Below are 121,896 nucleotides of genomic sequence, written 5' to 3' on the forward strand. Positions count from 1 at the left end.
GTTTGCCTTCACTCTCTCACAGGCACACACGGTCATTACATCCGAACTATTCAGCTCTGTTTGGTGATAAACTGCTTTCACATGTTCAGTCCTAATATTTGTACAGTCAGCACTATGATGAGCAATTAAATATAATAAAATAGAATAATAACAGGAAAGTCTGTACGTCTGGACTGAGGGCCAGAGCGAAACACGGCTTATTGGGAAACGTAGAAATATGTGGAGACAATTTTCTCTGGCTTTGGACAAATTTGGAGAGAAATAAAGCTCTTTTCAACATGTATAAAAATCTGTAGCTGCATACTTCATGCTGACAGGAGGTTTTTTTTCTTTGTTGTAGCCTGTGCTGCTATTAAAGATCAAATCTGGCTTCAGTCTCTTTGGTCAGCAGAGATGAAAGCAGAAAGATTGGTCTATTGGGGTGTATGTTTCCACTTACTGTTACATATAATGCTTGTGTTTTCAGTATCAACAGTGATTTACTGTAAAAAGGCTTTGTAATGGATACTCTCTGAGCTAATGTCTAAAATTGTATTTCAGATTTTGTCGAGCAGAACTTAGACCACCTGGTGCATCAGAGTGTAACACCATCAATTTAGGAGCAACTGGAATATTTCCATAACTGTTGAACCATTCTTTTAGAAATCTGAATCAATCTGACCTACTGGATGAGCCCAAAAGACTGTCATATACTTTGTTAGTATTATAATCCTCATTAAACGTATGTTTATGGACAGGGCATTGTCATAACCTCAGCATGTGAAGCCTGCTAAACACTGAAATATCAAGCCCAGTTTAACCAAAGACTCACGATGCAATAAGACTATCTGATGACGTTGCTTTGGACAGTTGCAGCTGTGTGAACTGAGATGTTGCAGCTCGAATCAGACTGGCTGGCAGTGTTACCTGTGATTCAGTTTTTGAGGTTGGTTTTGAGCTGGTTTAAACAAAACGTATGCGTTGCAAGAGCCAATCAGCAGAGAGGGGTCCAGCTGCTGGCTGTACATCAGAGCTCCTGTCTCATTTACAGCAGAAATACATGCTAAAACTTTCAAAATAAAACCGGATTAGACTTTCATTTAGGGTTAAGGTAGGGGTTAAGGAAATGGTTACGATAACAATAGTTAAAATCCAAAAAACATCCATCCATCTTCTTCTGCTTATCCAGGACCGGGTCATGCAAGTCAATCCTGACATCTTTCCGAGGTCCCCTCTCAGGTGGCTGTGCCTAGAAAACCTCTAAAGCGAGGGGTCCAGGAGGCATCCTGATTAGATGCCCAAACCACCTTAATTGGCTCCTTTCCATGTAAAGAAGCAGCGCTTCTACTCTTAGTTCCCTCCGGAAATTTGAACTCTTTATGCTATCTCTAAGGCTGAGTCCAGCCACCCTCCAGAGAGGCCCTATCAGCCACTTGTATCCCCAGTCTCATTCTTTCAGTCATTACCCAGAGTTCATGACCACAGGTGAGAGTTGGGAGGATAAGTGACCGGTAAATCGAAAGCTTTCCTTCCAGCTCAGCTCCCTCTTTACCACAACCGTTCAGCACAATGCCCGCAAAACTGCTGACGCTGCATCAATCCATCTATCAATCTCGCACCCCCTTTTCCCCTCACTGGTGAACAAGACCCCCCTATACTCAAGTCCTACACCTAAGGCAGAGACTCAGTCCCCACCCGGAGGAAGCAATCCACCATTTTCCGGCAGAGAACCATGGCCTCGGACTTGGAGGTGCTGACTAACATCCCAACTCTTTTGCACTCAGCTGCAAAATCCGCCCAGTGCCCGCTGGAGGTCCCCAGCTGAGGAAGCCAGCAGAACCACATCATCTGCAAAAAGCAGAGACAGAATTATGAGGTCCATGAACCAGACTTTCAAATGTAAACCCACATTTTTTCAAATGTATATGCCTTTTTCCCCCTAACATTAACATTGTGCAAAGGCCACCTGAACATATTGGGCTTTGAATGTTAGACAGTGTGTTTCCACTCCAGGACCAGCACAGAAATAGGCAGACCAGAAAATGAGCAAAAAGGAAAAAAATAAGCAAGTAAGGGCATTTAACCCCAAAAATAGCCTCCAAACTCCAAAAACTGATCAGAGCCAAGCAAAGATGCAAGGAGGCTGGCGTTAGTACTTCTGATCCTGAGCACATGGGTTTATTTTATTAAATCAAGTCTGGGGAGGGCCCATACTGGATTATTAAGGGTCCTAGCCATTTCTGTTGGTGGTCCTGGTGGATGTGGAAACTGAAGCAGAGAGCCATTAAAAGTGTGAACTGACAGGCTTTAGAAAGTTGCAGAGCAGCCCATTGCAAGCACTTGAAGGTTTCAGCCCGTCTCGTCACAAATCTTTGGTCTGAACTGGGCTTTAGTGGTGTCATCAGGCATTACTTTCCTTTCTTCCTGCTGCCGACTGTCCCCCCAAAGTTATTTATGGAGTTCACTGGTTATGATTAGAAGCTGGCATTCTTGCAGGAATGTCTTGCATGCTTTGATTATTTAAGCTATGTTAATTTCACAATTTTCAATCACTCATGCATTTTATTTTCCACAAAAGCATCCAGAGCGTAAGCTTTGATTTTTACTCCTCACCATTGTTTATGTCTTTCCAATCAGAGTTTCTATTCCAGCATATTTTTAAACTTCATTCGAAATGCCCCTCAAAGTAATCTGGCTCATCTTGTTGTTTATATACAAGTATTTCCTAACGAATTATGATTGTTGCCTTTTTGATTTTATCATATTCTCCTCTGAAACAACACATTTTGTGGAAGTAAGTAGACACAATTCAAATACACCGAGTAAAACTGACACAGTAACCACAAAACTGGAACCCAGACTTGTTCTGTCAACAGCTTTTTCAAAAGATGAAACATTTTCCTTTGCCGTACTTTCCGTCGATTTTTCTCTGTAGATCAGGCTGACAGGAAGAAAGAACAATCCACTTTGGCCTTGAAATAAATACTTAGGCTCAGTCATTTGGTTTTCTCTACATTTTGGACCATAATGTAGTCATTTCCAGTCATGTAAGTGAGATCTAAGTGCAGAAATATGGACTTTGAGGTGGACCGCTGGATGCCATTGACCACACACCAGTCAGTACGTTTACATGCCAAGTTACACGAAGCACATTAATTGGGTTACTGTCTTTGTTTAAGTTCACATGCACAGCAGCATTATCCATTTATTGATGAGAGCATGTCTGCCTCAGCTGTTCTGGATGAAGATATGCCCTCTTATTGTATCTGAGTTACAACAGACCTTCTCCCTGTTGGCTGGCATTTTAAGAAGCAGCAAGCCAGTTCTATGTTGAACTTTGAAACATGGACAAACTTTAGAGCTTCATTTTTTCAGACATTCACTACTTATAACATACCCTATTTTTAATGTAATATACTCTAATACTTGTGAAGTCTAATATGGTGAAAAAAATGTGTTGTCTAATCAAACATTGATTGAACTTTAAGAAATTGATTTTAAGTACAATTTCAGTCCAATTAACCTGATGACATGCACTCTCAAAGTCTAGTTTTAATCTACTGACAATAATTTAACTTTTCTAATTGCATGTGAGTGTTTGAGTGCAGTCGCTTCAGAACAGCTGAGGGGCAGGTGCACAACACATACATTATACAGGTAGATATTTAAACCTTCTGACATCAGGAATACCAAACAGGCACATCATATATTTTGTTAAGAAGGATCGAGTAGGTTCCTTAGACTTGGAAAAGCAACAGAGAGGCAGTTCTGAGTCACTGAGATAAAGTGCTTCAGAGGAGCCATGCCTATCCTATTATCTCCTTTTCAGAAATGCCTCATCCCAAGAATGATGATAAATCCTCAAAGGAGACCAAAGTATTGGTTGGTCTTTTTCACTCAGTTGTGATTTATGAGCTTCATCGTGTTTGGACTCAAACATTTAATATCTCAGAGGTGTATTCACCTATTTTCCTAAAAGGGAGGTTGACAGATACAAAGTGAAAGCTCACTAAGCAGATACAGAACAAATACAGATACAGACCTTTCTATAGTTGGAGTCTTGTGGTGTTTCCATGTCTATTTGTTTCACAAACATTGAATATTTATACTGTTTTAAAGAAGAGTATCAGAATAATTAAAACCTTCATGCTGAAAAGCTCAAGTGTCAGTGAAGTGGAGTATTACATTGAATGGAAAACATTTCATTTCATTGTCATCCACAAAGACATGACCTACATGCTGTGTGGAGGGAATTCATTAAATAAGAATGAGGAGTTAAATGATGCACGGCTGTGCTGTAAGACAAGAACAGTTTGGTTTAACTCTTGTTATACTGTATGGTCAAGTACACTGATTTATTTGTAGATCAAATTGTGTGTTAAACTTCCTGTTCAATTATCAAGGGCTAGAGATGTACTTAGACCTACACCTGATGGCTGCCACTTTTCTCCTGCATCTGTTTTAGTGTCAGATGTGCACATCTTAAAATATTAATGCATCACTGACACAACCATCACAGCTGGTAAAAGTTCATTTAAAATAGCAGGAGGAACCACAAAGTTAGTGCAAAAATATAGTGATTTCATGTACATTAAAGTGTTAAACAGAAAAAGAAGGAACATTATGAGGGCCATAGCAATGTACATGCCCAAAAGCAGGATTCTTGGAATCATATTGCTGGAATCATTCTGGGCTCTGAGGCACTGATTGGCTCTTAAAACACGTCTTATGTCTTAAATCTGCAATAGAGTTTGCTTACAATCAGAATCAGTGACACTTAAACAAATAACTACAAGTGCTGGGCAATTAATCGCAAATAAGATTAAATCGCAATAGGGCCTGTTGCGATTTACAAATCGCAGAAGCTGCAATATTTCTTTAACTTTAAATGTGTCAAAATACCAGTTGTTTAAATCATTTCTTTTGTAGCAGTGGCAGAGATTTTACGCACATTATGCAAACATTCAAGTGTCAGTTTTTATAATGGTTTTAAAAAATCCTCCTTTTTGTATTTTATGTGTTTTTCTCGATCAAAATGAGTGACATTAAAATGATAATGCCCTTCAATAAAGCAAATGACATCACATTTGCAATACAAGCAAAAATAGTGAGATACTTCATGAAAGTCATACCCCAGCTGTGATCAGATGGTAGGCAGCCTTCCCATCCTCCACCCCAGCCGCCTCCTTTATAGCTTAAAGCCTGTTGCACTCCCATATTCAGATTCATGCTACTATGGGTTAATTGCTTCTGAAATAATTTCATTGTTTTCAATACACACAGTCTTATTTATGGAATTATTTGTTGCTTGAATTTGTCAAAATAAAAATACTTTAGATTGACCTAGGAATAATCACATATTAAATCCTAACCTCAATATTGGGGAAAAAAATCGCAATTAGATTTTTTTTTTTGCAACTCGTTCAGCCCTAATAACTACTATAATACTAAACTACAACATTAAAATACTCAGAAGGCAAACAATGGGGCAACTGTGTAATTGTACATGTGTAAGAAAGACAGAGAAGGAGAGAAGATAGCTGACAATCTACAAATGGCTCACCTGAACAAACAAGACATGGCTGAAACACGTGGTTTCACATGAGACTTTAAAGATGGAACTTCAACTCTAGCAGTTACTCTGAAATTCATGGAGGTGAAGGCACTGAACTGGATATAAATGGACACAGCAAAGCAAATCAACAACACAAAAGCAGAGACAACAAGAAAACAAATGTAGCTTTCAATTAATTCAAATAAAATGCTTCCTTACAGCTATTCGCTGCCCAGTTCAAAGCTTCTTACTTGTGATCACAGTGTGTGACTGAAGTCTGGTGTCGAACTAGATCCAGGAGTGAGCTGAGGTCAGTCCATTAATGTTCCTTCTACGGTTCCAGCAAGTTAAAAGTCTTGTGGCTTCAGCTTTAGGATGAGAACAGAGTTGCGTGTCCTATTTGGTAACCAATGGACTGTCTGCTGCATTCCTGCCTGGATGAAGGAAGGGAAGAAAACTCTTTGTACTCGACTAGCCGGTAGCTGACTGTGCCAAACATTTAGATGAAGCTCAAAGCGCAGAGCATACACTGGAAGCCAGCTGGTGTGTCACTTAAATGGCGATGGAATTGGGTCACAGTGGCTTTTATTACCTGTGAACCCCCCACAGAGTCTCCTCAGGTCTCCCCTATCTGAGAGGAGATTATGTCTTCTCTCTAGGTTCTGCAAAGGATTCTGGGATGATGACTCTCAGTTTTATAGCCCATTGTTTGATATTAGCCTCCAAAACTGTTCCAGCTCAAAACTACGAAGTCGGCTGGGTCTTTGTTTCACAAATCCCCCTCATGGCTGATTCCCAACAGTTTAGAAACATAGAAAAAAAATGTTTAATAATAAATAAATAAGATCTGTGCTTCAGTTCAGTGACTGACCCTGTAAAATGGCGACTTAGCTGACTACTTCCATGGCTGTTCTTGTATTAGTTTAGTTCATCATCTGCTGGTTTCATGAGTTTGGTCCCAAATGGGTAATAGTTTCCATTTGAACATAATGACGCCTTGTCAAACGTAGATTGGGGTTGGTTTCATAGCTCACTCTTCCAATAAAACTAATATCTGGGAAAGCCTTGACTTATTTTTGCATGATATTCTTCTGATGCCGACTTACGAATGAGAGCAGATGTCTGAGGCCAAGATTAATTATTGAAAGTTTGATTGCTAACATGATGAAACATGCAGAAAATGAAACACTCTCTTATTGAAATTGGTTGCAGCTTCTAAATCACAAGTTTTCAAGGTTGGTTGAACTTTAATAACCAAAGAAATGCAACAATGTTCTGAGACTCCTCTCAGAATCATTAAAAACTGCTCTTAATGTGGATCAACGTATGCTTCTCTTTAATACTTCCAATAAAATGCCAATTTAATATCTTAAAGAACAAAGCTTATTTCAAGTCTTCAGTCTTGGATATAGCTTGAGCCTTGTTTTGTTCAAGTTTTTAAAAGCTGGAGACATCAGGGTTATAAAGACAATATTCAAAATGGCTTAGACCATGAGGTACTTTACAAAGACACTTAATTTAGATCCTAGAAATGGGATTATACTGTCCTAACATCACTGATGGAAGATTTCATAAGTTAATTTCAGGAGTCCACTTCTTGATTTCAGCTGCAGAAAGTGTCCTCTTAGTGTCATCAGTCACCGTCCTCTTCAGTCTCCTAGAGTGGTTTCACATAAGGACATGGTCCCAGTCCCAAGCATACTTGACTTGTGTGATTCGAGTGGATTCTGGCGTGGTTCGAATGAGATGTGAACGCAACCCAGCCCTGATATGTGGACAGAGAGTTATGATGCCATCGTAAAAGCAAAACTTCTTTCCCCGGTTCCTGCAGTTGGGTCACAATTTATCTCAAAAATTGTTGGAAACATTGGAATTAAGTCAACAAATGGTCTGTTTGGACTCACATTACAGGTGATCACAAAATTTCACTATCTCGCCAGTTTCACAGGAAGTTGCTGTAACCCTTAAGTAAAACTTATGATTTCCTTTAAATAATATATGTATTAGGGGTGTGAATCTCTCCTTCTCAAGATGATTCGATTCGAATCTCGATTCACACACTACGATTTGTTTCACTAAAATACAGAACGATTCGGTCTGATCCAATTCAATTCGGTTCAGTTTGATTCCATTCAGTTCAGTCCATTTCGATTCAGTAGAATCTGATTATGGAATCAAAATAACATTTTGTGGTAACAAAAATTACCAAAAAAGGGGAAAACAAGATAATTAAATAATAATTCTCATATGAAACATCTGATTTTTGACGTTTTTGATAAGAGTCTGCCCTTCTTCACATTTTAATGTTAATTTCATGGTTTTGCTGTAGCGCCACCTAATGTAAGAAGCCAGTGAAAAACCTATAGCATGAAAGCTCCCGTTAATTTTACATGATATAATATCAGTGCTGGCCCAATCAATTCTACTTATTACCAGGGGCAATATGCTCATTATTTGTTATTTAATGAAAGTCCTTGGAGAATCTCCATATACCAACCCAGTTGCGAACACCCAACTTAAGCAACATTCTTGCAAGTGCAACACACCCCGACATGCACTAGGGTGCGAGGGCCCCTCCAGTGCTGCAGCCCCAATTTGTTTTCAAATGCTCATTAGATATACTATGTTTCTGCAGTGCATCCCTCTTTCATTTTCAATTTATGATAGAATCATACTAAAGTTTAAGTTGGCATTTCTAGTCCCATTTTCCGATGAATATTTTTTTCCCACCAGCTTTCCTCACCAATATCCATGGTAAAACAAGGCCTTTAATACATTCCAAATACTGTAAAAAAGGAGGAGTAAAGATAAAGGGAATATCATGAAAAGCTTGATCTTAACCTCATGAACTTCAATGTGCCCTTAAAAACCTTCCTAAGTATCTTTAAAACTATGAAAACATATGTGGTCAAGAACAACTTTATTTTTGCTGCTTGTAACAGAGACGTGAACATGTGAGAATTTTGCCTCTCTAAGTATAGAGAGTATTGAGTAAAGAAATACAGATTCAACGTGGCTCCACTTGGTCTGCTGTTAATCCAAATGTGCTGCCCTCGGGGAACACATGAGCTGAGGAAGCCAAGGAGCTTGAGCCTTTATCAGATAGTTTCATGAAAGACAATAAACAGTCAGGGCCCGCACCATACCAGCCTGCTGTGACCTGCATGTAGGCTCTGATAGGTGTGTAATTATTTATTGACACAGTTTAGACCTAGCTGGGTTTTGACAAGCTCTGCACTGCTCTATATTTGTGATTTCAGCGAGTCCTTGGCCTTGGGATCACGGTGGTGGATGAGACCTCTCACTATATCAGGTGATCTGGCCAAACAAGCTTCTGCGTCTGAGCATACAGCTCAATACTTGGAAAGACCGAAGAGCTGCTCTGTAGATCTTTATCAAATAATACCTGTCAGTCATGCAACTCAGTTTGAGCTTAGAGAGGGCAGGAAGTCTCACATACAGTTATATTAATTAAAAAGATGAAGTATTTTAATGTCAGAAATACTTTTTGTATGAATGTTATTGAATCTTTATCTAGAACAGATAGGCCAGCATTAACCTCCTCATCCTCTTGCTTGTCGTGTTTTATTTGGAAATGCAACCTAATTTCCAAAAAAGTTGGGGCGTTGTGTAAAATGTAAATAAAAACAGAATGAGATGATTTGCGAATCTAATAAACCCATATTTCATTCACAACAGGACATTAACAACTTATCAGATGTTGAAACAGACATTTTACCATTTCATCAAAACTATTAACTCAGCAACACATCTTAAAAAAGTTCGGACAGGGCCATGTTTACCATTATGTAGCTGCTCCCCTTCTTTTAATTACACTCTGTAAACATCTGGGAAGTGAGGAGACCAGTTCCTGGAATTTTGGGAGAGGAATGTTGTCTCATTCTTGTCTGGATGCTCAAAAAGTCCTGGGTCTTCTTCCCTGGATTTTTCATTTTTTGATGCGCCACATGTTTTTTATTGGACTGCGGGCAGGCTAGTTTAGCACCTGAACATCTCTTCTGCAAAGCCACGCTATTGTAATAGATGGTTTAGCATTGTCCCAGTGAAATATGCAAGACCTGAGTGAGAGACTGTCTAGATGGGAGCATATGTTGCTCTAAAACTTTCATTTATCATAGATTTAGGTAAAAAAAAAAAAAAAACATTTTAGGGGAATATCATTGGAAATTTAGGGTGGAATTTGCTTTAATATTTTGGGGAATTTTCTTGAACATTTGGAGGAATATATTGGGCAGATTTTCATTTAAATCTTTAGGCTTTTTTCAGAAAGTTGACCGAAACGTTGGCCAATGTTTATGAATATTCTTTAATGGGCATTCTAAAAAGGTGTTTAAAATTTTTTTTGAAGTTTTGGTAATGTCTTAGAAATTATATGGAATTTGAGGGGATGTTTTTGGTTATTGGAAATCTCTAATGATTTTAAAGGCCATTTTCCAATACCTCTAAAAATTTTAGTGGGAAGAAAAATTTTCTTTGTCAAAATGACTTCCTCCAACTGAATAAATAATTTTGTGTTTTTTATTGTGCAGTTAGATAGGTCTGTTGTCCTCACATACAGACTTATTTTTATTTTTTAATCAAAAGGACTTCCTGTTGAAAGACCAGATTTATGTTTTATACTTATCAGGTCCCACCTATCCCAAAAAAGTGGAAGAAACTAAAAATGCATGCCAAACATGCACGGGTCTCAGGGGGTAATAGTCTAGAAAAGTACAGATAGTTTTATGTCTTGTTGATGTGTTTGGGTTGTCTGGTTTTAAAAGGCAAGTATTTCCTCATCATTAAAGTATGGGTGAATGCTATTAAGCTAAGATATGGTCATCTGAAAAGTTCATCAGTTGTCAAATGTGGTCAAGCATGAGCTCACAATGCTCCCCCTCAGACATCTGCAGAACAAAGAGGACAGATTATCATTGGATAGTTCAGTCTGATGGTCACAAAGAGCAGGCATCCTCACAAATAAAACACAGCTGTGCTCTTACATTTCATATGCGCTTCTATTTGAGTTCTACTGAGATACAAACTGGTCCTGTATTGTGGTTCTTGCTTGTTTCTTTGGAGACTTGTGGCTTTATGATGCACTGAAGGAATTTAGGCTAAACTTCATTGGTGGGAGAAAGGATTCGCTGTAATTGTCAAAGCTTATTTCAGAATAAATTGTGTAAAAGATGTTTCCATATCCAGGGCTAAAGAGTTTGATGGATTACTAAAATCCCTGCTTGTTAAAAAATATGATGTGAAGCACTAACAGAATACAGAAAGAGCTGTGGTTTACATTTTCTGTGTTTACTGTGTGTTACCACACATACACATGCTTTTACACTGACGAATGTAAAGCCTAATGAAATGTATACGCAGCAGTCTGATCCTTGTTCGCTTGTTTCATGAAAAGTATGGAGGGTTTTAGACTTTTACATAACTAAAGTATGAAAACATCTTTGTGTATGTAATGTAAATTTATAGCCTTAAACTTTTCTAACAAAGTCCACGTGTTATAAGTAAAGCTTGTTATAGGCTAAAACTGAGTATTGGTGAACTCTGCAGTTGTCTTACATAAATGATGACATTGATTACAGACTAAACAAGAACAGAGAAATAAAACCAGCCTAAAAAGAAGCCAGAGCAGTATGAATATGTTTTCTATTAACATTCAAAAGTCCTACATTTGAGCATTTGCAACCAACCAGAGTTTTTCATCACAGGATAATCTTTTATCCAACATCCTAATCCCACCTTTAGACCTTTCAGACTGACATGTCTCCGTGCTGGTTCTGGAACCTGATTTTGAACCGGCCGGTGCATTCAAACCGAGAAAAAATGGGTTCTGACCCTGAAAAGTTGGGTCTCAGGTGGAAACAAAAATAGTTGGTTCTGTCTTGGGAATCATGACATCATCAATGGGCGTGTCACTTTCTAGGTTGTGAAGAAGAGTAGAAAATGGAGAAAAAGTGGTTTGCTGGGGAGACAAAATGTTTGATTGTAATCTGGGCATCAACTAACCTGACACGCCAGATGGATTTGTTTCACACATCCACCTCCAACCTTTGAAAAAAAAATTGGAGTGTGATTGGATGATTGTTCTGTCTGTTACATCTTTACGGGCCGGTCAAAGCAACAAAACACGTGACGAAGCCGCCATCGAGCTGCACCCCTACTGAGGACGAAACTCCAAAGGGAACTGCATAACGCGAACCATGGCGACTGTAGATATGCTAGAACATGACTTTTGTCATTTCTGAAAAGAAAACAACTCACTGCTGTTCTTTGTCCTTCTTTCAACGAAGAAATGTCATCAAGTTTTGATAAAACTGGTGCTTTAGCAGCATCCACACTAATGTTTTCTGCCATTATTGCGCCAGCCTCTTGTTGCCACTTGTTTATGTTACAACTCCGCCGCGCCCGGGAGTACTGCCCCTCGATGCTGATTAGTCCTATCACTTTCTAACCCGGCCAAGGTTAGACCTCCACATCACTTCTTCAGGACATTTCTGATCAAGGATAGTGGCTCACAGATGCCTGCAGCCTGCATCACTCCCCTTTCAGAGTTCCCTTCCTTACTGAACCCCAGTGTTTTACTGACATTCTTAAACTTTCTGAGGATAAAATGGAAAAAGTGATTCCAACCAGAAGAGCTGAATGGAAATTTGTCATCCAGGTAATGTCTGATAACTACACAAGCTACAGTCGGTATGATATGTTTACATTATGAAAACAGTGTGCGAGCTGTTGAGGTGGAAAACTGAAACAATAACCAGTTTTAGTTTAGTTTGTTGTTTTATCTCTGACAAAAGCTGACCAGATACATTGAGGCAGAAGAGCACGTAGCTGGTAGCCGAAGCTTGCACTGCAAAATAGTGCCAAGCATAGAGGTATTCTGGGTGAAAATAAAATGCTTCAAAAAATTTTTATATAGTGTTATAGTGTACAACTGATCCAGCATTGTTTTTCAGGCCATTTTCACTGAGAAACTGTACCCCTCTGTTAGGCTTTATAGCCTAGCTTCTCCAGGCCTAGCTTCTTATTATTAGTGGACAGTAAGTGGTTAAAACATGTTTTATCTGCCCTGCTAAAACTTTAACTGAATTAAGATGATTTAATCTTGTTGAAGAGCCACAATCTGTTCAATAAGCAGAATTTTATATCGTCATCTAAATCGTAAGTTACCATTTGGTCCTTTGCCTCCAGACATATGTGCATAGTCTCAATATTTTCCATAAATCTGTACGTTCATCGGAGCTGTTTAGCTGAAAGATTGTGTAAACACTGTCAGGAGGGGAGCATGCTTTATGCTTCATTTGCAGGCTGGAAACAATCCAAATGTTTTCTGTTTTCTCTCTCCTCAACCTATTTTTCTCCAAAACAAAAGGGGCACATTTGACAGCAGAAGAAAGAAATGTTAACAATCATGATTTATTAATAATGAAGAGCAATTTTATTGTTTATTTACATTACAGCCAGTTTTCCCTCAGCCTTTTAGTGACGTTTCAAAGGAAACACAATGCAAAGAATTAATCAAAGAAGGAGAAGGAGTAAACTGTGCTGACCATGGCTTACCTCTGCTCTGATCAGAACCATGTGGAACATCCTTTTTATCTCTTTTTCTGATGTTTGACAAGTGTGTGGGATGATCCATGCCAGAGAGCAGTGCTGTGCCTGGTTCTGATGGAGATTAACACAGACATTATGTAGGATAACGGAGCCGAGATGGGGGACAGGGTTTTTCAGTGAGGATGGGAATATGGAGCAAGGAGAAAGGGGGTTGTTCTGTGGTAGACTATATTTTCAGTCTTTTATCAAGACTAATTTTTCATCTCAAACAACAGTGGCGTTTCAGTAGGAGAAAGGATAACATATTGCTGGTTTCAATCTAACCCTGTGAACCAAATTTTAAATATAAACACTGCTCTGAGCTACAATTTTGGGATGTTTATTGTCCATACGTATTGTCTTTTAAAAATATGAACCTTATGATAACTCAAACAACATTTCACATTTTTAACTAGGTACTTTTTCTTCCATGGCATCAATTTGTAAAGTTAAAATGACAGTTCAGTATTTTTGAAGTCAAGTATTTGTCAATAATATGTATATTAGTCACAGAGATTCCAGTCAGCATGGCCCCTTTAAGCGCCGGATCAGTGGGGGGCCTGCATTGAAGCTAGGCTATACAACTATGCAGACAGGGTCACTTGCTAAACATAATTCTGCTATTTTAAGGAAAAGTGAGCTAGAACAACAACAATCGGGTAAATCTGTGCCTAATTAAAATAAATCACAGCCCATTACTTTTCTGCTGACAACAAACAAAGTTCCAGAAGGGCAACCATCACTGCAGCCCTCCACTGATCTGGTGCTTATGGCAGAATGGCTAAACAGAAGCCTCTCCTCAGTACAAAACACGTGAAAACCTGCAAAAAAGTCACCATAAAGACTTCAAACTGTAAGAAACAAGATTCCCTGGTCTGATGAAACCAAGATTAAACAGTTTGGCCTCAATTCTATATCTTGTGTCTGGAGGAAATCAGGCACTGCTCATCACCTAATAATACAATCCCAACAGTAAAGCATGCGGTGGCAGCATCATGCTGTGGGGGTGTTTTACAGCAGCTGGGACTGGGAGACTGGTCAGGATTGAGGAAAAGCTGAATACAGCAAAGTAAAGACATATCCTTAATGTAAGCCTCTTCTGCAGTCGTCAGGACCTCAGACTCTGTCGAAGGTTCACCCTCCAACATGAAAATGACCCTAAGCACACAGCCAAGACAACAAAGGAGGGGCTTAAGCTGGGTGTAAACTGGGCAATTTTCATTCGATTCAGCCATGAATTTCGAGTCACATGACTCACTTGGAAGTCACGCTGACTTTCAGTTGGATGAAGCATCGTTTGTTGTGCCGTGTACAGGGGGGATACGAAGGCCGACAACGACCCAATCACAGCCCTACCAGCTGCTCCTGACTGGTCTGATGGATTTCTGATATGTTGAAGTTTTTGGTTGTATGACTCCAAACACTCCCACAGAGAGAGCAGAAACAAGAGCAAAAGAAGCAACTTTGGGGTATTTTGTCCTTAGCAAACTGTCAGACAACGTCCTAAATTACCATGACAACATCAAAAAAAGACTTTCCCCGCTATAATAAAGGAAATAAATGATCAGGAAATATTCATACCCGCGGACCTGCAGTCATGGACGAAATTTTGATTTCAGAGGTGGGGGGAACACAACTGGTTTGAGTACGGGGGGTATAGTCAATAGACCTCATTTACATAAAATTATACCTAATTTTTGAGTAAAAATAAGCTATAATAAGCTATAATAAGATATAAAAATAAGATTATCATCACCCTAACATTTGTCACAATGCTCAATCTCGACTAACATATCTTTATTCTTTCAACCTCACCTGTGAACCTCCAGTCTCTCCTCCTCCATCTCCTCCAGCCTCTCCTCCTGTATCTCCTCCTCCATCTCCTCCTCTACCTCCTCCATCTCCTCCAGCCTCTCTTGCTCTACCTCCTTCTGTATCTTCTTCTGGATTTCTATTATCTGTCACCTGACAAAAATATATTGATGAATGACATATGAACATTGGGACAAGTTGGGATGCAACAATTATTGATTTGATGGTATAGTCTGAAGAAAAAACTCAGTTTTTCAATTATTATGTCTAATTTATTCACAAACAATATGGATGTATAAAATCACATTTATAATCCAAGGTTTTATTTTATTTTTCCCACAAACTTTCATTGTTAGTGTTTTCAAACAGTGGCTGCCTTTCAAAACACAAATAATACATGAAAAAAATCAAAAAGTGTATCTCTTTGGCTTTAAATATACGCTTTTTTAAAATCTCTGTGTTGTTGAAGGCTCTACAGTAATAATAATAATAATAATAATAATATTTTATTTGTCAGCTCTTTCAATAAAACTCAAAGACACTTTACAAGAATAAAACATTTACATAATATGAACATATAAATTGCAATATATACGTTTATCATAAAGTTAAATAATAGAATATTAAAAAAGATACAAGTAATATTATTACTACTAATAATAATAGTAATAATAATTATAATAGGAGGGGAGAGAGTCTGAGTTTCTGATGGATGAGGGGAAGGAGTTTGTGGTGTAATGTGTTCCTCTGAGTAACTTACACTTTGACTTCTAAAGAAGTCTCTTATATCCAGTTTTCTTTTTTCGACATCTTGCCACCTGGCTGCACCTAATTACCAAACACACATACACACGCACACATGCACACACACAGACACACATTCAATGTTAATGTAATTGAAACCTCTGATATTAAAATCCGTCTAGCTGACGTGACCCAGGCAGAACAAATGCCCAACATGTTAACAACTTACAGTGGCAGATGAACGTGGACTCATGGCCAACTAGCTAAACACCAGTGTGCTCATGTACTATAGTCCAGGAGCTGTTTACAACCAGATGGAGTGACAGTGGGGACGGCCAATCACACGTTAGCATGAAACAGCAGAGCCAATCGATGAGCTTGTGGGCCAGTGGGCGGTCTAAAGGGAAAAAGGCTTCAGCTTGAGCAGCCGTTTTCTGCTTGGTCCTGGTGCTCAACCTGTCTCCATTTAATATAGCGTAACATTGTTTTTGGATGGTAAAAAACTGCAGGGGACCAAAAATGCCTTTTTAAAAAGTGCAGGGGACATGTCCCCCCTGTCCCCCCCAAAATTACATCCTAGCCTGCAGCTGACACAGATGGTGATGCTGTCTGTGTGTGTGGGATAAAGAGAGAGATTGCAGAGGAGAGAGAGAGGGAGAGAGTGAAAGAGGATATGACTGGAAACACTTCATCCTCAGTGTGGGAGCATTTTTTGAAACGTAAACTCAACAGATTTCTGTCACTATAGCCGGGCGTACACTGTGCCATTTAAAGCCGACTCTACCTCAGTTGTGGCAGAATGTCAACTCATACCATGTGACTGACGACACACTTTCATCACACACAATTTATGTGCTCACACTATATTCAATATATAATAATAAACTTTATTTGTATAGCACCTTTAGAAACAGATGTTTACAAAGTGCTATATGGTCCGATTGTCGTGCCTGACCTGAGTGCTCACCTTGTACAAGTGAAGTTGGGATGGACTGGGGCCTTATGAGACATTAAGGACCTATTTCACCTCCTTTTAGCACTTGTAATGGCTCTATTTATGAACAAAGATGTCAGTGCTACAGTCATGGACTGAAGTATTGGCACCCCTGGATGTTTCCAGAAAATACACCATTTCTCCCAGAAATTGTTGCAAATACAAATGTTTTAGGTATGCATGTTTATTTCCTTTATGTGCATTAGAACAACACAAGAAAGCAGAAGAAAAAAGACAAAATTGACATAATTTTACACAAAACTCAAAAAATAGGCTGGACAAAATTGTTGGCACTCTCAACTTAGTACTCGGTTGCTCCTTGGGGAAAAATAACTGAAACCAATCTCTTCCTATAACCATCGACAAGCTTCTTATACCTCTCAACTGGAATTTTGGACAACTCTTCTTTTGCAAACTGCTCCAGGTCTCTCAGATTTGAAGGGTGCCTTCTTGTAACAGCAGTTTTGAGATCTCTCCATAGGTGTTCAACGAGATTCAGATCTGGACTCATTGCTGGCCACTTTGTCTCCAACCATTTCTTGGTGCTTTTTGAGGTATGTTTGGGGTCATTGTCCTGCTGGAACACGCATTGCCCTCTTACGCAGACCCAGCTTTCTGACACTAGGCCCTATATTGAGGCCCAAAATCTTTTGATCACCTCCAGATTTCATGATTCCTTGCAGACAGTCAAGGCACCCAGTGCCAGAGGCAGCAAAACAACCTCAAAACATCTTTGAACCTCCACCATGTTTGACTGTAGGTACTGCATTCTTTTCTTTGTAGGCCTCATTCTGTTTTCTGTAAACGGTAGAATGATGTGATTTTCCAAAAAGCTCTACTTTAGTCTCATCTGTCCACAAAATGTTCTCCCAGAAGGATTGAGGCTTACTCAGGTACATTTTTGCAAACTCCAGTCTGGCATTTTTATGTCTCTTTGTCAGCAGTGAGGTTCTCCTCAGTCTCCTGCCATAGCGCTTCATCTCATTCAGATGAGTCATTGGTCCGAGCTGACACTTTTGCACCCTGAGTCTGCAGGACAGCCTGAATTTGTGTGGAAGTTGACTGCGGATGTTTATCCACCATTCCAACTATCCTGCGTTGCATTCTTTTGTCAATTTTTCTCTTCCGTCCATGTCCAGGGAGATTAGCCACAGTTCCATGGGTTTTAAACTTCTTGATTATATTACGCACAGTGGACAAAGGAATTTCAAGATCCCTGGAGATGGTCTTGTAAAATTGTGTAAAATTATGTCAATTTTGTCTTTTTTCTTCTGCTTTCTTGTGTTGTTCCAATGCACATAAAGGAAATAAACGTGTATACCAAAATTATTTGTAATTGCAACAATTTCTGGGAGAAATGGTGTATTGTCTGGAAAAATCGAGGGATGCCAATACTTTCGTCCATGACTGTACATCCCTGTAAAGGGGAGAGATGAAGACCAAAGTCAGATATGTTGTTGCTGCCTCTCAGTAAGTGTAACAAAGTCACAAAGTTTCTTAAATCTGCTCGGTAGAACATGCATTTTTTTCTTACAACTAAAATTCAGAAAATTTATGTATTCCCTATTGAGCAAATACCAATTCACACTTGTACATATTGTTAGTTCAAAACTAGAGGATTGTGCTTTTAACTACTGCATCTTACGACATACTTAGCTGTGCAAAGAAAATGCACACACTCTTGCAAAGCCATGCTCTGACTACAGTTAAGCTAGCAAAAACATTCTGATCAGGTGCTGTTGTTATGTTAAAACACTTACTTAGCTAACATAACATCAACTTATTTTACTGTAAACATGTTCATGATAACTAAGGTAATCTTTACACATAGTTTCATTCATTTTTAACCATTAATTTTACCTTTAAAGGAGAGAGATGAAGAAGAAACACAGACACGTTGTTGCTAGCTCTCATTCAGCAGTGTAATGAATGAGGCGCAGGCAAACTGCTCCCCCTAGTGGCCAAACCTGGAACACACAAAACAAACAAATCTCAAGACCAAACTAATCAATAGCAGATATGAACCGAAAGTTAGGTTTAACAAAATACAATAATGTTTTTATGACTACTTTTAACAATACTGTTATTTTAACATCTTTTTTTATTGAATTTGCAAGCCTTTTCAACTTAAATTGCTTTTTTTAAATGCTTTGTTCATCAGTGTTAACCTTTTCAGCTTAGTGATTGTTATGATTTCCATTATATTAGCCTGCATAAACATGAAAATCAGGAGACTTTACTGCTAGAAGAGCAGAAAAAGAATCAGAAACAGCTTTAAATAGTATTTTAAGTTATTCTAGTATGGTAATTATGGTCACAGAAGTCTTATAGCTGGTCCTCTATTGAAGCACTGACTGTAACATTTAAGAAATATCAGATGGATTGTGGTGACACTTGGCTCAGCTGTGAATGGTTACCAGAAGGAAGGAAAATAATGATTTTGACATCTCTGACTGTTCTGCCACCATGATGTTGGTGGTGATGTTTCAACAAAAGAACTTCAACTAAACAAAAACAACAAAATATGTTTCAGCTACAATTTGACACCAGTGGTTCATTTTTTATGAGCATGACTTCCCAACAAAGAGTAGTGGTGGCATGCCACAAACAAACAGGCTCAATAAAAGCAGCGTGTTTACATCGTTTAAAGAAAAGACATGACTTGAGTGAGTCAACGCTGACTTAAACTTTTAACTAGACAAATCAGAGCTGCTCCGATGAGTTTTATAGGCCTTAGATGGCCCAATAAGCTGGTACAAGATTCATCATCCCCCCTTTTTCTCAAACACTCACACATTCATGTAGACGGGCCTGGAGCCCCTTGAAAAAGACCAGTGGAGAGAGGGGAAGGAGGCTTTGTTGAGAGGAGGGCAGGAGAAGGAGGGTCAAACAGGCTTTGGATGTATGAAGGAGCCTCAAGCATCACATTTGGGTCCAATCAAATCAGTGATGTTTTTTGGCCACAATATTTAAAACAGATGGACCAAAATGGGAGGAGTGCCGTTTCTTTTGGATAAAAACTGGTCGAAGTGAAGACGATGATTTTTTTTCTCCCTTCCCTTTTAGGCCACTTGAGCTTTACTTTGCAGTTTTATTTTGTTTAACAAGGAGTTCATGTTTTAGCACCGCTATAATGAATGGTCATTGATCTGGGTGAAGCTTGTGTGGCCTTTTGTCAACAGTAATAATACCGCCACCTTTGACCTGCTTGTAATACGAGGCTTAATAGATTTTAACTGCAGCCCTGAGTGTGAATGTCACCTTAAAAGAGTGTCTCTGGACATGCAAAGTTGTCTCACACCCTCAAATGACCTCTAACTCCTCAGGAAAGCAGCAGGGTATTATATACACTTAGGGGGGTTGGGGTTGTTTTAGCCACCGGGGTGAAAACACAAGGGCAGGTGCTCCCTACTGGGGCCTCTGCTCCCACTATAAGGGGGCTGGTTCGCCTGTGATGGATGGGTCTGGCTGAGATGCCAGTCCCCCTTTTGGGGCAGAGTCCACAGCAGGGGAGGCACCATCTGGGAACAGAATGTCAAGGCCTGCCTGAGGGTGGAGATTTATACCCCAACCTCAGGTTCAAACGGCTGCGTCTGACACGGCGTAGACGAGGTGACACTGACAGCTTTTCTCAATTGTAGTCCAAAACGAGTCCGTCCATTTTTGTCTGCAGGGACATCAGGAGGATGAAGTGGTTCAAACATGTCTAGGGTCGAGTTTTTCCAACCTCAGCATTTTCCTTTTTTCTCGAGGTGTCCTTTGTTGGTGAGAACAGCTTTAGTGCGCTTATAAATCCTTCTAGTGGTGCCAGTTTTTCGTCTTCGCGTGTAATCTGGAGCATTGATGTCATCTACTTTGCAAAAAAAGCAAACGCAGAGAGGTTTTTTTCTACCAAACATCAACAGCACGCATAAATCAAGGGCAGACAGACTGAAACAAACAGACAGAAGGCCTTCCCCCCCATTTTTCCTCACATAGTTTATATCATTTTATCAAAACTCCTCTGCCATCCTCTTATACCGACTCATATATGCACTCAGCTGCCACAACAATGAGGAGTAAACACAGGTGGTAAAAGCATGAGTTCATCTGCTGACTGGAGAAATCTCCATCCGTAAGCTCTGGGTAACAGGCATAAGAGGCCCTGGCAGTTTTCTGACGGGCCTATTAGTGCCTGGGCTGCACAGCAAGGTTGAAAGGGGAGAGGTATTAAACAATTAGGGCCGTGGGCGCAGATGTGGGGGACAGAAGGAAAAGAGGAAAAGTTCAGTGTGTGTGGGGTGGGGGGTGCTGGCAGTTCCCAGGCGTATGAGAGTGGTCATGTAAGACTATAAGCAGTGTCCCATGTGGAGCTCATTTTAACCCCTTACTTTGAGGATAATCTGCTGAGTATAGAGCATAAAGCATATGTGCATTCAAACGCTTTAGTTTATTTTATCTCACAGAAAAACATGACTCTGCCTGTCTGTCATTTCTATACTTGCTAATGCACATTGACATTGTGTATTTCCTATTCATATGGTATCTTAAATCTTGACACTTATGTATTGTCAAAAAAAACAAGTTGTTCTAATTGTTTTAACTTTAAAAAGTAAGTTTTAGTTAGTTAAGTGACTGAACCTGAAATGATAAGTTGAGATAATTTTGAATATTCATTTAAAACAGAAAAGCTTTCCTTGTCTTGCTAACATCCTTCCTGTCTAAACCTGGCATTGAAACAGAAATCTACTAGTTAAATCAGGAGAGACTACCGGACATTTGCTTTAACATTATTTTGCTGCATTAACAGCAGCAAAATGCATAAATCGGATATTCTGAAATGACTGCACAAAGACTTTCTCTTATTTTTCTTTGTGTAAGTGGTTTAAAGTATCAAAATGAAAGCTGCGCACTTTTCCTTACACACGCAGTCAGTTACACAATATACGCCCACATTAAACACATACACAGCAACAGTTAGCTTCACATTAGCACCGTTAGCCTGTTAGCACTTAGGCCACTACCATGACTTAGCAGCTTACAACAGCCAAATACCATCCTCTACCGACAACAATGAATGATCCAAACATAACTCCCCAGCGCTCTGCTAACTGGTCACTGCATTAGAACTCTACATTTCAAATGAAAAATGAGTCTTACTGTCAGCTGCTAATATCAGTCCTCATGATGATATAACTGCAACCTCTGCTAAAGCTGGAAATCCAACCATCCTGGTTTATTTGGACTAGTCCCAAAAAGGCAAAAGCTCCACAGCAGATATTCCAGTCCAGTCCTCTTCTCATTAGCGGCTTATCCAGCACTACTTCTGCTAATTAGCCAGGACATCTCGAGCCTTAACAACCAGCTACGTTGAAGAGAGACAGAGCCTTTGTTACAAGCTCCAAGCGGTCCATGCCGTTCTGCACGATGTGATTCTGTGTTGACTACAATCCAACTTTATCTGAGGATTGGTCATAGGTAGTTTATTGAAGTCCACTGCAACTCTGCCCAGCGTAGGCCTCTCTCTCTCTGCTGCTGCATCGGTGTTTACGACGCTCAGCTATATCACCCCTCCCTGATGATATTAAGCCTTTGGTTAACCAGGAAAACCTCACTCAGATTAAAATTCTGCTTTACAAAAAAGCTCTGGTCAAACTTTCCCACTTTCCCTGCATAGTCCCCAGCAGTACTGAGCACGTGCAGAGAGATAGATTTGCTTTGACATCATTGTGCATACATAATTAGCCATGTTCTTGCCGTCTGAGGAGATAAACAACCCCAGCACTGCAGTAGATGTAGTAAGATTAGTCTACTTTTAGTTTATATCAAAGCATTCTCGCAACGTATCCTGTAGGTTCCCCAAAATAAAATATGCAAGTATTCGGTATTTACCTATCTGGTCCTTTGCATGTTTTCTGCCGGACATTTTGACCGGTTATATTTTTATCTGCTGGACTTACGCCCTTTTTACCCGCCAATGACCGGCAGATGCCAGCAAACGGAAACTCAGGCTTAGCAGCCATGGGCACCCCCATGTAGTCAGAATGATACAGTGTTGGTTACATAACAGCATTCAACTATGAGGTTCATAGTCGAATCAGGATCCTCTGAATCAAATCATCGAACCGCCTACTATTCCGGGTCACCCCTACTTAATACACATTTATCAATAATTTATTTTACAAATTCAAAAAAAAAAAAACAAAGAAATGTGCAAAATCTTGGGTGAATAGACCCCATCATGCTGACTTCAAGTACTGAAAGGAATAGGATACCCCACCACGGAGTCTAGACGCTGATGGTGGTGTTGATGAGGGACACAGGACCACATGAAGAGTAGACTTCTGAGAAGCTGGACCAGGCACCAGGGAGGTGGCTTGGAGGAGGAGACTGAAGTATGCAGGATGAGATGGACCGAAAACCAGTGAGGATCTGGTCTAGATGCTGATGAAGTGAAAGGAGGTGGCTGGGGTGGAGTAGGTTTGCAGCGCCCATACTGAAACTAATGGCTGACTGAAGGAGAAGCACTTTAAAATGTGACAGGTGCATGATGATTGGTTGTGGCAGAATCTCATTACCTTAGTGGTTCAGAGCGTGACTCCAGCGTGACTGAAAATTACCGTTGTAGCTGCATTTGAGCCAAACGCCAGTCACTCTTGTTTACAAGAGTTTGAACTATCTTAACTAAAGGGTGCTTAACTTCCTTTTAGGAAGGCTTTTATTAGGCTTTTATTTTGAAACTAAATAAGGAATGTCTTGGATATGAAAAGGTATGACAGAAAGAAAAGTACATGAAAATAGCATTTGACTCATACTGCAGCTAGTCATCCAAAGTAGTTTGGTGTTACTTTTGGACAACGAGACATCGTCCATCTTTCTATACAAAAGCACAGATGCCAGCATGTTCTTTTTTCTAGGATAAAACAAAACAATGTGATTTCATAAAAATGCTACTCTGGCAGAGAACTTGCATCAAACATCATTTAGACACTGAGTAAGTTTGGCACTTTTCGCTCACTATTTCAGTTATAAAAGCAACATTTAAGCCCAGACATCACGCTGAATGGATTAGAATAAATGCTATATTTAGCTTTGTATACACTGCATGTGTCATATGATATGGCATACGTAACCTCTGGCAGAATACGGCAGAGCCAGGGATGTTTTGGTTGGAACATTATAATTCAATATTGTGCCACCACCATCGTTTGACCGGGACTGTCAGGCAAAGATTTGCAGAATATCTAATTACACAGCATTGTGAAAGGTAAGCACAGCCATGTTTACTCTCTGCTCATGTGCCATGGAGTGCAGGAATTGTCACATGGCCTCTGTTTCAATCGTTTTTTAATATATACGACCAGAATGGCAGCTGAGGAGAATAACTTTGGTGGAGGTCTTTTTTGGGGGTGTCTGAGGTTGGAAAAGTCCTCTGTGTTAAAGAGGAGCCATCATTCAGTTCATGTGAGACCAGCTTTAAGTGTGTGTGCAGTGAAGTGTCCCCCGAAGAGTTTAAGATAACTCAGGGTCTTTTCCTGCTCCTCTCAGCAGGACTCTGCAGGTTTAACGTGCACTGCCTCGGGCTTGTTCCGTCTGCCTCCGCACACCATTAGAGAGAAACACAAACACACACATGTGCACAAGGTAGCGCTGCCTCTGTAAGTAGGTGCTAACATGCTCTCTTCTGGGAGTGTGCTTAGGAATAATAAAGGGCTTGGTGAGCCTTCTGACTACATTTAAGGTTTGTTTGCCCTGTTAATATGGAGGAGAATTTAGCACATGGGGTTTTAATGTTGCCTCTTTATATGAAAACAACAGGGAGTCAATAGAGACACGTTGGTGGGTCCATGAGACTACTCAACTTTAATAGTTGGCACTTTCACAAAAGTGTTTACCGCTACTGAGAAGAAGATGTCTACTTTTAAAATAACATCTGAAATAAACTGTTTAGAGCAGTGAAATAAAAATACCAGACAACCAGTGAGGAAGAGTCTTGAAGAGAGGAGGACAATGGTAAAATGATTAACAATTATTAAATGAAGTTTATTTGAGAAAAAAAAAAGAAAGATTTAATCGGACCTGGGAACCAGCCAATTCAGAAAAACTCATGTTTCATTGGAGCCTCTGGGTTCCCTCCTGTTCAGACAGATTTCCATCCAGTCCTATTACCCTCAGGTTAGGCCAATTAAGACCAATTATCTAATATGGGGGTTGGTTTACACACTGTAGGCATTTTTTATCAAATAAGAGAAAAGATGGATGCTGATGATGTGGAAACATGCAGAAACCTTCATTTAAAAAAAAAAAAAGAGTAAAAACTGTAGTTCCTTTAGTGGCCACTGGGGGTTGGCAGCAAAACCCAAGGACTTCCCATTAAATTCAGGTTAAAATGTCATTTTTACTGCTAATATTGGCATTTTTACAGAGGGCGGGTCTAGCTCAGTGGTTCCCAATCTGGGGTCCAGGGACCCCTGGTGGGGGGCATCAAAGATTTGAGGGTGGGCAAAATTAGATGTTCATATTTTTATTTATTAATTTTTTAAGCATGATTAGATGCATGATGTACAATGGTGGAAAGGGGTCAACCTAAAAAATAAAGTATAAGGACAATCTGTTGGTTTCTGGTCAAAAAGGGTCCAAATTTGAGTTAAAAAAAAAAAAAAAAATTTTGTCAAGTCTTATATTTACAACACTTCAGAGTTTCAGAAGTCAGAAATTTACAAGAAAAAAAAAAAATTAGAGTTTAAAGATTCTTATATTTTTGACATTGGAAATGCAGAAATTTCAAGTTTTTGAAATTATAATTTTACAACAGCGTAAAGTAAAAAAAATTACAAAAAACCAAACTGAAAACAGTGGTCAGATTTACATTTTCAGGCTTTATAATCTCAAAAATTCTAATCCTGGATTCAGGCACATTTACCATTTTCAAATCATAAAAAAAATCATTTTTTCTCAAAAATTAACTTTTTAAACTTTTTTTTGTTAAATTAGCATTTCTTTTTTCCTAGAGTGGCCCTAATACACCGTTGTATTAGTGGATAGTTTGGACATAGATCTTTAGTCGAGAACAAGTCTTTATAGGCCTGTTATGTTGGGATTTTGTCAATGAAAACAATTACAATCATGTGTACTTTTCCAAGCGGGTCTAAGGGCGGCTAAGCGTTCTTAGATGCGAGTGGGGGGGGCTAAGGAAAAAAAGGTTGGGACCACTGTCTTTGGGGGCAGGAATACTGAGCAGACCAGACTCATGTTGCCAGCCCTTCGTTGAAGCAGAGGATCTCTCTGTACTTTGTTCTATTCAGCCTTCCCTCAACCCTGACCAGTCTCCCACATCCCTGTTGCTGAAAAAAACCCACACAACATGATGCTGCCACCACTGTGCTTCACTGGTGTGATGGTACTGAACAGGTGACGAGCGGTTTCATAACATTTAGAACTGAGGCCAAACTGTTCAGTAATGGTTTCATCAGACCAGGGAGTCTTGTCTGAGCACCAGCAGTATTAAGCCTAGTTACACTGGCACCACCTTCTCTTGTTGAGAAGACCAGACCTCTGTCGAAGCTGAAGATATCTCTGGACTTTGTTCCATTAAGCTAACCAGTCTCTCAGTCCCTACTACAGAAAACCCCCCCATAGCATGATGCTGCCACCACCATACTTCACTGTTGGGATGTCGGCGTCTGGATTCCTCCAGACATAAAGTTTGGAAATTAAACCAAAAAGTTCAATCTTGGTGTTATCTGACCAGAGAATCTTGTTTCTCTCCGTCTGAGAGTCCTTCAGGTGCTTTTTGCAAACTCCAAGTGGGCTTTCATGTGATTTGCACTGAGGAGAGGCTTCTGTCTGGCCACTCTGCCATAAAGCCCTGATCAGTGGAGGGCTGCAGTGATGGTTGATCTTCTGGAACTGTCCCATCTGGATCTCTGGAGCTCAGTCAGAGGTACCATCGGGGTCTTGGTCACCTCTCTTAATAAGGGCCCTTCCTCCCCAATTGCCTCACGGTGGCTGCAGGGAACAATAAAGTATGAGACTGATGCAATTTTTTAAAAAATACTGCACAAATTATGGCTCTTAATAGCAGTGCTATTACTGCATTCATGCTGACAGCCCTAGTTTTTTATTTTATTTATAATTTAGAATTATTTGCAGCATTTTTTTTACATCTTGCATAATACTTTAGCTTACACAAATCACTGCTGTTCGTGTAACTGTGTTTTATATGTTTTTATGTACAAGCTGCTCTGAACTAATTGCCCCTAGAGGGATGAATTGCATTATTTCAGCAGGTCTGGTTCTGTTTTAAATTTAAAAAAAAAACAGAAATTTAAAAACAATGCTTTTAATTCAACAGTTTTCTTTTTGCTCTGGTAGCTCATTCAGATCCATTAGTATTAATTTCAGCCTGTTTCATATAAATGTAAAACTCCTCACAGGGTTTTGGACTGTACTTGGTGTAAAGTTTGTTTCTGTTCAGGGGATAAAATCTCCTCAGCTGTAGTTTGACACAAACTGTGTCCCTGTTGTAGTGTCACAACTGTGAATGAATACCAAACCTTTATTTACACTTGAGCCCATGTCTGGTATTCCAGGGGTCACTGCGGGTCACTTGCTAACCCACTGCCACCGTCGCTAAAATTAAGAGGGGTGGTTTTTCCTTTTCTTTTTTCTAACCCACAGATTCCTGTGATGAAGGTATGAGAGATCGTATTTCACAACATAAACTGTCAAAAGGTAAATGATCCAGGACTACTGACAGAGCTGGGATTTGTTTATGTGATGGAGAGAACACCAGTGAATGAGAAGGCCTAAAATGGCACAAGCAAGAATAAAATCATGATGTGCTTAACTATGATTCAAGGCATGTCTTAGTTGTTTAAATAGCTCCTGTAATGTGTTATATTCCCAGATTTGTATAAATGTGATAAAATTTTGTTTATTTTTAACTCAGGCCAAATTTTTCTATCAGATATGAAGAAATATCCCCAAACTCCCATAAGGAGAAAGGAAAATTAGAGAAAGAAATTCCTTTCAAACAGTTCAGACTCCGACTACTTTCATTCTCAAAAAGCTCCATTCATAAAAGCTCAGTTACTCATTAAGTGAAAAACAGCAGCAACCCTTTGCTGAGGAATGTGTGAAGTTGCACCGCGGGGTGCCCCTCTCCACATGGGGTGCAGATCAGGTACGGGTCATTCAGAAAACACTTCTCTGATGGCAGAGCTGCTCGTGCTTTGGCCCGAGTTGTAAAATATCCCCATGTTACCCTTCACAGTGTGAATCTTCCAGCTTCAGGATCAGTGAGGGGTCAAAGAGCAGAGCTCTACAGAGAGTCCCGTTTGTCACACTGATCAATGGACATCCTGCAGGCATAAACCTGCCTGACTCAGTGCTGTATTTTAGCATACAATGACACTGTTTTTGCAGCGCAGTCTGGCTGATCTTTTGACCAGCCCCACTCTCCTTGGTGGGAGGGACAGGGAGATATGAGGCGAGGGTTGAGATAAGGGATGAAGGGGGTGTGTCTGAAGCCTTTAACCTACAACGTATTACCCACAATGTATTACTCGACTAAATATAGCCAAGTGGTATTGTTGCCTTTAAGGGATATTTCTGTGTTTTTTGAAGTTGTGTTGTTAAAGGTACTTGGTAATAGCAGTGGCATTAGCCTCCAGTGATTTTAGTGTGCATTGCTCCTCTAGGTATAATGTGCTTGAGCTAAGCTAAACAGCACTATGGACAGGTACAGTTGCTCCACATGATTTAGCATGTAAATCATGTGCCTGCAGTCTGCATCGCTCTACATCCAGAGTTCCCAGCCTTGCTGAACACCAGTTAGGGAGAAAAGCATTTAAGGGTGCTTTCACACCAGATACCTGTTCCCAGATCCGAGAACAATTGAGGCTAAAATCTCGAACGATTTAGTCAGTGTGAATGGAAATGAACCATGCTAGAGCACCAGGGCCGGGCCCACACAGAGAGGTGGCCTGACTGAAGTGGCATGGTTTGAATGCCCCAATACAGGACAGAGAGTTGTGCCGCGTATCTGACATCATCATAAAAGTAGAAGTTCTTTCTCCAGTGCAGCAGGTTGTTCGCAGTTTTCTCAGGGGTAGTTGTCAGAATCAAGTCAACAAATTGTGTGTTATGACTCACCTTATGGATGACAAGTTGGAGTCAGCGAGATGAGTTGCAAAGACAGTAAATGTCACTTATCTCCTTAAGAGCCATCATAACCCTCTTAAAACGTAGATGTGTAGGTTAAGAGGGTATCCTGGTGGCTTAAAATGATTTAAAAAGCTTCTATGATGGCCAGTCTAAAACTTAAACAGTCATTACTCAGGTCACGACTTAAGTGGTTGCCTGCTTCTTCTTTACCTCCATTGTGGGACTGTAAACCAGCTACGTGTGTTCTGTCACCTGCTGTATCAGACTACATTTGCAAGTGGGCCCAAGCTCAGATCAGTGTTGCTAATTGCTAATGTGAAAGGAAGAAAGCGGGCTTAAAGAGGACTTGCGCATTCGCACTGGAAACAACGCTGGAGCAGATGTGCATTCTGGGACTGCTTCCAGTGTGAACGCAGAGGTGAACATTTTTTTGTACTTGCATATTGTGCTGTTGTTTTGATTGAGAGCGCTCTGGCAGTGGAATTTTACACACTGTGAGTTTACGGTGTGAAAAAGCAACTCGGGAAGATTTCAGGAGCATCAATAAATTTCATACAAACTTTCATAAGTGACTAAAATCTAACTAAGAGCAAGCTACACAATATCATCAGTACTTTTAATTCTGTTTACACATACAAAAATCATAAAATGTCACCTGTTTTCAGCAAACTTTATTGTGAATGTCTAACTGGATATTTCTTACTTATTACGGCTGACTTGATAACTTCTCTTAAAAGTCTTCATTGAAAGGCTTGAATAATTATTTTTACTAAATTGAGGTCCAAGCCTAACACGTGTAAAATTATATTTACCAACCTTTTGAATCAAAGAGCCAACTGGCTTCAGTGTTGGAGATGAGGCCACATGGTGTCAAAGCTGAATCTGTAAAATTGACCTTAAATATCATCTAAAGGAGGTTTCCTTTGAGAAAAGCCTGCCATTTAACTGTAAACTTTTGTAATCATGACAATGCAATGGCAAGTAAGATGATTTTAAGTTAAAACAGCAAGCTTAACGGGGCTAGTAGTCAGATTTTGATTCCTATGGACAGAGCCAGACAAGCTTCTTCCCAGTCTTTGGTTTTTAAGCCTCCTTCCTAGTGAAATCTGAGGCTACATCTTTAAGTTGTCCATCTTGACCATCCTTGTTATATTTTAAGAGCTCTTTGAGGGATCATCTTCAGACTTTGTGTGAACCTCCACTCAGGCTTAAGGAAGAACTAATTCAGTTTTGGAGGTGAAAGGTCAAGGCCACTGGGCCTCATGCGTATCTCTTTCTTATATGATTTCTAGGAATCACACCACAGAAACCCCTCCAGTCCTTCACCCTTACCCACCATTGTACTTTCAAAACTCAGCACTTGTATTCCTCACAGAGGCATGTAACTGTCAGTTCCAGTGATGCTTGACTATATTACCGGGTGTACCCACATCATGATATAAGAGTAAGATCTTTCTTCTTTGATCACTGTATGTTAATTAGTTTAGTTTAATAGTAAGACAAGCATTTAAACAGTCTTGTATTCTCTCTGATTATTTGTCCAGAGATATAGTAGAGTATCTCTAAAATGAAATTCATCCGGCTGTCTGAAAGTCTGCAGGAGTCGTCTGCGTGTCCCACAGCGTCCCTGAAACCCCACACTGAGTCAATTAGACCTGTACAATAGAGACATCTATTACGCCAGGCAGGAACAATCTATATGACTTTTGAGCTCTAATGAGATTAATTCCTCTTGGATGGGGTAAATTCTTTCCCGAATGTCAACGTAGAAGCAATGATTGAAGTTAACAAGCTCATTAGTGCTCTTCAGGACTCAGTTCAGAGCTGGATTTTCAATTCTTAGTGTGCAGTCAGTCAAAGGGGGCCAGGAACAGAGGGATGGAGAGTTAGGCTGAGCGTTAGAAGGACGTTGAAAATGGAGGACCAACTTCTGATTTTAGGCATCAACACAAGTGTTTACACAACCTGGCCTATGAGATCAATGGGATCAAACCTCCTGCTTTGTCAGTAAGGTGCCAAAATCAACCTAACCTAAATGTTCCTCATAGGAGCTTTAAAAATCAGAAACTATGGAATAAAACCAGAGCAATGTTGTGATCTAATATCATTTTTACTGGATCTTCAATCAGTTAACCTGACACGCCAGGTGGATTTGTTTCACACATCCATCTGGGAAACCTCCCATAGATGGCGTTTCGGAAAGGGCTGAGCATTTGAAAAAAAACTCGGAGGGTGATTGGATGAATGTTCTGTCTGTCACATGTTTACTGGCCAATCAGAGCGACAAAACACGTGACGTAGCCGCTACCGAGGTGCGCCCCCAGGAGTAAACTCCATAGAGAACTGCATAAAGTGAACCATAGCGACTGTAGACTTTTGTAGTTTTTGAAAGAAAACAACTCACTGCTGTTCTTTGTTCTTCTTTTAACAAAGAAATGTCGTCAATTTCTGATAAAACTGATGCAGCATCCACGCTAATGTCTTCCACCATAATTGCACCGGTCTCTTGTCACTGCTTGCTTACGTCATGACTTCGCCGCGTCGAAACGTACTGCACCTCTGATTGGTCCTGTCACTTTCTAACCGGGCACAAACGGTTCAGATGGGAGATTTGCAATACAGTTTCGCCAATGAGAAACACAGAAACAGGCAAATCCATCTGCTCCGCAAGGTTCAGGCTCAGTCCCATTCCTAACTTTTTCCCCTACACCTGACTTTTGAGTTCACCTTTCCCCCTTTTAACGGAGTTTCAAAGGTTAGTGAGAAATCTCTCCTTTCAAAGTGGGACGACTCTTCCAGTCCTCGTTTGTTCATGTCAGTGACATTTAACATATGCATATTTTAACTATAAGCATTTTAAACGAATATTGTTCAAGTAAAAGAACCAAAATGTACTAAAATAACAGTTGTATTTTTCAAATCTTATGAACAAAGAAACTTTGCTTTCCCTTCACACTTTTTTGATGCTAAAGCAGACATCATGCCATTAGTTTACATGGCCATGTGAGCAATTTCCTATAATGCTCACATTGGAGAGAGCCACCTGAAAATTTCAATTTAAGGCTACAATATGGCATTTTTTTGCACTGAAATATCTACATCAATGTAAAAAAAAGGCTACTCCTATATTGTACATACTATTTACAGAAGTTCTCAAAATTAGAGAAGTTTGTGGTTAATATAATTGTAAGGGGACATTAATCTTGTAAATATTGTCAGATTTCATGCTGGTCACTAGGCAGATCCATCTTGCAAAGTCCCAGTGTGAAATGATTGTGTCTAGGAAAACTGACCTGACCAATCAGTGTGATTGGAGGAGAACGATGCAGTAGCACCTGTGGGGTTTGGTTTTACTGGAAGCTAATAGCAATGGCTGCAGATGGTCTAGTAACAAGCTTGGATGTAGCCATAGTGTACTGCACTTTTATCAGACCTGGACCTCATTTAGTTATCAAATAAAGAGCAAAGGACCAAACTGAAAGCTTTTTTTGGTGTAGAAGATGTTTTTGCACTCCTCCCAACTGGCTTGGGCATGAGGTTCATTCACCAATAAGTTCCAACATTCATAAACTATGACAGTGCCTGTCTGCTGAGCTCAGGTTCATCAGTTTTTCTTGTCGCTCTGATTGGCCCATCATCAATGTGACAAACAGAGCGTTCATCCAGTCACCTTCTGAGAAGTGTCTTGCCCTTCCCTAATGCTTTGAATGGGAGGTTTCCATATTAAATATACCCCAATGCAATGGATATATGAAACATTAACTCTGGCGTGTAAGGTTACCCATAACGTGGAACCCCTGAACGTTGCGGCTCCACTCCACGTTTCCAAGTCAAGTAGAGACTAGGCCCATTGCTCAGCACCGACTCCTGCTGCGTTTTTCTTGTTTTGAGGTGAGGACTTGGTTCATTACAAAACAACACTCCATACAATGAATTTACTAAACACTAAACCAATGTTTTGTTACATTCCCATGAGGGAGAAAAGCTGTTAAAATTGCACTTCGTAGCTTGCACTGCAGGGGATCCAAGAGTGAGTAACTCACAGCTGAGATGTGCAGAGCTGAGCAGCACCAGTCTTTATCTTCTATGTTAGTTTAGTGTTTTGATAAAGAGCCTCAGTGTACTTTACATGCCGTGCGTTAAAAGGTCAATGTACCCCTGGTACTTAACTCAACCCTCCTGTTCCAACAAGAACCAGGACAATCTAAACCTCGACATGAACATGTAGGGCTAAGTGGTTGGGGCAAGTGGTGTATTTGGACTGAGCCTTAAGATTCTGCGAGCCGGGCAGCCTGTCTTCAGACAACTGGAGCTGAGCCAAGAAAGAAGGCCGTTCAAAAACATGGCTGGTTTGGTTTAAACTATAACGCTGCTTATGGCTTTGATGCTCCACACGATGAGAGATGAGTCTTCATGGACATTCAATAAAGTGATTCCTCAAACATTTCCACTGAGCTTTGGTTTTCTTCAGACCATTTCCCTTTACATTCTCTGATTGTTTCTGACAACAGCCTGGTCCTTTAGTCTTGGTATAAAAAAAAAGAGGGTTAAACGATGAAGGGCAGTGGAGGGGAAAGTTAAAGAAGAGGGCTTTCTGGGCTGCAGATGGACCACTAGGTTAGACAAGCTGTGTTTGATTTTCAGATGAAGTTGTAATGAGAACCTGCTGGGGTGACTTTAAGCACAGGTCTAGGATCAGCTTACCTCTGACCCTCACTTTCCATGAAACTTTGTATTTAATACAGACAGCATGTTATCTGTGTTTGGAGAGCTGGAGAGGTTTGATCTAATCTCTCTGTCATTTATTTATCTGTTTTTGGACTCTGTCCATCATTGATAGACTTTTTACTTTAACTTCTGGGCCACATTGTGTACAGAACAATTAAGTAGCTGATTATATTGTTGCTTAGAGAAAGGTTAGCGTGTGACCCAGCTGGCTAAACTCACCACAGGTAGAGTTGAGCCAGCTGACCTGCTGCTCAGCTTAAAGGAGTCCAGTTGCAGGTTAACGGGGGGGCTCCAGCCCATAAAAGTGTTTCTACAGAGAACTGTAGAAACTTTCAAGGCTTGACGCAAATGGCCTAATTTTTCAGCCTGACTTTATCTGGACTTTTTCTTGCAGGCCTCCCAGTAAAATATGACAGGACCTCTGTGCATGATAAGTCTGCAGCTAGTACATCTTTTTTTATACTGTTAATGCATCCAAGTACAAACATTAAGCAATTGTTATGGTTCATATTCTACTTCTGACTGGCACAAAAAGCAAACAGATAAGATAGAAATCTAAGGTGATTTTCTCTCTGAAATAATAACAGTCAATCAGAAAGTTTAAATGCCTCACCTTTACATAGCTACTGTTACAGGTGAGGCATTCAAACCGCAGATGGTATTGGCATTCAAATATGGCTCATCAACAGTGACTACTATTTCCTTTCATACTGAATAGTTTGAAAATAAAGCATAAATAATAATCCCAAAGAAATCAAACTCTTACAAAAACAGCATGTCCCTTCTTCCATTTCCTTCAAAACATTCGTTGTTTTATAACTCTTGTTGCTACATGGTTGAATTAAAAAAAAAAAAAACTCACGTATGGGAAAATATCTAGTACATTCAGAAAGTATTCAGACCACCTTCATTTTTTTTCAATTTTGTTATGTTGCAGTCTGATGCTTAAGTCATTTCAATCTAATTGGCTTTCATTTAACCTTGCAAAGCAGATGGATACGCCAGTTTCTGTGTTTCTCACTGGCGAATCCCTCCTGCAAAGCTCCCGTCTGAACCGTTTTGGCCCAGTTAGAAAGTGACAGGACCGCAGCGCAGCGGAGTTGTGACTTAAGCAAGCAGCAACAAGAGGCCAGTGCAATTATGGCAGAGGACATTAGCGTAGATGCAGCTGAAACAAAATTTTTTGTAGCCTTCCTCAGATCTGTGCCTTGCAACAATCCTGTCTCTGAGCTCTGCAGGCAATTTCTTTGACCTCATGGCTTGGTTTTTGCTCTGATATGCATCGTCAGCTGTGAGGCCTTCTATAGAGAGGCGTGTCTAATCAATTTAATTTACCACACGTCGACTAACATCAAGGCGCAGAAACATTTCAGTAAAGATTGAGAGAAAGGGGAGAAATCTGAGCTAAATTTACAGAGATATTGTAAAGGGTTTGAATACTTATGTCTGTGTGATGTTTCAGTTTTTATTTTTAATAAATTTGCAAAAATTTACAAAATTCTGTTTTCACTTTGTCATTATGGTAGTACTGAGTGTAGATTAATAAGAACAAAAATGTTTGGGGTTTTTTTTGCATCAGACTGCAACAAAACAAAATGGAAAAATGAAGGGGGTATATATGTAGAACTATAAAAATATTTCACGATTTAAAAAAATATTTGATCAGACACTGTAAAGATCTCACCTTATCAGAAAAAAACATGTAACACAAAAAGGAGAAATTATTACAAAAAATCAAAAAAAAAAAAAATTTAGAGGGTTAAGTATTCGTTGCCAAAGGTAAAGACAAAATGTGTAGATGGTCGAAATATTTGCAGCTTTATTTTTTTATTTTGTTTCTTTCTTTTGTTGAAATATTTATGCTGGCTGGTCAAATGCTTTTGCAACCATGAAATACTATTAGAGTTGGCCTTCATGGCCACCACAAATTTAGTATTTTGGTCAGGAATAACACTTCAATTCTATCCTCGTGTTTTCTATGCTCTAATGGCTAAACCATGAAACACAGAAAACACGAGGACTCTCCATAGAACACTGAAATACACTAAAATACAAGAATGCATTAAAGGAAAATTGAAAGCTAAACCGCCCTTAAGACATCAATAGTGAAAGTAAACTGCTTCATACTGGACTGTTTTTAAAGATGAAGTTGTGTAATGGCTTGTGGCTTGATAAAATAATTTTTCCGCCTGTTGGACGTGGTATTTTGAAGCTAAATCTCCTGACAGAAAGCAGGAGCTTAAATTCAGCATGAAGTGGGTGCTCAGGGTGCTGCATGATGTCTTGAGCCTTAGATTTTACTCTATTGTAAAAGGTTTGCACACACACACATTTACCTGTGGCTGCAAGACAGCCTGCACACCTGAAAGGTAATCAGAGGCAATAAGCCTTTAATCGGGCCGGGCTTCCCCATAGAAGGGGGGTGGTTGGAGGATCAAACCAGGTCCAGAAATCCAGTCTACAATCTTCTAGTATGCAGCCAGCCTTTCTGTATCATCTTTACCAGTGTTTTCATCTTTTCTCCTTTACATTGTCTGTCTTTTAGTAGATCAATCTTGATTAATATCTCATTTTTCCATAGGTGTTTTTTCCTGGGCTTGCATTTACTCCTGAGCACCGTCATCAGTTTGTCTATCCTGTCTTGTCCTGTGCTGCTGATTTGCGTTGTCTGGAGGCTGACTAACTCACTATAAAACCAAAAGGTACAAATTAATTCATTTAATCTTCACCTGAATTTGAGCAGAATATGAATGTTGCTAGGCAACAGTGTTGATTTATGGTTTTACATGAACCACATAATTGACGTTGGGTTGAAGACCGCTTACATTTTTTCAAAAACTGAACAATCAAACAGCTAATTTAAAGGTGTAGCACAATTTATACTCACAAATTTGACAAAATCACTCTCAGGCTGAGTCACGTTTTATACAGAGAGAAAATTGTTGCAGTGAGATCTGTTTCCAAAGTATCTTCTTTAATTTCTCTGAAAGAAATTGGCTCAGGCAGAGCTATAAACTTTAAGAGCAGGTTTAATGCACAGCAGATAAACTTTGACTAGGCTTTAAATCAAATGTATCTGAACAGCTGCTTAGGTCTGCAGGCTTCCTCAGAGGAAACACCACCAAACTAAGCTCTAACTCAGATCAGTTTTCCAGATCAAAGTGAAGCAACAGTCATTGACTCACCTGGATGACAAATTTCCATTCAGCTCTCCAGGATGACTTTAAAAAACCTATCCTCAGAAAGTTGAAGAAAGTGTGTAAAACGACAGCGTTCAGTAAGGCAGGGAACTCTGGATGGGGAGTGATGCAGGCTGCAGACGTCTGTGAGCCACTATCCTGGATTAGAAATGCCCTGAAGGAGTGTTGTAAGTAAATCCCACTCCTGACAACAGTAGCTCTCGTGGACATGGGCTCACAGTTTCCACACCTACACCAGCAGGTAACTCAGATGTCTCCTGCTAACCAGTCTCCACTAACGTTTCTCTCTCTACATTTCTTTCTGCTGACATCTTCATACATTTCTTTGTGTATTCTAGTTCATAAAAGTATGTGTTATCTTAGCCTTGTTACGTGTTTCCTCTGATGAGGCCTGCAGACCCAAACTGCTGCTGCAATGAAAAATAAAACACTTTTAAAAATTTGATATAACGTACAATTGAGCCAACTTTGGTTCTGGGCCCATTTTTACCTCAAACTCGTTAAACTGTGTAGAGCAACTGTACCCATCTGTAGCGCTTTATAGCCTGGAGGCTAATGCCACTACTATTGCCAAGTACCTTAGATAACAAAGCTTAAAAAATACCAAAATACCCCTTCACAGATGATTTGTCATTGTTTGACATGTACTGTGATGTATCCATTATTTTCTTTTATTATTTTATTGCTCTTACTTGTTTTTAGGGATGTTCCGATACCATTTTTCCTTCCCAATACGATTCCGATGCCAAAGTGATGGGTATCAGCCGACTCCGAGTACTGATCCGATACCAGTGTGAACTTCTGGACTGACGTTGCAAACTAGCATTTTTTTTAGACCTATATTTGACTCAGAACATGGCTCAACAAATAGAATCATACTGTACGGCGTATCTGTGATCCTAAAGTTGTTTTCCTGCTAAATACTAAAATAACAATAATACAGGAAACTACATCACAGGCTCTCTCTATCACTCTCTCCTTTATGCTTCACGTGATTATGGAACAGCCTGCAACTGGCTGACAGACCCTCACAAAGGAAAAACTACATGGCGGTTAGCGTTTGAGTTAGCATTTGAGTTAGCATTCAAGCTAGCTGTAATGAATGATTGTTATTTGATTAAAATAGGTTAAAATGACGTTCGTTATCGAGTTTACTGGTGTGGATTTAATCATTAAAGTACCCAAAAGTCGCATGAGTTTCAGGCTCACTGAAAATGCTGCCCATGGGATTCAAAGTCATCAATAGAGTGAATGGGAAGCCCGACAGCTAGCTTCAAGAGGAGAAACAAGTAAGAAGAAACGATTTATGGTCCAAAAATTATTTATCTTTTGATAAACTCTCACTTCTTGTCGTGAAAGACAACGCCCGTCTGAAAGGCATTTTAACGATCGCATTCAGAGAAGAACTGTCACGTAGACGACATTCTTTTCTGCTGCAGTGGGTTCTTTTAGTTCTTCTTCGCTGCTCTAAAAACGGTAGCCTATGCATGCAGTGTTTTCCGGCAGCAAGGAAAAATTGATTTCTGGTTTAAAGTGCTGACATTTAGCATGGCTAAACGAAGCAAAATATAAAGCTAAACTGAACGTTATCAGATCGGTGCATAAACCCGTGTACTCGTGTAGCAGAAGCAAAATGCACATCTGTAGTTCCGTTTTTTTGTTATAATTACACAAAATTACCTGGTAGTTATCCACAAGCCTGAGAGAAACTCTGGAATCCATGATGCACTATGTTGTTTGTAGCCCCTCCTTCCTTTGTTTTCTTCTTCGTTGGTTATTTGTATATATTCTTTTCGCCCCCTCCCCTCTCCCCTCTGAAATGACTCCCAGTGGGAGAGGTGGGTGTCCATTGTTTTGTTCAAGTTTCTATCTGTTTCCATCTTTATGTTAAACGTTATATCTTGTACATATTTTAGTTCTTATAATGTCTTTAGTTATTTTTCCACTTGTTAACACGTTTATTTGCTTTAAGTTTCTTCTCTCCTTAGTTTTATTGATGTTTGTTTGTTTGCTGCGCACGGTAAGCTAGCTCACGTGCGCAGCGTACACAGTTAGCTTGTGTTCACCTTGTGTCAAACTTTGTCACGTACTGTATTTCTGTTATGTGTAGGATATGGAGCGGGCTGTGGCTCACAGGAGTTTCTGTTTCTTTATATTGTTTGCCAGGTACGCATTGTTCGTTTTGTAAATATATATTTTATCCATGACGCCCTCTGAAATGACTCCCAGTGGGAGAGGATATGGAGCGGGCTGTGGTTCACGGGAGTTTCTGTTTCTTTATATTGTTTGCCAGCCAATAAAAGTGGTCGAAGTCAGAGATCCAGTGTCGCAGTCTCTTCCCATCCACCATAAACACAACGCAGAGATATTGCCACCGGTTACACTCGCTGATACCAACACCTGCATTTAAGCAGTATCAGACATATCTCCATACTGGTATCGGAATCAGAACAACCCTACTTGTTTTGTATTTCAGTCTCTTGCATGCCCGTGAGGACTGGCCACTATTTTTGTTGCATGTAAAAAAACATGGATGCACGCCCGCTTTGGGCATCCATTCACACCAGAACTCTTAGTGACAGCGACCTTTAAATCTGGGTGGGTGAAACTAAAAATACCTGAAACCGCAAGTATAAATGGGGTAAAATATGTTTCTGAAATGTAAGTAAACGAAGACTTCTGTCCAAAAATCCAAGATTTAAGTGTTTGCTCATTTCAGTGAGAGGGAGGTCAGCGCTGAGAAGAACCACACTGCTGTCTGCAGACCAGACTGTAGCTCAGGGGGGTTCTGCAGAGCAGGAGGAGGCAGATTCGGTTTCTCCCCAGGGTGTACTGAGTGCAGGTCTGCTTCTCACACAGGGGCAAACAATATTTCATCATGTGGCATGAGCCTGCAGGATTTCCCCCACTAAACTCCTAATGATGGAAAATTAACGCTTCGCTGAACTGAGCTAAAAGCTCTTTCTGACAGCATTTCAGGACTGTTTTACAGCACAGGTCTAAAAACAGCAAGGTAAGGGATCACACTGGTATATTTCTGTAATGAGGAAAGCCTGTCAGACACGTTTTGTTATCATTTCCATGAAGGGTGGGAGATGAAATAGAGAGGGGAAACAGTTCAGGTGATAAAATATTATGAGGAATAAAACATGCCAACCAGACCCAGAGGAGCAAAAAGTGAGAATTCTGCCTTTCCTTCGACATCTGATATGAGAGGACAAAAACAAGAGCTGAATGGAGAAGGGGGTCTTTACGCACAGGTTTCAGACTCCTCCCAGACGTGCTAGGAAGAAAACCTCTTGTTACAGTAAGGACTGGCCACTGACAGAGACTCCATCCACGCCAACTGATGCTAAAGCAGCCCTGATTACGCGTTTCTTTCTCCCTGCTTTTACGCGCGAACAAAATGCGAGCTTTTATTTCAGCTGTGACCTTTCTGTGGGTGATGACCCTCCCCTGCATAGAAGCTATCCACGGATTGTACAACTTTGGCCAGCATGAATTCTTCCCAAAGAAGAACAACTGCAAGCCAATTCCTGCAAACTTCCTCCTGTGCCATGATATCGAGTACACAGAGATGCGTCTCCCCAACCTGCTTGGACACGAAACCATGAACGAAGTTCTGCAGCAAGCTTCGTCTTGGATCCCCCTGGTGAGGAGACAATGCCACCCCGACACGAGAAAGTTCCTTTGCTCTCTTTTCGCTCCCGTGTGTCTGGATGACTTGGATGAGCCCATTCAGCCGTGCAGGTCTTTGTGCGAGAGCGTCAAGAACGGCTGCGCACCAGTGATGTCCGCGTTTGGGTTCCCCTGGCCGAGTATGTTGGACTGCAGCAGGTTTCCACTCGATAATGACTTGTGCATACCGCCTGCAGGCATGGACAACTTTGTACCAGCCACTAAAGAAGGTAAGATGTTATTCAACTGCATTTTAAAGTCTTGTGCATGCATCCAGAATTCACCCAATGGCACATTAACAAAAGCACACCACAGGTTGTTGAAGTTACATGTGATGTATGCGTAAAAAAGCACTTTCCATTCAATATATCCACTCTTGTGTCCATTTACTGCAGCAGGATCCACTGTGGCCACATCTGGTCTTGTGTGTCCAGCTTGTTTTGCATGGCACATGTTGTGTTGAATTATGGCAGATGATGTAACATTTACCATGTCTAATTTCTGCTTTAGTGCCCAGAGTGTGCGATGCCTGCAAGGAAACAGATGAAAATGACAACGAAATAGTTGACAATCTGTGCAAAAATGACTTTGGTAAGTACATGCACATATCTTAATGTGGATTCTTTAATCCAAGGAGGGTTTTCAGGCAACATTAAGATTTTTGGCACTGTTAAATGTGCCTCAGTCACTAAAAAGTCCAAAGACAGATTGTGTGTTGCAGCCAGGATTTCCCTCCCCACTTTTATCTCCCATACTGCATGCATTTTAGCTCCAAACCATATGTACATACATGGGCCTTGAGCTTCTCACATGGCTTTCATTAGAGCAACATGTCAAATAGGATGATGTCCATACACTTTCTGTAAACATCCCCAGCCTCCATTCCTTACTTTCTCTCATGCTTTTGCACAAAGCCCTGAAGATCAAAGTCAAGGAGATCTTCTACATCAACGGAGACACCAAGATAGTCCCCGAGACCAAGAGCAAGACCATCTACAAGCTGAACGGCGTGACGGAGCGGGACCTGAGGAAGACGGTGCTGTGGCTGAAGGACGGCCTGCAGTGCGTGTGCGAGGAGATGAACGACATCAACGCCGCCTACCTGGTCATGGGCCAGAAGCTGGATGGGGATCTGGTCATCACGTCTCTGAAGCGCTGGCAGAAGGGACAGAGGGAGTTCAAGAGGATTACCCGCAGCATCCGCAAGCTGCAGTGCTAGGAAGGACAAAAAGAAGGGTGTGTGTCACTGTGTAAGAAGAAAGTTTAGTTGATTTATTTCCATTTTTCTTTTCAAGTTGTCACAAAAGTTAAAATATTGGTTCATTTCTGCTCTAAACTCCAGCAAAGACATTTGGCCTTTAAAAATACATAAATGGGCTGGTTTTAGGTTCTCATCATCTTAAAAAAGCAGTCAATATTAGGCTTATCAGGATGCCAGATGGCTTATACGATACTTGTGTAAATCAAATGATCTTGATATTTTTGAAGAATACAAGTCCAAGGCAACAAATATAGACTAATATCCTGTTATAAGTGTCAAAGTCTGCAAGCAAGCCTCTCTGTATTGTCTAAATTGCATAAAAGCATTCAAGCAATTTGGACAATTCTTTCTCTCTATCTTCTCCTGCGTCAGCTAATGAAAATGTAACTGAAGAGAACTTGGGTACTTTTCAGTATTGCCAATAATTACAATAATGGGGACTGCATCGTTTTAAAAATACATGGTATTGAAAAGAATTTTAAAAAATTAAAAGTTATAATTACCTGAGTCAATACATAATATCTGCAGCTGATTGATTCATTTTTTGAATATGCAACTGTAATTATTTTTATATCCTAAAGGGCTCTATATCACAGTATACTCAAAAAGACAACTTCTTTACTTGATTTATGCCTGAATAAGACTTAAAAAAGAAATATGTGGAAGTTAGGCAATTTTAAAAAAGAAGAATTTTAAGTCATAATTATAGATAAAAAGCCAAAATTATGAAGTAAAAAGTGACAAGAATGAGATAAAAAGTCGGATTATAACATAAAAAGCCTAGTGATGAGACAAAAAGTTGAAATTATGAGACAGGAGTCAAAATTAATTGATAAATAGTTGAAATTATGAGTTAAAAAGTCACAATAATGAGATAAAAAGTTGAAATTATGACATAAAAGTCAAAATTAAGAGATAAGTCAAAATTATGAGATAAAAATCAAAATTAAGAGATAAAAAGTCAAGTTTATGAGTTAAAAGTCAAAATTAAGGGATAAAAGTTAAAATAAAAAGTTAAAAAGTAAAAATTACATGTTCAAAAGTCACAATAATGAGATAAAAAGTCAAAATTATGACATCAAAAGCCTAATTATGAAATAAAAAGTCAAAACTTTGAGATAAAAAGTCAAAATTATGAAATAAAAAGTCAAAATCATTACATAAAAAGTTAAAATGATGACTTAAAAAGTCACAATGAAAAGAAAACATAAGGATAATATAAAGTCTAAATTATGAGAAAAAAAATATGCATTAATAATTATGACTTTTTATCTTATTATTTTGACTTTTTCTCAAATTTTTGACTTTTATCTCATGATTTTGACATGTTCTCTAATAACTGTGACTTTGTCTCATAATTATGGCTTTTTATTTTATAAATTTGACTCTTTACCTCATAATTTCACCTTTCATCTCATAATTATGACTTTATCTCATTCTGACTTTTTATTTCATTATTTCACCTTTTATCTCATAATTTTGACATTTTCTCTAATAATTATGACTTTTATCTTATAATTATGTTGTTGTTGTTGTTGTTTTTTAAAGAGTTGACTCACTTTCACATTTTTTCTTTTTTGATTTGGCAGCAATGGGCCTCCACATGAAAGGAAGGAAGAAATGGGGGAAATTTTTCTGCTAGGTAGAACCAGTCATGTTCATTATGCACTTAGTGGGCGTTTAGCACCCTCCAGTGGTCAATTTCAGCATTACGGTTTGTTTTCCAGGGGCGCTGTCTTTGCCATCACCTCATTAATTGCAGTTAATTGCACTCAGCTGGACTCCCAGGTGTACAGGAATCACTAATTACATGTTATGGTGAAAACTAGCATTAGGATTAAAAATGATTGACTCCAAAAATCATTGGCAGATGTGGCCCGCTGTTAAACGCTACCAAGGGTGAGTTTAGAAGTCCTTTTACTCAGCTCGTCTGGTTTGCTCTGGGGTTTGTTTCAGTGTCATAACCCCAAAAATCAAAAACCTCTAGAATGGGGCATTTATGTCAACCTTAGCTGCTACTTTAAAAACCCATAAGAACAAACAACAAACACCCTAATAACTGCCTGAGCTTCATGATTAAAGAGGCCTTCCTAATACTGTGGTTACATCCTAAACTGAAATTCCTCTGTGTGCTGCATTTCCAGTGAAGCTGTGATCACAGTGTGTGTAGTGTGATGTTCAAAAACAAAATGTATTTTTCTACTCTACCGATTCCTCAAGCAAAAAAAAAATTGAGAGATAGCTGGCTATATTCTCTTCCTCTTCAACTTTTTAATACTCTTGGTGATCTTTTTGTACACAACTATTTTTCTACTCCATGCTGTCATATTTCATATGCTGTTTGTAAGATTCTGGTTTGCATCCGTCTCATGTTTGATGAGTGACACAGGTTGGATTTTTTTTTTTGGTATAAACAATGAATATCTGAGGGAGGGCTTTTGTGTAGTGTTGATTTGATGAGCAGTAACTTGTTAAGCGCAGATAATCATGTTGTGGTGATGTGTATGTGTGTAATGTAAAGTATTGTTTTTAAAAGTATTACTGTGTAAATATCAAATACTGTCTTTTATTCTTGTATAAAGTTTTCAGCTATTAAAAGCTGCCAACAACACGTTTGAAAGGACTCATTTTATTTTAGCAAATAGCAATAGTGATTGAGAAGCTTCTAGTATTTGAGTAGATTTTGAAATCAGTGATTGCTTTTGCATCTATAACAGCTTCAGTTCTTTCCTCAAGTGTATTTGTGGGAATTTTTGTCCATTCATTCTGTAGAGCATTTATGAGGTCAGGCGCTAACGTAGGATAAGAAGGCCTGGCTCACAATCTTTATTCCAGTTCATCTCAAAGGTGCACAGTGGGGTTGAGGTCAGGGTTCTGTGCAGGTCAGTCAAGTTCTTCCACACTGAAATCATCAAATCATACCTGAATAGTCCTGGTTTGTGCTCTGGGGCACAATAGTGTTGGAAATAAAAAGGGCCTTCATAAAACTGTTGCCTCAAAGTTGGAAGCATAGCATTGTCCAAAATGTCTTGGCATGCTGAAGAACTATGATTGCCCCTCCACCAAACTTCACATGAATTAATCATTAATCAGATAGATCAGTTTGTACAAATGTGCATATAAGGGGAGGTATTTAACCGCAGTGAGCTTTCTGATAGTTTTTTAGTCACAGTAAATAGATCAATTAGTGTGCAAATGTGTATATGAGGAGCCCTCATATACAGTGATGTTACCAGCCTGCTTCCTGACCCTTGACCAGTACAAGTCATGGATGGAGGGGAGGTCATTACCAATAATTCGTCTACAGACATGATTGTCCTTTGCAGTCGGACAATCATATCCGTCCATTGACATTCAAACAAAAAGGCTACTCAGTATGTTCATGAGCGATCCGAATCTTGTGAACGGCTCTTAAACACGAACGGGAACCGTTCGTTTTTTTTATCCCTATGTTTCACAGAGCTGCACACACAAGCCCCTCCTTTGCTATTCCACAGAATGAGAAGACTGTACACCCAAGGACAGTTCGGGAGTCCTCAGCAGGGTTTAATTTTTTTACAAAGCAGCTATGCACTGCAGGACAGGTCACCAGGGCTAATACTAGTAGTACTAGTAGGCTGCATGTACATTTTTCTCTCATTTATTAGATAATAGTTTTATCTATTTTTCTAATAGATAAAATATATTTTTAGAAAAGTATTGAGTTTTTCTATCAGAATATTCTTGTGTGAAATGTTTTCTCTAAATTTTGCACTAAAATCACTTAGGTGTGCTTTACACATGTATGCAATACTAACAGAACAGAACTACTGCAGTATGTGGTATCTATATTTTTCTCTTGTATACTAGATTTCTTAAATATGCTTTCAGTGATTTTATCATCGATAGGATATATATTTGTGGGATGTCTATGTTTGAATGATTCTGACCCAAATCTTACCTTATCATTCCTTCCAGTGATTATATCCTAGATAAAATGAGTTAACCCCAGGCTAGCTTCTTAAATAAAAAAATATAAAATGAGCCCGTTTTTTTGAACGGCTCTTTGAAAGGAACAGATCCACAAGATCTGGCTCCCTTCAAAGCGCCATAAACCTCTACTTTGAGTCAACTTTAATTACTTACAACATATCAACCATGAGTGATATTACTTTAATACAAACCAAACAGTGAGTTGTATAAAATAAGATCCTCCAAAGCAGCTTCAAATGGAAACTATGGTTTCATTCTGCAAAACAACATTCACTCAGACTGCTTTTTCTATGAGATAAGTTAAATTCTGGGATTGCTGAATGTGTTTTTATCGTCTCATGTTGTACTCAGTTCACCTTTTCCTTTTTCTACTAACTGTTCTAACCTTTTATTCTCATAAAAGTCAGACAGGGGTTGCAGATTAGCATTTACCATAAACACTGTGATACTTGCATTGAGATGGCTATTCTCAGTTTGTCTTTGTATATTGTATCTGTCCTTAACAAATAAACCCTAAATGATAAAATAATAAAACAAAGTCTTCTTATAAAATAAAATGAACTCTGGCTGATGAGCTGATTACTCCATCAGCACTCTTTGAAAGTGTCCTGCTTTATCAAATTGTTGCAGCTAATTGTTGTATAATGGAGCAATATCACACAAAAGAGGCAGTGTTATTTTCGGCACCTTCACTGCTGTGATTTGGTCAAAGGCCTGATATCCAACAACACCTCGACCTGAAGTGATACTGTTGTCAACCTCAACATTGTACTGATCTCAGCCGTAAAAGTAAATTAGCAAACAAAGGGTCAATTAGCTTTTCAATTATGAGTGGATGTGAGATAAGATAAGAGTTTTAATTAATACTAGGAGTTTAAAGATCCTGAATAGACAGCAGTGGTTCTCAACTGGTCAAACATCAGGACCCACCCCCTCCGCAAGAGAAATTGCCACACAAATTTTCAAAAACTTCCAATTTTATATCAGGTAAAAAGTTGCAGTTTGGACCCTAAATAGAGAAAAACCAGTTCAACAAAGATACAGGACAAAACAAATGTAAAAAAGAGAATCATTACAGAGGGATATGCGGGCACACATCTTATTTTACTCCATTTTCCAGAGATAGCATGGGAATTTGGGGATTTTTCGAAGGACTTCCTTGTTTTTCAGGAAAATCTGCTTTATTATCCAAAGAAAAGGAGACAAATATGTAGAAATCCTGAGACATATACCAAAAAAATTGCTTATCATAGCAAAACCAGAAAAAAAAAAGTTATAAATTTACTGTATGTCCACTTCAGGCTTCTATACAAAGACTTTTTGCCTTTTTTTTTTTTTTCCTGGCATACATTTGCGACCCACTAGAAAACGTTTTTGGGTTCCAACCCACCAGGTCAGAACCACTGATCTACAGTGAATTGTTAAATGTTGCCATCTAGTGGATTTCAAAATGACTCTGACTACATAAGCATTTATTTGGTGTATAGGGTTATGTAAAAGTGTTTAGAAACAATTATATACCAAAAGTATTCACTCACCTGCCTTGACTCGCATATGAACTTAAGTGACGTCCCATTCTTAATCCATAGGGTTTGATATGACGTCAGTCCACCCTTTGCAGCTAGAACAGCTTCAACTCTTCTGGGAAGGCTTTCCACAAGGTTTAGGAGTGTGTTTATGGGAATTTTTGACCATTCTTCCAGAAGTGCATTTGTGAGCTCACACACTGATGTTGGATGAGAAAGCCTGGCTCTCAGTCACCAGTCAAGTTCATCCACATCAAATTCTCTCATCCATGTCTTTATGGACCTTGTTTTGTGCACTGGTGCACAGTCATGTTGGGACAGGAAGGGGCCATCCCCAAACTGTTCCCACAAAGTTGGGAGCATGGAATTGTCCAAAATCTCTTGGTATGCTGAAGCATTCAGAGTTCCTTTCACTGGAACTAAGGGGCCAAGCCCAGCTCCTGAAGAACAACCCCACACCAAAATCCCCCCTCCACCAAACTTTACACTTGGCACAATGCAGTCAGACAAGTACCGTTCTCCTGGCAACCGCCAAATCCAGACTCATCCATCAGATTGCCAGATGGAGAAATGCGATTTGTCACTCCAGAGAATGCGTCTCCACTGCGCTAGAGTCCAGTGGCAACGTGCTTTACACCACTGCATCTGACACTTTGCATTGCACTTTGTGGTGTATGGCTTGGATGCAGCTGCTTGGCCATGAAAACCCATTCCATGAAGCTCTCTTTGCACTGTTCTTGAGCTAATCTGAAGGCCACATGAAGTTTGGAGGTCTGTAGCGATTGACTCTGCAGAAAGTTGGCAACCTCAGCGGACTATGCGTCTCAGCATCCGCTGACCCCACTCTGTCATTTTACGTGGCTGATTTGCTGTTGTTCCCAATCGCTTCCACTTTGTTATAATACCACTGACAGTTGACTGTGGAATATTTAGGAGCGAGGAAATTTCATGACTGGACTTGTTGCACAGGTGGCATCCTATCACAGTACCATGCTGGAATTCACTGAGCTCCTGAGAGCGACCCATTCTTTCACAAATGTTTTTAGAAACAGTCTGCATGCCTAGGTGCTTGATTTCATACACCTGTGGCCATGGAAGTGATTGGAACACCTGATTTCAATTGTTTGGATGGGTGAGTGAATACTTTTGGAAATATAGTGTAGCTTTAACTATTCAAATAAATACTCGTCAGTATGTTTGAAACCACTTCCCATACTGAGTTTCCACCTTGAATTATTCTTTTATTTTATTTTTATTTTATTTTTTATTATAACTCCCTTATTTTGGTTTCTCATGGCAGCTTTTATTCAGTAATTTCAGGAAATTCTGATCAATCACAGATTGTGGGTATCCATGAGTCTTTGGAAATATTCCAACAGGCAATTTTATTGATAAAAGAGGAAACCAAAAGGCACTTAACAGTCTATGCCAGTAAACTTGACAAGATTTCCTCTTCATGTCACACTCTTAGGGGTTTCAGAACTTGCCATACTATTTTTGGTATAAATCATTGTTTCCAAGTTAAACAATTCTCTCTTTATGCCCTCACTTCTCTAACACAGCGCATTCAGAAAGTTTTTTTTCTTTGTCTCTCGTTAATTTTCAGTCAGTACCCCCATAACTACAAAGTGAAAGCAGAATTTTAGAAATGTTTGCAAATGTATTAAAATTAAAAACTGAAATATCCCATTGGCATAAGTAGTCAGATGTTTCTATACCTAATGTTAGTCAACCTGTGATAAATTAAATTGGATAGGCACACACCTCTCTATAGAAGGCCTCATAAAATGAGAAAATGCATATCAGAGTGACAAAAAAGCCATGGCTGACTGCAGCCCTTCACTGATCTAGACTTATGGCAGAGGCGCTTGACGGAAGACTGTCCTCAGTGAAAAACACATGAAAGCGAGCTTAGAATTTGCAAAAAAAAAAGCACCTGAAGGACTCCCGGACTGTGAGAAACAAGATTTATTGGTCTGATGAAACCAAGATTGAACTGTTTGGCCTCAATTCTATATGATATGTCCGGGGGAAACCACACAAACGGTGAAGCATGGTGGTGGCAGCATCATGCTGTGGGGGTGTTTTTCAGCAGCAGGGACAGGGAGGCTGGTAAGTACTATCCTCAATAAAAACCTGTTCTGCCGTGCTCAGGACATTCAACTGGGACAAAGGTTCACCTTCCAACAAGATAATGACCCTAAGCACACAGGAGTTACTCAGGAAAAACCTGGAGTGGCCCAGCCAGAGCCTTGACGTGTAAAACTCTAATTCAATTTTGTCATTATGCGGTGTTGAGTGTAGATTAATGAGAGAACAAGTGAATTCAAACTTTCTGAATGCACTGTGATAGTGCCCAGTATGCTGAAAGATTTGCAAATATCAATCAGCTGTTTAGTAGATAACATTAATCCCAATGACAAATAGTAGACCTGCTCTCTCTAGACCTGTAAAAGTGTGAACAGAGATAATATTAGTCATGAACAAATAAAGACTGAATGATTAAGTCACTGTCCTTGGGGTCACAAGCCACAGCTTGGAAACCACTGCATTCAAACTTTCAGTAGTGTCCTTTAGGTGTTGAAGGTTGCAGCCTAATATTCTAAGCATAGCATTGACATATCGAGTGTCTTCTGAATCACACAGAAAGTGAAAGTAATTGCTATCTTGATCAGTTTATAGGCCTGCCACTGCCACACCTGCTCGAACAATGTTTTTACACCCTCCACACCTTGACCTCAGTGACTCATCTCAGCCCTTATATGTCATTATGGCTGCGTGATCAATCCAGAATTACCTGGGACTCTCCAGCAACTGATGAGGCCTCTTGAATGAAGGCCGGAAGTCTTTTACTCTACACCTACAGTCTAGACAGTAGTTTCATTTTGATCTGAATATTAATCCAGGGTCCAACCATTAGGGGAATTAAAATTTGCTTCAAAAGGTTAAGTGCAAAATAAAATTATGAGTTTTACAACTTGCATCTTGTTTAATGCTTCTGCAGAGGGCTGTACATGTGTGACTGGCTTTAGATGCAGATAATTTCTAATAACTTATCTAAATGCCTGTTTCTCGATAATTTTCAAATACCCCAGACATCCACAATCAATAACAAATTTTCACTTTTTAATCGATACTTATGGGAGCTCTTGGGGAGTGGTGGCAGCACACTACAAGAGTTTGAGAGCTCAGATTTCTACGTTTTAACCTATTACTGTTATTACACTTCTGCTGGAAGAAGTAACACATTAGTTTTACAATCCAAGTGATTCGTTACCAGTTACCTTTCTCACAGAAGTATTTGGCGACTGAGGAAATGTCCCCTACTCCCTTTCTCTTATGTGGTGACAAAATAAGAAAAAAAGCTATGTGAAGCAGCTGCACTGTTTCTGTTTCTCTCCTTTCTGTTGGCACATTGGCTTGTAGCATTTTTTTTTCTAAGTATGCAACACCATTATTTAGTGAGTTAGTTTTAAAAGTAACGCTACCAAACGCTGCACTTAGACATGTATCTATACATTGTGGTTTACCGTTTCTTGTGGTGGTAAGTAATTTCATGTTTTTTTATTGAGATATTGGGTTAATTACACCAGGGCTCCCAAACTTTTCAGGCTCTGACCCCAAAGATAGTAGTGACAAGAACGACGTCCCCGGTCTTTGTCACCTACGTGCTGTCTCTAGGGGTGGTTGCGGCCTAGGTGAAAACACCCATGCACATTCAAGAGTAGTCACTGTTGCTGTCCCAGGAATCAGATTAACAAAAACTTGGGAGTTATCGTGGGAAAATTGCATTTCTTTTTTTTCTTAATGAATGTTCGCTTTGTGCCTCCATATCTTTTACAGCACCAGGATATCATTTGTCATCTCTTAACATTAAATTACTTTTAGAGTGCTACTTGTGCAAACTTATGTCTTATACTATTAAAATTGCTATATCACAGAGGCACATTGTCTTTTTAGTTCTTTTAATTGGTTGTACTTTATATGACTATTGGCATATTTAAAGCTTAATGTAGCCCATTTGTTATTTTCAGCCATTTTCCATGAGGAAGTGATGGTTATGTTATTACTTATTTCCCTTGTGAAATTCAACCAGAAGCAAGACTATAGACTGCAGTATGATGAAGGAAACGTTGTTAAAAATAGGCTAATACATGGGAGAACTTCATGGGACATTTCAGCCTTAGCTTACTCTTATTTTTATATATTTTCCCATAGGTGTCAGTCATTTGTTATCCCTTACAGTAACAGTTCTCATCTTTTTCTAAAATTTCAAGAACAGAAACGTCCCCAAGGATTAATTAAGACTCGCAGTGGTCATTCAATCTGCATGAATCATGGTTTACGGCTACAGCGTATGAATAGTCACCGGTTTAACCGTAACTGCGCAATCCAGGCGGTTACATTACAGAGGAGACCTTATGGTGCCTTCAAAGCTGTGGGAAAATTGAATTCCTCTTGGATGGTTGAAAAACGAACCAAACAATACTACAACGGGGGAATATTCTGCCATCTCCAAATGTAGTTGAGGTGGAGATTAGGAGACGGACTATGTATAAACTGTGTAAACCACCGTTGGGAAAATGTAATAGCATTGTAATCATAATTAGGAGTGAACATTTCTCTTCAACACAACTAACTGAATCTATAGCGAAGTTCAGCTCAGATATTTAAATGGTACTTATGTTTTAGTCTGATGGGATCAATTTTCCCAACAAGTTTGAGCGTAAAAAGACTAAATTTTGGACATTTCCTGTACCTAGCTGCAACTTTTTGCTACTTGTGATATTCTCAATGTGTAGCATGTTAGGAACGCTTCCAAGCTTAATAGGCAATTTTGAAAAAAAAAAAAAAAAAAAAACAGGAAGCAACTATTATCATCATTTAGGATTTAACATTGACAAAAATCTGTGTTCGATGTTGCGCATTTGATTGGTTGCATGTTTTGCTGTAGCAGCTTAAGTTTCCGACGGTAATGAAAGCGGCACGGCTGCTTACTTTTACATGTTAGTAGCTGCTAGCTTAAACTTTTTTTTTCAGATGCGTATATAAAATTTCTGTTGCTGTACTTTCTTTACCATTTGCCAACAAGGCTATAAAACCCCTTTACCTCCCAAATGACGGTCGAACGGCTCAGTTTGACGAATCTCAAAAAAAGTCCGCGGGGAAGTTCCCTAGGAAATCCCCCTGTTCGGGGATATTACTGTCGACACCGATGCACATACACTTCGAACTCTGAGCATTTCTGTAGTCACAGGGTCTGGAAGCAGAGGCGTCAAATGCTGGTTTATTAAAAGACTGAACCTTAGGACTAACTCTACACATAACCTGCCATGGATAACGTAAGTGTAAACACGGAAAACGACATGCTGAAGGACAAAATCCGGAGTTACAGCACGCTTAACTCTCTGTATCATGAGACGCGGCATGAGATGGAGCTTTTGAACAAACAGATCTACGTAAAGGACAATATTATTGCTGATTTAAAAGCGAGGCTGGGGAGGTACGAGAGGATCCACATGAACCTGGGGGATAACGAGTCTGTGCTCATAGGACCGTCCAAGTCATTGCTGGAGAGCCTGTGCAAGGAAATATGCAAACTGAAACAGAAGAGGAACGATATGGAGTTCAAGGCATCTCGACAGGAAGAGGTAAAGTAGAAGAAAATGCTTGAAAAATGGTTTTACCTGCAAATACATGGTGGTAGACACTGGGTCTCCAGAGGTCTGAAAACATTGTTTTTATAAACCTAACATATGGGTACACTTCCTTTACATTTGTGTTTCCTAAAAAAATCATTTTGCTTTTATTATAGTAAGTTATTATATAATGTGTAGTAGTCATGTGTACATGTTGCATGTATGTGCTGCTGGTCCATGCTCAATTACATCCTCAGAAATAGAAAAATAGACACATGACTGAAAGAAAATCCAGTGCAAAAGAGCATTTAGTTGCAGTACATATTTAATATTTAAATTGTTTATGTATTTGCTGTTTTGCATTCATATAATGCCTCATGCAACTAATGTGTGTTCCTCCCAGGAGATCCAGCGGCTGGCCGGGCAGCTCCGAGAAAAAGAACTGGAGCTAGAAAGAGTCAGGTGTCAGCCGGACCACGAGAAGGACCAGGAGATCCAGAGGCTGCGCTCAGCCCTGGAGGAGAGGGAGCGCTCCGAGGCCACCAGAGCCGTACTCTGCTCGTCCCTGGCCGAGGAGGCGGACCAGCTCCGCAGCCAACTTGGAGCAACAGTGAAGGTGTGCCAGGAGCTGCTGGCCAGGCTGGAGAAAGACAAACAAGGGAGAGGAGTGGTGGAGGATGAGGCTCAGATGCAAAAGAATAAGGAGGTCTGTGAGCCTGACATTTTTTTGCACCTCTTGGACTGTCTTTTGCTGTGATTTACATAAACGGACCCTTTGAATGCAATTAAAGCCCTGTTTTCACCTTTACTTTAACCTTTACAGATGACACTGTCCTCTGATTTGAGCGCCATGAATGCCCAAATCTGTCATCTTCAGGAGGAAAATCACAAGCTAAAGCAGCGAGTAGCATATGTAAGTCTAACCTCAAACAAATGTACAAGTTATGCTACTGTCTCTTCACTAAGATCATCCAGGTACAAATAAACAAACATTTAAAAACAAAAGTTAACTGATGTTACAATTTTAGGTACAAGGTTTGAACTCTCAGTGGCAAAAGTACGACTCAAGCAGGGAAGACTACATCAGAGGCTTGATTCAGCGTCTGAAGGAGACCTCAGGGCCGGGATTGGCTCCTGGAATGGGCACCGTAAGCACTGGGTTGCTTCATCATGAAATTTCCAGGCTCAACGGCTTACTGGAGGAGAAGATGAAAGAGTGTGAGCGGCTTGGGAGAGAAGCAGAGGAGATGAGGAAGCAAGATCAAGAACGCATACAGACTCTGGAGCAGCAGGTTGGTGCTCTGTACATCGCTTTAGGATTGTATTTGTGATTTTGCTGTAATAAGCTTCTGAGCGCCTGAATTGTTTGAAAATTATCTTTCAAAGAGACAAGAAGACTTAATTTTTTTTCCTTCCTCAGGTCCTTATCTATGCAGAAGACTTCAAGTCGGAGCGTGCAGACAGGGAGCGAGCACAAGGTCAGATGGAAGATTTAAAGGAGCAGATTTATCAGTTAAAACGGCAGGTACACAAACAGGTAATACAGCATACTTCAAGACAGTTTCACTTGCATTTTGGACTCCTGTGTTGTGGTTGTGTAATCCTAACTGTGTTTATGCGTGACTGTCCTCAGGAAGCCAGCAGGGAGAGCAGAGACATAGTTCCCATGTGTCGCGTGCACATAGGACACAGGATCTCCTCGAGGCGGCACAAGGACTCTTCAGAGCCTCTGTTAAGGACCCCGGCTGAGATGCAGAAACAGCCTGCAGCTGCAGCATCCACAGCAAACCCGGCGTGGAGCGAACGACCCGGCCTGTCGGAACTGGAGTGCCCACGCTGCCTCGCCACGTTCAATGAAAAGGACACAGCAGAGTACCTGAACCATTGTGAGGAGTGTGCCAAACTATAAACGCAACAACACTCATTTTGAAAACACCAATATCTCTCACTGACAGTAACCAAACACTGAAGAGCACCACTACACGTCAGAAAATAACCTGAGTGGAGATTCCAGGTCGGAGAGGCTTGACGACAAATGAAACAACTGGGCTGTACAGCTTGCTTCATTATATTAAGCCAAAGTTCCCCTCTTGGTAGAGATATTACATCATCTGGATTTTACTACATCTGACTCTTTAAAAATCCAGCGTCTGGTTCTTGAGTGTTCTCCTGTCATCATGCAGGAGCTTATTGCGACAGGGATGTGCATTCTGATGCACCCTATTAAATATATACCTCAATGTGTCAAATTGTCTTTTGCACTTTCTTACATGTAACCAAAAAAGAATCGTAAGATAATACGGTTAAGAGATTCACGATGCATAAGCTTCTTATTTTGGATCTAAACATCAAGTAAATGTGTTGCTATGAGTTTTATTTTTGGTTGAACTTTGCATATGTCCTGTAAATTATGTATTCTTAACAGATTTTAAATATAAAACTATTATTTGAATATTTATTCTCTGTACATAAAAATAGAAAAGGCCCATTTATTGTTGCCTTTTCACATTAAAGCCATATTTTAGGGTTTAACCTTTGGGAATGAAACTTTAAATACAACTTGAAATGCTCAGATCTAAAATAGTGTTTGTAATCCCAACTGACACCTTTTTTTTCAAGCTGGCACATTATTTTTATAATAAAAGACATTATCTTCACACTTAAGCTCATGGTGATTTATATGACTTTAAATATGTTTCATCATTGCGTGCTGTATTTTACTTTTCAAGTCTGGAGCCTGGAGCTGAAACCGCAGATCATAGCCTAACCACGAAAATGTTGGCGCTACTTAATCTATGTGCCTGTCTATTCAGTGTGTGTTTGTGTGTCCATCTGTGTCACGTGTGTGTGCTTGTGCGCGTTGGAAAACCCCTTCCCTGCATTGCCTGAATGGGCACGCTGTACTGTGACAGCCATATTCCCAGCTGTTGTGTGGCTGAAGCAAAAACACTACAGGGATAAACTGAGAAGACCAGTGAAAGACGCTGGCTCGAGTTACACCCAGCAACCCTTGATAACTGCCTGTGGGTCAGTTAGAGACTGAAAAAACTCTGCAGCCTCACACTGTGAAGTATCATTTTGACACAAACAGGCCAATGGTGGTGGTGTTTGGTGAATCAGTTGTCATGGGTTTGGTGTAGTAAGCACAGGAAGCTGGACATCCCCTGTTGAAAAGGAAGTAGGCAGTTACAGTGCAAAGTGAAGACGTAGCAACCAAACAACAGCGTTCATTGTATAAGTGAAACAACATCCCTTTTTTCATAATCTTTTCTTTTTCAACAGTAGATACCGTCCCATTCAAAACAAGTACACAGAAATTTTGAACCCTCAATGATGAAATGCTGTTAAATTGACTCACTGGGCTGTACTTGACCCATATTTGGCCCTTAGCTTGTTGGCTATTGTAAACAAACCTGCCAAAACAAGCCTATTTTAGATTTATTATATTTTCCTTCATTTCAGAGACTGTTCATATTTTGAAAAACTAGTTTTCTGTTACAGATGTAACAAAATTAAAATGTCATATGATAAACATGACCTAAAATATCACAGTTATCAGTATTATCACGGTTTGGATACAATTTGCTGACAATCTACCAAGGTACAGATTAGGGTGTCAAAATATCTAAATTTCTAATCGTAATTAATCACAAGATTTCTGTAGTTAATCCCTATTAATCTCACCCTTATCATAGCAACGTAAAATTCCCCTATTTGTATTTATATTGTTCTTGTGTCATTTTTCATATTTTTTACTGTCTTAAACTAAGAGTTATTAACTTCCTGTTTGGATACAGACTTGCTTTTATGTATCCAAACTAAGAGTTATTAACTTCCTGTTTGGATACAGACTTGCTTTTATGTAGGCAGACCAGAAAAAGCATGGACTTAACCACTTAAAGAGGTTTATGCATTGAAAAGGACAAAGGGGGACAGTAAAATAGAATTTTTTTTTTTGATAACACAAAGTTCAGGTGACTTCTGACTTGTCCAGCCAGGTTTTTGTGAGATTTTTAAAGTGAAATGAGACATTAGGGAGCAGTGGTGGACTTATTTTACATCACTGTGGGTATAGGGAGGCGCTGACGTGGATTAACCAAAGTGTGCTGAAAGGGGCAACAAAGCATGAGATTAATTGTGATTAAAATAAATAAGTGCATTAATTGTGGGTTGCAGTTAATCGCAATTAGTGCAATTAATCTTAGCCCTTGTATAGATTGGATTGGATAGAATGGATTAACCCATTTCCAACTCTGTTTCCTGCTCCGGTTATCAGCTGGAATGGGCGTGTACTCACTTAAACTCTTAACCAATCCCTTTCAGCCATGACCTCTCTTAATCCAGTCATCCTGCAGCTGTCACAATTTAAAATCTGCCCTCCTCTCCTCTGCAGTCTGTTGTTTCAGTGCGACCACAGCAACCCTCCTCCACCCCAGCTACCTCCATTGTAACTCAACAGTATCCAGGCTCACTTCCTTCATGCCATCCTGCATCCCTCCATCTCCACCTCCAAACCATCTAATTTTTGTGCGGGTCATGTGCCTGCGTACTTCCTTACATCCCTTCATCGCTACTTGCAAATCTCTGGGTCAAGCTCCCAGGAAATCTAATTTCAGAAATCTTACTCATCTTATCCTGCTCATTCCATCACCCCCACCAGTGTCTAGACTTCATAAGGGGGTATCCTATCCTGCTGTCGGCCTCACTACCCTTTCAAGTTCCTAAAGGCATCACAATGTAGTCTAATCACATTTCACAATTCCAAACATTTGCAAACTTCTAAAACAAAACATTGTAAAACAAACTACGTCTCTTCTGAACTGGATTTATATGTTCCTCATCAAAAAACTGAATTTACATCGTCTTAATTTTACATGTGAACACATCAGAACACTTTGATTAGCTCATTAAGTGAGCTAATTCACTGCTGATTTCAAAGTAGATTTAACGTTGAAGTAAGATTTCTTGCTAGCGGGAGCTGCTTTAAAAATTAGCACCGCTAAAGGGTACTTCTCCTTCTGTCTGAGTTTGCTTGGAGTTTTTCTACAAGCCAGCAGTTGAAGGTGCACTAATGCATTTTGGTTTAGCCTACCGCTAAAGGCTACTTGTCTGTCTGTGTCTCTGCACTCTGACACAACAGGCGATGCAGGCAGGTGAGAGAGGAGACACAGGAACGCCTCCTCCTCTCTGACATGTTTGACACTTTTTTGATTTGGCCCAGTGATGTGTTTTCCCATTCACCTCAGTAAACGAACCTATATAGCACGCCATCCGGACAATATTTACCGTGATATAAAAGATAGGTTATTGCCAGTGGTTTAAAATTAACCTTGCAAAGCAGATGGATATGCCTGTTTCCTTGTTTTTCACTGGCGAATCCATCTTGCAAAGCTCACATCTGAACCATTTGGGCCCGGTTAGAAAGTGACAGGACCAACCAGCGACAAGGGGCAGTACTTTCAGGCGCAGCAGAGTCGTGACGTAAACAAGCAGCAGCAAGATCTGGTGCAGTTACGGAGGAAGAGATAAGCGTGGATGCTGCTAAAGCGCCAGTTTTATCAGAACTTGACAAAATTTCTTTGTTAAAAGAAGGACAAAGAACAGCAGTAAGTTGGTTTCTTTTCAAAAACAACAAAAGTCAAGTACTTACATGTCTATAGTCGCCACGTTTTGCGTAGCTGCGCACACGCAGCTCGATAGCGGCTACATCACGTTTTGTTGCTCTGATTGGCCTGTAGAGATGTGACAGACAGAACATTTACCCAATCACACGCCAAGTGTTTTTCAAAGCCTCTGCCTTTTCTCAAACGTTTCCTATTGAAGCTTTCCCAGATGGATGTGTGAAACAAAGCCATCTGGTGTGTCAGGTTAGTTTAAAATATAACAGCGGGGAAATTTTATCATGATTATCATGGCATCTGAGGACCTCCACTTCACAACGAAAGTCAGAAAATTGGCGCCATATCTCGTCTTTTAATACCAAAAGTCACTTGAACTGAACGTCTTCTTCGTGTGTTGCCGCCATGTTATTAGAGGCAAGTCCGCCAAGTAGGGGAATACAAGTAGAGGAAAAATTTGCACGTTTTCGGGTTAACAAGCACTGCGATAATGTTACATATATTTTAATGACTCGATTTATGATCCAAATTCACGTATCACTGAGCACAGACATGATACGCAACGTGAGACTGGCTGGCCGGACGTCGGCATCGCCACCATGTTGCCAGAGGCAAGTCGCTATTGTATTGTATGGAAGCCCAAAAAAGACAAGACATGTTTTTATTCTATCGTGTTCTGCCACTATAATGAGAAAATCATCAGATCCTGACTTATTTATCTTGTTGTCTTGGTCAAAGCTACTTTTCACATGATAATGTGTCAGTTTCTGCAGATAAATAAACTTGATTGTTTGAAAACTCCCAAATCTGGGTCATGATATTTCGCAGAGGCGTTGGTGTGTCCTGAGACTCGACCACTATAGTCTATAGTGCTTTAGACAAAGTCCCCAAGGGTTCAAATGACATTAGGCGGCATCACATGCTAGCTTACTCATCGGCAAACAGGGGACCACAGTTGCGACTGACTTAGTTTCCAATACATTCATCTCATTTGCATTACACACCAACCCAGCTTCAATTCATGTGCCCACAGATTGATTCCTATTTTGGTTTTAAAGGGCAACTTTAGTCTCTAAGCTATGAACCAACCACATGCAGTGGTAGAAATACACACACAGCCTAAAAAGGCCACAAGCAGTCTGCTGGGGATTCTCCCCCTGCCAGCACCCACTCACACTTTACAACAGGGTCTATAAGTGACTGAACATCCACGCTCACAAAGGCTCAACCCACCACTCTGAGTGGAAACAAATAGGTCACAGATCCCCACCTGAGTATCTGGGAACTTCTCTAAAAATTCAAGAATCATTGAGGGAAAAAAAAAAAAAAATCAGGTGACTGTGGTGGACCAGTTCCTGTTGAAAACAGGTTTCAAATCATCAGGATGTACTCATGTAGCTGTCAACGTACTTCAACAGAGGGAAAACTTCAGCTTGACATTTATCCAGACAAATACAGAAGGGATAGAGCCTTTAATCTTGTGTGTATCCTAAAAGAATGGGAATTTCCCGCCATCACGAGGGAATTCCCAAAAAAGCAGACAAGTTTATTTGAAAACGGAGCGCTGTCATCTTCAGATCATTTCAAGTTAACATAATATGGCTGAGGTAGTTGGTGATGAAGCTGCTTTTTTCAGGCTTTTGGTGAGGAAGTACAAGGTTTCAGGCGTCAAAGACAGGATTTAGGCAGAACGTATCTGGGAAACATGGGGGGATTCCCTTTTTTAGGGTGTATGTGATCCTGAAGTGCTCCAGGCAGTTGACAATGAAAAGATCAACATTGTTATTACAAGCTACAAGGCAGCTGTTATCCCTTTTAATAATCCTATTTATGTTCAGCCCTGTCATTGTAAGACTGCTCTTAGTGCACCATTGTGTTTTCCTTCACCAGGACAGCTCCTACAGTAAAGATCAAAACAAGGAAGTACTTGAAGGAGACGTATATAAAGGACTTTTAAAGACGCAGAGATCTGTTTACTGAAGGACAGACTTGACTTAAGTGGCTCTTATCTCTGTGTATGTTAAATTAGCACAAATGTGGGCTATTATCATGCAGATTACGGCCCACATTTGTGTCACAGACATCAAACCGTCCACGTTAGCGTAGTTTTTTGGGGACATTTCATGAATCGTGGTAGATCCAATCTTGCATCATTGCTGACTGAGAGTGAGCACGCACTGCATACAGACAGGCAGTCATTCATACCTGAAATAAATTATGACTCATATCTTCTCACAACCCAAAACCTTTTGTCTTCTCTTGTGTAAGGTATATTTACCACAGACCTCCCATTCATCAAAATTTGTTAGAAGGGTTATTTTTCTAGTAAAATCCCTTTTCTTTTATACTCAAAGTCACTCCTAAGAGGAAGTAAAAGACATAACTGCCCTTCACTTCCTCTCATTTGCCTTTAAACAGAGTTTAACCACTTCTACAATCAAGAAACAATGTTTCAACATTTTTAAACTCATTTTGCTCAGTGGTTGTCATCCTCAGTTCAAAAGAACACACAAATATACTAAATTTGGTATCATTTACACCGCATAAGTCAAAATAAGTGCACTAACATAGGGACAGTATGGTTCAAAGATAAATTCCATAATCACTGAGTATTTTCCTAAAATGTCATTGCCTTCTTCAATGATCTTTTTTAAACTTAAAATATGACTAAAATGTTTGATACAAACCTTTAAGAGAATATCAGAAATATCAGAAAAGATATAACTTTGATAATAAAAGCTGATGAAAATTAACTGTTGTTTTCATTAAGAAGACTAAATTAGACTGTAATGCCAGTGTTGAGCTTTCTGACATTCAAAATCAGTGATATTTCTTCACTTTACACATAATGTGTCAAAACACAAGCAGAGGTGAGTAAGAAAACAAGAGCAGTGTTGATTAGTGGGTAGCAGTGTGACAGAGACAGTACAAGCTGTTAAGTAGGTTGAATCTGTAACTCCTCTATTCATACCAGGGCTGGCATTTGCATCTAAGTGTGATTTCTGGTGGAAAGAAATGCCTCTGCATGCTGCTTGTAGTAATGCTTACACATGTGATGCTGGGTGCAACGTTCCTCTTTGTCATCCTCACTCAAAGAAACCCTAATAAACACACCAAAACTTAATATCAAGTTCTTTTAGTTAAAAATATGAATCCAGTGTTGAAATCTGTGATGAGACCAGCAGAGCAGAACTTAATCAGCTATCTAAAGGAGGCAGCATGTGATGTTATGATGCATTCAAGGTCGACTCTGTAAAATTACTATTAGATGAAGGAAATAAAATGTTATGTGTTTAAATACAGGCTGTGAAAAGTGAATGCATTTATTGCAATTAATTAAGGTCCATAATAAGCGCCCTTTATTGTCCCTTTCAACACTCTTCGGCCCAAACACTCCAGTGTCTCCCTGCAGCCAGGATGATGTGAAACAAGTCCACCACTGCTCTTTAATGTCTCATTTCACCTTTAAAACTCACATACACCTCAGTGGACATGTCAAAAATCATCTGCACCTTGTGTTATCGAATATTTACCTTTATAATATTCCCTTAACAATCTATAACAAGTTCCTTTTTTCTGTAGTTAAGTTCATGTCATGATCTTCAATCGATAAAAGCAGGTCTTTATCCAAACAGGAAGTCAGTTAACTTTAGTTTAAACAGTAGAAAAATTAAAGATGCCACAAAACCATTTTTAAATGCAAACGGTGGAATTTTAAAAAAGCAACAAGAGGATGTAATTACTCATGATTAATTAGAGAGATTCTGTGAATAAGTGCAATTAAAATTGTAATCATTTGACCACTCTGGTTTGGTATAAACTTGTGAAAGTAACATTTTTTTTCCATGATTTTAATGTATTTTTTGCCCTCTTATGATCATATTTTTAGATATTATATATATATTCGATTGCACTTGATATATTTATTGTTTAATTTCATACTAACTCAAACTAAAAACCTCCTTTTCAAATGATAATCATGATTCTTCTTCTTCATAAAACTCCACACTTAAAAAAAAAAACAAAAAAAAACATAAAACTCAAACCCCACAACCATTATTCTTCTGAAAATCTGTTATTGGCCTCTGGTAGTCTGTGTTGCTGTCTTTACCATGTGTACCTTAATGTATTTTGTTTTGTTTTGACTTATTTTTGTTCTTTGTCACCAATAAAGGCAAAAATAAAGAAATAAGGATTTGGAGAGACATTCAGTTGTTTAAAGAAAGGATGTACTTTCTTTCCCAGCAACCTAAAACAGATAAACTCTGTTGAAGAAATAGATTGTAGTCCCATCTTTCTGCAGATGGTCAGAAGTCAGAAAAAAGTGATATTATTAATAAAGACTTTGATTGTTAAGGAGTATCAATAAGCTTTCAATATCAATAAAAATGATCCCATCTCTCCAGTGAAAAGTCTGTACTACATATAAAACTCCATTCAAGGTTCATTGGTATTTTCATCTTTATAATTTAAGTTACAGTGTTGATAGAGCATTGGTGAGTATTTAACATTTATAATGATTCTATTGTTTAGCAATTTAACTTTAAAAGGAATAAACATGTTTTATTAAATGATAGGACTTTTCATTCACTAGCACTAGATTAAAACTACAAAGGTTTAAAAAGACTTGAATGTAACTGAAGCTACATTTTAGTCTACAGTGACTAATTTTCAAATAGTTCTCAAAATATAAAATGGCTCTCTTTATTTCAAACAATATCATAAACAATTACCTAGCAAAAGCTTTTACTGCTGCTGGTTTGCACTTCGTCCTGTTCTGTCAAAGGTACGTCTTAACTCATCTACATCTACAGCAGATAAACCAAAACATGACCTCATTTCACACTCTCTTTCCCAGAGGGGATGTACTTGATTTCATAACTGCTGGAGATAGATTTTCCCTCGAGCTTCATGTGCATAACTGAAATTAGGTAAGGTATGCATATATGGGCATTTACACTTTTTTAAATGTATCTCATACTATGGATCGACATGACTCAGTTACCTAATAATGACTGTCAATTAGTGGGTTTCCCAAAGGTGGTTTGATGTTTGACTCAATCTGCAACTTTGTGTTGAGCTGCAGATGTGCAGAGCAGCAAGAATGGATGATTTATCATCGAATATTTATCGTATTCAAAGATTTTCCTGTCAGACTAATGATGGAAATCACAAATTGTATTAAAATAATCTACTGCAAATTGTATTTACAGAGGAAGTCTGACAGATTTATGTAATTTTTCTGTCCAATCAGACTACAGAAAGTGAAAATCCAGAGAGATATGGGGAAATATTTCTAGGTAAAGTAAGATTATGAAAACTTAAAAGGCTCTGAAAGCTAAGACATGGGTTAACATGAGTATTCAACCCATTGTAGCAAAAGCATCAATATTGTTGTCCACATTTATGTAAGCAAACCTTAAAAATGTGAGCTTACTTATCCTCTGAGAAGGCCGTTATTATGTCTGTCTTTGGACTGTTGAGACTAGACAGAGCCTGTTATTGGCGAGCCATAACGACACTCTTGGGGAAACATCAATTTCAGTTTTTACAGTTTAAAAATTCTCTTTATAAAGGTAAAACTCTCTTGTGGAGTTCCACAAGGTTCAATGCTAGGACCATTTTTATTCACATTATAAACTCACTGGCCACCACAGTGTATTTGCTCAACTGCTTATTCATGCAAATATCTAAACAACCAATCACATGGCAACCATCACCTGACAGCAACTGATGCAATTAGGCATGCAGGCATGGTGCTCAAAATTTAAACCAAGCATCAGCAACGTGAGGAAATTGAAAATTTAGTGACTTCAAATGTGCCATGGTTGGTAGTGATCTGGCATACTTTCATGTTAATAAAGACAAATGTTCTATCAATCTTTTTGCAACCCAGTTTTAATGAGCCTGTGTTAATTATAGCCTCAATTTCTTGTACCTAACTAACAGGAGTGCATCCCATTGTGATCTTCTTCTGCTGCTGTGGCCCTCTGCTTCATGGTTTGGTGAATGCATTCAGAGATGCTCTTTTGCATACCTTGGTTAGCACGAGTGGTTACTGGGGTTGCTATTGCCTTTGACCTAAATCATCAATGCACTTTGGCCCAGAGAGCTGCCATTCACTGGATATTTTCTCTTTTTCAGAACATTATTTGTAAACCCAAGAGGCAGGTGTTTGAGAAAATCCCAGTAGATCAGCAGTTTGTGAAATACTCAAGAGCAACAACCATGGCTGAATCAAAGTCACTTACATCACCTTTCTTCCTCATTCTGATGCCTTATTTGGACTTTAGCAGATCATTGCTGCCATGCTGCCATGTGATAGGCTGATTAGATATTTGGGTATATGAACAGTTGAAATGTCATACCTAATGAAGTATGATGAAAACAAAAAGTGGTCCTAGCATTGAACCTTGAACCAGGATCCATGACTAACTTTGCCTTTATTTCGGGAAAACTGTGAAACTAAAAAATTGTTTTAATCTGCCTCTCAGAGTCTTTATGGCTCACCAATAACAAGCTATGTCTAGTTTAATCAGTGCAATCTTGATGGTCTTCTCACTGGGACATTTCCCTTGAAAATATCAAAGTATTTCTTCATGTTTATGTGTGCAGTTGTAGTGTTTGGTAGTGGTTTTTACAATGTGTAGGAAATAAGATTTGACACAAGACACATAATCCTGCCATACTACTGTATTCCATCTTTCAAAAAAGAAAGACAAGATTTAATATTACTTAACAATATGTTAAAAGTAGCCAGTTTGGCTTCAGTGTTAATACAATATACACTCTATAACAGATTGATAGTGTGAGTATTGTTCTTTTTTTCAATTTCATTCTGAAAGTATTCTGATACAAGCTGGCTACAGGTCAAAAAGAAAGAAAACAAAAACTGTAACTGGTACACTTTTACTCAACAGTTTGTTAAACAGTACTTAAAAACCAAAAAAGAACATTGTCAAGTATTACGCTTTCCTCCTTTCTGTGAAATAGGGTGGAGGAGGTGGTGGTGGTGGTGGTGGGGGGTTGGGGGCAGGGAGTGGAGACCAGCTGACCAAGCCCATTCCCTTGTCAATCATGTGGATGAGATGCCGTGCGAGGAACGGGAAACGATGGGATAGTAAGCCACAATATCTCAAATACAGCTTTTAATTCATTACATTTCTCATTTTTTGAAGTTTCCTTAGTCTCTCTTTTTTTAGGAAACCATCCAGACATAGTAAGCATCTTCTGACTACAGGTAAGCCATTATAAGAAAAATAATTTCAGACCATGGCTTTTCAGTCAAGAGAAATGCCCAACTCAGACTAAGAGCACACAAGCACGCAAGGAAAGTTAATCAGATGTAAAGTAGCAGTTTTGTGATTCTTTTTGTGTCGTTTCATTTCATTTTTAGTTTAAGTTCTGCAGGTGGATCAGTCCAGATGGGTCTGTGTTGGAACCACACAGCGACGAGAACAAAGCAAGGCAGCGAGGGTGTGATTTTGGGCACAGCAGGAGAAAAGTCTGGGAGGACAACAGCTGGGTGGAGGTAAAGGGATGGGTGGGGAGAAACCATGTGGGTCAGTTTTAGCTGTTAAGGTACTGATTGTGTCCTGACAGTCACTCACTAACATCCTCAATGTGCAGCAAAGGTAGCTTTCTTCAGACTAAAGTTTGACCAGTTGATGGAAAGCCGTTGACGAGTCTGTCGAGCAGAATCCAAGCAAAACCTGAAGGAAAAAAAAAATCGACAAAACAGCATTAACCTCAGAGAGCGCTATGCTCTGCCTTATTTTAAAAAAATTTCACCTCAGAGCACATTTTCGGTCCTAAATTCCTAACAGTGTTGGTGTAATAAAATCTTGAGACAATGTTACAAACTAAGCAGTGACTTTTGGTGCTGGAAAATAAAGCCGGTGTAAAATGCTGCAGTTCCTCAAGTGTCCACTTGAGGCTCCAAAAACCAAATAGTTCACATTTAGTCCAACAGAAAGATGTCTGTTTCTACAGGAGGATCAAACATTTTATAAACCTGTGCAAACAGCAGTTTTGGTCTTTGCAGATCATTTCTTTACTGGTATTTAGTCTTTAATGTTTTTCTTATTAGTTTGATTATCAAAGGTTAAAAGTTTTGCATTAATTTGCTAATTTGGTGTGTGGATGAGGTGAATAACAGGTGGGCAAGTTGTAGTAGTTTTCCAGTAGGCTAAGGACCCCCTCAACACTCCCTCTTTGGTTGTTACTAGGTTGACTAAAATTGCATTTCTAGATGGCTGTTTTGCTTTTTTTCTAATATGGACCTCCAATTTTTAGACTTCAAAATGCCTTTACAAGGACCAATGTTGACATCTAGACTATGCCCATGTTTTATATAGTCCTAGTATATAACACACATTTTAACATTTGCGTGATTTATGGTCAATCTTGGTCATTGCCTTTGCTGCCACACAAGTAAATTTGTTGCATTGCTCTTTCCCTTTTTTTAAATTCAATACCATATTACAGTTAAAACTGGTTGTGGGGGCACTGTTGGGCTAACAGTTTGGGTAGAATGCAGTTTTTCTTGCTGGCAGACGGGGTTAAAATATGACCCTATCATTTCCCAATCATTCTATTGATTTCCTTCTCTATCCACTGCCCCATTTAAGTAGAGAAACCTTTAAAATTGCATCAGTATGTGCAATTCCTTGGAAATATATACATTACACACAAAAAAACAGGACCCTTTTATGACAACATAGGCACCTCTAGTGATGAAAACTTTTGTGAGGTACGGTTGATGGTGAATAAAGTGCAAACAAACCTTTTGAAATATTCCACCTCCCTCTCTGTTTCATCCATTTCAGTGCTGTCCAGGTCGATGTCTTTGGGCAAGAATACATCATCTAAAATCAAAACAATAAACATAAATGATAATTTGGTACGGTTAGGTAAAGGTCCAAGTAAAGTTGGGTTGAGAAAATTCAACCCTTTTGTGTTTACACATCAAACTCACACTGAAAAGTATAGTTACAGTCCTTTAGGTGGTGGTGGTGGGGGGGGTCTTAGTTTTAAAAGCATTTAAAAATGTCTAAAGTTTGTTGAATATGGATAACGTTAAATGAAAGTTCTCTGTCAAATAGTTCAAATGGGATTTACAAACTACACTGGTCATTTCTTCTTTCAGGGTTGACAAGCCAGAGGAAACCAAAACCTTTACGATGTGGATTTTTTCCCATTCCATCTAATTTCACAACTTGTATCTTGTCAGTGGAAAATGCTTTCAGGTCATGCAGCAGAACACGTGGCAATGAGAGCACAAGTGCAACACCAATATCTGAGACCAAGTAAAGCTGCAATAAGCTCCTCCCTAAACTTCCTCATAACAGCAAGGTGTAAATGACTGCAGCAGTCTGCAGAGTGCACACATTCACTGACTGAGCTGTGAAACCATGTTTAAAGCACAGAATACCCAAGAGACAGAAGAGAAATAGACACGTGGCTGAACCTCAGTTGGTTTGTTTTTATAAAGGACACAGTTCAGATTTCCCTCATTTAGCATGGTGGCTGTGGTGCCAATTCTGCTATTTTGGTCTGATAGCCTGTTCAAGACGGACTTGCAGGCAAAACTACAGGATCGTAGATGATATGCAGGTTCCTTTCAGCTGCACATATATTATTGTAAATTATACAAAAACCAACCTATCGAGCTGTTCATCTTGTCGCCCTTCTTCTTCTTGTTCTTCTTGGTCTTGCCTTTAGGCTGTGGGGACTCAGCACTGGGAGGTTTGCCGTTCTGCTGGCTCTGCTCAGACTGTTGGGCCGGAGGAGGAGACGGAGAAGGGTTCGAAACAGGTGGACTTCTCCTGTCCTCCTTTATTTGTGTCAGCGGCTGTTGCTGCTGCCTCTTTCCACTGGTGCTTCTGTTATAACTCATGTCCTCCCTCCTGGGTTCGGTGGTTGGGAGAGGAACCAGAGCCTCAGTCTGCCTGATCCGCATTGCTTTGGTGTCTGTTGTAGCAGCAGGGGTGGTGCCGTTAGCTAGCTTTGCTGTCACTTCAGAGTTTTTGGGTAACTCTGGGGCTTTCTTCACTGTGGCCTCACATGGAGTCACTTTAGCAGCCTGCTTTGTCTTAATTTTACCGTTAACCTCCAGCTGTGACGTAGAAGTGCCGTTGTGGAGGATGGCTGGAGAGTTGGTGATGTTGATCTCAGAAGAAAACCCCTTCTCACTGGTGTGTTTAGGGCTGTGCAGTGCATTGGGCCGGGGTACAGGGTCGAATCTAGTTTCCTTCTGATCAGGGAGGCAGATGAGGGTTTGAAGCAGCTGTGACTTTCCATTCTGAAGGTTATCTAGAACGTTTTGAGCTGTCTGTTTGAGGGGCTGTGGGTTGTTTTGAGGGGGTGCAGTGTTTTCCTTTGCTTTCTCTTTCTTTTTCTTCTTAGCAGCACGGTGCTGCTGCAGCTCCTGCAGCCGAAGCAGTTCCTTTTGAAGCGCTGCCTCTTCCTCTTCCTGCCGCCGCCGTCGTTGCTGCTCTTCTAACAACTGTTGCTCCTCTCTTTCACGGGCCTCTGCCTCTAGACGGGCCTTCTCCTCCATCTTAAACAGAGACATACACTTAGCATTACAACAGCTTTGACATGCACACACGGGGGCATAGCAGGTTACTTTATATCCAAGGGTAATATTTAAAAATGCAACAATTTCAAGACTTTTTAACCCAATGGGACAGAATGGGATGGAACGTTACCTTCTTTTGTTTATGCCTGGCCCGTTTGGCTGCCTTAGAACTGGATACAGGTTTATTGTCAGCACTGTTAATGAATTGCAACAGGTCCTCCACCCGCCTGTGGTCCTCTACCCCTCCGTCTCGCTCTATTATAGGCTGCTGCTCCTCACGTTTGGGCTGTTCCTCCTTACGTTTTGTTAGACGCAAGCGCAGCTTCTCTCGCATCTCTGCATAGTTTCTACTGGTAGGAGCAGCAGGAGGCTGGGAATAAAAACAATCATCAAATCAATCTTTCAAGCCTCACAACTCTCCATTTTTCCTCTGTACATAGAATCTAACTTACATTTCTTTTTGAAGACAGTTTTTACATCTGGATTTAAACTATACGGTTTAATCTGACTGCACAAGTGTTGTTGAATCTGCCACAAATGTGTTAATTAAAAGACAACATCACTTATTATAACAGGTAGCATGGGTCTTACTCCGCCATGGCCAAAGAACTCGCAGTAGCAGCAGTCACAGTATTTTCCTTCTTTCTGGTTGGTGGATGTTGAGGTGGAAGAGCTGTGCTCAGAGCAGCTGTCTTCGTCTGGACTCTCCTCACCATCGTAGGGTGGGTGCTCATACGTCCCGTTCCCTTCACAGCGATGGCCTTCACAGTCAGGATCACTGAAAAGGAATGATGCTTAACTCTAGACTCAACAAATTCCTCTTTCTTTCACCTTAAAAACTTTTTCTCTGTCAGTTATACTGCATTTGATCTAAATTTGTCCACATTTTTGATCATTTGATACCTAATGAGTTAAGTACAAAAAGGAAAGGTATTCAGATTCTACCCAAAATCTGCAGCGAGACAAAAAGGGAGAGCACAGTCTAAACCACAGAAATAAACGGTGAAAACACCACACTAAAGATGTAGGATACTTTGATACCATGTGTTTAAAAACACTGGTTCCCAACATGGGGTTCTGGGATCCAGGGGATTGCCAAGGATCTCAGGGAGGTCCAAGGCTCTGTCTGTTCTGAGGTCATACATAGACTGGCTGCATATTAACACACCCTAATGAATATTTTAACAAAAAAGTGTTTTTTTTAATGAAAACAATTCAAATTGATGTTAATTTTGACAGCAATTGGGCGCAAATGGCTTAGCAGTAAGGTCGCCTCCCATGTATGCAGGCAGTCCAGGTTCAAGTACAGCCTGTGGCTGCCTTCCTCTCTTTGTCATACTTGTTTTTGACTCTATCAGCTGTCATCCTCTTTAAAGAAAGGCAGAAAAAGCCCGAAAAGTTGGATATAAAAGGTCCAGGGTTGTAAAGTTGAGAACCACCGTTTTGAAACAACAAATAATGGATAGTGTATAAAAGTATTGAAGCTTTAAAATACTACAGATCTTGTGTTATATTTTTATCAAAAGGTAGAGAGGTAAAGATGTTACCAATATTTGGTGCAATTAAGACAGTGTGCAGGAGTTCGCCTATAATTTTTGGTAATTATAAACACAAAATCGCCCAATATTTGGTGCAATGTGCTTCTGTTTTAGTTGCTACGGTATTACAGCGAGCATAATTTGATTTTTAAAATCATAGTTTCAAAGTTTGCTACTCCTTACAGGGATAATTATTGACATAATAGCAGTACTGCCAGGTATTAGCTATTGACGTTAACTACTGTATCCACAAATTTCTGCAGATATTTACAACCAACATATATGCAGTAAATATCAGCCTGCATCAGCTGTTAATTTCAGTCTATATCAGCTGTAAATTTAAATGTATATTAGCTGTACATATCAGTCTATATCAGCTGTAAATATCAATCTATATCAGCTTTATCAGTCTTTGTCTTTCCTCTCTCTCAACCCTGTTTATGGCTCTATCCACTTCCCTACTTCTCCAATAAAGGCAAAAAAACCTAAAAAACTGTTCAGAAGTTTTAGGTCTGAACTAGATCTATATATTCTTATCTATAGGCCTATTTGTCAAAACGCAGTTGAATGAAATGAATGACATCAGCAAAAATCCAAACGTGTGTATCCTTTATCCCTATTTTGCGACACCTTTGTTTGATCATTGTATATTCATGTTTATGATCCTGTAGGGTCTGGTAATACTCTTACCTGCAGACACTGGGTGGAGCGCTGACAGGACCGTCTACCGTGGAGGCTGGGGGTTCTGCAGGCGGGAGGCACAGGCCCTGGTGGGCCTCCATGAAGTCTGGGGCAGGGGCAGCCATCTTTGGAAAGGGCTGGGATCCCATTGTTGGGAGGTGTGTGGTGGGTGCTGGGGGCAGGGTGGGGCCCGAGAGCGGAGGGAGGGGGGTCAGTCCTGAAGGGCAGCTTCTAGGGGGGGTTGGAGCGGGTTGTCTATGGTCCTCTTTACCTAGATTGTGAAATACATCGTCTGGAAGAGACAAAGACATATTCAGTAAGAAGACTGCGTCTCGGAAACTTTGAAACATGCAGATTTTAACAAATACTTCTTGATTTATTAAGCTGTTTTCTTTATAATAAGATGAAAGTGACTGTAACCTTGTACATGTAAATCTACCACCACTAAAGCAGATATTAATGTTAAGTCTGGTCATAAAGCCTTGATTCACTTCAATTAAATTCATTTTCCACAGCAAACAAGTCTAGAATTTTACACTTAAAACCAAGAGTAGTACCAAAATGATCATGTCTCATATCAGTAGAATTATTTTGATGAAGAAAAGCTCACGATGATTACTAAGATTGATTACGTTTCCCCTGATAAATAAAGCAACAGGTGTCATGCCCTTGCAGAGAAAAGCCTCCTGAACAGTACAAACCTAAGCACTGCTCCTACCTCCTAGATTACCTAAAGAGTTGGGTCTTTTGGATGCTAGGTGGATGGGGGGGTTATTACTTGACTGGACAGTGGTGGCAGTGCAGGACACGGAGGATGTGGAGGCGGAGGTGGCCATCACCACTCGGTTGGTCTCCATGAAGGCATCCTGGAAATTATAGAGACACTTCTTCTTGGCGCCGCTCTTCTTCTGCTCTTTTACTTCTGAAGAGGAGCACGACGACGAGGAGGACGAGGATGAAGACGATGACAGTGACGAAGGGGTGGAGGATGAAGGAGGAAGAGCGGTGGGCAAGGAGGGGTGTTCCCCTTGGGGGCCGATAGATGACGTGGGAGGGAGGGGCACGTCGGCGAGGGGTGGACCAAGCATGTCACCTGTTGATGAGAAATGACAGGACACATGTCAGGATTATGACTTGGTCAAAGCCTCTTAAACCAAATGCTTTGAGATAAAAGGCTTTTATGTACAATATAAAGCATCTAAAGCTCTGTGAAATCTGGAATATCATGTTACACTAGTAAGATACAGTCTGTTTTTTGGGGGTCTTACAGAGGGAAAAAGTTTCAACCATCTTCCTGCATGACTATTTTTATTGTGTTCAGCAAAGTCCACAAGCAGTTTCTGCACAGCTGACTAGTGCTCTCTGTTCTTAATCTTGTAGATTTTGCAATTAGAGAAGTCAGGGAAACTCTTTTTTGTATGGGTCACATTAACACTCTTCTTACTGACAGAGGGCCAAACTGATGCAATTTGTAGAGTATTCTGGATTCAACATTTATACTTTGGCAAAAGGAGTAAATAAATGGTTTCATAATTTTTGGAAATGACAATATTAATGTTTTTTGGAATGCAAAAAACAAAGCATTTACTGGATTTTTTTTTGTTTTTTACAGAAATGCCTTTACTAATGTTTCATAAAAGGCTTTCACAGATCAATTACAGCCCGGTAGATTGATTAATTACTTGTAAAGAACAAAACATGCCATAAATCAATTACTGTCCTAGAATCTTTTCTACTCATGCTTAAACGCTTTTGGTCTTTGTGATGGTGGGCTGTGGCTCTAGCAGCAGCCAAGATTGGAATCCTTCATAGGACATTTGGATTGACTCACAAGCTGCATTTAGAAGGGAGAGGGGTGCACATGGCCCCCTGGTCACCACTTCCCTTAATGGCAAAATAAGCTGAACCTTCATCCTGGTTTTCTAAATGATCAGAAGGTTCATTTTTACACCTACAGTGGATTCTTGATGAGACTTTGCCATTACAATCATGGATGCAAGCACAACCTCCAGGTACTTTAACTGATATCTTTTTCAGTGCTTAAATGGCTCACCTGGCAGGGATTCAGGTAACAGTACCGATGGATTCCAGCTCTTCATCACTGCAGCATCCCACAGGTTCTCAAACTTGAGTGAGAGGCACTGCAGTGAGCTGTTCCAGTCACCTGCTCCGCCCGCACCGCCAAAACAGTTCTGGTAAACGTGCTCAGGTAACGAGGGGCTGAAGGCAGGCTGTTTGGCTGCTGAGTGATTTGATGTCGGGTTTGGGGGTAGAGGCTAAAAAATTAAAAACAAAGAAGATTGTGGCAGTTGGAGATTTTCTACAATTCACTTGTTGACTTTAGTCTGCCCCCTTGTGGAGGATTATTTAACTGCAATAAGTGAAACTGAAATAAAGCCAAGTTTAGTACTGTTTCTGGAACCTAAAAAAATCCCCAGTGATAAGGAAATAAATTAATTTCCCCTGATGAGACTCTCATTACTTACTGCTGACAGAAACTAAGAAGGAAATGTTTGATTAAACTACAGCTAAAGAAAGCTCCTCACCTTGTTGTGTGTGAGAGGAGGACTGGGGGGGTAGAGTGTGGGGTGCAGGAGGGGTCGGGAGAAGTTGTGTAAGGGCAGGTGACCATGGATGTGGGGGTAGAGATGGAGGGCGGGGTGGGCGGGGGGAGTCTTGCTGTCTGTGAAGAACTGGTGTCCGACAGTGGGAGGAGGTGCGGCGTGGAGAGGACTGGGGGGCAGGCATGTGGCGGGGCCCAGGGTGGAGGAGGCGGGGTCCTGGTTGCACACGTGGCACTCGCAGGCATGCTGGAGCTGTTCTACCTGAGAGCGGTAACAAAAAGTCAAAATATACTGTTGGTGTTTGTTTTTGAATGTGCGTCAGCTCTGCCATAAGTGGACTAAGATCATATTCTTTATGTCTATGATGAAAAGAAGTGGTAGAACAAAACACTTCACTTAAAAAGGTACTCACTCAGCTTTGATTTTTTTTAACATGCTTATTTAGGGCTTGTGACCACTAACTTTGGTTTTTGTGTTGGCAAGGCTAATTTTCAATATAAAACTCATGCGGTTCAGTATTCTCAGAATCCTAGGTGCAAATATCCCTGTGTCCCTGTTTGTCTAGCGGAATAAAAATTACTCATTAAAACCAAGGAGAGCATCTCTGAACGAACTAAAATGCTGGAATCTTGTAGATGAGCAACAAAAGCAAAAGGCCCACCAGGTGTCACACCTCTTAGTCAACTACAGGAAACTGAGGCTACACTTCACTCTGAATCATCAAAACCAGACAATTGAAGATTGGAGAAAACATTTGTCATAGATGACATGAAAGCGTGCCAGACCACCACCAACTATGCCACTTAAATTACATTTTTTTTTCACAACTTTGTCTTGTCTACATCTACATGCTTAAATTACATTGGTTGCTGCCATGTGATTGGCTGACATTTGCATTTAGGAGCTGCTATTGTGGTGGGTAAGTATGTAATGTGAATGAAATTGGTCCTTGTAATGAACCTTGTGGAACTCGGCGTCAAACGTTTGCCTTTATTAAGGGAGAATTTTGAAACTGTAAAACCTAAAATTAAAGTACCTATGAGTGTCATTATGACTAGCAGACAACGAACTCTGTCAATCAGTGCAAAAGATGGACATGGAAAACTAATCTGTCAGCTAAATCAGTTGTAACTGATCCAAAACCAAGGAAAACATCTTCCTTTTGAGCTTAATTCTTATCAATATGATAATGTTTAATTTTAGTCTGGTGAATTCAACATAATCAAATGCTTGACGTCTTAGCTAAATAGATATTTGTAGTAAAAGTGTAGCTAATGAAGTGAGTACATAAAGCTACCATTTTGCTTACTCAGCATCAGAACTTTGCCTGAATAAAGAAGAGTCTAAAATGAATAAATTAAATGCATGGAAAAGTGATAACCTGGACATGTATTTGCTTTCAGCTTCCCCTATTTGATTCGGGTCTTTTCAGGTACTCCTGAATCTTTCGAGTAACCCTCACTGGCCATTTCATTAGGCATACCTGTTGACCTGCTCATTAAAGCAAATATCTAATCAGTCAATCACAGCATTTACGTATGTAGACATGATCAAGTTCAACAGAGAATCAGAACAGGGAAGAATGTTGACTCTGAAGGTAAACACTGAGCTTTCAGTAGCATCAGAACTTTGCCTGAATAAAGAGGAGTCTAAAAATCCATCAATTAAATGCAAGGAAAAGTGATAATCTGCTTTCAGCTTCCTGTGTTTGATTTGGTTCTTTTTAGGTACTTCTAAAAGTTTCAAGTAAACCTCAGACAGCCCACCACTGGGTCGCGGTTTTAAATAAAACAGACCCTCCCACTCACTCGTCTTGCATTTCCCTGAAACTTTCCTGCTGCATTGACTTACTCCTACTTAAAATTCTACTAGATGGCTGGAAAAAGTATAGTCAGGGTGTAGTTGAAAGATCCAGCCCTTTTACATTCACAAATAGAAGCCATTGGAAAAAGTTGGGGAAATTTTTATCAGTTTTGAGCATAAATGGACAGGGCTTTGAATACGTCTTGCACAGTGTCAGAATATGAAAGTTTTCCAGGAGTGCTGACAGCTAAGCTACTTGTTATGATCCCTGAAACAGTCCTTGCCATCACTACTGAATAAACTGAAAAAAGTTGTTTCTTTTTCCTTTTTCACACATTAAAGCGTATCTAAAAAATAACTTAGAATGAGGGTCTTCACAACATTTACAAACCGATAAATAAAATCTCACTGAAGTGTTTTAAAGACCTGTTGGTGGCTATAAGAAGGTGGAGGACTGTTGTTGTTTGCTGAAGAAAGCTCCTCCTGCTGCCCTCTAGGCTCCTGACTGACGTCCCCATCTGCCTCCTCCTCATCGCCCTCGGATGAGCTGCTGCTGCTGGTGATGTGAGGAGACTGCAGCACAAACAGTCGAACAAAGAAGAGTGGATTAAGTAAATGCATTTCCTGCATAACCGGTCAGCCACTCATAGTGATCATCACATTCATCATTGGGGAACTCAGCAGGGAAATTTAAATCTTATCTCGGACTTTTGTGAACTCACCCCTGCCTTTAGTGCCACGTTTTCAGCTTCCCCGTTGATGTCATTATGGAGGCCGTTCACAGCAGACGACACTACGCTGTTGTCCTCATAACCGCTCATAGGGTAGACATCCCCAAACTTACTGGACAACGGAGGCACTTCGTCATCATCACTGATACTGGAAGAGGACAGAAATGAGTGTTAGGGGGAAGTGAAAGAGGGGAAATCATTGTTTATAGGAAGGGGTGTGCAGATAATATTGTCTGTTTCAAACAAAAACCTAATGGAGCATAAGTGTTGCTATACAGGAGTAATCAAGTTTCCACTGAAAGTACTCAAAAACCTAAAGTCCCAAGGTGAAACCAGGTATTCACTATGCCACTATGTGGCAGAAAGCCTGGTGACAGGAATCATAGGGAGTGAGCAGCAGATGGCTTCATTCGGCTGAAAGCGCTGACATTTTATTATTTGTTTATGATGGCAATGGACAGTTGAGGATTGAATTATAAGCCCCTTATGAATGTTTTTTTTACTGTAGGTATTTCTAAAGTGCTTTACACAGAGCAAGGATTTTTTCACACAGCTTTTCCAAACATCCTAGTTTTCTTTTGGATGCTTACATTATTTTACTTTGCACACAGAAACACCACAAAAACCACCAGGGTCTAAAATATTAACCCCATTTAGAACAGACCTTCTTGGTGCCATAGTACAAAATCACTGTTGTGCAATGATGTGTTTTAACATTGTAATGCTCAAAGCTTCAAAATCAAGCTAAACTTAAGGGTTATCTTCTAGTTCATACACAGTATAAAAACTTTAGTAAGGGTTTAAGCTGTCACTGCGGAAACACTGTGAAACAAAAAAAACAAGAGAAATCAGTTTAGAATGGGACTGTTGATGCTCACAATGCAGGAGGATACCAAAGTGACCATTATTGACTGGCCTGCACAAAGCCCTGACTTGAATCCCATTGAAATCCGTGGAGTCTAGTCCATGCCATCAGATCTTGAGGATTCACTAAAGAAAATGGGCTGGGATTCCTGAGGAGTCGTGTCTGAGATTTGCTGAAAACAACAACAAACGCCTGCAGGCTGTTATCCAGCAAAAGGAGACACAACTGGCTGTAAGCAGACCCTGGTAGTTTTTTTTTTTTTTGGTGAAATAATTTTGTTTCTTTTTTTATTATTATTATTACTGTTTTTTTAATTACGAAAAGCACGTTCAAATGACATTGCTGCAAAATATTTCAATGAGCCTTATATACATTTGTGCACATAGTGCCAGTAACACAGTAGTAACAGCAGAAAATCAGAATTTTCCTCTTCCAGTTATTTTGTTTCTTAACCTTTATGTAAACCTTGGTGTAAATTATTTAACACAGGAACATGGGAAGCTTTCATATTGGAGAGGCAAAGAAAAAAAAAATAATAAAAAAGTGCAGGTTAAAGGTTACAGAAAAAGCCTAGGTCAATATTGCACTGTGTTCCTGCCCTTTTACACTATTAAAGTGAAGTCTGGTTTAATAGGTTTGACATACTCGGTCCATTTTTTCCAGATTTTGTAAAATATTTCCTTCTGGACTTTGAGGGAAAATGACAGCCGCTCCTTTACATATATTTCGTACATAATGTCTATCCAGTCATTAATGGTACGTGGATGAGGTTTCAGCCATTACCTTGAAATAACTTTTTTGCTTCCAGCTAGAAGAATTTGAACCAACTTTTTTATCATCATTACTCTAGCTATCAAATTGAATATCATATATACTTTATCAACAATAAAAGGGATGCAAACTTCACATATGTTATTAATATGTTTGTGGATTTCCTGCCAGTAGGGAACAATGACTGGACAGTCCAGAAAACATGGTAATAGTTGCCGTCATCTATCAGACACAGTTACCAGCAACTGGTACCACCTAGTATGTCTTTACAGAGTTTAGAGATATTCTTAGTACATGGAGATTCTGATACTGACGAAAGAATTTTCAGAATTCCTGTTTCTACCTTTCCTAAAGTTATACTCATATTCTGATTAGTTTTTAAGATATCTATAGAAATCATGTTGTTCAAGAGCGTACTTTTTCTTTAGGAATTTAAAGCTATGGAATGTCCCCTTCTTAGTAAATGAGTAATAATTTTGTTTCTATGTGCAAAGTAAAATGATGTAAACATCCAAAATCAGACTAGGGTGTTTGGAAAAGCTGTGTTAAAAATCACTGCTCTGTACAAAAGCACCTGGGAAATACTTTTTTAAAAGTTAAATTTTCATAGTGGGGCTGACAACGTTGTCCTCATCTGTAGTTCCCCAGCTGATATAATATGTTCATGGAAACGTTTACAGTCATTATAACTTTGAAACTGAAGCAGAAAATCCCAAGACAGTCTGACTGCAGATTGTTCATCTCTGACGGCCACTCCCATAGACCGTTCATCTGAGACACTGTCTATTTTAGAAAGGAAATGCCATAATTTGCTGATATAATGTTTTAGAATTTTTTTTATTTAGCTTTACTCATGAACACAGCCTGGAAATTACATTCATGAAATAAAATTTTAGTTTTTGTTAGCTTTAGTTAGCTATAATAACCTTGGTTTCTTGTCCCTGCAAAACCTTTCTATGGTAGAAACAACTACTAGAGTTACAAGGTGACTCACAAGGTGTTGGTGTCCCCTTCGGGAAGAATGAGCCGTGGATGCTGCTGAATGGTGATGGGAGAGCTGGAGTTGGAGCCCGACGCCGAGCTGCCGGAGGAGAGGCTGGGAGGGTGAACCTCTGCCAGGTAGTCCCGGGGAGGTTCACCCTGCAGGGGGAGCTTGATGTGGAGGTCCTCAGCGATAGGAGAGTCCATGATGCCACACGTCAGGATATGGGAGAGACTACAGTCGTCACATGTGCACCTGGTGATACAAACAAGCGAAACAAAGTTAATGATGCAGTATTTATAAAATCACTGCAGTACTGACATGTTACAAGATTAGGAATGCGCTTAAATCAGCAATGAAATTGTTCAATGTCCACAGTTAAACTAGTAGGAAGCCACATGCTGAGGCTGTAGCTCCATCCAAAGTCTGCTACCATTATTTAGCCAAACAGGTACAAGGATTTTATGTCACCAAGGTCTCTTTCAGAAGTTAAACAAATTTAAACAGAGCCAGATTAATCCCCTAAATGGAGTTAATCCTAGAAAGAGTCCAAAAGATACTCAGTTTTGCTCATTCATTAAAAATGGCAGATTTTAGATTCAGGGTAAGGGTGCAAGTGGCTTTTTTTTTTTTTTTTTTTTTGTAGATCTGACAAAGCCACATGCCCCCCTAATTCATACCTGTAGTGTGTAAATGTAAAGGGGGTGCTAGAGAACAAAAAAACATCTGTGAGAACACCCTTATATCACAATAATTGGCAGGTTTGACATTGATGTAAAACCGATATCAGCTGATATTGGCCAAATTATGTACTATGAAAAGATATCAGTTACAGCAAAAATGAAAGGTGTATGAGATTCACAGGACCACAGCTGAGTCCTCTGATTTTACAAAGTGTTTATGAAATGTCAAATACCACAGGGCAAATTTTTTTTTTGCCATAAATGCCCAAATTTGATGATTTCAAGCACATTCAATGCCCCTATTCTATCAATAGCCATATACAGATATGAATCATTACCCATTTTAGCAGCTTTACTAAGCTGATTCTAAACAATTTGACTATAAAAAAGAAGAATAGAAAAATACTACTGCTATGTGTCAGGAAAATCTGTTAAAATAAGGGACAGCTGCATAGATTTTCAAGTGGGCAACCTGGTAGTCCTGGCTAGATAACTAAGACTGGATAAGATCATGTCTTACTAAAAGTGCCTTTTTATATTACAGACCTCTCACTAGTAAAAATCAGACTTTTTAAAGCCTTGAAATTTAAATGTGCAATTTAAGACTACACAAGACTTTTCAAGGATCTGCAGGAACCCTGTATCTAGCTGCTGAACTAAACAGTTTGTCCATGTCTATGTGTTCCTGTAAAGCGTCCTTGGGTTTCTTGAAAGGTGCTATATAATTTAAATTCAAGATATTAAAAAATAGATTTTATTGCAGAAAAAGAAGTAGCCAGTAGGACAAACTGATATGTTGCTAAATGCTGGCAAATGATGAGTTAAACCCCAAAAGAAGTTTGGCGTTTGTATAGGCATTAGCTTAATAGTTGAGATAAATACCAGTATCAGTTCTAATTTTCACAATCTAGTTACATGGTGACAATAAAAATGAAAAGTGAAGAAGAGGAAGTTGAAGATGAATTCCTTGCATCCCAAGAGGATTTTTGCACTTTTTTCACTTTAATTTGAAGTTTTCTACACCTAAACAAGGATCCCAGCGCAGATAGAGAATTACCGTCTTCTGTAATTGCAGTTTGGACAGTCTGGAATACTGAGCCGAGACGAGAGCATCCTCATCGTGTCTGTGACGTTGTTGTTGTTGCCGCTGGGGCACTTTTTGCTGTTAGGCAACTGTAATGAAAATAAAACAAAAAATCTGCCATGAAATACAGGACTGCATTTTTTAACCTTTAACCATGATGGCTGTGTGTTCTTGTTTTTGCACCTGTTCTTCTATAAATCTTCTCTGCTTAAAGAACTCCCAGTCCTCCTTCAGCATCCTCTGCTTCGTCTTCAAAGTCTGCAAATAGACAGGTAATGAAATTGAGATGAACCACTGATTTTAATATATGAGGAGAAATAAAATAACACAGTTTTTTTTAGCCTCTTACGTTTTTGCTAATCAAGGACTTGTGTGGCTCTGTTCTTTGGTTGGTGAGACTCTGACCTTCCACCTTAAATAGCAGCTGAAAAAGAGACATCCTTAAACTCTGAATGCTTTTTAAAAGTGCTTTATTTTCTGTTTAAAGCCTCGTCTTTGGTGAGTTTACCTGTTCATCTACATAATCATCAATCCTCTTCTCACATTCCTGCCATTCAGCCGCCACTGACGCCATCTCCTGCTGCAGCTGCTGGTAGCTTTCTAACAAAGTCCTGTACATGTCTTCATTGTATGAATCGTGCGAGGCTGTGCCGTGTCTGTCAAAAGGACGCAGAAACAAAAACATCCCTGTTACATGGTTTAAGAAAGATCTGTAGAAGTGAGTTCACCATAGTCAACAGTTCAGTGATAATGATTCATAAGCAATTCATTCATTCTTTCTGTTCATTTGTGAAAGAAAATCTTACTTCAGCTGTGCAACCAATGCAGGTAAACTGCTGTGCAAGATCGGTTCAGAGAACACCAGATTCTCAAAAAGGTGCTTGTTGTGCAGCTCCCACGTCACCTGGAATTTCTGGAGGTGCTCATTCTCCTGAAAGAAAAGAAACAGAAGTTATTAACAAAGCTACAAATACATAAAATCCTCTGATGACAGCGGCAGGACAAGTAATGAGCTGACCAGGGTGAGCAGGAAGCTGCTGATGGTGCGTGCAGCTTGACAGAGGGCGCTGTACTCCTCTAGCAGCAGAGAGATGAACTGGTAGGCCTGAGGGGGACCCTGGGCTGCAGCCACGTTCCCCGTCGGACCTGGCGTCTTGTGACCTGGAGAGAGATGCCTCAGTAGCCGCACCTTCATTTCCAAGACGTATTCCCGGGCTTGCTGCTCCAAGCGTTGATACAGCTGGTACGGGTCTTTTTCACAGAGTCTAAGGTGTGAAAAAAATCAGACTTTAATTATGAGAACACAGAGGAATAATGTGTGCTGGTACAAAATGCTCACGAAAAAAGCCACCTCATATTCTTGATCAATGAAACAGGTTTCTAACTTAGTCTAATGTTTAAAACTCTCCTCAGTGAGTCACAGCAAAAAAACAACAAACCACATGTTAAACTAAGGAACTAAAGATCTGAAAAGATGGGATTTTGTAGACCAGATGAGATTGATTACAGTAAAGAAGCTTGTTGATGTCACTGTTTCCTGATAATTTTTATAGAGGCCTGTTTCCTGCATCCAGGGGAGGCTTTAGTAGTCCCACAGAGACCCCTAGTGGACAAACATGATTAAAACGTATTCATGCATCTAAACTATAAAAATCTCATCCCCTGTATTTAGCATGATGACCTACTGGGATTTAAGGGTTACACTTCAGATCTATCTTTCTTTAAAGAATCATTTTGGGGGTTTTGCCTTCATTGGAGAGCTGGAGCTGGAAACAAGGCAGAGAGAGGGGAAAGAGCCACAGGCCAGACCTGAACCTGGATGCTGGCACACATGATGACCCAACCACCAGGTTATCTAGGATCCATCTTTTATTCGATGTAGTTTCTTATCCCTGATTCGTATCTTCACGTATCTTAGCTGTTTATACATCAAGTTTATTTTTGGCATGTATTTTTCTATATCCAACTTCAAGTCGTGATTTTTGACAGGGGAGGGCAACTGGCAGCCCAGGGGCCACATGCATCCCCCTTCTCAGTTTATGCAGGCCACAAGTCAATTTCAAAAATATTAGTCAATTGTAAACATGAAGAAAGTCTGCCATGACAGCATAGAAAATAGAAAAATGTCCAGAGTAATCTTTGAGTACTAGTATAACTACAGTTCGTTGCAAAAAATTTGATGTAATTGACTGTAATTCTTTCTGCAAAACTATTTAATTAGCATCAAACAAACAAAAATACAAAATAATAAAAATATTGCTCGCCTTATAGCATAATTGCCTAAGTCATGTTTAAGGTTTTGGGTAAAAAAGGCACCATGAATCAGAAGTGTTAGGAGAGTAGAATTAGGCAGATATCACAATGTGGCCAAAAAATGACACAGGTAAATACGCTATGACGCTAACGATATGCTAAAACGACCAGGAAATACTATGTTCAGTGCATGAAAAAGAAGCTTGAAGTTTGTGTTTAGTTCATCATATTTAGTATTTGTGTTCCCATTGAGCTTAGACGTATAAAATGTAGGTATTAAAATTCTGATGAAAGCTCTATACCATGTCCTTTTTTCAAACTAAAAGAAATTGTAGCTGTTAGATTGAGAGTTTCCTACAACTGTATGAATTTGGCCCTCCAACAGTGAGGATAAAATTAATGTGGCCTTATTATGTGTGTGTATATATTTTTTTTTTATTATCATTATTATCTATTTATTATTATTTCATTAATGTATTTATTTAGCAAATTCTATTCTATTTTTAGTTTATTTATCTATTTGTCATATTACCATTATTGTTATTGTTGATACTATTATTATTATCGTTATTATTTTGTATAATTATTAAATCCTTTTTTACATTATTCCTCATACGGATATATACGTTTGTGTGTAGCGTTTTGAGGTCACAGATATGTATGCTATTTATGTCTTGCTATAGTGTCTGGTCATTGGGAAGGGGTATTGTGTGTTGTGTTCAAAACTTGACTGTGACTGGCAATAATTTTTGTGCCACCTGCTTTTATTTCTGAAAAGTGCTACATAAATGAAGCTGTGTTAAAGAGCTAAATCTGCCTTTCTCCACCTTAAAATATCTCCAGACTCTAACCATCACTCTCAAATTCCGTGGCCAAAACCCTCCTCCATACAATCACTACTTCCCATTTGGGGTACCCAGAAAAGCCCATGATGGGCTCCAGCATGTCCAAAAATCTGCTGCCGGGGTTCTCATCTGCACTAGTCCCTGGTAGTACGTCACCCCAACCTATCTTCACCGGATCCCAATTAAGTTAAGCATTAATTACAAAATCCCTCCGTGCCCTTGCTCCCAGGTATCTCTCCAACCTCCTTTACCCACACACCCCGTCACAGAACATCTGGCACTCTGACACTGGTCTGGTCTCTATTCCAGTTACCAAAAACTGTACCTACAGAGACAGAGCCTCCAGTGCTACAGCCTCCACCTTCCTTGCAGATATCCCCAATGCTCCATTTTCAGGGCTTTCCATAAAGCTATCAGCTTTACAGCCGACGAGTCAGTTAAGGTCAGTGGGCTACTTTTTTTTTCTAATCGTTGATTTATTTAGTTTTATTATAGTATTTTACCTATATCTAAGTGTATTCCCACTGACTAGATATACAAAAAATGATCACATTGATGTATAAGTAGTAGTACCTGTCGACCAGCTCCTTCATTCCCTCCTTGTCTCTCTCCAGAGGCTGGTCATGGTCATCTGCTAAAGGAGTTCCTGTCTGACGGTAGATGCAGCGCACCAGGTAGCGAACCTCCGACCAGTGGTTCTGCAGCTGCTGGGACTCCCTCTCCGACTCAGCAGAGATCTCCCTGTCATTCATCACACAAATTGGAGAGGTTCAATTAAAAACAATGACCAAGTGATAAACACAAAGGTGATTTGATTGCATTTATTCCCTCTGAACTGACCGTCTCTCGTTACAGGCTTCACAGCTGCACACTGTGTCTGCAGGCATCGGTGCGGTGAGGTCCGGGGCAGGGAGCATGGGTAGTGTAGGCACAGCAGTGGTCAGTCTGTCCCCTGTGGCTGCCTCCTGGCCTATATTTCCGTTACCCACAGGCATGTGCAAAAGGAAGTCCTGGTTCTGTGGGAATTACAAAAACAGCAGACTAAGACACATGTGCAACATAAACATTTTACTACAGAGGTTACCTAGTGTTTCTACATAATGCCTCATGTAGAAACACTATAAATGACCAGTATTTGCAAGAGGTCTGGCTGCAGCCCTCGAGCAAACCTCTACGCTGGGGCGTTCGGCTGGAGACCTCTACGGTGGGGTGAAACCTCTTCACTGGGGCGTGACGTACAAGCCTACGCTGGGGCGTTGCAGCGTGTTAGCTGTTGTTAGCATGACCTAGCTGTTGTTAACATGACTACACCGCTGTGCTTATGACACTCCCAAAATCTAATCAGTTCTTCCTTATGCCATTTCTGACATTTCCTGAAAAGGTCATCAAAATCTGTCCACAACTTTTTGAGTTATGTTGCTAACAAACAAACAAACAAACAAACCCACCCGATCACATGACCTCTTTGGCGGAAGTAACAACTGAAAACGCTGTAGTATATCTGCCAGGCATGTAAGTGGCACTGTAACGCTGCCACACCAAAAACAGAGATTATTATGGACCAAGCACACCCAAAACTTTCTCCAGGCTGCTGTTCTGGTTGCACTCTGCAATGGATCTAATAACATGTACTAGCGTATGCTGTTCTCCATAACCATCTGTTGCTCACGCTGGTAGCTTAGGAGCAGAAGACACGAACACAATCAATATATCTGCTATCATTAATGCTGATAGGTGGGCTTGTGCATAAGGGTTAAGTGGGTTGACATAATCGTTTCAGGGAAGATGCACTTGGTTGTACACATGGAGATGAAACGGTTGTCGTATGTAGATTTTTTTCTCTGGGACCTAATTTTAAAAAATAGCGTTTTCAGGCTCCATGTGGATGAAACGCCGATGTGGTAAAATACATTTGCAGATACTCCTGAACTCTTCTCCCTGTGGATGGTCCCGAAGGCTGAGATCTGTGCAGGGGGAGGTAGAAGTTTGTTTGCACAAAAACAAAGAGGCGTCATTTATTTATCTTTACTGTACCCACTTAAATCTACTTCTCACATTTAAGTAAGTAAAGGGCTATTTTTCAAACAAAAAAAGAAAGCTGTATTTGTTCAAGTTAAGTAAAATTTGTTTCCTAGTCTATGCCCCATGACCTGACGGACACACCTAGGGGAAACACAGTGGCGCATGCATTACTAATCTATACCACTTCCCATGACATTTTGTACTGTGTAGGCCAATAAATTAGTGACAATGACAAATGTGCTGTTTGTTAGCACTAGTAGAGTACCATTAACAAATTCTGTAGCTGATTGCTGATGATGTGGTTGTTCTTTGGAATCTTTGGATACTACTAGAAAGCATTAAATCTGCAACATGCCACTCCTGCACCACTAAAATCTCAGTTTTTGGAGTTTAAACCTCTGTAGCTAAGATAAGAGCTTCTCTGGTTCCTGATCAATCACTGCCAAACTATTGGCGGAATACTGAAGTGTTACACTTCCGTGCCAGGCCAACTTTCTGCAGCTGTTTCAGAGTGGAGGTCTTTAAATGTTTGGCACCATTTACCACACAAGGCGATGAAATGAGAGTCAGCATATTACCCAATGGAGGATGTAATGGAACAATACTTGTGTGAGGAAACCAAACCCAAACCAAACAGTCAGGGCAAGACGGCCACACCCACAACGAATCTAGCAAGACATCACTAAAAGTGGATCAATAGCAAACACAGCTACAACGGCTTCAAGTACTAATGATGGTTTTGGCTTAGTCTATTACCAATGTACTGAGAAAAATATAGCAATAAAAGAATAAAGCATGCCACAAATATGGAAGCATGTTTTTGAGCCCCTGTGTGTTATAAAAGGAAAGAAATGTTGTATCCAAACCTCTTTACATGAATCAAATCTACCAGCACAAATAATACAAGCTGCAAGTTACGCTGCCACATTTTGCAAACAGAATCCTATTTAATGTTTTAATTTATGATCCAACTGTCGAGTAACAATTCATGAAATTTCCCATAATCTACAGACATGACACCAACGCATAAACAGTGGAAATAAGACAGTTTACAGTGTGTTAAGACAATAATTGTAGTCATGAGAGAAGACTGCACATTATTTCTGATTCACAGGAGTTTACTTAAGGCTCAGGTCACACACTAAAAATAGAGCCAACACACAGTACAGGAGTACAGTCACAGTTAGAACAATCAGCAGCAGGCTCCGTCTGAAAATAAATGGAGCAATGTTTATTGCTTACTGTCTAGACGGACAAAAACAAGACTTTCCTGGTCAATATTTTGCATTCTTAATCCAAACTCATATGAAAACAAACTGTTTACAATAAAGAAAGTAGAAAGCAGAGGTGAGTGCCTCCTCTTTGAATTCAGTGTGTAGAAAGTAGAGGTAGTAAATAGCAGGTAAGACGTAAGTCACGATGCCATACAATATGATATGATATGATGTCATATGCTACAGTGATAATACAATAATTTACATCACATAATCTTTTAATAATATACCATAGGATCTGATAATCTGAAGAATAAAGAGATAAAGTGCAAGATTAATGCATATACTCCCCTTTCTTAGGTGTCAGTTTGACCTCTTCTTACAGTTCCTTTAACTTATTTTGCTGCTACATTCAAATACGTCCATATGTGGCACCATCAATAAGGCGTGAGCTTTTTTCAGACATTTCAGAATTTCATTCCTCTCGAATTGGTGTACGTAACACCAACTAAGGTCAGCCACACACTACAGGATTTTTAAATCTGAAACAATTTTAAAACTGTGGGAGACCACAGATATCAGGACAATTTCAAACATTTTTTCATCTTTAATCCACTGAAAGCACACACTTGACAACTAAGCCAGACTGTCAGATCACTGGAGACCACACATCTGCCGACCTGCAAGCGACCTTGGATGATCATGTGACTTCAGAAAAAAAAAACAAGCAAACATGGATGTCTGTTGTGTTGATGGTTGTGAGCGGTGAAAGCACGTATGATCCATCTGGTTACGCTGCCCCGTCTGCTCACTCTCATTGGTTGTTGTGGGTACCGCATTAGAAGCGCTATGACCTAGACCTACACCTCTTGTCCTGTTTGGGGTCTTGGGGGGGTGGAGCCAAACCCGGGGCAAGAGGTGGGTTACACCCTGGACGCCAGTCAAAGAGCTGATATACAGAAACCACCAACTAGGCACACTTTCTCACATCTATGGTCGATTTAGAGTTAACTCAACGAGCGTTCCCACGGTTCTTTGGACTGTGGGAAGGAAGCAAGAGTCAATGTATGCCAGGGGAGAACATGCAAACTCCACACAGAAATTCTCTGGCTGCCCAGGGTCCTTCTTGCTATGAGGGGACAGTGCTAACCCCTGCCCAAGAGTTCAACTGTTGTAGCCTAAACCGGTGCTCAATTCATGACGTCAGAAATAAGATCATGAATACTTGAGTAAATGTTTCAATTCCTACTGCAATACGGAACAATGTAAAACAAGTCAGGATGACAATATATTGTAGCAGCGGTATTTTCCTACTGAATTAGAAACAATCAAAAGCACCATCAATTACATTAACTCATCACCCAACCCAGAGACAAGGAAAAAAGGCAACTTTGTATTTGCATAAAGTAAAGCAATAAAGTAATTGCTGTGCTAAGGGACACTGTGTTCAGGTTTAAAGTTGTTGTTCTTCTAGAGAGATGAGCAGAGTACACAGGCTGACTGTCAAGAATAAAGAAGCTCTTTATTTATTGCTCTTTCTGCAAATGGACTGATGTGACTTCAACCAAGTGAAGACATTTCTGCACATGATATCAACCACTTAGAAGTTTCTGGTAGAGAATAACAGATCATTGTGAAAATCACTTTTTCTCAAATCATACTTTCAGTGCTCGAGTACTCACATGACCTTACAGTCAGGTACTTGCTAATAACTTAAAACAACAAATGCTTTGCACATGGAGCTGCAGGCGGCCCCACTATGTTTTCTGTGGTGTGCTGCCCAGCTGAACTTCAAATCCCAGTTCTGAATGAAAACAAAAGAAATGATCATCTAACTGAAGGTTAGTAGGTGAAATGGTGAAATGGTAACAATGTAAACAAAAAATCAACAAGGGACTCTGTAGTATGAACGAGAGGGTCCATGTTTTCCTCAGTCATCACTGTAAACTCCTCCACAGACTAAACCACAGCTCACACTAACATGTGACTTCAAAGGAGAATCTGTGTACGAGTCTGTATTAACGACCACTTCATCCATGTTTACAGCCCCAATTCCAAAAAAGCCGGGGCCCTGTGTAAGTGGTACTAATGGAAAAAAACAGCTGGAGGAGTATTTTGCAACAGGTTAGTATCATGACTGGGTATAACAGAAACATCTTAGACAGGCAGTGAGTCTCTCAGAACTAAAGATGGGCGGAGGTTCACCAATCGGCAAAAAAACGTACCAAAACACAGTAAAACCAGGGCGCAGGTGGCCTTGTGGTTTAAGGCGTACCCCATGTACAGCCTGGGTTCAAATCCAACCTGTGGCACTTTCCCGCATGTCTCTCTCCAGCTCTGTCACCCCTATTTCCAGGTCTGCCCACTGTCCTCCTCTATCAATAAAGGCATAAAATTCCCAAAAATACATCTTAAAAAAATGGATAAATAAAAAGTTGTAAAACTATTTCCAAAAAATGTTAGATTATAAAACTGTGAAGACTTTGAATATCCAACCATCTATAGGAAAAAAAAACATCATCAAAAGGCTCAGAGAATCTGGAGCAATCTCTGTGCACAAGGGACAATGCCGAAAGTCAATATTGGATGCTTGTTCACAACAACACAACAAAGTTTGCCGTGCCATCCACAGATGTAAGTTAAAGGTGTATCATGACAAGAAAAAGCCTTATGCGATCATGATCCAGAAATGCTGCAGTCTTCTTTGGGCCAAAGCTCATATAAAATGGATGGAGGCAAAACGGAAAACTGTTCTGTGGTCAGATGAATGCAAATTTGAAATTCCTTTTAGGGACCACAGACCATGTTCTGTGGACTAAAGAGGAGGGGGACCATCCAGCTTGGCATCAGCACACAGTTCAAATTCCTGCATCTCTGATGGTATGGGGTTGCATTAGTGCCTATATTCTCGGCAGCTTACACACCTGTAAAGGCACAATCAATGACGAAAAGTACAGAGGTTTTAAAGTGCCACATGCTGCCAACCGGACGTCTCTCTCACAGCTCATAACAAACTGGGATACACCAGACTAGCAGGGGTAGGCACCACTCTTGAGTCATAACTTAGTTAGTTATTAGTTTATTTGCTTTAGTTAGGTCATGATTGTGTATGTAAAGAGGGTGGGAGGTATACTGATCAGAAAAAGCTTGCAGAGAGCTGAGCAAAACAACAGAAATCATCTCATGGGGAGAGGGTTCAAACTATTTTTCCTTCTAGGTCACCCCCCCAAAAAATAGACTGCGACTTATATACTGGAGACATCTAGTCTAGATTCTACGGTCTATTCAGTCACACAAACCAAGAAAGTCTGTTTGCACATGCATGCTAAATGAGGTGAAATATCATAGCATGTGCACTGTGCATGAGTAATTAGGCCAGTAACTTAAACAATAGCATCCACATCAAGTACTCCAACAAATCCAGAATATTTGTAGTTTTTATGTTGTAATGTTGTTTCTCTCACTGCTATTATCACGATGTTGTTGATTTATATAGCTTAATGCTACTTGCTCCATTACTAGATGATGTACGCCCATGAGCTTACAAGTTAGTCACAACTAAGCAAGATCTTCCTTTGTCAACATTGCTACAGCAAAACTGTTAAGATAATTCAAGAACTGAAATCTAACAAGAGCTCCAACATCCTCAAATTCACAAAACTAATCTTCATTTATGACACAACAGCGTTTGAGGCATTTCCCTCACTGCATATTTCTTTATTTTAGACCTTGACACAATTCACAAAGTTTTGACCTAGATACTATTTTATTCTTTTAAACTGAAATGGGGTCAAATATTCAGCGATAGTATGTCATTTAGAACTTTTTCATAATAGTAACAGCTGTCTGTTGCCGCATGTGTCGGAGCTGGCACAAAGACAGAGTTGTAAACACGGACTACATCATCCAGTGACACACTGACCACAGCTGTGAGTTAAACGGCAGATCTTTGGCATCACTGCAACAACAGAAAGAGTCTAAAACTATGAACAAGCAGGCTTACAGTCCTTCAGTCTTCTATGCTTTAACTTCAACACCATATCTTTAAAGCTCTCCGTACCCAGGTGACTTACCCCCAACGACTGTTCCAGAGCCGTGTGTCGATCCTCCTTCTCAACCGTGCGCCTGCAGTCAGAGCACACCCACAGAGGCAGCTGGAGGGCACTGGGTGTCTTGTTGGGCTGTGATGTACCGTTCTGGCCCGAGATCCCAGTCTCCGAAGGCACGGCAACGTCTTTGCGCTCGCATCGGCATAAGAGGCAGCGGTCGCCGGCCGTGTAGGGGGCCCGCTGGTTCAGGCCAAACGTGAATGGGGTCTGAGATGAGCGTGTAGGCAGGAAAAGGAAGGCAGAGAAAGAAAGAAATCATAAGAGAGAAAGTTTGTCTGGCATGTGTATTGTAACTGAGTCAATATGGATCATAAGGCTGCAAAACAGAGTAGTTTAAAAATGTGAACATTAAATTTGACAAAACAAAACAGCTTTTTGCTTTAGTAATTTTTTATAAGAAATTTAATAAACATGAAAATATGTCCTTTATTCTGTTGTGTCAAAGTTAAGCTTGCACCAAGTAATAACGTTAGAAATAGTACCAAAGGAATTTAATCTTTGTAGTAGGCACCAGAATTACTAGTCAGTTAAACTAATTACTAACACTTTTTAACAGTCCAAGCCCACAATCCTCATCAAACGCTCCGTTTAAAGTGTATTCACCCGCCCACCACAAGAAGCCACTGTAGTTGTTCCTAATGGCTGCCATCTTGCTGCCAGAATGCTCTTTAATCCAGCATAAACAACCACTAACTGCTATAGCACCAAACGCATGCTGTAGGAACAGCAAAGTTCAAAACTATTTGATCTAAAAAGTGGAGCTAAAGTTGTCCAGAGGCTGTGTCAGGTTACAACTGCATATGACTGAAGATGAGTGATGATACTGTGCTCAAGAATGTGGATATCAAACTGCAAAAAGGACTGAATGCCTGCGGTGCTAGCACTGCAGACCAACTTTACACTGTTTACGGTGTGGCATTGTTTTACTGTTGCAATGTGACTTTGTTTTACAGAGTGTATTTGACTTTAGACTAGTCGGCTAATGTACGTTGGTGGCCCAGGTTTGAATCCAGCCTGTGGCCCTTTACCACATGTATCTCCCCATTGTCGTCCCATTTCCGGCTCTATCCACTGTCCTCTTCTGTCAAATAAAGGCACTAAAAAGCCCCAAAATATTTCTTAAAAAAACAGAATTTGAATTTAATTAGACGAGAAATTATAAACATAGCAACATCACTAGCGGTGACTCTTGAAGGTGAATGCATCTGATAGTGTGTGGTGTCCTGTGTTGGTCATCTCTTTACACAACATACTATAAGAACAAATCTGTTATCTGTCATCATGTGTGAGGTAAGGTTTCTCACATTCTCACAATCCATTAAATCTTGTAGTGTTTGCCAGGCTTGTAGCACCTTTCTGCACTCTACTGAACCCCAAAACCTGTTCTTGATGCACAGCATTGCCAGTGAACACACCACTGAGTGGCACAGACACATTATATGGTGACAGAAGTTTCAATTAATGACATCTAAATTGGCTATGTTTGGCAGCGAGCAGAGAGGCTTTTTTTTTTTAAGATTTAAAAGAAGAGGTTGTTTGCATCTATTTCTGCATCATTTTACAGGTGGATGTATGGTCGCTCTGCATTACCTGGTTAAACCCCTGGTGCCTTGAGAGGTACAGTACATTCTGACAAAATTAGAAGAACAGTAAACTCATCATTTTGCTGAGTATCCAACCAATATTTTTGATGTACAGCAAAGTCAAACAGAGAATGAAAACTGAATGAAAACCCTTCTGAGTTTGACTATGAAGAATAAGTAGCACCAAAGTAAGTAAAGTAAGTAGCACCAAAAATATGCACACTTTTCTACTTTTAATCTATATAATCCACTTTGTAATGGTATTACATTCAACCTTTGTAATCAAACAGCTGAGTTTGACCTGTTTACAGTATTCTTATCATTTGTAGTGTACGGAAAACAACCAGGCAGGGTGACATAAACACACGAGAGCAGAAGATAAATGATTCTAAAAGAAGCATCAAGTGGATTACTTTAACAACCATGTAGTTCTATGTAAACCATACACACATAAAGCCCTACTGATAACCCATAGAAAGACATAATATTCAAACATGTTCAGTTGAATAGTATTCTGTGTAGCTGGTTTTCTGTGCCTGTAGATAGTGTTTACAGTTTTCCTGAATCACTGCCATGAAGATACAGTTTGGCTAAAGCCTGATTTTTATCCTTTCGGGAAATGTTGTGATGGCTTTCCTTGAAAAATGACTAAATGCAGACCGAGAGCTTTATATGAGCCATTATCAGGGCTGTTAAGACTTAAATTAATGTTGTTATTCGTCACTTTGGCCAGACAGTAATGACGTGGTCAGGCTGGCTACAAACATGCTCCTGGAGTGTGGCAGGAGCCTAAATAATCCAAATCTAATATATGTCATAGCTGTGATGGTTCTGTCAAACTAAACTGCTTGAGTGCTATAACATATGGAGCAAATCAAAGCATCTGAATCTGTCTGTTCTAATTTAGTGTGCCTTATTTTTTGGTAATGATAGGTCACTTCCGTTCAGCAAATGGGGCATAACTACCAGACAACAACATTGACAGTGTCCTTACATGAACCTATACAACATCAGATGTAAACTTGCCTGCAGGACTCCGGAGAAATCAGCATTCACTGGTCCTTCCGTAAACTGGGGTGTAATGCTGTTGTTCACTTTGACCTGAGGGACGAAAACATCTCAGTGATTACATTGAACTGAACACTTATTGATAAATTAGAGCACGGAAACTTCATTAAGACCGCTGAAACACAGTGATTCACTTCTTCTGAGGTTTATCAGTTTGTTTAGGGGCTTTGGCTGACTGACTTGGCTTGTACATTATCATAACATTATTTGATTGGCAAGATGAAGAGAGGTGGTTGCATGGAGAGTGGATTGTTTTCAGTGCAGTGCAATAAATTGTCTGGCAATATGGTCAGGCTTGCTGAAGGCAGGTTAATTACAATATAAAATCTATGCAAGCTTGAAAAAATCCATATGCTTCAATTATTTTTGGTACCATGTCTTTCAAACCACTAGTTATCAAGTGGTGGGTCAAGACCCAAAAGTGGGTCACAAAGTCATTTCAGTGGGTCGTGGATGTGTGCATGGAAAAAATCTGTGATATGCTTTTATTTTGAAGGACGTGCTCATCCCTTTGTTCCATCTCAAGCCCAAACTCGACCTGATGACGATGCATGATACCGGATTTTTTGTTGATATCTGATATGCCGATTACGTAAAACACACAATTTAAAGTTTTGAGGATGAAAAAATTAACAAATTTGAGTCCTTAAAACAGACTTTTAAGGAATGATGATTAAAAAAGGAAATAAAATCAGGTGGCATAACTCTGTTGGTCCAGCCTAAAACTCCTCTAACTTCTCCACTAACTTGTCTGATTGTGCGCCCAATGTTTACGGCTGATATATGCAGTTTACTCTAGCCAAAATATGAGATGTAAATATCAGCAGAAAATACAATATCTGTCAGTACTGTTACTTCACTTTTTAAGCTAATATCTGCCGATAGCAAGATCACACCGCTAATACTGTGCATCACTAGGATCTTAAAGTGCAGAGGCCTTAAAAACACTACATTTATCTTAAATAACAGGCGCTTAGGCAACAAATATCTATCAAAAATGGCAAGCAAACTCCCTACCACTGTTTAAATGGCACAAAAGAGTTGGCAAAAAAGATACCTTGGACTTCTATTTGAGTTGTGCTGGTACTGAAACTGTCGCAGATAGTGTTGGATTTTTACCAGCATCATACTGACCGTTAAAACTGTGATATCAAGACAAAACAAACAGAAAAAAGTGTCTTAAAGTGGTAATAAGCGGGAGTAATGGTAGTATAATCTTCCCATCTCAAGTAGCCTATCTATTTCAGGCTGTGTTTGCTCTTTAAACACTTCAAATAAAGCTGGCTGTTAAAATTATCACCAAAGATAGTCTGAGTCTAAGATTTGAATACAATTTAAAGGCAGGGGGTGATATAAGGTAATCTAATAACATTTTTAATATGCTATAATGCAAAACTGTATAAAGAGATCACAGTAAGCAAGTGTATTGGTTGGGAGGGGAACACGTCTCTTAAAAATACAAATATTTGCAGACTTGGTGCACTGACTGCTTACAATCAAAAACAATTAAACCAAGTAAAAGTCAGGGCACTTATCTCTGTCATACACATTTACTACACAAGTGTACGCTACACTGAGGCTCTAACTGGTTGGGAACTTACTTTAAAACTAACATTTTTGTAAAATTCATGAACAAAAACAAGCTGCAAAACAACCAATTTGAGCAGCATCTTTGAGTGTCATTTTAACTTCTTTTTAGTGCTACCTTTTCACGACTTGTTTGCTATCCAAGTCAGTTTGATAGTTAAATGTTAAATTTTCAAGTATATAAGGATTTTAGAAACAGATAAAGCCTTATAAGCAAGAAAAGAAACGAAGGTCGGCTTGAAAAAAACACACCAAGGCCCAACGGGGCTGAAGTTGACAGTAGTCTTCACTGTTAGCATTAGCTAGCTTAAATGTTTATCAACGTTAAAGCAGCCTATGCTGTACAGTGTTGAAGCTAATAGTCCTCCCAAGTAATCGTGGCTTAGCTTATTTAATCACCACCTACCTGGACTTTATGAGCTCCAAATAATCCCCAGTAGTGTCAAAGTTGTTGATTCAGCTACGATCTCTTAACTTAGGCTAACGATGGTAGTCACAGCGTCTGGCTAGAGCATAAGTAGCCTTATGTTTACGGTAGTTTGATCCAACATAATAAAGCCTGCCTGGCAAATTCACACTGCTATATAACTTGTTTGATGGAGAGGTATTCAATGAAGCATAACCAGAAGCATTAGCATTGATTAAGCCCGTAAATTTCTAGTTACGTTGCATTAGTTAGTTAGCTAGCTGCCCTCCTCGCATCAGTGTCGGGCCCAGATCAGATTTGTGTCGTTGATAACGCTGCTAGCTAGTCGCCCCCGTTTGGACATCCACCGGTTCACACTGTGTGACAGTCTTACCTCTCCGTTTAAGCCCGTGATAGAGCCTATATTCCCGTTGCCTGTGCTGCCAGGTGTTAAGAAGCTGACGACAGAGGCAGGTGTAGCTGTTCCCGCACAGCCCAGGGCCGAAGCAACCCCGGCCTTGCCACTGCTGGTGTTGCAGACAGCACTGCAGCTACTGCCACCGCCCCGCTTGTTCTTCCTGCGTTTAGCCCCTCGTTTAGCATCGGTTGGACTCATTTTTCCACGAGAGAAGCGAGACAACTTGCCGTCCAGACTTGGCAGAGTCTCAAGTGGAATACCGGGCGCAATCACTCGGGTGTAAATCCGGGAAAGCGATTTAGGGACTCCTAAAACGACAGACACTCAGTTCCATCAAAGTGCAAGCCGATTTCATAGATTCCAATATGGCCTCTAACTGGACTGCCTCAGCCAGGCTTCAGCGTTGCAACAGTTGCAACGTAACTGTACGTTCCTGTCATGGGGCTTATGGGAAATAGAGTTTAATACTCAGTAAACCATTTAACAAGCAACCGAGAGAAAACTGTTGTTTGAATTAATACACATTGTAGAGAAAATCTTGACTAACAAATGGCTTTTCACTTTTTTGTATAATTCTGTCAGGAAAATATTCGGTCTTTCGATCATTAATTAAAGTAGATTGTTCAATTGATTGGACACAAAATGCATTAAGCATCTTTCAGCAGCAGGGGGAGAGCTCATGCAGCAGATGATGTGAACTGCATCTGACGACAACCGTGGGCCCACGGTGGATGTGGATCACTTTTTCCGGGGTTCGAACAGCAGGTCTTGTGTGCCTGTGGGGAATCAAAGAGGACAGATGATAAGTTCGTAGAAAATCGATGCAATATTGGCATTAAGAGCAGGCGCATAGCCTTTTGAGGGAGAGGCACAGTGAGGCAAGGGACCAAGGATCTGTGAACTACTAACGGCTAACAGTTCACGGCTAAGTTAGCCACGACCGCAGAGAGGTAATGTAAACTTAAGTTTTGATCATCGCCATTCCCTCAGGGCGTTGTGTTGACTATCAGTTTGAATCGTTGGAGGATCTTAACTATTTTAAATGCGTTTTCTAAGTTTTTAAAAGTTCATTATCTACGCTACCTGCTGTTAAGCTATGTTAGCGTTAGCAAACGGCTCTGATCCATGCACAGTAACTCGAACAAGTGAATGCCAACTGACAGAGGGGGAAACCATGCCAAGATTTATTGACATCCTTTCTTCCAAAGTACACATTTATGCAGAGCATTATCTATGCATGTATGAACAACAGTGCATAGTGTGTTGTTAGTAGCATTACAAGTGTTATATCGTTTTTGGACACCTTACTGCAACAGGCACTTGACCAAACCTTGTTAAAGTTATGACACATCTTGGCTTGTTATGTAGCAAATTTGAGAGAAAACGTGTTCATTGGATTAAATGTAAAAATATAAGGCTTTTTAAAATTTATTTATAAGCAGTTACACCTCGTGTATTTAACAAAAAATGTTAACGTTAACAGGGAATATAACGACATACTCAACTTTCTACTGGATACATATCACGATATTGGGTTCATAAGTATATTTTATCGCGATATTTTACGAGTTTCTGTTGTTTTTAATGAGGACAGCGCTGAACAAAATTTATAAATAGATTCTCTAAATGTAAATCATCTGACATTTGAAATTCAAAATATCCCTTTATCTTGCTTTATGAATCTAAGTTATATTTGTAGTCTTGAGGTTGGGTTGTTGCTAACATGTTAGCAAAACTGCATTTTGTAGGCTACCGCAGTAGACTGTAATTGTCAAACTGATTCAAATTTCCATAGGCTGTTTGTGTTCTTTTTTGTGTTAGTTGGGAAGTATCAATACATCCATAGTGTTAACACATAAAGTGAAAGCTGATGTTCCCTCATTTTAATGCATCTTATTATCAAGGTGATAAAAACAAAGTAGCATTGAGAGGTTATCCTGGAAGAATGTCCTGTTGGGATGGGTTTATGTTTCAGTAGAGACTGTTATTCATATGTTTAAATGCTGTGAAATACTTTTACTGATTAGACTTGCATTGGCATTAGGGATGCACAGTGTTATTGGTATGATATAGGTATCAGCAGATATGAACATTTTTGCTGATATGTTGGCCGTAAATATCAGCTTAATGTACAGATAAGTTTAGGGATGACCAACAGACCTACATCAGGTGAAGTCTTTTTCCTTGTTAATCCCCACTCCTGAAACTTGTGTGTCGGTAGGACTGAAGTTTGTTTCTCTATTTATCCCTGAACTTTAAAGACTCACGTTTTAGGTTTGAGCTAAATTTGTATATTGGTAGCAATATCAGCTAAATAAGTTTGAAAAAATATTGGCGTTTGGGCAGAAATGTTATATTGTGCACCCCTAAGTTGTACAATTCCTTTAGAGCAGGGCCTTTCAGCTGGTCTCGCTTCGGGACCCACCACAAGTTCCATTATGACAAACCATGACCAAAATTTTTGATCTATTTGTCAATTAGTTAGATTCTTTTAATTAAAGATGATGCTGTTTAGAAATGTAACAGAGAGAGAGACAGAAGAAAATAAGACAAGTGATATAAATAATCCATCCATCCATCTTCTACACTGCTTATCCTGTTCTGGGCCACAGGGGGCTGGAGCCTATCTCAGCCATCACTTGGCAAGATGCAGGGTAAACCCTTTATTGGTCTCCAGTCAATTGTAGGGCTGCCACAAAGTAGTTTTGATTTCCTCTCTGCTGTCAAAAACTCAGACAAAAAAAAAAAAAGAACTGAATAAACGGACAAATTCACAACCCACTGAAAACAGCTTCGTGATCTGCTTTTGGTTCCCGCTCACCTGTTGCTTTAGCTTGATTTTTCATAAACAAGCAAGGAGGGGCCAATTGTCCAGGTGTTAGAATAAGAAATGAATAGCTGCAGCCGGGAAAAGATATGTGTATATGTACAGTGCTAAACAAATTTATAAGACCACCTGTCATATTTGTCTCAGAGACCATCCAGCATCATGAAGTGCTTTAATGCAGACTCTTTCATTTTCAGTGAGCACTCCACATTTTACCATTTTGAACAGGAATGAGGAATTTCAAACTGAATTCCCCTTTCTATACCCAAATTTGAGCCGGCTCACTGGGCTTCTCTGAGAAGTCAGAAATTAATCAAGCGTAACATTCAACCACTAAAACTAATTTTTCTGTTCAGGAATGCAAGTAAATAACTATAACTTGACATTTTAATCAAGAAATATTAATGTGCTTTACTATTTTTTCAGTTTTTTTGTAAGTCAGTAAATTAGAAAATTCGTGGATAACAATAATAATTATATTTTAGCATTAAAAATATCATTTGGGTTAAAGAGCTTCTACATATTGGTGAATTAACCATTGCAGGAAAATAAAAATTGATTTTGGTAATTACCAATGCTGTTAATTAAGGGTAGCTGTGGCAAAAACCTTACTTGGGTGGTGGTCTAATAAATTTGTTGAGCACATATGTATGATACTGTATGGATCTTGCAATTGTATTTTTTTTTTTTTTTTTTCAAAGATTAAAATCTGGGCTAAGATTCTTTTTGTCAAATTCTCTGCAACATAAAAATTAAATTTTACATCAGTTTTGTTTAGAAATGACTTGTGTGTATAGCTACTAATAAAATCAAGCACTTTTTTTCTATTTAAAAAAGTAACTTATAATATCATTTAAAAACCCTTTTGAAACCTTTGTTCTGAAAATAGATTTAGCTTGTATTAAAACAATACATATATAACATAAATAGGGGAAAAACTATGAATACATAGTATACTTTTTGCCAAACTGATTTAAATTGTCCGTATATGTATTATATTTCAGTTTTATGGGCTTTTATTGTTAAATTTCTACTTTGGCTAAATATTTATTTCAACAGATGTTTAGAGAAGTGGTTTAAGTTTTGATTAAAGTGCCTTCTTTTGTACAGGTTTTCCAAATATTACCATCATCTAGAAATAAATAAGTCTTAGCTCTCAGACTCAAATGTAATCATAATACGTAATACATAACATATTCACATACAGACTCTTTAGGACCTTTTCATTCCCTCCTGTCTGTCTGTTTTCAGGTATGTCTGAAGTTAGTCTTGAGGCTGAATCGGGGAAGACCTCAGCCAAGGACCCTCAGGTGGATTATGTGGAGGATGACAAAGCAGAGGAGAGTCTGAGTGAGGATGTCAAACAGGAGAGTGTAGACAACAGTAGTGGGGGAGATGAGCAGGATGAAGAGCTGTACGACATCGATATTGACAGTCAGGAAGAATGTGCAGAAGACAGTGACAGGGATGCTGAGGAGGAGGAAAAGAGGGATGAGGGAGTTCAGATTGAAAGCAAGGTGACAGGCCGAGAGGGCGATGCTGCACATGTGTCTGACAGTGTAGAAAGCAGGGAACGCGAGGCAAAGATTGAAGGTGAGAAAGATGAAGTGTTGTATGACATTGATATTGGCAGTCCTGAAGAATGTGCAGAAGACAGTGATGCTGAGAAAGAGGAGAAACATGAAGTTCAGATCAAGAGCAAGGTGATGGATGCTGCACACATGTCTGACAGTGTAGAAAGTGGGGGTCAGGAGACAAATCGTCAGGTTGAAAGAGCTGAAACACCAGAGGAGAGTGGAGAGTCCCACACTGGCACAAAGGTGATGTTTAACTTCATTTTGGATAATCAGCTTCCTCTAGCACTTCCTTGCTTCCTTGCCGTGTTTTGAGCTTTATTTGCTGTGATGGTGGTGGTCTCTTTCCTATGCAATCCCTCCATTATTAGACACAATTGGGTTGTAGAGCTCTGTCTGATATAATCATTGCCAATTTAGGCTGTGATGTGATTGTGTTAGAAGTGTTTCAGATTCGGTATTAAGCTGGTGTAGCTGCTGCTTTTTCTAAGGTGTATTTTGTGGCTTTTACCTTCTCTTTTAGGTGCTCTGTGTAATTTGGGGTGAATCAATCTGAATAAAATTTCTTTGCTTTGTGTGAATGTTGGCTTAAGACTGTGATTTTTTGAGAAGAATCAATGTTTTCTGTACATGACCATGTTAAAGATCTATGTGATTATGTGGTATGCATTTAAATGCCTTCATGTGCGTCTTTGATTTAACATCGACCCTGTTATCTTAACAGTATTTGTACTTTTGATCTTTTTCCCTCTGAAAAGTTGGCTGTGTCCCATATATACTAGTGCAACTGGTGTTGCCAGTGTAGCATGCTAAGGGAGGTATTTTATTATAACCTATCTAAAGTTATGTCACGGGCGTGCCATCATTACTGCAAGGGCATTTAACATCCTTACCCACTACACCTGACTTGATTGGAAATTTGCCCACATTCATTTTTTATTGCACAGCAGCACAGACCAGGCTAATGCCACCACTTTTAAACAGCTTTTCTCCCTCATTAGGCCATAATTCATTTAAAGAAAACAGTTGTACTGTTGGGTAAATCAGTTTTTTTTTTAACCATTTCTGAGCTGCAGCTCATTTTACATCAGATAATTTCAAGGGCACAATACCACCATCTTGCTTGGGATCATGGCACTGTATAATAGCTTTTCCCCACACCCCAAGCACAAAAGAGTCGGTGTGGCCAGATCCCTGGTGAAAACAAATCTGTGAGAGATTCCCTTCACTGCATTGCCTCAAGCTCACCGTATTTACTTTCCTTTGGTGGCCACTCATACTGGGTTCTTCATCTGAATTAGTTTGAAATGGATTTTGTCCAGGACTCACTCTGCATTTCTTAGATACGAGTCGGGGGGCCCTACGGAAAAAAGGTTGGGAACCACTGTTCTTCAGGGTTTTTACCATTTTGAAGGGAAAAAACTGTCACTTTGTTGCAAGCACAGACACCTAAAAAGGCTGCAAGAATTCAGTTCTTTGCAGCGACTTACCAGTGTTTTCTGGGGGAACCACCTGAAACTGGATAATTTCCCACAGCACACCTGATGATCTTTGCACAGTGGTTGAAAATGCTGGAGGTTTGTAAACTTCATGAAGTGCTGGTTTGAAAGCTGTACTGTGAGTATTCACTGTGCAAACAGGAGGGTGCATGCACTCCTTTTATCACACTTAACCAAAGGTGCTCATCACAGCATGTGGTACAGTAATCGTTTAGCCTCGTTCATCTTGTCTTTATGTTTGTTCAAAGCTAAAATTGTCATCATAATTGAAACTCTCCTCATCGCCTTGCTCTAGCAGTTTTTTTTTTTTTTTTTCAAAAAGATTTCTCAAATTAAGACAAGGAGTTAAAAGTGGATTCAACAGCTCTGCTTTTGCATGTGACGTGACACGGTCTATCCCTCCTGGTCTTACTCTGCCTGGACGTGAAAAGGGCCATGATACTAACTGGATCCCAGTGCTAAATAAACACTCCTGTCCACACATTCCCAGTGGTAAGCTGTGTAGTGCACATTTTGCACATGGAAAGTTTAGAAAGCTTGAAATGTCAGTACTAGACACCTGAAACATAAAACGCAGCATTTTCCATGGCAACATCTCATTTGCAAAAGCAGCACTGAATGGGCTATTGCTAACACTAGCCAGCACCAGTATTACAGTTTAAATCGCAGCCCTGTTTATTGGTACTCTAAACCAAGTAAGATGTTGAAAATAGATTACTTCTGAATGCCTCTTTATGAAGTCGGATGAACATATTTAGACATTTTAATGAAATGCGAAACAAATCTGGATTCATGTAGACTGCTAGGTAGGTATGAAGACTTTTATGTGCTTTAAGATCACTGCATGTGTACAGAGAAAGGCCTCTTTTAGTTTTCTGTTCGCCCGTTTATCTGTAAGCATCCTCAAGGTGAATCACTCTGTTAGACAGTCACTGACATTTATGTTAAGTGGGATGGATCTATAACGTTACTTTCTCTTACTTTCATGCCTATATTGGGCATCCTACATTTTTCCCTACTGTGCAGGCTCAGTGTTTAAAGTCAACATGCAGAAAATGTGTTAATTATACTTCTTTCTTCACTATATTTTTAAGCTGAGTGCTTGAATTCTCCACGCTGTCACATGGCTGGGAAGGCGAGATTGATTCGGACTTTCTCAGGCGAGCAGTCCCACATCTCTGCTGTAGCTGGAATGTGTGACTCCTGAGGCTGTTGATTCACATTCTGTGTCGGGATTAGTGCCAGCGCTGCACGCCAGATCGCAAGAATCAGAAGTCTTCTCCCACTTTCTTTATTTAGCCATCCTAAATTCAGAGGAGTTAATCCAGGTCTAACTTTAAGGCAGATTTTCCATCCTTTTCCTGCTTGAACCCGACATTTTGCAACGTGGCTGTGTCACGTTCCTCTATAGTTAAAGAGGCAAGACATGATTCTCTTCCTCTTCAGCTGACGCAGCCATTTCGACAATTAGCTCATTGTTGTTATGCTTTCCTCCCACGTCATGTCAGCCTGTATCCAGGATACTGGACTATAGGGAGCAGCACACTATGACATGCCATACATCGCCCCTTCTTATGCCTGATTAATTTGGAGATTGCTTTGCTTTTGTCTGTGCTCCAGCAGGCTGTCACTATTCAAGTGGTTACAGATGGTGGGCTTGGCCATTTCTGCTCACAGACCCCTCATCATCCCCTGAATGAGCCCACAGGGGTGTGCAATAAAAAAAAAAAAGAGTGCATAAACAGCTAAGACTTAACTGCAGAAAAAAGTGCTAGTCAGCAAATGTAGTTACTATCAGTCTTTATGTACACCTTTTTTAAACGCATGTAATCAGAGACATGCCTCAGCCAGACAGCCTGTTAAAACTTGATGGAGGGGAAGGCAACACAAAAGTGTGTCTTCTCCCATCTGCTGAAGCTGGTTCAACAAGCCAAGCAGTGCTTGTCTGTGTAGCCTGCCTGCATGCCTAGATCATATGGCATTTAAGTATTTATGTGTCTGTCACATGACACAAGACCAGTGAAGTCTGTTGTGCACACAACCAACATGAAATCGTTTAAAGTGCTTTGCTTTGGTCTTTTTCTAGTCGTCATATGTTTGATTTTGATGTGGGGTGTCAGAAATCTTTAGTTATGCCTTCTGGCTTTAAAAAAAGGTTTTAAATTCCAGACAAATCTAACACACCCTCTTCCTTTTAAGAAGACTTTACCTTCTAAAGGCCAGGTTTGAAGCTTAAATAGCACATTAAGTCCCAGAGGACACATTGTGGATGAAGCACAACCTCAAACCTAGATGCATTTAAATGTAAATATTACTCAAACTTCAGTTAGGCTAGTTTTCAAGTTTTTATTTGATTTTTTTTTTTAACATTATTCATTCAGTAGGAGAATCTCTGACCTAAGGTTGTCTTTTCAATTTCATGTGTTTTAAACAAGTAGAATTTCCATCATTTTATCAGATATGACAATATCTGCTGATATGTACTATCGATATATCAGCCTTAAGAAGTATCCAATGTTGGCTGAAAATAGTGGCCTGTCAGCTGTAAATATTGTCCTATATTGGCTGTAAATATCTGCCTTTATTTGCTGTAATTCTCAGCTGTAAATATCTGCAGATGTCAACTGTAAATATGTGCCTTTATTACCTGTAAGTATTGATCCATAGCAGCTGTAAAAATTGGTTAATATCAGCTTTACATATCCACCTTTGTTGGCTGTAGGTATTGGCATGTTTCAGCTGTATATTGGTCTGTATCTGCTGTAAATTTTAGCTTACATCAGCTGAATATATTGCCCTGTATCAGCTGTAAATATTTGCCTTTATCAGTTGTAAATAACAGCATATGTCAGCTGTAAATATTGGTTTTATACCAGCTCTAAGAATTTGCCTATATCAGCATTTAATATAGACCTATATTTACCTATATCAGCTGTACATATTGGCCTATATTGACTGCAATTATTTGCATAAAACGGTTGTAAATGTTTATTTTTTTGGCTGTAGATATTGGCCAATATCAGTAAAAACTGGCATTTATTGGCTGTAAATATATGTCTGTATAAGCTGTAAATATTGCCCTTTATTGGCTGTAATTATTAGTAGTTGTAAATGTCTGCCTTTCTTGGCTGTAGATATTGGCCTCTATCAGCTGTAAATATTGCTCTACATGGACTGCAATTATTGGTCAGAATCAGTTTCATATATTTGCCTTTCTTGGCTTTAAACATTGGCCTTAAATATCAGGTGTAAAACATTGGCCTTTACTGGCTGTAAGTGTAAGCCTATATAAGCTGTAAATATTGGCCTGTATTCACTGTAAATATCAGCTTAAATCAGCTGTCAAATTTGGCTTTTTCCTCTGTGAACATTGGCCTATACTGGCTGTAAATATTGCCCTGCATCTGTAGTAAGTAACTGACTGTGTTTAATATAGACCAATATTGGCTTATATCAGCTGTGTAATTTGCCTATATTGGCCAAAATGATTTGCCTATATCAGTTGTTAATATTTTCTTTTTTTCCGATGAAGATATTGGCCTTCATCAGCTGTAAAAACTGGTCATCATTGGCTGTAAATATTAGCCTGTAAATGTTGGCCTATATCAGTTGTAAATATTTGCCTTTATTCACTGTTATTATCAGCTCAAACCAGCTGTCAAAATTTGCCAATATATCATGTGTGAACATTCTGTATCTGCAGTAAATAACTGCCCATACCGGCTGTAAATATTGGCCTATATTATTTGTTATTAGTTGCCTTTTTCAGGATTAAATATTGGCCAATAGCAGCTGTAAAAATCTGCCTGTTATTGCCTGTAAGTATTGGCCTATATAAGCTGTAAATATTGCCCTATATTGGCTCTAATTATTGGGCAGTGTTAAATGTTAATATTTGCCTTTCTTGGCTGTAAGTATTAGCATATATTTGCCGTAAATATTGGCCTGAATGAGCTGTAAATACTAATCTGTATTCACTGTCAATATCGGCTTAAATCAGCTGTCAAAATATTACTACATCAGCTGTTAATATTGGCCTTTATCTGCAGTATATAGCGCACTGTATCTGCAGTAAATATCTGCTTATACTATCTGTAAATATTAGTCTGTGTCAGTTGTTTATATTTGACTTTTTTGGCTTTAAATATTGGCCTATATTGACTGAGTATTTTCCTGTATCTGCCGTAAATATTGTCCCATCGGTCTGTATCAGCTGTAATATCTAGCTTTTATGCACAATTAGATCTGTGGAGTTTTAGACAGGTTCTACAGATCTATGTCAGCTGAAGTCTTTATTTTTGTCCATCATTCTTCCTTAAGCTTTTAAGTTTGTAATAAGGACTGGTCTGTTATGCTTGAACTTCATTTATGTATCGGTATTGATAATAATTGTAGTTGCTAAAAAGAAATTGTAAATAACCAATATCCTAATCACAATTAAAAGTCAATTGATTCTGTAGCTCTAACAATCATTCATCAGTTTAAAGTTTGGAATTCTGGTTGAATGACGACCCTATACCGATGACAATAAATCCTCCAAAAGGCCTAGCAGTGCATGACTATTTATGGTCACTGTATTTTATTTTGAAAGGGGAAATCTCTAATAAATGGGGTAATGATGAATTATTTGTATTATATCAAAGCTTGAAAGTTAATTGTAAATTTATTGTGACTATTTTAAGGTTGTGCTTTTCTCTCTTACACTGAAACCACTCGTCCTCTTTAGACTAGACCCAGATCTTGTTACCTGCTGATCTAGCTGCTATTTGCATTATTTAGATACCGGTCCACATGTAGGTAAAGGATCTTATTCAAAAATGCAAGCTTAAATTTAATGACTCATTACAACTTTTCTGACTTGAACACACTTGTGAGGCATGTCAGTGATAATCATTAACCAGCTTAGGCCTCACAAAGCTCCCATGCAAAGCTTTATAGTGTTTAGGTCACTGTCCTCATTCACAAGTCCGCTGTGATTACACCATGAAAGTTAGACTAAATATAGCCCAGTAGTGTCTTCCGCCTGCAAAGACAGACTGCCACGTTACTAAAGCCAAACAAAAGTGCTGTCTCCACCCTGTGGCTACATGCTGTTAGCCAGCACATGGATGTGCAGCTAGCTTAACTGAGCTAGTGTGTCACAATGTGTGACTTATATGTTTTCATACAGATCACAGCAAATCTGTTCATGTGGTTGTTAAATTCAATCAAGGCTGAAAGGGAATCAGATTTCATGCGTGTGTCTGTATCATAAGATTTCCTGTTTAAGACCACAGAACAACCACTTACAAACCACACACATGCAGGGTTTGATGCAGTCTGAAATAAATCAATGCCACTGGAAACAAGAAGACTAGTATTTGCTGGGAAACAAACCAGATGTTGCTTGTAATAATAAGATACTTTTATGAAGAACGGTAGGAGTAAGAAAAAACTAGATGAGGGTTGACCCAATAACAGGTTTTTAAACTTTAATACGTTACTTGGAATACTAAAAAGATGTGATTACCTCTTTAATACTGCAGCTACAAAAATAAAAGTTCAAAGTAACCCAAATTAAGGCAATTCTTGATGAAAAAACTGTATGCAAACTTTAAAAACAACCCTAGATTTTTTAAAGGATGGCTAAAAGGATCAAGTACATGAAAATTTGACAGCCTGTATCAACATAAGTGGACTAACGGCTCAGTCTGTCTTTCTGTTTGGCACTTTTTGATGCTGTTGATCATTAAAAAAATCAGCGATCATGCCAGTTTGTATTGCTTATTTTTGGTGGGGAATTTTTATTTGATTTGATTGGATTTTTTTTTTTATGTACAGCATGTTACTCAGCTGTTCTTTAGCTCAAAATGTGCCCTAGAAATAAACTAGGTTGATGATCCAAACCCATGATCAAAAAAGGATGCTGTATGCATTACACTAAGGTTATTTGATACTTTTTGACATCGTTATTTGAAACATCTCTGCTATTTTGATAATCAGCAGACTCATAAAACACTGAAACATCATGTCAGTTATTAGAGAACTTTAGCCTCTACAATTCTGATGTAAAGCATACCTTTAAGCAAGGACATCTTGAAAACTATAGATTTTGACATTTTTGACCTAAAACTCCCAGGAGTGGTAGAGAGAGAACACATTCTGAATTACACAAGTCTGTTGGCAATGTTTTGCATATTGTGCAATTCAGACAGTGTGCATGATTGAAACATAACAAAGAAATTCTCAATACTGGGTGTCAGGACCTCTTTTTTTTGTTGCCATGGTATCAAAAGAAAAGCTGTATCAATATTGATTGATTTCAGCTAGCATTGTATTGAAGTTAGAATCCTGGTATTCTAACCAGAGATGTGCTGAGTGTGAAAATCAGGGATGATACCAATGTTTAAAACAGGGGTGTCCAAACTTTTTCCAGCGAGTGCCTTATTCAGAAAATTAAAAGGATGGTGGAGCCACTTTCATATACCTCACCTTTATGACACTGAAGCCATTAAATCCAGTCTAACTTAGGTGAAGATGTGCTTAGTGATTGGACATACTTAGATGCCTAGTTAATAGCTGACAAGGCAAATAGCCAATCATTTCAAGGATGTTTAGGAGGCCAGTCAGATTTCAGGGTAGCCCTGGCTCCACTCTGGTCAGAATGATAATGAGGCTCCATGTATCAGAGAATGTACAGTGTTGTCTCAGTTTAAGTCACGAATAAAGCACATCAATAAATTGTCTTGTCAGAATGCTTGTTTACAGAATTAACACAGTAGCACTGCCTAGTGCTGAAACTAGCATATCTACTAATCCTAATAAATTCATACCGAATTCACAAAGTATAATTTTTCTGTGTTGTCTCATTAATAGGCAGGTGTAGTTTTGTGATACCTTCCCAGACGAGCCTCAAAGGTAACACAAAACTATACCCTTTTATAAGAAAAAAAATACACTACAGTAAAGCACAAGTTTCATTCTCTAATGTGGACATTTTTCAGTTATGTTTTAGGATTTGCTGAGGGCCAATAGTTTGGAAACCTCTGGTTTAACGTTTTCTCTCACGTTTGACCACTAAAATAGATGAGAGTTCGTCCTACAGGTCACATCTACCCGTTGAAAATCCTCTTCTGTGGGGCATTGGTGGCCCGGCGGTTGGGTCATATCCCAGGTTAAAGTCTGGCCTGTAGCTCCTCTCTGGCATGTTGCTACCCACTCTTTCATCCCTGTTTATGGCTTTGTCCACTGTCTATAAGTGGGGGCACAAGTAGCCTAAAAATAGATATTAGAGGGAAAAAAAGCAATATGGTGTACTAGATGCCTGGATTAAATTGATTCTACACAATAGATAAAAGTCTTTTACGGTTATGCCACATTGTTATTTGCTTACTCAATAATGTCTGTCAACAGGGCCAATATTGCTGATACAGATTAGTTCACCTCAACAACCCTACTTTACACATTTACACATGTTGTATGAGAAACTAATTTTAAATTATCTCTGTACCTAAAGGTTGTTTAATGGTCTTGGTAACATGCTTCTGCCAGCTGTGTTTAAAATTTGAACAAAACAGGGTTATAAAATCGGGTAGTGTTGAAACTTGAAGCCAGTTGTTGCACAAGAACTTAGCTTCTGTCCTGGTTGATGTTGTAACATGAATGAGCTAGAATAAGATTAACAAATCACTGAAAGAAATGAGGTATCATCTTTATCTCCAACGGAAGAACATATGTTTGAATATTTTCAGGAATTTTGGTGTTAAATAATGAAATTATGGTCTCTGGATCTGGTTAAAGTTAAAAATGATCTCTATTGAGAACACCTAATACAGAACTGAAATCTAGCTGAGCCTGGTATATCCACCATGGCCACAAGATGGCAGGCAACCACCGCTGAGGTCCTCGAGTGGAACCAGCATCCTCTCTCCTGTTGAAGTGTATTGGGTAAAGTTATCCTCATTTTATCCACCTCTTCTTTACAGGAGAGCACAATGGCGGAGGAGCCCCACAGAAGCTCAGCCGCAGAGATCTCGGTCACCAGCAATGGAGACCTGGATCAGAGTCCCGAGACAGTGTTTCAGAGGGTAAGAGCCTGTGCAGACAGGGTTTGGGATTGCTTTTGACGGATATTTTGCTGAGCAAACATTTATTTTAATCATACATTGAACTTTATTCCCATTTCCCATTCACATTTACATGTTTTGTTTAGTAAAGGGGAAAAAGGGAAATGTTAATAAGCGTTGGTACAGTTTTCTTCTTTAACTTTGACCCACAAACCAAAGTAAAAGACTTTGGCCTGTTTAAATGCACAGTATGTCATTTTTGCTGCTAGGGGCCTCTCAGTTAAAACAATAACAACATATGGTGTCAAAGGTTGCAGGAAGTCATGTGAGTGAGTCCTCGGCCCACCAATAAAAATGGCCTGACACATAAAAGTTCCACACTGTGATTTCATTATGAAACACTGTTACAATGTGGATTTTCCGGCCGGTTGGGTATCGGTGCTAATACAGAAGCCCCAGTGTGCCGCTTTAACCAGTGATAATCCAGGCAGATGTTCCTGGGGCGTGGTGTTTCATGACTGATGTTTGTCATCCAAAATGATGTTAAATATGCAAATACACCAGTCACTTCCCTAGTTTGCAAAGTCACAAAGTTGAGGGTCATAAATAGTTGGAAATTAAATATAGGTGACTGTGTAGATGCCTGTTCAAAACAAAGCAAGTGTTGGTGACACACACTAAAAAAGTGCAGTTATTTTTGTCCAGTATTGTAGCTTGTATCGGTGGGTCCAAAGTCCAGGATCCTTCCTTAGTGGGAAGGATCCTCCTGAGTCAGGACTCTTGGAGACGAGGCCAGAGTCCCCCCCTGGCAACTCTTGAACACACATTTGGAACAGGCAAACAAGTGTATGCAATTACGTCACAGAAAGGATCGCGCCCATATACATGGCAGCAGAAGAAAACAAAATGGGAGGGATACTAACAACAACTTCCACAAGTTTTATCCTGCCCCGTCTAATAAGCTATCACATTATCATTTTATCATAATAATATATATAATAATATGATCATAGAATCATATTGGTCACTTTATATAATCATATAATATAACAATAGAATATAATCATATTGTATGGCGCTACTTTTACCAGTCCAGCTTTACTTTGATGATATGAAATAATAATGACAACATACTTATGGTGGAAACGGGACATTTAAAAGTGTATTGAGCATGCTAGGACCTGGCTTTATCCTGATATTGCACTATTTATTTATTCTTTAAGAGAAGGAAAACAATGCCCATTGGATTGTAGGGCTGGAGATACTACAGGCCCCATGATACGATATTATCACGATACTTGGGTCACGATTCGATATTATTGCGGTTTTAAACATTTTCCAATACAGTGAGTATTGCGATATATTGTGATCTATACCATCTTTCCAACTGTTTAGCTGATTTAACATTAGTCTTGCCCTCATTTTTGTCAAATTTCCCCAGTATTTTATTTCATGTAACAGTCTTGCAAACCTCATGTGTCATGTTTATCTCATTCTTGCCCTACTTGCAGTCCTAATGTCCTTCCTCATAGACTTTAGATCATATTAGCAATTAATTTGAAAAAATCAATATATGGTGGACAAGACAATTTGATATATTGTACTGTGGGTAATTCCTGCAAGTGGAGGATACACATGTGCATCCTCGGAAATTTTCTGTTGGAAGGACTTAGTCCTTGGAAAATTTTCGAGGATCCTCTATATTGGAACAGTCCTCCAACGGCAGTCGATGATGTAGTATCCTTCAAAAACAGCCATTCAAGGATCCTTCCTTGGCTTTGAGAAACAGCTACTGTCCTCATAGTTGTGCATCAAATATGAAGTTCACGTCTACATCTTTTTCCACCCCTGTTCACTAGTTATGCCTCTGTAGGTTGTCATTCATCCAGGTCATGGTTATCCAAATCTTGGTCCAAAGAGGGGACAGCTGGATTGAGTTCTTGAAGAGGTTTCACTCCTCCCCCTAGACAACTTCATTTTAGAACTGAAGAAGTCTTTTAGAGAAGTCTAGCTGCCCCTTGTTCTGATCAAGATTTGTCTCAAAAGTTATGATTGCTTTTAGCAAAATGGGGAATGGTGTCATATTGATCTTTGTCTTGGGCCTCCACATTACTAAAACCACCCCTGTTGTGATTAATCTGATAGATTTGGGGATGTTAGTGCTTAAACCCAGTCTGAAACAGGCACATTCAGTCTGAAGGATGGAACAAAGCGTCAAAGTAGAGTGGAGACTTGGTCATTTTTTATTTAATACAGACATTTCAGTGTGAAAATCTAACATATTGGACCTTAAATCTTATTGAGGTTATTTTATATTGACTTTTTCTTTTCTTTGGGCTTTTAAAATTCAAACTTGTTGAAATAAAGGCTATACCCAAATATAATTTTGAATCTGTGCAGAAAAATGAGGAAAGGGTTACCAAATAGAAGGGTTTTTTCCATTGGATTTTTTTTTTTTTTCAAAAATATCTAGGAGATATAATATTTTATCTGGATAACAGTCACAAAGACTTTAAAAGAAAAAGTAGTGCTTTTCTTGTGAAGTTGATCCATATCTGTTATTATCCCTCCTTTAATGCTACTTTTTAGCCAACAAATATGAGACACCTGTATAAACATAAAGGAACTTCCCTTCTATTGTATGTTTAATCGTTTGGTATAATGCATGTTTTATTTTTCTCACAGGACTCTTACCCCAGTCCACCTGGGGCCCTAAACCTCCCGGAGTCTTGTGTCACCTCCACTAACTTCTCTTCAACAACAGAGGGCATCATTGAATCAGGACCGTACAGAGGTAAAACAGTCACTGCCAACTTTTACAGTCCTCTTGTTTTCTGTCACAAAGCAGCTCAGTAGAAACATGTCGGCTCCTTATTGTCAGCCTGTTACATTATGTGATTGCTTTGCAGCGTTGTGTTTAAATGGAGTGTCTCTGATTCCCCTTGGCCCACTTTAGTTTTTAAATCTGTGAAATTTGAAAGGCAGTCATTTAAATTTGTAAAGGTGGACATCCAATTGAATTTAAATGAGTTTCCTTTGATGTCCATGCTTTAACCCTCCTTTCCTTTTCATCATCATGCCCTTATTGTACATGCAAATCCAAATCTCCCCATAGAGGCCTGATCTGTACAGCCCGTTCACCATGGCGTTGCCATGGCTACTTTCCATGTTGTTTACTCTGGCTGTTGAGTCACACACTCATCCTGAAACAAAGAGAGACACTGTAATGAAAAAGCATCAGAAATCAACTTTCCCTTACATTTATGTTGGCGGGATTGTGATGATCTCATGAATCAAAGTATAACTCTGAATATCTCCCAGGGTCAGCAAGCCTGCCCACGTCTCCCGTGGCGCCTTTAGCTCCAAGCTCGGCTGTTGGTAGCCGCCTGGCTCGCTCTTCCAGCGAAAGCCAGGCTGAGAAAGGTACCAGCAGTGACAGAGTTTCAAACAGATGACACTGAATCAACAACTCTTTGCACACTAAAATAACCCTTCTATTTATCATCAGTCTCTTACCTGCTCTTTGTTCCCACAGGCTGTCCTGTATTCAGAATCAAACCCTTCTTCTCCTTTCTTGCTTTTGCCTGTCTGAACTTCCCTTTTCAATCAGGGGGCTTTGAGAAGTTTTCTGCTTTGCTGTGACTAATGATAAGTGTTTTGCATAATCTTTAGAGTCATTCTCCTAAGATCTAGATCAAAAGACTTCTAGATCTGATGCAATCTTTGAATGCTTGGATGGAACAAAAAAACACTTCTGCATTTGATCTCAGTGGGTTTTCCTGCTTGTTACCTTTTGTCCCTGTAAAGTTTGCACCCCTAGTCTCTTTCTGAGGAACTTCAAAACTGACAAATGTAATGTAAGGTTATCAAACACAGACTGACTACATCAGTATAGTATTTGAGTTAAACTATTCAATGCAATGTTAAAAAAAATGATCAAATAAATACTGCTTGGCTGGGGAAAAAACTATCCCTTGAAATAAACAGTTGAAAATATCAATCAAAGCTTAACTGAAACCATGGGATGCTAAACAGCCAAGAATAAGGATGTAACAATACACTCAACTCGCAATGCAAAACGTATCATGATACTGGATTCATAATTAAAGATATTATTGGCATGATATTGGTACCAGCAGATATTCACTTCAAAAGTTAATTATCTTTAACCTGACATGCCAGATAGACTGTTTTATATATCCATTGCATGGATATATTTCACACTGATCTTGAAACCTCCTTCACAAAGTAGTGTGGAATAGAAGGACTTTTCAAAAAATTTTCTGAGGTTGATTGGACGAACATTATGTCTGTCACATTCATTATGTGCCAATCAGAATGACAAGACAAATTAGAAAATAGGCATGCGCAGCTTCATTAGTAACCTGAGCTCGACAGATAGGCATTTCTGTAGTTTATGAACAGTGGAGCTTGTTGGTGGATAATGCTGAGGTCGGTCAGTAGAACCGATAGAAGCTTTCAGTGTGGTTCTTTGCTTTTGTTTTAGTAAAGAAATATGGAGCAGTTCTGATGAAAGCACTATTCTGAAGCTACAGCCAAGCTAACTGCTACACTGGCGGCAGCCATTGTATGTCCCGGCTTACAATTCAACTAAACGCCACCAGTAACTATTGCAAAAGTCATGCCAAAGAAGGACAAAACAAAATAAAATCTAATTTTCATTTTGGTTGTTCATTTAATTTGAAGTTTAGGTCACTTCATCTTGCTAGCTATGCTAGCTTTAGCTTCCTGACTAATGCAGGCCTTACAACTAACAATTTTTTAACAGACTACGCACTATTAACTATGATCCACAATCAGTGCACTTATTTTTAATCGCAATTAATCACATGCTTTATCGTTCCTTTCAGCACACTTTGGTTAAGCCATCTCAGTGTGTCCCTGTAGCCACAGCAATGTAACATTAGTCCATCACTTCTCCTTAAGGTCTCATTTCTTTTTTATAAACATACAGACAGCTCAGTGGACATACCAGAAGTCATCAAATATTACTGTTTCCTTATTTCCTTTTCAATCCATAACTAGTTCTTTTTACTGTGGTTCAGATCATGTCATAATCTTTAGTTTACCTCTAAAAGCAGCAAGTCAACTACCCTTAGATTAAGATGGCAAAAAAATAAAAAATGAAACAAGAAGTATTTTCAAATGCAAAATAGTGGAATTTTAAAATGCAATAAAAAAGGGTGTGTTACTACAGAAACCCTGTGATTAATGGCAATTGAAAATTTGAATCTGTTGATAGCTCTACATTTTATTTAATTATTTTGTCACAAAACAGTCCAACATTTTAATCAATTATTTTGTACTTGTACTAAAGATGAAAGAAAAGGAATATATATATATATATATATATATATATATATATATATATATATGTATGTATGTATGTATGTATGTATGTATGTATGTATGTATGTATACAGTGCTTTACAAATTTATTAGACCTCCCTAACCCTAACCAAAGTAAGGTTTATGCCTCAGCTGCCCTAAATTAACAGCATTGGTAATTACCAAAATCATTTTTTATGTTTCTGCAATGGTTAATACACCAATATGTAGATGCTCTTTAACCCAAATGATATTTTTAATGCTAAAATATAATTATTATTGTTATCCATGAATTTTCAAATTTACTGATTTACAAAAAAACTGAAAAAATAGTAAAGCACAGTGATATTTCTTGATTAATATGTCAAATTATAGTTATTTACTGGCATTCCTGAACAGAAAAATGAGTTTTAGTGGTTGATTGTTATGCTTGATTAATTTCTGACTTCTCAGAGAAGCCCAGTGAGCTGGCTCAAATTTGGGTGAATTCAGTTTGAAATCCCTCATTCCTGTTCAAAATGGTAAAACGTGGAGAGCTCACTGAAGCTCTCCACGTTTGTCAGTTTTGGGGCTCAGCATTCTTCAATATTTCCCTTTGTGCTAAAATCACAAAACACTTCACATAGCTTGAATGTATCACTAATAAAGGTGCAAGTTGTGATTAATATATTTTTTTCTTGCTTAAATTGAAGTAATTTAAGCTTAGCGTGCAACTTGATGATCTTTTCACCCTGTTTGATTATTTTAGCATTTAAGATTTACCACCTTTATATTCACCGCAGCTCTCTAACCTGCAACTCTAATAACATGATCACTCATTTAGTCACTGATTTTGATTGTTCAGACGGAGGAGCGCTGGTCCTGTCAGACGACTTAAAGAGCCCAGCCATGGAGAAACTGGACCTTGTGAGAAAGTGGAGCATCAACACGTATAAAGTAATCCTCCCTGTCCTTCATGTTTATGTCCTTTTTCTACCTCACTTCTTCTTTATCTTCACACAGTTATGAGGTTACTTTCAGAAAAGTGACCACATTAAAAACTGTCCTGCACGTCATTGGTCAATCTCTTTGTATCCTCTGCCTCCGATTGTCTCTTTTTACAGTCCCTGGAAAATGTTTTTAAGACTCCCAGCAGTCATTCTCAATATTTCAGATTGCTCTAAATCTTTTATCAGTGCTTATTTGTTGTAATCAGTCTGCTGCCGTCCTCCACAGTGCACCAGACAGATCCTGTCAGAGAAGCTGGGCCGAGGCTCGAGGACCGTGGACATGGAGCTGGAAGCTCAAATTGAAGTCCTTCGTGACAACAAGCGAAAGTACCAGCATGTAATCAAGCTGGCTCAGACGCTGGCCAGTCAGCTGTCTCAGATGATGCAGACGCAGAGGCAGCTGGGTGACGCCTTCGCCGACCTCAGCCTCAAGTCCCCAGAACTCCATGTGAGTTTGAGTTTATATTAAAATCATCAGCATATTTATTTAGGATTAATCTATTCTTATTAAAATGCAGGTTATTATCACTGTTTATAATATTCTTTAGATTATTAAGGCATCCTACAACAGTATACACTGTATACACGGTTTCCATGGATTATTAAAACAATTTAAATGAGATCTTTCAAGGCTAAAAAATGTCATGGAAATTGTTGATTTTACATGTGAGAGGTCCAATATTTTAGATTTGACAAAGACATGTCTTAACTCTTAATCAAATAATATTAACTATCTAGTTTGCATAAAGTCATTACTGTATCTATTTTGGGGGATAACCAATGTTATTTGCAGCAGCATTCACCAGGGATGCACAATATTATGGGCATATCTCTATCAGCAGATATTAGCGTAAAAAATAAATTATCAGTATTGGCAGTTGTGAAAATTTCTGTTGATATTACAACCAATATTTGGCTGTAAAAATCTGTCCGCATCACCTTTACATATTGGCTGTATGATCAAATAGGTTAGTGGAGTTGAGGCTGGACCAAAAGACCTTTTTCATCTGAAGTCTTTTTCTCTTCTTCATTCATCATCATTCCTTGCATGTTAAAGTTTTGTTTAAGGGCTGAAATGAGTTGATTTTTTTTATCCTGAAACTATAACTTTTGCATTTTAAGGACTGAAATTTATGACTACTTTTAAATATCTGTATCAGTATTGGTGTTAGCTAAAATTGATTTGTAAATATCAGAGTATCAGATATCTGCAAAAATTCAGCATCGTGTAACCCTAGCATTTACAACTGCATATTGCCTGCACATTTACTAAATGGTTATGGAAAAGAGAAGGAATTGCAAGCTGAAGGAAATATGGCATCTAAATTAAAAATACAGGGAGTGTTTGGCAAAAAAAAACAGTTTCCAATCAATCAATCAAACTTTATTTTTATAGCACTTTTCATACAAGACAATGTTGCACAAAGTGCTTTAAAAACAGACAGATAATTAAAAGAAGATAAAAGGAAATTTGACCCAAACCCACTCCACCCAACCCTCTAACCCACCCACCCTGCAATCCATACACAGTATTGGCAAAATGCATCATAAACAGAGACTATAAGAACAGGAAACACCAATTTGGAACAACAAGAATCCAACCAATTTGTCCCACATGACGTCTTAAAAGCACATACCACATTCACGACATATTGAATATATGGTATTAAACATCTTTGAATCTTTGTTTAGGGCTTTGGAAATCTTAAATTTACATGAAAAATACAGCATAGAAATGGCCTATTTTAAAATAATATAGATATTACAGTGCAGAAATTCTAACTTTCAGTCTATTAATTACGAATTTTTCCCTTTGTTTTTTCAGGAGGAGTTTGGTTACAATGCTGACACCCAAAAACTTTTATCCAAAAATGGAGAGACACTCCTGGGGGCCATCAACTTTTTCATCTCAAGTGTTAACACGCTCGTGGACAAAACGATCGAGGACACTATGCTGAATATCAAACAGTATGAATTTGCCAGGTAAGAAATATCTGAATACATCGGCTGGGCAGATGTAAGAACTGAGCCAAAGTCAAAAGTCTCATCAGTGATTAATGTAAGATTTTGAGGGTTTGGCTCTCTTGTGTAAATAGGAAATGCAACATTTGAAGTTTTATTTTTGAACATGGTTATTATTCTATGCAGAAACAGTACTAAAACTAAATAACACCAAAATAAGAACATTCCCTCATAACACAGCCGTACATGTGCATTCAGATACGAGATTCATTTAAATAAGAGAAAGAGAGAGAGAGAAACAGATTTACTTTATTGATCAAAGACTAGAAATGTACTGTGTTACAGCAACAGGTTATCAGAGCTAATAAAGCTCAGGAGAAATAAATGCACAACACATTTATCCTAAGAAAGAAAGAAATACAACAAAAAATTGTGTTTATGCAACCTGTTTTAAAAATATTATATAGCATGCATACTGTATGCATGAATGCCTGTTGAAGTTTCCCTTAAACATGTAAGTTATGTTTCTGGTCATTTTATTAAAATGCATTTCACCATATTCTAGAGGTGCGGCAAAGTTACATTGTGTATTTCCTTTTTTATTATAAATTGCAAATTCCAGCAGTCAGTCTGCTGATAGAGGTCAGAGACCCCCCAAGGTCCCCTTATACCTGAAGTAATAAGCAGGTGTTATTTGTAATTTGTTGATTTTTGATGTAATCTTACTCACTTATGATTCATATTACTGTTGTAATTAAAACACACTTCTAGGGTTGAGTATGATGCATACCGTACAGATTTGGAGGAGTTGAATCTGGGGCCACGTGATGCCACCACCATGCCTAAGATAGAGCAGTCCCAGCAGCAGTTCCAGATCCACCGGGAGAAGTACGAGAGGATGCGAAATGACGTCTCCATCAAGCTGAAGTTCCTTGAAGAGAACAAGGTCAGCAAGAGTCTAATATTCCTCTACATTCTCACTCAGACATAGTGGGTTTTAATGTATCTGTTATTATTGTGGATTTGTCTCCTCTTTAACACTTTCAACAGGTGAAGGTATTGCACAATCAGCTCATCCTGTTCCACAATGCCATTGCTGCGTACTACGCTGGAAACCAACAGCAGCTGGAACAGACACTCAAGCAGTTCCACATCAAGTTGAAAATGCCAGGTGGGGACAGTCCATCGTGGCTAGAAGAGCACTAATCACTCTTTTTGAAGCCATAGCGGCTCAGTTTGACAGGAAATGTCCAATTCTACAAAAAAAAAACTACAGGAACTCCCCCTCCTTCCTCCTCTCTTCAGCTCTACTGTCACTGCCTTTCAAACTTTCAAAACTGTAAATCTTTTGACTCAAGCAAAACATGAAAAAACGGGGGGGAAAATCCCACAATCTGTTTTACTCTTGATGTGAAATCATCCTTTTTCATATTGCAGATATCTGAAAACATAGGAAATGCACTTTTATGCTGTTTGACACATCTGTAAAACAGAAGTTGCTGCAGTAAACACATTTGGAAACTGTAAATGGCCTTTTGTACTTCAGCATATGAATGTTGTATCTCTGTATGGCAGCCATGTTGGCTCTGTAAGGGCAGCTACAGGTTCAAAACGGCTGCCATTTTTACATGACTTTTATCAGCCCAGCTCAGACTAGGATGAATATTTTATATATGTTCAATCAAGAGACTCTGAAAATGATGTTTTACATTTGACTTTACATCTGCCCTGATAAACCAGGCACAACAGCATTCAGACATCTTGATCATAAAATTGCAAAGCTTAGACACTAGTTTAAGTCATAATTGACATTTTGGAAAATTGTTCAGCTGAAAATTGAAAAAGAAGATCAGCACTACATTCATATCTGTATGTACTCTGTATGGCTTCAGCTGGCAGCCCTTTAGCTTAGCTTAGCATAAAGACCTATGGTAGAAACAGGAAACTTTAACTCTAGTGTGCAAAAAAGAAATTCATCATTGACTTATATGTGCATGTAAATGCTATTTAGCACTGTAGCACATTTAAAAACATTAAAGACTTAAAAGCATTTGATCTAAATATAATAAAAAAGGAGAAGGTCTTGCCTGGCTTTCACCAAATGCTTAAAAATTCCCATTTGCCTCACTTAAAATAAAACCAAAGTATAAAAAGGAGTTGTAGTTTTATGGGAGTTTTTTGCCTAAGGACAGAGCCAGGCTTGCAGTTTACTGCTGATTTCAGTATTTATGCTAAGCTACACTAACCTGCTGCAAGCTCTAGCATCAAACTTAAAGCTCCTCTGATGAGTTCTCTCTTGGTGATTAAAAAGACTGAAACTACTATTCATGCCTCCTTATGAGCTGTGCAAACAAGACTATCACTAGCAAAATGGATTATTTCCTTATTTTTTCTTATTTATGCCTGAAATAACTCCTGCAGGGTACATGGTACATTTTAAATCAAACTGAGATATTTGTCAAAAAACACTACTTGTACCAGTGCAGGACAGAACAGCACATAGACAGCTTCTACTTTGTCAACAGGGGGCACCAAAATAGGAACAAAGCATTGATTGTATATTAAGATGGACAGCAATTGTCGGCTCCTTTGGTTGTACTCTATTAAAACCAGAAGAACAGAAACCCAACAGGCACTGGCATACTGTGCTGGTGAGGCCAAGACATGCACTAGAAGAGCTGGCTGGTCGAATTGTGAACCACTTTCCCTAACCAAAGCACATGTTCAGGCCTTTAGCCAGCCTTATGGAAGAGGTGTTTCTTTTTTCCGAAAGTTTCTGGTGCATGCCAAACTTTCCCGTGTGCACCAGAAACTAACTCAAGCTCACAAATTATTTCCAGTGAGCATGAGAAAGTGTCTTGTGCGCACTAGAAATGTATCCTTGTGCAAGTGAATTGAGGTGGATTGTGGGATATGTAGTTACTTCCTCCTTTAAAGGTCACATATTATGCAAAATACACTTTTTCAGGTTTTTCTAACAAAAATATGTGCCCCTGACCTGTCCACAGTCCCCCAAGAATAAAAAAAATGCATCTCCCCTTCTTTCTCCACCTTTCAGAAAATGTGTGCTGAAACAAGCCATTCTCAGATTTTCCCCTCATGATGTCATGTAAGGAGTTAGCACCGCCCCCAGGTTCTGTTGGCCCTCCCTGCTTGGAAGAAGGTTCAGCCCTCCTCTCCTGATCCATCAGCCACATCCATTTCCTGAGAGGAGGTTGGTCAGGGGCAGAGTCAGACAGCTCAATAACATTTAAAGCCACAGACACAGAAACGGTTCATTCTGAGCAGGGCTGAAACAGTGGTTTAGACATGCAAAAATCCAATATTATGTGTTTTTTCAGCATCAAACTTCACAGGCATATTTTGGGGGCATCCGAGACCAATATAGACTTGTCTTAAAGG

General features: G+C 39.4%; 4 protein-coding genes across 6 annotated transcripts; 3 read left to right on the forward strand and 1 right to left on the reverse strand.

Annotated features, from left to right (window-relative positions):
- Positions 1-40,107: 40,107 nt before the first annotated feature.
- sfrp2 (secreted frizzled-related protein 2) lies at positions 40,108-42,552 on the forward strand. The gene is made up of 3 exons (XM_041785711.1): positions 40,108-40,674; positions 40,955-41,035; positions 41,359-42,552. Exons 1-3 carry the CDS (start codon positions 40,173-40,175, stop codon positions 41,661-41,663), a joined length of 888 nt encoding a protein of 295 aa, XP_041641645.1. The 5' UTR covers positions 40,108-40,172; the 3' UTR covers positions 41,664-42,552.
- Positions 42,553-52,234: 9,682 nt separating this feature from the next.
- On the forward strand, positions 52,235-55,494 carry tnip2 (TNFAIP3 interacting protein 2). Its single transcript, XM_041784329.1, has 6 exons — positions 52,235-52,854; positions 53,246-53,548; positions 53,666-53,755; positions 53,871-54,134; positions 54,263-54,379; positions 54,476-55,494. Exons 1-6 carry the CDS (start codon positions 52,537-52,539, stop codon positions 54,749-54,751), a joined length of 1,368 nt encoding a protein of 455 aa, XP_041640263.1. The 5' UTR covers positions 52,235-52,536; the 3' UTR covers positions 54,752-55,494.
- A 9,655-nt stretch (positions 55,495-65,149) lies between these two features.
- fam193a (family with sequence similarity 193 member A) lies at positions 65,150-96,608 on the reverse strand. Of its 2 annotated transcripts, none has more exons than XM_041784923.1 (23): positions 96,226-96,608; positions 93,797-93,871; positions 91,152-91,394; positions 84,683-84,858; positions 84,416-84,583; positions 81,763-82,009; positions 81,551-81,675; positions 81,253-81,400; positions 81,094-81,168; positions 80,928-81,002; positions 80,718-80,833; positions 78,990-79,232; positions 76,351-76,507; positions 76,055-76,201; positions 73,808-74,086; positions 73,315-73,537; positions 72,040-72,354; positions 71,271-71,553; positions 69,634-69,820; positions 69,173-69,412; positions 68,124-69,021; positions 67,246-67,327; positions 65,150-66,172 (listed from the first exon to the last, which is right to left on the reverse strand). In XM_041784923.1, exons 1-23 carry the CDS (start codon positions 96,445-96,447, stop codon positions 66,079-66,081), a joined length of 4,818 nt encoding a protein of 1,605 aa, XP_041640857.1. In that variant the 5' UTR covers positions 96,448-96,608; the 3' UTR covers positions 65,150-66,078. The 2 variants fall into 2 exon arrangements, with proteins under 2 accessions (XP_041640857.1, XP_041640856.1); XM_041784922.1 differs by having other exon boundaries at positions 71,992-72,354.
- A 362-nt stretch (positions 96,609-96,970) lies between these two features.
- arfip1 (ADP-ribosylation factor interacting protein 1 (arfaptin 1)) lies at positions 96,971-121,518 on the forward strand. 2 transcript variants are annotated; one of them, XM_041785481.1, is made up of 10 exons: positions 96,971-97,199; positions 100,328-100,896; positions 110,114-110,215; positions 112,880-112,988; positions 113,516-113,617; positions 116,388-116,479; positions 116,759-116,980; positions 118,358-118,515; positions 119,266-119,440; positions 119,545-121,518. In XM_041785481.1, the coding sequence occupies exons 2-10, from the start codon at positions 100,330-100,332 to the stop codon at positions 119,698-119,700; spliced, it is 1,683 nt and encodes a 560-aa protein (XP_041641415.1). In that variant the 5' UTR covers positions 96,971-97,199; positions 100,328-100,329; the 3' UTR covers positions 119,701-121,518. The 2 variants fall into 2 exon arrangements, with proteins under 2 accessions (XP_041641415.1, XP_041641416.1); XM_041785482.1 differs by lacking the exon at positions 113,516-113,617.
- Positions 121,519-121,896: the final 378 nt, after the last annotated feature.

Source organism: Cheilinus undulatus, linkage group 4 (assembly GCF_018320785.1).
Source record: "Cheilinus undulatus linkage group 4, ASM1832078v1, whole genome shotgun sequence".
NCBI lineage: Eukaryota > Metazoa > Chordata > Actinopteri > Labriformes > Labridae > Cheilinus > Cheilinus undulatus.

Excerpts from the sequence above, each read along its gene's own strand:
- sfrp2 (XM_041785711.1), top strand. The coding sequence starts at position 40,173 with ATGCGAGCTTTTATTTCAGCTGTGACCTTTCTGTGGGTGATGACCCTC. Across the intron at positions 40,675-40,954 it reads TGTACCAGCCACTAAAGAAG|TGCCCAGAGTGTGCGATGCC; the intron begins GTAAGATGTTAT and ends TTTCTGCTTTAG. Across the intron at positions 41,036-41,358 it reads TCTGTGCAAAAATGACTTTG|CCCTGAAGATCAAAGTCAAG; the intron begins GTAAGTACATGC and ends TTTTGCACAAAG.
- tnip2 (XM_041784329.1), top strand. The coding sequence starts at position 52,537 with ATGGATAACGTAAGTGTAAACACGGAAAACGACATGCTGAAGGACAAA. Across the intron at positions 53,549-53,665 it reads AGATGCAAAAGAATAAGGAG|ATGACACTGTCCTCTGATTT; the intron begins GTCTGTGAGCCT and ends TAACCTTTACAG. Across the intron at positions 53,756-53,870 it reads TAAAGCAGCGAGTAGCATAT|GTACAAGGTTTGAACTCTCA; the intron begins GTAAGTCTAACC and ends TTACAATTTTAG.
- fam193a (XM_041784922.1), bottom strand. The coding sequence starts at position 96,447 with ATGAGTCCAACCGATGCTAAACGAGGGGCTAAACGCAGGAAGAACAAG. Across the intron at positions 81,676-81,762 it reads GCAGCTTCCTGCTCACCCTG|GAGAATGAGCACCTCCAGAA; the intron begins GTCAGCTCATTA and ends CTTTTCTTTCAG. Across the intron at positions 81,003-81,093 it reads AGTCCTTGATTAGCAAAAAC|ACTTTGAAGACGAAGCAGAG; the intron begins GTAAGAGGCTAA and ends GTCTATTTGCAG.
- arfip1 (XM_041785481.1), top strand. The coding sequence starts at position 100,330 with ATGTCTGAAGTTAGTCTTGAGGCTGAATCGGGGAAGACCTCAGCCAAG. Across the intron at positions 116,480-116,758 it reads GGAGCATCAACACGTATAAA|TGCACCAGACAGATCCTGTC; the intron begins GTAATCCTCCCT and ends CGTCCTCCACAG. Across the intron at positions 118,516-119,265 it reads AAACAGTATGAATTTGCCAG|GGTTGAGTATGATGCATACC; the intron begins GTAAGAAATATC and ends ACACACTTCTAG.